This window comes from Pleurodeles waltl, chromosome 4_1 (assembly GCF_031143425.1).
Source record: "Pleurodeles waltl isolate 20211129_DDA chromosome 4_1, aPleWal1.hap1.20221129, whole genome shotgun sequence".
Taxonomy (NCBI): Eukaryota; Metazoa; Chordata; class Amphibia; order Caudata; family Salamandridae; genus Pleurodeles; species Pleurodeles waltl.
Window position 1 is genome coordinate 798717230 of NC_090442.1, and position 144179 is coordinate 798861408.

A 144179-nucleotide genomic window follows, 5' to 3' on the forward strand; every position below is an offset into this window, starting at 1 on the left:
ATGTGTTTCAGCAGGGCAGACAACACTCTGAACAACACGTTGGAAAACATAGGCTGGGACATCCCTGATGCTATGGCAACTGTAGTTTGAAAAGACCCACTTGCAAGGAAATGGAGTATTGACAGCACCTGTACTTGAGGGGGGATTCCTGTGGGATGGCGGCTAGCTGACATCAGGTCTGGCTCCAACTGAGCACACAGTTCCAGGATTGTGGCACGATCAAGCCTGTAGGTGATGATCACATGTCTTTCCTCCATTGTCGACAGGTCCACCAGCGGTCTGTACACCAGAGGATGCCGCCATCTCCTCACATGTCCCAGCGGACCGTGCCTATGAAGGACAACAGCGAACACAGAGTCAACCAACTCAGAGGTACGTAAACACAGCTTACTCAGAAAACCATTCATAACCCGAATTTTGCCTGTATGAGTGTTGAGGCAAGGCCTAGGTATGTGTGACGCAGTTAAAATAAAGCCATGTGGGCCCCTGAAATGGCGGCTGCCTGACCTGTAAAGTGGGACAATTGGATGTGAGGTAACTGCGCTGGCGTTGTACACCATTGCGGTAGGCGGTCGAAGACCACTGCGCAATTCTGCATTGATTAACTTAGGACCCTAGTGGTCCCAGTAGCCAATGACGATGTACGCCGGCGGTGACGGTACGCACCGCCGCGGATGTGACCGCCATTTTCTATCTGTTCAATCACTCGATACCTGATCTCCGACAGGAGAGGACCTACACTGGAAGTGCTGCTGTGACCTCAGTCTGGAAGCGACAATGGCTCGTGCGTCTGCGGAAAGGGCCCCTGCCTTCAGCACGGAGGAGTTGGAGAAACACGTGGATGGGAGGTGTCTGGGTGGGGGAGGTTGGCTGTGTGTTTCCCTAGGCCAGGGCGAGTGTGCTAGTTATGTCCCCTTTTTCAGGCAGACCCTGTGGCACCCCACCTGGGTACAGTGCCAACTACACCTAGTCAGGTCCTGTGACATCCATGTGTGCAGATATTGGCCATAGCCTTGTAGGCCATGTCCCAGGGATTGTATAGTGGACCCCAAGTGCGCGGCGTAGTGCAGGGGGCTTCTTTGTCTATCGTGTCCGCCAACGGTAGCGGTAATGCATGCACTGAACATGTCTTTCTTCTGTCTCCCCCCCTTTTTGTGGTCTACCTGTACATGTGTGCATTAGCATCATCAGGCGGAGGAGCAGTGGCACCGGAGCAGGAGGGAGCTGCATCCCACATGGCCCCTGGAGGGCGAGACAACGGAGTCTGAAGCCACCTGTGGGACGGAGGGCGAGGGGAGCTCCATGGCGGGGACAGGAGCTGACACGAGTGATACGGACTCGTCCTCTGATGGGAGCTCCCTTGTGGTGGCGGCCCCACCTGTGCCCCCCGCATCTACAGGTACAGCTGCCACCCCCCCTCCAGCACCACCCTCCCGGCAGCCGCTCAGCCTTTGCCCCGTGCCCGCTCACCTAGGAGGGTGGGCATCTCCTTCACCCCAGGCACCTCAGGCCCTGCCCCAGTCACCCCTGCTGCCCTCAGTGAGGAGGCCATTGACCTCCTCAGGTCCCTCACTGTTGGGCAGTCTACCATTTTGAATGCCATCCAGGGTGTAGAGAGGCAATTGCAACAAACCAATGCATTCCTGGAGGGCATTCATTCTGGTCAGGCAGCCCTTCAACGAGCTTTTCAGACTCTGGCCTCAGCACTGATGGCAGCCATTGTTTCTGTCTCTAGCCTCCCCCCTCCAACTTCCTCCATCCAGACCCAATCCCCTGTACCTCAGCCTACCCCAAGCACACCATCAGACCAGCATGCACACACCTCAACACACAAAGGAAGCTCAAGCAATCATAAGTACCACACATCCCACAGGCACTCACGCAAGCATCACACACATGCAGACATAGCAACATCCACTGCCTCCACTGTGTCCCCCTCCTCCTTGTCTCCCTCCTCCCTCTCTGTCTCGTCTCCATTCACACCTGCATGCACTACATCTACAGCCACTACTTCCATCTCCAGAACACCCACCACCACACCCCCTCACGTGCACTCACCACCCCCACTACCATTCACACATCCCCTGTGTCCTCTCCCAGTGTGTCTGTGACGCCACCTCCCAAGGTACATAAACGCAGCCACACACCCACCCAACAGCCATCCACCTCACGACAGCCTCCAGCGCATGCACCTTCACCCAAAGTCACCAAACGGACACCTCCTACAACCACAACCTCTTCCTCCACTCCCAAACCCCCTCCAGCTACCCGTCCCAGTGTTCCTAAGAAACTTTTCCTGTCCACCCTTGACCAATCTCTTAGGGCCCGACTCTCCAGGTCCCAACCTAGCACCTCAGCCACAACAGCGGCGGAACCAGTGGTGCCAGTAGTCACCGGATTCTGGAGTACACCAGGCAGCAGGGCAGCCAGTGTGGCAAGGATCCACAGCACGGACAGTCCACCATCTGTCAAGCATCAAAAGTTGGCCAGTGCTGAGCGGGAGAGGGGGAAGACAACAGCCACCAAAGCCGCTCCCAGGGGTACAGGTGGGAGTGTGGAGTCAGCTGCGACACCTTCCAAGGTGGGGAAGGGGCACAAGAAACACGGCAAGTCTGGGAAAAGCAGCACAGCGGAGAAGACCACCATCAGCCCCGCTGCCAAGGATCCGGCCAGCAGCAGCCCCGTAGGCCCAGACAGGACCGCCAGCAGCAGCCCTGCTGGCCAGGAGGCGACCGCCAGCTCTAGCCCCGCTGGCCCAGACAGGACTGCCAGCACCAGCCCCGCAGGCCCATACAGGACTGCCAGCAGCAGCCCCGCTGGCCAGGAGGCTACCGCCAGCACCAGCCCCGCTGGCCCAGACAGGACCGCCAGCAGCAGCCACGCAGGCCCAGACAGGACTGCCAGCAGCTGAGTCGCTGCCAAGGACACCGCCGCCACCAGCACCGCTGCCAAGGACACCGCCGCCACAAGCACCGCTGCCAAGGACACCTCTGCCACCAGCACCGCTGCCAAGGACACCGCCGCCACCAGCACCACTGACAAGGACACCGCCGCCACCAGCACCGCTGCCAAGGACACCGCCGCCACAAGCACTGCTGGCCCATGAGCGCCAAGAGCACTGACACTACTGAGTCCACCAGGAGCAGGATGAAGCACTCTGGGCACCAGGCCCCCTCCAGAACCAGTGGACCAGTGGAGAAAGGCATCCACTTCCTCTGTCCTTGGCAGGATAAAGCACTCTGGGCACAAAGCCCCCTCCAGAACCAGTGGAGATTTACATCCACTACCTCTGTCCTTGGCAGGATGAAGCACTCTGGGCACCAAGCCCCCTCCAGAACCGGTGGATAAAGGCATCCACTACCTCTGTCCTTGGCAGGATGAAGCACTCTGGGCACAATGCCCCCTCCAGAACCAGTGGAGACTGTTATCCACTTGAGAGACTGTGGCTTTGCACTCCCCAGGATAAAGCAGTGGGCAGTTAGAGTGTTAAAGTGGCTGTCTTTGTTGGCGGTTTCCGCCACGGTCGTGATTCCATTTTTATTTTCGCCGGCCTTTTGGCAGTCTTACCGCCGCTTTAACACCGACCGCCAGGGTTGTAATGACCACCATAGTGTTTTACTGTCGCTCACATCATAGTACCTGTTGCTAGAGCATGGGCTACACGATGTGAGTAGGCTTGTTTAATCATTGTAGGCCATGAGCAGGGTAGTGGGTTAGTCTGCAGACCAATACAAAAGTGTATAGTCATGTCCCTGTACTTATTGGCATGTGTGCTTTACACTTGTGGTGTGTTGACAAATTGATACTTTTTGACTTGGTGTTTCTGACATGTTTGTGATAGAACCTTTTGGGCAAAAACTTGTGATTGTAAACACCCATAAGATATGGAGAGTCATCGCCCGGAATGTGTGGACCCTGGGGGTTCACAGCAGGTGGAGCACTCACTGTCGCAAGAGGTGGGAGGACCTGAGACGCAGAGCCAGAAAAATCGTGGAGGTTCAGTTGGGGCTGTCCTCCCAACGTAGGTGGGGCACATGACAGGCCATGACCCTCCTAATGGTCCTCATTCTGTCAGTGGTGTACTCGGACCTTGATGGGCATTTGATGGGAACACAGCAGCCACAAGGGGGTGAGTATAGGGCATATTCTTGCCTCTCACATTGCACAGGTAATGTGTTAGGTTCTGACATCTCCCCCTGATGATTAGGAATGAGCCATGTGTGACACAGTAGATTAGTAACTGTTTGTGTTGGTATGTAATGTCGTGCATACTGATGTGCCTTTCCTATTGGCCCAGGGACGTAGGACACAACTGTGTACAATCCACAAACAATTTCCTCTCCAAGTGCAAAACATGGATATGTACATAGATGAATCAAGTAATGTTTGTTGTTGTAGTGGGTGTAAGGTTTATTCTACAGACCACTACTCCTCAATGTTACAGACCAAAGAAAAAGAAGTAATGGATCACTGTCCTCAGCCATGTGTCTGGTCAGATGAGTAAATTGGCACATCCCCCCTCCAGAGGCCACTTGTCTTCAGTGTGTGATGAGTGCTGGTGCCTCACTACCGTCTGTGATATGAAGATGGCCATCATACATGTAACAGAGCATACATTGTTCCTTGAGTCAGCTACAGAGCATTACTTTTCCTTTGTACGTGAAGAATGTCCATTGATGTGATTTATGTCCCATCACACTTGCCAACATTCCTTGTACCAACATGTTAACATGCATCCCTTTGTCTTTTGACAAAATGAGTACACTGCTGTTTCATGCATGGGCTATCTGTGTTCATGGGTTGATTTTTGTATTCCCTCACATATTTGTGCATGACAACCTGTTGTTTGGAATAAGACATTTGTAATGGGCCTACATTCCATGTGGTGTCACAGATGGAAGTGTGTCACCATTGATTGTTGGCTCGAACATACCGTCACCAGTCATAGCATGTCATTTTGCATGAACAACTGTAGTAGCAATGAGGGACATGACGGGTAGGACTAGAGATTTTACACACAATGTGCATTTCCATGCCATCAAATGTAGCATTATGCACTGCACATGTGTGGTGGTTAAGGTATGTTACCTGACTGTTGGCATTCATCATGGATTGACTTGCAGTTATGTTGTAATCATATGTGGTTGGGTACAACCATTCATCGGGATAGCGGCCCCGGGTAGGTTCCTGGACGGACTTTCATTAGGGAAGCATGCAATGTTAGTCTAGCGGCTCGCCCTGTCCCATGGAGATGTGTCCATAATTTAGGATAGGCTCTTTTTGATCACATCTACTTGATGTAGAACTTATATGAGGAAGTCTACTCATTGTTTCTCATTTGACTTTCCAAAATTTGGTATAACCTGTACACAATTTAGATTTAAGTTCAGGAGAAGTTATTGTTGTTTTTTGGTCCTGAAGAAGTGCCATATGAGCCGATTGGACGATTGTTAGGCGCGAAACATGTTGACCTTTTTTGGTGGAAGCAAAATCCTTCTGCCCTGTTTTTAGTAGAGTGTGGGTACATTATTTCCTGTTTACTCTACTCAGTTTTGTTTTAACCTTGTCCAGGATTCTGCCATATTCAATAAAAGCTGGGTTTGGAGGCTCCTAAGGCAATTGTATTACTTTTCTTTTTTTCACTCCTGTTTTTTTTTCATCTTTACCTGTAGGTTTAAGTCTATTCCTATTTGCTTCTCACTGTGGCACACACCATCAGTTAAGATCTCTGGCAAAGAGCCTCCCGTGTGGGCCTGTCAGATATTGCAGCGCCAGTCTGACTAGGAGCTACGCTATGATGAAGCATGACATCTAACAAGATGTGTGAGGGTTTTTCAGCTCCTGTAGATAGGAGTGCCTTGCAATGTTTTTTCCTATATGTTTTTTGGAACAGTGTATTTTTGTTGAATATTACAACCTTTCATACACAGACATCTGGGTTTGCAGGACCCAATTGGAGACAGTGATGTAGCTTCCCATTGGGCAATGTGTTGAGAACCTTCTACAAGTAAATGGAAATGTCTGGGCCTTTCCAACATATAAAGGAATAATGGCATCTACTTATGCAATCAGAGTATGTCATTGTAAGGGGTGCCAGAGATTAGTGGTGATTTCCCTGGGGCTTGCTGATTTATTGTGTTGTGGATTTTAGGGACATATCTCCCTGACAATTTGTACATTTTGTCTACAGTGTACATTTCCATGCCAAATGTGTAGCATATCTGAGCAACATTAGTACTACCTCCATGATTCCATTAGGACAAATTACACATGGTGAAGTGTGCGTTGTTGATGTGTTTCCAGTGTGACATGAGTATTTCCATGTCACTTTGTCCACGCTACTGTACTGCTGTCAGCAACATGGCAGGTTTTAGGAGTATCCTTTCTTATCGTTGTGTTATTGTGTATGTGACAAATAGATGTCTGCATTACTTTGTGTTGGATCTGTGGGAATGACCATGGCTTTGGCCTACTTTTTTATGATCGCAGGTAACTGAGGTATGCTCCACGAGGCAAACCATTGAAGGTGATGTGGACTTCTACTTGTACAATAGTTTCTGTTATTGCACAACTTTAGCCATGCAGATGTAGATGTCTGAGACCCTGATATTCCTGTGGGCAACTGTTGACACTTCAGATGACATGTATACATATGGTATGGTACATTTAGGAGGCACTTTGATGTGGTTTGTTACTGGGGCCTGTTTGACGTTATGGTAATGTTTGCTAATCACAGATGTTGTTCAAATGTGATCAGGAACCTATGTTGACCCTATTCCTCTTTGTATTTGCAGCATCAGCCCCAGCAAGTGAGGGAGAAAGGCCACAACCAAGTGGGGAAGCATCTGTGAATTGTGTGTCCATTCATGTCATCACCGACACGGAGGGACCCAGTACCCCGGGTGAGGGGAGTGCCACAGATGAGACCGGATCAACGTTGTCATCTTCGGATTTTTTCTCCAATGGCCACTCACTAGTGGTGGAGGTGGACCCATCAGGACCTGCTCCTGTACCATGTTTATCCACCACCCCTCTGTTGCTCGCCACTTAGTTGGCGCCAACCCTAAGAGGGTTGGCGCCTCCTTTGCCGCAAGCACCTCAGCCCCAGGACCTGTTACCCCTGCTGCCCTGAGTAAGGAGGCTATTGACCTCCTCAGGAGTATCTCTATTGGGCAGTCTGACATTGTGATTGCCATCCAGGAGTTGGCCAGCCAACTTCAGCAGACCAATGCTTTCCTGGAAGGCATACATAGTGCCATGCCTGGCCTACAGAGATTTTTTCAGGCTCTGGCCTCCTCACTCAATGCATGTAGTAACCCCCCACACTCCCCCCTCCACCTCCTTCTTCCCAATCCAAATCCCCTATTCCCCTACCTGTCACAAGCACACAGACACATTGGCACTCACCCACCTCAACACACACAAGCAGCACACAACGACACAAACACCACAAGGCACACCGTCACACAGGCACTCAACCCTACAAACCAGCCACCGGACAACCCCATCACCCCCACCAACCCACACACTACATCCAGCATACCCACAGACATCACCACAGGAGCCAGTGACACATCCACCAAACCCACCATACATCCAAACACCAGCACAACAGACCCAGATACATACACCACATCCACCATAGCCGCAGACACTGACACAACACCCACTAGCACATCCACCACATCCAGCATACCCATAAACAACTCCCCAATAGACACACAAACATCCACCACATCCTGCATACCTACAGACACCACCCCAGCAGACACACAAGCATCCACAACATACCCACAAACACCACCTCAACAGACACATACATATCCACCACTCCCACCTTACCAGCGCTTCTACTAAGCAGCCCCCAAGATACACAAAGACCCACACACACACATGCAACAGACGCCACCCAAACAAAAGCATACCTCACTCACGCACACACCCAAGGCATCTACACCCACAAACAAGACAACCACTCCCTAAACCTCCAAATCGCCAACCCGTTATGCAGACTTTACCTGTTTTCCCAAGGAGAGTTTCCTTTTTGACCTTGCTATTGAGCCTGTTCCCTCTACCCCCTCTAAGAGGCCCCCATCGACGTCCCACCCATCCCTTCCACATCAAAGTCCTCCCCTATCACCCCTTCCCCCCGCAAGCATGCATACCTCTCCACCCTAAGAAGAAGCCCACCCCTCCTGAGAAACAGATCCCCTCTCCCAAACCCAAACCCACCCATCCCAAATGTGATCCCCACCCCACCCAAAGATGATCACTGGGGTGCCTGCCCGCCCACTTCATGCCCCTTCCTTTGGAGGCTCCCTGGCAGTTATGGGAGACAAGTGTGGGCACAGTGAAGTGCATTGACATCTAATTGGATTGGCCAGGGTACATATTTGTCCTGCAATTCCTTTTCTATTCTTATGTTGTTACTGATTAACCTGTGTTGTATGCCTACAGTTTTGTGTGTTTCAGCCTGATTGCTGATCCATTTGCTGTTGTTTGCAATATCTGACTTTGTGGAAGTTCTGGTGTCACCCAAGACAAAGGTAGATGTTGACTGTATGGATATGTAGGTGTTAATCCAGATGGGGGGTCATTGCATAGTATTGCGTTTGGTGTGGTAAGTATTTCATCTTGCGTTGTCCAATTTCAGCATCTATGGAGTTTGAGTTGTCCCCCTGATATGGATTGTACATTTGTCTCACGTGTTGAAGATGGAGTTTTGTTTGTCCACACATGGAGGGTTTTTAATTGTGCTAGCTTCCTTTTCATTTGATTGGGCTTGTGTTCATTTTGACGTGTGTACCTTGCAACTATGTTTTCTAGCTGTATGGCCCATGCTGTTGCTGTTGTATTTGTTTTCTTGGCTTGCACTTGCACATTCTGAAGATATGCATGTCACCTGGCTCTACTATTGTTCGTCCCTGAGATATATGCAGGGCTTATTCCTATGAAGATGTTGTTTTAGGGGCATGCCTAAAGTGTAATGTGTCCTAGGGCAGCATTTTTTCATGAGTGTTCCTAATGACCTTATCGCATTTGTATAGGTATTGCTTGTGTACTGAGCTTTGGATATTTGTCTCTCAAACTATTGTGCATCCCATTTTCCTTCCATTGTGTTTCAATGTGGTGATTTCTGGTTCCATTGCTGGTCAGTTTCATGGGAGGGGTGTTTGTGTTTTATGACACATTCATACATATGCGAGTTCAATCTGATGACAGTTCAAGCCATGTGTGCAATGTGAGGGTGTCAGTTGAATTGCTAGATGTGATGTTGCTGTTGTGCAACACATTGTTGTGTACACTTCGCTGTCCCTGTGTCTGAGATGATCAGACATGTGTTTTTGTGGAGTGTTGCATTGCAGTGTCAGTGACCTGCCCAAAGGGGGTGTTTTGTGTCTGTGAATGTATCATTCTTTGTAAATGACTCTGGCTGTGGACACAATGAAAGGTGTACTTGGTGCCCATAGCGTGAGCCCCATATCACATGGACAACGGCACAACGATCTGTTGTTAAACTTAATGACACAGGTAGGTGTGTACTTACTGTCCATTGTGTCCATGGCGGTGTGGATTTTGAGCACCTTCGATGAACAGCAGCAGTGGCAGGATGTGTGTGATAGGCTCCATGGTGGCACAGGATGTGCAACTCTGCCTGCAGGTGAGCTTCTTCCTTTATGCTCTCCATTTATGCCAGCTAGGATGTGGTGGTTGGACTGCTATGGTCAGATTGGTGTGCGCAACATCATAATGAGTTTGGTGGAAACAGCAGTGCCAGCGTAACCATGGCGATCTTACCTCTATAGGCCTGCCAACATCGTAATCGAGTGATTTGACCGCCAAGCCAATGGCTATCGGACCGCCTCTGTGGTGGTGGATGGACTGCCAAACTCGTAATCAGGCCCAAAATCTGGTTCATGCTTGCTACAGTGTAAAGCCCCTTCACATTAAGCAGAATTAACTTGAATGGTCTTAGGATGGTTCTGCCTGCCCCAGAACAGATTAACTACAACTCTGGCCAACTGTGTGTGTATGTATGTGTAATATACTTATATATCTATATATATCTATATATATATATATATATATATATATATATATATCCCACTCTGAGGGCCAGTTCGGTCCTCAGAGAGTGGGTAAACACTGTCAGTTCCATACAAACGCTAACCTTGTGAGAACCGGGGTGTTAGGAGGACCGGTCCCCTTAGAGTGGTTAGGTAGTTTAGGTAGTTTCAAGCGAGTGCATCAAAAAACTAAAAGTGCAATTATATTTGCCTTGGTCCGCTTTATGACCTTACCTACTATCAAAGCATGTGTGGCGTTAGAATAGTAAATACACATTTGATTACGGTCAATGACCGTTCCTCATAATTACAGGTATGTCATGTTTGATTATATCAAAACAAATGTCAGGTGCTTTCAACTCTGCACTTTCCAACCATGATTCCAACTTGACTTGATGAGTTCAGTTCTGAATGTGAAGTATTTTAGGCTAATGAATCAACTAAATATCTGTGTTGCCTCGATATAATGACTTCCTTTGTCTAACACATGTAGTACATAGATTGATATACAAGTAACTAAGGGATCTTATGCATATCATTTTACCTAAACGTCCTTCTTATAATCTTCACTGCTTCAGCTAGCCTTACTAATCTACTTCAGGAAATCTGTCATGTCTTTACTGATGTTAATTCTGCTATAATCTATTTTCACACTTAATAAACTAGGTTATTGTAATGTGTAACATTAATAAGTTCAGAATATTCACGTGTGTGCCATTTCAAGAGAAAGATCTTGTCCATGAGTTGTTATCTTTAGTTGGTTTATATGTTAGTAGTTGTAAAATCTCATAAAGAGGATCTTATACATACATATTTAAATCTAATTGATTGGAAAAGTTGGTGATGTAGAAAACTCATGAAAAGGACCTTAAATATAAGCCAAAAAGTCTGATTTTGGGGCCAGATGTACACAATTGCCATTTTTCAATTTGCTAATAGTGAATTTTAGCAATTCACTATTAGGAAATCACAAAATGTGAAGTACAACCAAGTGTTTTACACTGTTAGTGATTCCCAGTGGGTCACAAATGGATCTGTCTCATCAATATTCATGAGGCAAGTCGCAATTTGTGACCCACTGTGAAAGGTTGTATTCACAGGAATGAAGGCCTGCTGGGGTCAGCAGACCAACATGTATGTGATAGTTTTGAAATAAAGCATTTTTTTGTAATTCAGCTCATTTTTCTTAAAGAAAAATGGGATGCATTACAAAAAGAAAACTGAAAAGTTTTGTTTTCATTTTTTAAGAATAGGCAGTTCTCCATGGAACCACTGCTTACTCTTAAAGAATGTTTGTACCCCCATTCACAAAGTGGGTGGGGTCTCCTGGGGACCCCTTCTCCTTTGTGAATGGGTTACCACCAACTTGATGTTGGTGGTAACTGTCAATGTTTTGCAACAGTATTCCCATTCACACAATATTCTTACATCCCCCTGCGACTCGATATTGGAAATGGACGTGCTTGGTAAACTCCTTCCTAATATCAACTTGCAAACCTATTTTGCGATTCAGTAATAGATTAGCGAACCACAAAATAGCATTTGTATATCCCAAAATGTTTTTTTCCTGTTCACAAATACCCAGATTCTGTGAATTGGACCATTTTCGCACAAAAAAAAGCTTAGTACATCTGGCCCTTGGTTACTTGTTGTCACCCTACCACAATTCTTAAATTGCATTCCAAGTTATGAATGCATATTTGTATGTTTAAACCAAACTTAGTATTAAAGTTTATTGGTGCCTACAAAAATGTGAATAAGACTTGCAAAGACATATTATTGTAATAGATTCACTCTTATTACTAGTAGTGTGCAAAACGTGCATAAAATGCATTTGCGTAACTATGTGTCATTTTTCGAAAATTTCTGAAAAAACACACATTTATATGAAATTCAAATCTGACATTATGTACTAAATTTTACCATGGAATGCTTCCTCACATCAATTAGCGACTAGAGAATGCATTTCTCACTAAAAAATTGCATAAAAACATAATTGCTATGAAGAACATCTGCTCCCATTTTGAATGTTCGTGAAGTTCCCCCTCTCCTGCACTATAATTTTGCCATGAATGGTAGTATAATTTTATAATGCAGAATTATTCTTGAATTAGACTACAAAATAGAAAATATCACTGTATTCATGTAACATTACAACCTCATTGGGCTTGACTCAAATTTCCAATATTCCATTAGTCTCTACAAGTATTCAATTCTGTAGTAAAACAGCTAATGTTATCAAATTATACCAAGCACATTATTTGTAATAACACTTTAACATTGCAGAGCAATTGTTAGTGTGATACCACCATTCTTAAATCAGACCATGTACAACTGAAACCTTCAAAATATTTAAGATAACTTGACCACATCAGCAGATTTAATTTAAATAAACTATTCAACTTCTGTTTTGTTGTTTAAGCCAGTTGGTTGTAGGATGCTTAGTCAATGACTCCAATAAAGTTATTTTTAAGTCAACAATGTGTTCACTTCGCCTCCTCTAGTAGTCATTTTTATCTTTTCCAAAATTTGTATGGATTATTCATATTGTGCCTGTGTTCTTTCATATGTATGGCAACAAGTATCTTTTGATTATGTGTTCTGATATTGGTCTCATCTTCTGTGAATCTTGTTTTAGCCTTTCTACTATGTTTTCCCTTTCCACCTAGGCAAATAATTAGGTACATGTGGTTCATTGTATCACACACAGTATAATGTTTCAATGATGCCTGCTCTCCTATTTATGGATGTATGACCACCTGGCCATTGATGATCTTATTGCAATAAATGCAAATTAAACATGGATGTGTGTCTTTTCTTGTCAATTCAGTTATTTCTTTTGAAATTGAAATTGTTCAGGATTGAACAGTGGGCGTGTGGCCCCCTTGTGCATTTGGCGTCGTGCACTCAACCGGCTGAGGTGCCCACACTTTCCCTTCCCCCTGAGGTGCCTGTTTTATTTCTATCTGATGCCCCTGCAGTGTTCTCTCCGTCTTGTTCAGGTATCTTGTGTGGACCACAGAAATGGCGCAGTGAAATCAGCAAAATTTCACTGCACCAGTCTGCTCCACCACAGCGTCATTTTTTTAATGCCTGCTCAGGGCAGGCATTAAGTTAATGCGGTGCTCGTTTTCCTTTAGGGAAAATGGGCTGCAATACAGAAAAAAAACAACTGCTTTATTGAAAAAGCAGTCACAGACATGGAGGTCTGCTGTCTCCAGCAGGCCAACATCCCTGTGAGTGCAGGGAATCTCAAGGGGGTCGCAAATTGCGACCCACCTCATTAATATTAATGAGGTGGGTCTTTGCGACCCCCTTGAGATTCGCAGAAGGTGTCTGAGACACCATTCTGCATACGATTTTGCGAATCGGAAATTAATTTCCGATTAGCAAAATCTCTTTTTGCTACATCTGTCCCTAGGTCCTTTGCTGTGGCTTGGGCCTCCATAATGCAATCTCACCCAGCTTAAGCTCTGGTAAAAGTGGACATTGAACTGTAATTTGTAGTGCCTACCTTTTAATGTTAGTCAAGCTATCAGTGGAAGATAGTGTAAGATGGTCTGGATAGACTGTTTGGAACTTGAATAAATAAAGGGAGAGAGAGTGTGTGTGCATGCGTGCCCTGGCACTGTTTCCATTGTAGATTAGGATAAGAGTGAAGTGTGACTGTGGTATAATATATTAGGACAGGGATCTATTCTGGATCTACTTTGCATATGATGCACACACTGGAGGATGGAAAAATAATTCCAGGCAGGGGTATAGATGTTACGGACATTTATGAGGTCCTTTGAAGCAAACCAGGCTAGTGGTAGGAATAAGCAAGAAACAGGTCCTTTTAAAGTGTAGGGACAGCTCATTCCCCCTTCCTGCTTCATTATTTCCCAGAGCTGTAACTGCAGATAGTTTGGTGTAGTAGTTGAGTGGAACGGTTTACCTCTATTTTGTGCCTTTTTCGCAGATTTCTTCTTTAGGGTATCCCCAGTTACACACTCCTTTCATCCCAAGAAAGAAGGATAAAAAACTTTAGCCTGACCAGTCTGAAAGTAATAGGAAAAATTGCCGAAACTGAATGAAAACAGCTGAAGCCTACATCTACATTTACATCTTCAAAACGAAGATAAACACTTGATAGGAGCCCAGGACAGTGTGTCAGGATCCCCGATTGCTATCATCCTTCCTATTTATGGAGAACCTGGAAAGCACCCAAACATGACAGCTGTATAATGAATTGAATAGGTTGACCTACCTGCTGGGTGAAGGGTAGTACTGGGCTGCATCCCTCTTAGGACAGCTTGCCTTGTGTAGTCATCAGGCCTCCTGCCTGGAAGCTACAAGCAACAAATGTGTGCAGGAAACCTGGGTCCTAACCACAATGGAGATGATACATCTGCTTTGAAGGGAGAGGCCAACTCACGTTAATAGAAGAGGTAGTTGAAAGTGCCCTACAGTGGGCACACTCTAGACTGAGATTACATTTTTGAAAAAAGAACTGTGAACTGCAACTATATTGAATAGCATTTAAGAAAGGGGCTGCTCTATGGAGTACAACCCTCTAAACCATGACAAAATTAGTGCATTTCCTGATATATGAGCTTTTAAAAGAAGTGCTCCTGTGAAACCCTTGTCAATTGTGCCGTGGAAGTCCTCACAGGTAGGGAGAAAGTTTCAGTTTCATGGGGTCACAGAATAAAGAATGGAGGTACCCAAGACACAGGAGGGCACCTGCTTCAAATGACAAGACAGAGCCTAACCGTTATAAAGTCCCTGCCACTATCTGACTCTGTGTGTTGGTGGAAGTGGGCAAGGAATAATGACAACAAAAGTATGAACAAGCAGTTTTTTGTTTATCTCTCAGGTGTGGACATGTTAACGTTTAAGTACAATACCTCTACCTCAAGATAAATTTAGAACTCTTTAGATGAAGGGTCAGGTTATTGTTAAAGCCTGAATATTTATTCAGCAAATGTAAAAACACTATCAGAGGCAGTAGGCCATTTTCAATGATTGTGATTACTTTGGCAAAATCTGTGGCCCTCTGTTCAATATGGTGTCCCTCAGCAAGTGAACATCACCACTGTGGTTATATGAGAATCATGCAGCAATCATACCTTTCCACCATGGTTACATGTGGTGTCCTTCAAAGATAGTACTTCCTCAACACTTTAACATGTGGTGTCCCACAGAATTTGCATTTCTCCCCAGGGTTATATTTGTGGCATCCCACGGGCTGTCTCCCTCCAAACAGGGTTCAGTATTTATACATAATGTTTTATCAACTTCTTCTTTCTTCCTTTGTTTCATTGGGTTGAGATACCACAGGGACTTCAAGCTCTTCATCTGATGCAAACCAGTTACACATCAACTATGGATGGATGCCATATCATAAGGGAGATGATTGGTGGATATAGAAGTTATCATTTGTGTGGCTTTTGTGCAAGTTATGGTTTGAGATCCTAAACATAACTTGTGAAATTCAGGGGTTTGATGATAAAGATACAAAACAACAACACAAGTCAAATATATATATATATATGAATATATTTGCCAGTGGTGCTGTTTTTTATGTTTAGAACTAATTGGTCCCTAGAAAAGTGCACAGCATGTGCCCAAGGCCTGTGAATTAAATGCTATTAGTGGACCTGCAACACTGCTTGTGCCACCCAAATACAGAGCCCTTTAAAACATGCCTCAGGCCTGCCATTGCAGCCTGAAGGCAGCAGTACACTGCCATTTTGACTTGGCATTTAAAACCTCTTGTATGCCTTAAACTCCCCTTTTATTAAAGATGTCACCCCTGAGTTAGGCCCTAGGTCACCCATTGGTCAGGGTGCTATATATTTAAAAGGCAGGACATATACTTTTAAGTTTTGCATGTCCTATTAGTAAAAAACTCTCAAATTTGTGTTTCACTACTAAGAAGCCTACCCCTGTCATAGGATAACATTTGGGATGCCATAGGATAACATTTGGGATGCCTTATCACATTTAATAAGTTGTAATTCCTGGTTCAGAAGGAGTAGACCTGTCGTGTTTAGTACCAATGGAATTTGAATGGCAAATCCTCTTTAATGGGAAAGTCAGATTTGTTATTACAATTTTGAAAATACTACTTTTAGAACATTGCCATTTTCCTGCTCTTAGCCCTGTGTGCCTGCAGTCTGTCTCCAATACACATCTGGGGTAGGATGGCATCTGGACTGGTGCATTCCCTCTAGACTGTGGACACATAGGGAGCTTAAGTATGATGGATGGGCCATCTTCGAAATGATGGGATGGAGGGGCTGATGCTTACACCTGAATGGGCAATGACCTGCTCCAGCACAAAGGGATGCATAACCACCTGTATTGAGTTTGGAGTCAAGGTAGGAAGGGCAGGGACTCTCTGCATGACAAAGGCCTCTCTTTGAAGTCTACCCTACTTCAAAGGGACCACTGGGTATAGAACCTGAACCTCTGACACTATCAACTCAGTACACTTCTGGACCTGTGGATACTCTGTCAGGAATAAGGACTGTGATGCTACTACAAGGACTGCTGCACTTCTGGACTGCTGCTAGCTTGCTATGCTGACTTGCTTCCTGATGCCTTACTTGCCTGGGTGAGAAAAACTGGACCCACAACACTTGAACCCAGAAATAGAGTGACTCCAATGGCTTGCTGGCATGCCTTCTGTTCTTTTGAAGTCTCAGGGACACAAAGAACGTCCACCTCATCGCCTCCAGCACCAGGAACGTGGGTGTTGAATGTCAAGCCCTGTCAAGTGGTGTCAATCTAGTCCTGGGTCCTTGCAAGTAGGTATAAAGTGCTACTCCAGTCCAAAATCCACACATCTATGTGTTGCATCACTCCAGACTGGCACATCTCCAGCACTGTCAATGCATCATGCTGCTGTGACGATCAAGGACCCTGCATCTCCATTGGCTGCTGCAAGGATCAAGAACACCACATTGCTGACTGTGTGATGCATCGGTTCCATTCCCAATGCATCTCTAATTTTACTTGACTTGAAGGCAGCTACATATGCAGGATGAACGCCAATGCATCACCTCCTTTGCTTCCCTTATCTTGCTCTCGACATTAGCAGCTTGAGTCTAATGGAATTTTATATGGTAATATGAATCATTACAAGTAGATAGCATGGGAATGGTTATTTATTTGGGTGGAAATAACGAACTGTAGAATAATACTGTTATAGATTGACAGGTCAGGCAAAGGTTGCACTGCCAAGCCAGACCTAAAAATGCACGTAGGTTAATTACTGCCCTCCTCACATCTGTGTTGCTGCCAGAGAAGAACACTATAAATTATCTAGCTAGCTAAAACACGTTAATAGCATTACAATTTCATGTGTATGACCCGGAAAGTTTAAGCTCAAATGTGCACATCAGCATGAAGGGCAACCCCTTTTTTGCGCAAGCACACAGTTTCTGCCCAATCAAAACATGTATTCCTGGCTCATCTTTGTGGGCGGAACCTAACCCCTCTCCTAGTGATTCTCACATAGTTGTCTGGCAACAGCTACACTGTCAAGCCAGACCATAATAGAGTCAGTTTGAAGTGGAAACATTCGATCTGCACATGTTGTGTTTCAGGCCCTTTGGTGTATCAGACCCTAGACTTACCCATACAAATGATGTAACATTTTATTTTGCGAAACTTGAAGGAATACTGAATGATAGGAAATGTGTGAATCCCCACAGATTCTAAAACTTTCCCTCACAGATATGTGCAGAAAAAGTGTGTTTTGGGCAAAGTTTGAGGTTTTCAAGGGCTTCTGGGTGGCAAGTCATGCCATCCTGGACTCTCCAAGGTGCCTTGTTTTCTAAAATGTCTAGATGTAGTAGGTTTCACTGGTTGGTGACTGAGCTAGAGCTCAAAATCCACAGCCATCCACATTACAAAAAAAGGGTACATTTTAAGCTGAATATTTTTATCTGTACATTCTGAGTTTTGGACCCTTTTCTCGAGTGAGTGCTAGGCCGACTAACACAAGCGAGGTGCCATTTTCATTCTTTGTTTGCTCCTGAGTACTGGAGGGATGCCAATCCTAGCACAGCCACTGCTTTGTGGTGCTACTGAAACAATATGTATCCTTGCTTGTGCAGCACTATTTTTCCCAATTTCCCCCCCAAAAACCAAAAGGTAGATATTTTGTCTATTTTCTCAGTCTCCTCTGGGGAATCCACAAGTCTTGTCTACCTTTAAAGTCCCCACGAAGTTGTTAAAAAAAGGGTGTAATTTTGGTGTTGATACCTTTTGTGGAAAAAAGTTATGAAGGTTTAAAAGTGAGGTACCCCTAATATACAAAAAAAGGGACTTTGTACCACAGCGGTGGAGTATTAGAAGCCTTAGTAGTCAAGAGGTTAATATTGATTGTGTAGGATACCATGTAACAGTGAAGTGCAAGGCATACCTCACTACTTGACTTTGGTCCACCGCTAAAAGTAAACACAATGTACCATCTGTGCTAAAAGAAACATGTACTGTACATCAAAAACACTTTATGAAACAAATACACATAAAATTAAGCTTTAACACCCCACAAGTGGTAATAAGCTAGTCAGTGCTCATCTCTTGCTCTATGCCAGATGTTTTCAGAAACAATGAAAATATGGCTCTTGCACCCATATATTGATTGGGTTTTCAAGGTATTAGAGTCAGTATGGTGTTATTGAAGGTCCACAAAACCTAGTTTCAGGGACTGTTTGGTTTCGTGGGCCACTTACACCGAGCCCATACTTAGGGCTACTTTCAAGTGCAGTGGTCTCCATGATGAAGGAACTCTTGGATGGCACTGTACATATACAACTAATGGGAAAATAACATTTTTCTGATAAAAAATACACTTTTCAAGCATGTTTCACAAACAAGTAGTGAATCTGCACTCACAGATTTACACCTATATGCAAGTGTTAATGTACCACTTTCTAGGATTCACAAACATACAGCACGACTGGCAGCAGATTCCTGACATGTGACTTCTCAGCACAGTTGATTTTCAACCTGATCTGAAGGACACAATGGAAGGGGTTTTAACAATATAATTTAAGATAAGGCTTTACACACTTACAAAACTCTTTTAATAAATGCCATACTTCCATGGCTTCTGCCATAGTATATTCGAAAAAAGAAACATATTTACATGTTAACATTCACAACATATGTTTCATCATTGCTTTGATTATCCTAATTTTCACAAACTGAATCGTCTGTAGCACTGTGGTTAAAAAAACAAATTCAATGGAGGATAAAAGGCAACTTTCGATTAATACATACAGCTCATTTACAAACTAATATTGTGAGAAACATCACTCTCTGTTATTCCAGGTGTATGTGTTTCTATTGGATGTGCTGCATTTCTGAAACTGTGATTTCCTTAGTAGAACGTGATCCTTCCTTATACCTAAGGCATTGATGGAGCAGTGATCTATTTCCTGGAAATGCTCAGAGTGCTTGTAATGACAAAAACAAATTAGTGAAAACAATAAATTAATCCAGTGTAATTGGGGTTACTGTAAGCCACTGTGGTTGCTGGTTTGACTTTATGTCAAAATAAAGAAAGCATTATGAAGCAACACATGGTGATAAAAAAATCAGAAAAATGTGAAATTGAGGAATATTTATTTTTGACAAAAAAATTGATGATATATTAGAAACATATGAATTCATTATCAATAATTCAGTATTGAGGCATTGGGGTTAGTACTATGGTTAGGATGAGGCATAGGGTATTAAAGGTTAGGTCTAGGTTGCCGTTTGGGTTGTGCTGAATTTTAGCATTAGGTTACGAATTAAAGTTTGGAGTAGGGATATACTTAGAGTGAGATTTAGAGGAGTGACGCTAGAGTGATCATTTAGGCTATGTTTAGGGCTAGGTTAAAGGAATGGATTTCACTGTTATGCTTAAGGTACACATAACGGATAGGAATAGATTTCTGCTTAGTGTTAGGGTCATGGCTGGTGTTAAATTTATTGACTAGGATTTCCATTATTATTATTTCAATGTAAAATAACATTTTTTCATAAAATTATAGTCATGAATGAATTTCTTCATTCTTTACCCTCTATTATTGGGGCATATAGAGTAAGGCAAGTGAGTGTTGCTGTTAATGAGCTCTGAAGCTGGATCTGAAGCATTCAGAGCCTCAACCGACGCCCACCGATGAAAAATCAAGAACGCAAGGAAGGACGCACTCCGGGAGTGCATCAACTCCTCTGCACACAGCTCAAAGGAACTCTTCTCAGTCATCGATTTCACAGATCCCTCCTCTGAAGCCACCAGCATCCCCCGTCACTGGACCTCTGTGACAAACTCACCTCCTTTTTCCACCACAAGTTCCAGGACATCTACAAAAGCTTCCTGTCACCTGGCCCCAGAACCTGCAACCGCCTCATCCCCCAGAACCCGCCCAGACCATCTACGATGGGTCCACGCTCACCACAGAGGAAACAGTCAACATCATGAACAGCACCCACTCCGGAGCCCCCTCGGACCCATGCCCGCACCACGTATACATCAGAGCCAGCACATCTATCGCCTCCGAGCTTTGCAACACAATCAACTGCTACATCAGCATGGGCACCTTCCATGAGGACTCGAAACATGCCGAAATACGCCCTCTCTTGAAGTAAACTTTGGCCGACCCCTCAGAACGAAAGAATTTCTGGCCAATCTCACTGCTACCCTACCCCGCCAAAGTACAAGAGAAAGCAATCAACGCACAACTACGGAATTTCATCGAGGCCAACAACTCCCTGGAAAGCTTCCAGTCCGGCTACTGCAGCAATCACAGCATGGAGACAGCACTCCTGGCAGCCACCGATGACATCCGATTGCTCCTAGACCACGGCCATACCCACAGCACTCGACCTCTCAGTAGCTTTCAACATGGTCTCCCTCAGAGCTTTGCACACCAGACTCTACGACATAAGAATACATTCGTGAGCCCTGGAAAGGATCCACTCCTTTGTCTCCGGGGGCGACACAGAGGGTCCAACTCCCGTCCTACATCTCCAAACCCACAGGAGCCAGCTGTGGAGTCCCCAAAGGATCCACACTGAGTCCAACACTGTTCAACGTATGCATGGTCCCTCTTGTTGCCATCATAAGAAGCCATGGTATGAACATTGTGTCATATACCAATGACACACAACTCACCATTTCCCTCACCGAAGACCCGGACACGGCCAAAAGGAACTTTCATGCAGGAATGGAAGCCATCACCACCTGGATGAGAGAAAGCTGCCTCATGCTCAACTCCGACAAGATGCAGCTCATCATCATTGGAAACACCACCTCAGCTTAGGATGACTCCTGGTGGCCCACATCCCTCAGCACCCCCCTGCACTGACCGAGCACGCCCGCAACTAAGGAATCATCCTCAACTCCGCCTTATCCAGGACCCACCAGTTAAACTCTGTCACCTCCTCCTGCTGGCACACGCTCCGCTAACTCCAGAAGATCTTCAGATGGATCCCAGCAGATTGTCACAGGACAGTCACCCACGCCTTAGTCACAAGCAAGTTCAACTACAGCAACGCCCTCTATGTCGAAACCTTAACTAGGAACCACAAAAAACTCAAACTCATCCAGAATACCGCCGCCAGACTCATTCCGGACCTCCCTTGCCGAGAATACTCCTCCCAGCACCTGAGGACCCTCCACTGGCTAACGGTCAAGAAGCGAATCACCTTCAAGCTTCTCACCCACACATACAAGTCCATAGACTACGCAGGACCAGCCTACCTGAACCACCGCGTCTCCTTCCACACCCCCACCTGATCCCTCTGCTCTGCCAAGATGGCCCTGGCCACTGTCCCTCGTATCCGCAAAACCACTGGCAGAGGACGATCTTTTACCTACTGCAGCAAAGAGCTGGAACAACCTTCCCCTGCACCTCAGACAAGGCCCATCACTCACCATCTTTAGAAGAACCTCAAGACATGGCTCTTTGGATGTGGCCTCTTCCCTCCCCCCCAGCGCCTTGAGACACTCACAGGTGAGTAGCCACGCTCTACAAATACTGATTGATTGATTAATTGATTGATTGATCTTTTTTCTCATGTGCGTTACACACTATAGACATTATTCAAAGATACTGTAAACTCGCTGGACATAGAGAGTTAAACTCTGGGGCTATAGAGTGAAGTGGAGGTAATCACACTCCTCTTTCCTGTCAAAATCATATCGCTTAGATCAGTTACCACACTTTAATTCAATGTGGAAGAATGTTAATTTTAAATATGGACTTTTTTTACTCTTAGGCCCAGATTTATACGTGCTTTGCGCTAAATTTGCCCCATTTTTTTACGCAAATTCAGCACAAACCTAACGCCATATTTATACTTTGGTGCTAAACCCATCTAACTCCAAAGTTTTGGAGTTAAAGTTATTTTTTGCTTGTGGGAAACTACTTTGCACCAATGAGATGCAAGGTAGGTGTTCCAGTACAAAAATGACAATATTACCTTAGCGCCATATTTACCCCCATGCTAAAATCGTGCAAGGGGGCCTTAAATAATGGTGCTAAGATTGCTTAGCGCCACTATTTAACTCCTGGGTCAGGGCAGGCATTTGGGGACCTGCGGGCCTATTTCCATGGTCAGAGACCATGGAATGGGCCCACAGGTGCCCTTCTCTAGCCTCAGGGACCCCCCATCCACACCAGAGGGACACAACAGGATGGGGAGACACCATCCCAGGAAAGTACAGGTAAGTATATTATATTTTTTTTAAAGTGACATAGGGGGGCTAACTTGGGCCCCCCTACATTGCGTTGGGCCTAATGGCCATGCCCAGGTGACATATGTCCCCTAGGCATGGCCATTGGGGTGGTGGCCATGACTCCTGACTTCACTAAGACAAGAGCCATGTCCATGAGGGTTTTACTTCAAAAAATTATGCTAGTCTGGTTAGAGGCATTTTTATGCCTCTTACCATACTAGTGTCATCCTTTGACGCACAACTGCCTGTTCTCCACCCGGCTAGCATCCTTTTTCATGACGCTAGCAGGCCTTACCACCGGCTACCATCATTTCATTAATATGATGCCCGGCCAGCGTCTTGGAATAGCGCTAGCCAGTGGTATACTTTTTCACACAAAAAGTGCGTTAGCGCAGTTTTGCATGAAAAAGTATAAATCTGGGTCTTAATTTATTCTTGTCATTAGATTTCTACTCTTTCACTACAAAACAAAATGGGATCTTGAGACATGTAAGAAATTGTATCTGAGGTTAATGGGAAGAATTTTTTATTTCTTTTTCTGGGCAAAGGTTAAGAAACCTAAAAGTATAATTACAAAAATAGAGATTGCTGAGGGAGCTTTTGTCTTTCAAATTTTGGTACAATATCACCACATGCTTATTTTGCATCAGGCAAAGTATAATTACCATTAGTTGAAAGGTTGCTTTTGATGATTGTAAAAAGACACAAATTTGGTATCAGGAACACATTCTTCCCTCAATTTAAAAACTGCAGATAAGTCTCGTAGTACATTTAGGACTTGTGAAGTTACTAGAGGAATAATACGAAAATGGCAGTTTAGTAAGGGTTGGATCTTCATTTATCCATCCAAGCATCCAAAGAGATCAGCTCCCAGATCATAATCAAATAATCAATGGATAAATGCTTAATTTGGGATGATGACAGGAAGTGAAGCCTTAGGGCCCTATTCACAAATGTAAATGTATATATGTTGATTTACTGATGTATACATTGACGCTTGCACTTGGGTGTAAGTCTCCACTTTTTTGCTACTCACCATTCCGGATTGTAGAGTCATACCTAAATGCAAACTCACATGTGTCTGCCCTGGCAATTCAGGGGACAAAGACATAATATAGACTTTACAAGTGCATACTTACTATTGTTAACTTTTCACACATGATTGGAAATCTCCATGAAAGATCGAGATCACTCTATGGAAGTTTGCTGATTCTTTAAAAAACATTTCAAATTACAAAAATAGAAGCTAATTTAAAATATATAATATTACACTAAACCTAATAACATAAACTTTTGCAGGCCATTAACTCAGCAAATTAAATATTCATTACATTACTAAATATTACATTTATTTATAAATAGTTGTCATAAATTTTTAAGAATAACTCAATTTCAATATTATAAATAATATACATTTAATGTAATAGTTATGTGTTTTAATTATTTGAAAATAATAATAAGATAAAACTCCTAATTTAACTACTTTTAAAAAAAGTTATTTTTAAAAACTTTTTATAGGATATGAAATTATTTTTTGATCTAATCTACATTTTTAACATTAAAACATCTAAATATATGTTTAATTTAAAAATGAAATAATGTAATTTATTCCATATGATGTCCTGACCTCCATTATCTTCTATGGTTGACAGTTAAGGACCTGTAAGTGGCCAAGTGTGGTCAATTGTGGTGCTAGACTTACTCCAAGGCTAAGCTAGAGGACATTTACTACTATTTTCAGATCTTTGTGGCTGCAGTAATTTCAGCAGAGAAGTTTATGAACAGCATTAGACTTACTATTTTATAGGTAGGTGGTGAATATGCATTTCCCTCCCTAAACCCCACAGATTTCTTGGCAAGTATTCCCCATTTTTTAGCTACTCTCCCTAGTCCCTCCCACATTTGCTACCAAAATGCATACCTGCATGTGCAACATCTCTGCATCAGAAAAGAATGAAATGGAGGAGCTGCGGGTCTCCACGTATAAGTTAGTGAATACCATTTTACACTGCATGAGCATTACTCCTTTAGTACTACTTTACATATTACAAAATACAGTTCATGAAGCAGGCCCTCATTTAGCAAAGCAATTATGGGAAGATGGGAGAGATAATAATTCAGTGAAGTTGATCCATAAATGTGTTTTATATGAAAGCCTGTATAAATAGTGAAGGGGGCTGAAACTGCATAGATTTTCCTGTAAAATTTCACAACATCTATCAAAATTTCACAGATTTGCATTTTGAAGATGAAATGTTTTTCCAGTATCTTGTGTGATATTTTCAGTCAATTGGGTTCCTAGAGTAAAAACATCTTGTGCAATACCTGCTAAAGACTGGTTTGGGCAAAAATATTTTTAGTTGAGACTCTTATTCCAAGCAAAAATTATGCAGAATTGAGTAATGTAAAATTTCACTTACTTTCAGGAATTTTACATAACTCAAAATTTGGGAACTATGGGCCAGATGTAGGTACGTGACAAACTACGACTTGCAATTTGCGATGCAGAAAGGTGTCTCAGACACCTTCTGCGACTCGCTATGGGGTCGCAAAGACCCATCTCATACATGTTTATGAGGTGGGTCACAGTTTGCGACCCCATAGCGAGTCTAGGCACTCACGGGGATGGTGGCCTGCTGGAGACAGCAGACCACCATGTCCGTGACTGCTTTTCAATAAAGCAGTTTTTTTTTTCTCTTTGCAGCCCGTTTTCCTTAAAGGAAAACGAGCTGCAAATAGAAAAAATACCGAAACCTTTTAGTTTCGGTTATTTTCAGAGTAGGCAGTGGTCCATAGGACCACTGCCTGCTCTGAAAAAATATTTTTGTGAGCATTCACAAAGGGGAAGGGGTCCCATGGGGACCCCATCCCGTTTGTGAATGAGTTACCATCCACTTCAAGTGGATGGGAACTGCGAGTTGATTTGCGACCGCTTTCGCGGTCACAAATCAACTCTACATCGCTGTGCGACTCGCAAATAGGAAGGGAACACCCCTTCCTATTTGCGAGTCTGAAACACATTTTGCGAGTCGATACAGACTCACAAAATGTGTTTCTGCATCGCGTAAGGGCTTTTGCGCCTCGCAAACGGCGTTTTTCGCCGTTTGCGAGGCGCAAAAGCCTTCCTACATCTGGCCCTATATGAATTTCACCAGTGCAATTAAGATTTCTTCCAGGCTTAATATGTATCACTTTTTCAAGATCGCATACAAGATGTGTTTATTCAGCTGCTGACGGTACAGATGATCTCTACATTATAATGGTCTCTTGCCCAATTGTGCAGGAAGTAGAGTTGCTCATGTGCTTAAGAACCATATGGGTGAGCTTTACATAGATGGTTTAGTCAGAAAAGTGAAAAACAATTGGTCAGAAATGGTTTTTGAGATGCTGTTTGGAGATGTAATAATTCTGACAATCTACCTCCACCTACAACTGAGATTTGAGACAGAAGGTAATACAAGTATTTTGGAGGATTCTTTTGTTATACTTAATATAGTATGCATGTGGATTGCAGTGTATTATATGGCATGGCTGTGCAAACGTATCATGTAATACACTCACAAAACTGTCTTGCATCCAGTCAGGCTCATTTGTAGGATGTTTGGCTCAACCCTGGGGCTGTAGCTTAAAGCAGCAAGGTTTAAATATAGGAACTAGTGTAGAGTATTTAGGAGCACCAAACCTCAAAATAAAAAATAAAATCAATTCAAAAGAAATCTGAAACCATTTATAAAACTAGATTTATTTTTATGAATTTTTATACACCAAGATGAACAAAATCCACCCGAGGATTCAGTATAGAATTTCAACTAAAATGTAAAACTAAGCTTTTTAGTCCAAATCACAAACAAACATGGAAACCGTAAAGGTTAGAAACTTTAAAAAAGTTTGAAAAAGATTTGGTTGGCTACTATGGCTTGAGTGAGGTGACCAAATCCAACAGGGTGAAGGTCGGGGGTCACTAAGAGGTATTTGGACAGTTGTCTGGTCACCAAAGCAGTCTTAACCCCAGTTCCATGATTACATCAAGACCGCCATAGAATTCAAAGGAGTGGTCCTGATGCTGGGGATGCTGAGGATGCTGAAAAATGCCATGGGTGCTGTGCAGTCAACTGGTGTGTCCTCAAAGTTATTTCTCAGTCCAGGGTTAAGTGAGGTGACTTAAGCCACAGGGGTCGGTGTCCCTTGAAGTCCTCTTTGAGCCATTAGAAGGCCAGCTGTGGCTCGGCTACTGATCTCCGTATACAGTGGGACCAGTGGTATCCTTTGTTCAAGACTGGTGTGCAATTTCGGCAATCAATCTGAACTCAGATGAAACGAGGATGAGTCTCTTGGGTTGTCCAGCGGCGGTCAGTGGTGATTCCAAGACTGTGGCTACTGACTTGTCGGAGTAAGCTACTTCAGCTTTGATGGCCCTGGTGCTGGCTTTAGGGGGTCAGCCAACTGACCCTTGGAGTCACTTCTTTGGTCTGGGGTTTAGGAGCGACTTTTACATGAGCCAGGAGCCACAGGCACTGTCCTCTCTTAGCTATCCCAAGGTGCTGCAGGGGCAGCCCAGCAGAAAGTGTGGCCTCTCTTGCCACGTCCATGGTTCATCAGACCAGTCCTTCTTCAGTTGTCTCTCCAGTTCTGCCATGATCTGCGGTTCAGGGTGCTATAGGTGCCACATATATGCCCAGAAAGTGTCCTGAGGGGATTATGTGGTCACTAGCCAAATGGTTACCAGGAGCCCTTCCACTTTGTAATTACCTCCGGCTATGTTTGGCATCTAGCAATCCAGGAGTGCACTATTACACCCACTTTCAAGATGCCTGAGCCCTTCCTTAAATGTTAGGAACTTGATAGACCACCATGGAGATGTGACTACCTATAGGCTACACTCCCACAAAAAAAAAACTGATTTGGTCGCTGGTCTCCTACCATCAGCCTGCCTACCTGAAGGGCAGCCCCTCATGATTGTGATTGCCATTCGCCCACCAAAGACATCTTAAACTTTGAAGCTTGCCTTTTGGGACAACAACCTGAGTGGCTTCCTGCAAAGGAGAGGTAACACCTCCCTATGAAGCAGGCTACTATTGTTCCTGAGCCTGCGAGCCATTTACACAACTCACTAGGAGGGCAAAATTCTATCTGATGGCTGGCATAAACGAAACATTAAACTCAAATTGAGCATCAAGCCCAGTTTAATGTCACTTTTAATTTGATACCTTGAAGTACCCATTTTAGCAGTCTCATTCAGAAGTTAGTCAGGATTTTAAGCCACAGCAAAAATGACATTTCAATATTCATTTTGTAATTGGTTAAATCACTGATTTGAGTGCAAGTCTAGGATTCTCACAAGGTTTTGGTGCCACATAACCGCTCCAGACCCAAAGAATGCTGCATACGGAGTAACCACCTTGAGCCTCTTCCCAAATTGCTCACCCAGATGCTTGGTAAGCAAAACAGTCACTTATCAGGGATGCAGCGGATAGTGCAGGTGCCCTGTGTTGTAAAACAGTACTCTTGGAGTTCACAAGCCCAGAGTCCTGTTGGGATGGAGCTAAAGAGCGTTCCGGTGCAAATGCATTCGATTATCCATAATTGGGCACAAGATAGTGGACATTATAGAAGTGTGACCTCCATACAAATGTTTGACATGTATTACTGTCCATCAGGGGAACATAAATTTACCTTTGCAATCATTCACAGATGCTGTAGTTTTCACCCGGTTCAGCCCTCTATCAATAAACCCAGCCAACGGCAAAACCATTTGTACCTTTTTTTGCATAGTTTAGCTAAGCATGTGCACTAATATGCCTGTAAAATATGTTAATTTACTCTGGCTCTTCCTTTTCTTTTGCCCGCCTCAACTTTAATGTATTCAATATTATTCGTATTTGTGCCTTTCAACTATTATACAATGTCCTCTCACAATATGCAAGGGATTGAAAAGATTCTGCCAGGGCCAGTAAATTGCCCTGGATTTCCACTAATTTGACAGGGGTTGCATGAAGCTAGGAATTACCACCGTTGTGCTAGAGCCAGATGTTGCCTGGCATAACAATCAGTGTGGCATGACCAGCATGCTGCCAGGAATCAATACCACTGCATCAGAACCAACATTTTGCAAGGGATTTCCACTCCTGTGCCAATGCTTGCAATTTACCAGAATCTACCAGCCTTGTTCATGGCGACCATATTGTTAGTAAGTATCACCACTGATTCAGGCCTGCCCTTTCCCAGGAATTACCATCATTTCACCAGTACCACCATGTGACCAGTAAATGCCACCTCTGTGCCTGGACCAAAGGATTGCCGAATTTTACCTCCAATTTACCCAGTTCAGTATTTCATTGGTAGGGCGGCGAGCGCAAAACTTATTCCTCTCTTGCGCACAGGCACTCTCTCACTCACACACAAACCATGAACTCACTGAGTTGCACTTCTTCACACAGGCAAACATGCGGATACACAAACACAGCCGCATGCATGCACAAGCAACCACACAGAGACAGATGACACACGCAACGCAGGCATTTACCCACTAGGTAACACAAACAGTGCAGAGACTTTTTTTAAACTCACCTTTGCTCACTAATCCTACTGCTGCTCCGGCTGGCCTAATTCTTCTCTCCTCTCACTTCCACAGCACGCGATCAGCACTTCCAGGAGGGACAGGGTAGAGGGAGTAACTAGGGCAACCTGAAATGGGAGAGAAATGGGCAGAAGGGGGATCTCGGGAGGAGGAAATGAAGCAGAAGTGCATGCGTGGCGGAATTACAGTGTAATTGCCTGGTGGGGCGGGGGAGAGGGGGTGTAAGTGACTTGGGGACGGGGTAGGGATGGAGGGAGCAGGTGCAAATGCCTGTCCTGAAGGATTATACAGTTGTACTAATAGTCACTCGAAGCCCAAAAAGAGTTGTCCGCATGACTAGCACTTTACATTTTCCTGATGTATTTCTAAGTATCCGGAAAAAAGTAGCAACTACTCATGTGAGAAAGTATGTGAATCAGCAAGCTAAGGGAAAATGCAAGACCTGCTCAGAGCTGTAGAAGCCACCTGCCCTGGCTGAAAACATGTGGGACTTTCTTCAGAGCTTCAGAGATTTGAGTGGATATCATGCTAATAGATGTGGAAGATTTTGTGCATGATTCAGAATTACACATTTATAACAACATGCATAATATTCTCGAATTCACATATGCGCACTGATATGATAGTATTGCAATGTAAATAATTTTGTTATAGCTGGTTAAACGGCATTTTCCTGGCTCATACTTAGTTCCCGCTGCTAGTCCGCAATACCAGCTTCTTAAAAATGGATGCCACTTCGTGTTTGAGTTCATTTTCTTATTCCTGTTGCACGTAGTCAAACAAGACGTGCTTTATTTATTTGCCATTGACACTTCTCGAAGAAGACTCTAGCATGGGCTCATTATTGAACATTGCATGCAGCATTGCATTCATTCAGAATGTTTCACTGTTGTTTGTGTAAGAGGGGACTGAATCAATATACATTCTGACATTAGGTCAAAGGGGACTGAATCAATAATCGTCATAAAATCTTTGATTTCGGTCAAAGTTGACGATAAAAAGTCAAATACAAAACAATTCAATCAACACTTGAATCATGGTACAATAATTCATGAATGAAACCTTTGCCTAATCGCCATTTCGGACGTTAATGTAACCAATTCATTCCATTTCTTTTACATAAAAGTAATTTTCTCATCTCAGTCGCAGATTTAAAATCATTATGGCCCTCATTACAACCCTGGCGGTTGGTGTTAAAGCGGCGGTAATACTGCAAACAGGCCGGCGGAATAAAAATGGGATGACGACCGTGGCGGAAACTGCCAACATAGACAGCAACTTTAACACTCTGACCGCCAAGGCGGTACAAACAAACAGTGCGGCGGACACCGCCAACAGACAGGCGGAAGACAATGTACCGCCCACCCTATCACAAGATGCCTATCCGCCACCTTTTCTGGGGCGGAACCAACGCGAACAAAAACATGGTGGAAACAGTACACAGAAGGAAAAACACTCACCTCTCCACACCCCACGAGGAACCAGGACGCCATGGAGGCAGAATTGCAGATACTGCTGATGCTGGTCTTCCTTCTCTTCTATCTGGAGCACCAACGACGGCGGTGATGACCACGGCGATAAAGGCATCCACTACCTCAGTCCTTAACAGGATGAAGCACTCTGGGCACCAAGCCTCCTCCAGAACCAGTGGAGAAAGGCATCTACTACCTCAGTCCTTGGCAGGATGAAGCACTCTGGGCACAAAACCACCTCCAGAACCAGTGGAGTATCACATCCACTACCTCAGTCCTTGGCAGGATGAAGCACTCTGGGCACCAAGCCCCCTCCAGAACCAGTGGAGAAAGGCATCCACTACCTCAGTCATTGGCAGGATGAAGCACTCTGGGCACAACGGCCCCTCCAGAACCAGTAGAGTATAACATCCAATACTTCAGTCCTTGGCAGGATGAAGCACTCTGGGCACAAAGCCCCCTCCAGAACCAGTGGAGAAAGGCATCCACTTGAGAGACTGTGGCTTTGCACTCCCCAGGATAAAGCAGTGGGCAAACCACCCACGGGAGAGACGTGAGAGACTGTGGCTTTGCACTCCCCAGGATAAAGTAGTGGGCAAGCCACCCACTGGAGAGACTGTGGCTTTGCAGTCTCCAGGATAAAGCAGTGGGCAAACCACCCACTGGCAGAGACTTGATAGACTGTGGCTTTGCACTCCCCAGGATACATCAATGGGCATGGAGTCCGCTCGTGCAGCAGTGGCGTCGTGCGTACATCTGGCTGAGGTGCCCTCCTTCCCCCTCCCCCTGAGGTGCCTGTTTCATTTCGATCTGATGCCCCTGCAGTGTTCTCTCCATTTCCAGTCAGGTATCTAGTGTGGGCTTCGCCCATGCATTTTGGGCCCAGTGGTCCACGGACAATAATTGGTGCACTATCCGGACTTGTGTAGTTGGTGTACATAATTGTGTTTACTGGATTTTGAACTTTGATAATGAGATTTCACAGGATTACATTTGGTCAAATCAATTCCTTTTGTCCTTGTGTTCTTCTAGGGGGTGGTGGGGTGTAAGTGTACTGTTGCTGCATGTATTTGTGTGTATGGTGTTGTGGGTGGGGGTGGAGGTGTTGCATGTGTGTGTCACTCTCTTTTCCCTCCCCCCTCCCCTGTGTTGTAGGTGCTGAGGGAGAAAGCTGGATGTCTCCTGCAGCCTCAGACGGCTGCCCACTGGGGAAGAGGCTGGGGACTGTCAGAGAGGATGTAGATGTGCCAGAGGCGGTGCAGGTGGCGGTTTTTGCCGCCGTACAGGTTGGCGTGGACAGAAGGTGTGACACTGGTCCCTCAGTCGGTGCCACCATGCCCTCTCCTGACCTGCCCTTCTGTTTTTGGCCCTTCCCCACCTTTGATGGTGGCGCAGTTGTCTTGCCACTACATCCTTTCGTTTTCGCTGACCCCTTGGTGGCAGGTGTTTTCGGCTTCTCCCTCCAGGATGTGGGCAACTTTTTAACTTTGGCAGGTGGTGGAATGTCCTTGCCATCGCTCCGTGGCACACTGGCAGCCCTGATGGTTGGCGCACTCCATGACCCCACAGTTGCTGGCACCACTGTGCCTGGGGATGTGGAGGCTGAGGTGCTGGGTTGGGACCTGGAAAGCCTGGCCCTAGAGGAAGGACGGGGGGGAGGTGAAGGGAAGAGGTCAAGGTTTGACAGGAAAAGTTTTTTAGACACACTGGGACGGGGGTTTGGGAGTGGAGGGGGTTTGGGAGTGGAGGGGGTTTGGGAGTGGAGGACGAGGTAGTGGTTGTAGGAGGTGTATGTCTGCTGAATTTGGGAGAAGGTGCATGGGCTGGAGGCTGTTGTGAGGTGGATGGCTGTTGGGTGGGTGTGTGCCTGCGTTTGTGTACTTTGGGAGGAGGGCTCACTGACACACTGGGAGATGACACTGGGGATGTGTAAATGGTAGTGGGGTGGGGTGGTGAGTGTACGTGAGCGGTGTGTGGTGATGGGCATGCTGGTGATGGAGGTAGTGGCTGAGGATGTAGTGCATGCAGGTGTGAGTGGAGACGAGACTGGGAGGGAGGAGGGAGACGTGGAGGAGGGGGACAAAGTGGATGAAGTGGATGTTGGTATGTGTGCATGGGTATGATGCTTGTGTGAGTGCCTCTGGGAAATGTGTGGTGCTTATGTTTGCCATGTCCACTCTTGTGTGGTGATGTGTGTGCATGCTGGTCTGATGGTGTGCTTGGGATAGGCAGAGGTACAGGGGATTGGGTCTGGGTGGAGGAGGTTGGAAGGGGGAGGCTGGACACAGGGACAATGGCTGCCATCAGTGCTGAGGCCAGAGCCTGAAATGCTCTCTGGTGGGCTGCCTGGCCAGAATGAATGCCCTCCAGGTATGCATTTGTTTGTTGCAAATGCCTCTCAACACCCTGGATGGCATTCAGAATGGTAGACTGCCCAACAGTGAGGGATCTCAGGAGGTCAATAGCCTCCTCACTGAGGCCAGCAGGGCTGACTGGGGCAGGGCCTGAGGTGCATGTGGCGAAGGAGATGCCCACCCTCCTGGGTGAGCGGGCACGGGACACACGCTGAGGGGCTGCTGTTAGGGCAGTGTTGGTAGGGGGGTGGCGGCTGCACCTGTTGATGTGGTGGGCACAGAGGGGCCCGCCACCACAAGGAAGCTCCCATCAGAGGAGCAGTCATTGTCGCTGGTCTCTGCTCTTGTCCCCACCGTGGAGCTCCCCTCGCCCTCCGTCCCACTGGTGGCTTCAGACTCCGTTGCTTCACCCTCCAGGGCCAAGTGGGATGCAGCTCCCTCCTGCTCCGGTGCCAATGCTCCTCTGCCTGATGATGCTATTGCACACAAGAACAGGGAGACCACAAAAAGGGAGGGGGGGGAGACAGAAGAAAGACATGTTCAGTGCATGCAACACCACTACCGTTGGCGGACACAACAGACAGTGAGAAGCCCTCTGCACTACGCCATGCACTTATAGTTCCTAGATTAATCACATGCCCATGGGGTACGAGGCCTAAGCCCATTTGGTGCTGGAAGTCACAGGAGCCTGACTAGGTGTAGATGGCTCTAACCACTACTGGGGTTGGGGTGCCACAAAGCCTGCCTCACAAGGGATCTTGCCTACCAAGATCGCCCTGGCCTAGGGGAACCCACTGCCCACCTCCCCCCGCCCAGACACCTCGTAATGGGCGCAAAGTCAGCTGAATGAGAGTGTACTCACCCCCTTGTGGCTGCTGTGATGCCCTTAAGCGCCCATCCAACTCCGGATACGCCACCGCCAGGATCCGGAACATCAGGGGGGGTCATGGTGCAACGGGGCACCCCTCCCACGTTGGGAGGCCATCCCCAGCTGGGCCTCTGCCATCTTCTTGCTCCAGCGGCGCAGGTCCTCCCATGTTTTCCGACAGTGGGTTCTCCGTCTGTGGTGGACCCCTAGGGTCCGGATGTCCTTAGCGATGGCACGCCAAATACCCTTCTTCTGGTGGGCGCTGACCTAGAGGAATGGTACAGGGGGAAAGGAAATTGCTTACCCGTCCAGACCCTAATACTCATTGTCCCCCGTTCCCACCCTTGCCCTGAAGCACATACACTCACCATCCGCACATGCAGGCCTCAGCCCCACCCCCATGTATCTTCGATCCACACCACTCAAACAGGCATTGCCCATGCAGCATGCTCACAGTGTACTCACCTGTTTGTCTGGATGACCGTACAGTTGCGTGTACTGGGGGAGTACCCCATCCACTAGTTTCTCCAACTCCTCCGAAGTGAAGGCAGGGGCCCTTTCCCCAGACACATGAGCCATCGTCGCTTCCAGACTGAGGTCACAGCAGCAGTTGCAGTGTAGGTCCTCTCCTGTTGAAGGTCAGGTATCAAGTGAGTGAACAGAGAGAAAATGGCGGTCACGTCCGCGGCAGTGCGTACCGTCCCCACCGGCGTACATTGTCATTGGCTCCTCGGACCAATATGGCCCAATGTTAACCAATGCAGAATTGCGCTGCGGTCTTCGACCGCCCACCGCGACGGTGTACAACGCCAGCGCAGTTACCTCATATCCCCTTGTCCCACTTTACAGGTCAGGAAGGCGATATTTCAGGGGGCCACATGGCATTAATAATAACTGCGTCACACAAAAGTAGGCCTGGAATACTCACAGTTACAGGCACATTGCGGATTAATAAATTTGCGCAAATTACATTTTGGGATACCTCATTGTTGGCTGACTCTCTGCTCTCTGTTCTCGTCCATAGGGCACGTCTGCTGGGGCAGGTGATGAGATGGCGGCATCCTCCGGTGTACAGACCGCTGGTGGACCTGTCGACAATGGAAGATAGACACATAATCGTCACATACAGACTTGATCGTGCAACAATCCAGGAACTGTGTGCCAAGTTTGAGCCAGACCTGATGTCAGCTATCCGCCATCCCACAGGGATACCCCCTCTAGTGCAGGTCCTGTCAGTACTCCATTTCCTGGCAAGTGGTTCCTTTCAAACAACAGAGGCCACTGCATCAGGGATGTCCCAGCCAATGTTCTCTAACGTGTTGTCCAGAGTGTTGTCTGCCCTGCTGAAACACATGTGCAGCTACATCGTGCTCCCTCAGGTGTAGGATTTGCCTACAGTAAAAGGTGACTTCTATGCCCTGGGACATATCCCCAACATCATTGGTGCCATTGATGGGACACATGTGGCATAGGTACCTCCCCGCAAGAGTGAACAGGTGTACAGAAACCGGAAGAGCTACCATTCTATGAATGTGCAGATGGTGTGTTTGGCAGACCAGTACATCTCCCATGTGAATGCCAAGTTTCCTGGCTCAGTGAATGACACTTACATTTTGAGGAATAGCAGCATCCCTTATGTGATGGGGCAACTCCATGGGCACCATGTGTGGCTAATAGGTGAGGCCAAGGACCCAATACAGTGTGAATCGGTGTCTGGGTATGGGGTTGTCCCTATGGGTTAGTGTGTGTCTTACAGTTGTCCCTTGATATTTGCAGGTGACTCTGGTTACCCCAACCTATCATGGCTACTGACCCCAGTGAGGAATCCCAGGACAAGGGCAGAGGAACGCTACAATGAGGCACATGGGCGAACTAGGAGGGTGATCGAACGAACCTTCGGCCTCCTGAAGGCCAGATTCTCGTGCCTCCATATGACAGGTGGTTCCCTCTACTACTCACCAAAGAAGGTGTGCCAGATAATCGTTGCCTGCTGTATGCTGCACAACCTGGCTTTGTGACAGCAGGTGCCTTTTCTGCAGGAGGATGGGCCAGCTGGTGGTCTTGTGGTAGCTGTGGAACCTGTGGACAGTGAAGAAGAGGAGGCAGAAGAAGAGGATATCGACAACTGAGACAACATAATCATGCAATACTTCCAGTGAGACTTAGGTAAGAAGATGTCACTGCCTCCCACATCTCACACAATTTCTGTAGCTAGCATAAGTCTGTCATTTTCACTCAGTGTATGGACCCTGACTTGTCACTTTGCCTTTCCATTTCACAGATGTGGGTCCCACTTTGTGCCCTCTGCTATATTTCCTCAAGGCCTACAGCTGTGTTACATCGGTATGTGCACAAGTAAATTGACATTGCTACATTCCATGGTTATTGCAATTACACGTTTGTGAAAGCACAGACTGACTCCAGATTGTGTTAGAAGTGTGTTTATTTCTGTGCAAATAATTGGAGGGGGTTGTAAAATGGGCTGGGGGGATGGTGGAGGAATGTCCATGGCAGAGTCCAGTCTATTTGTTTCACAGGTGCATTGTCCAAAGGGGCATTGGAAGTGGAGCTATGGCAGTTGAAGGATGGACAGGGTGACTAAGTGGGTCAGAAGGTTGACATTCAGGGGGGTCTCATTTCCTGGTGGGGGTCTTGGCAATTTTCTCTGTCTTGTTCCTGGATCTCAGGGACCGTTTGCGGGGTGGTTCTCCATCTGCAGGGGATAGGGTGCTGGTGTCGTGTTCCTGTGGCGGTGCCTCCTGTCCTCTAGGGGGTGGAGGGCTGTTCATCGTCCAGGCCAGTGTCAGGGGCCCCTTTTTGTGCCACTGTGTCCCTCCTGGTGTTGACAAGGTCTTGCAGCACCCCTGCAATGGTGACCAGGGTGTTGTTAATGGACTTCAAGTCCTCCCTGATCCCCAGGTAGTGTTCCTCCTGCAGCCGCTGGGTCTCCTGAAACTTGGCCAGTACCGTTGCCATTGTCTCCTGGGAATGATGGTAAGCTCCCATGTTGTTGGAGAGTGCCTCGTGGAGAGTAGGTTCCCTGGGCCTGTCCTCCCCCTGTTGCACAGCAGTCCTCCCAGCTTCCCTGTTTTCCTGTGCCTCTGTCCCCTGAATAGTGTGCCCACTGCCCTCAGGTCCCTGATCATCCTGTGTTAGTGGGGTTGCCTGGGTTCCCTGTAGTGGTGGACACACTGCCGATTGACATGTCCTGGAGACAGAGGGATGGGCCCGCTGAGTGGGTGCTGTGCTGGTGTTTACTGCAGCGGGAGGCTCTGTGGTGGCTTGTGCCAGTGTCAGGGGAACCGACTGTCCTGAGGTCCCTGATGGGCCGGGCTGGTCATCTTGATCCAGTTGTGCAGAGCTGCTGTCATCACTGTCGGTCTCTTCTGTGGGGGGAGTGGATATGTCTGGCACCTCCTGTCCGGTGACGTTGGGTAGGGGTCCTGTAGGGGTGTAAAGGCATGATTATTGCATCTGTGTGTGTCATCGTGTGCAATGGGTGAGTGACCCTGTACTCCAGTGCTTGCATTCTTGGTTTGGTCCTTGTGTGATAGTTGGTTTGGGGTCTGTGTGGGTATCTGTAGTGGACATGCTTTGGTGATGGGTGTCCATGCTTTTGGTGTTGCATGCAGGGCTTGATATTGGGATGGCTGGGTTGTGATAGTGGGGCATATGTGAGGTGTTGGAGTGATAGGGTGAGGGTGTGGGTATGTGATTGCATGCAGGTGAGGTGGGGGATATGGTAATAAAGATTTGCCTTACCAGAGTCCAGTCCTCCTGCTACTCCTGTGAGGCCCTCAGGATGCAGTATTGTAAAGACTTGCTCTTCCCATGTTGTTAGTTGTGGGGGAGGAGGTGGGGGTCCACCACCAGTCCTCTGTACAGCAATCTGGTGTCTGGAGGCCACGGAATGCACCATTCCCTGTAGGTCGTTCCACCTCTTCCTGATGTCATCCCGTGTTCTTGGATGCTGTCCCACTGCGTTGACCCTGTTGACAATTCTGCGCCATAGCTCCATCTTCCTTGCAATGGAAGTCTGCTGCACCTGTGATCTGAATAGCTGTGGCTCTACCCGGACGATTTCCTCCACCATGACCCTGAGCTTCTTCTCAGAGAACCTGGGGTGTCGTTGAGGTGCCATGATGTGGTGTGGGTGATGTGTGTTGTGATGTTTGAGGGGATGTGTTCGTGTGTGTTGTTTTAGGTGCGTGGATGTTGTGTAAGTGATGGTGTTGTGTGTCTGTGGGTGCTGGTGTTGTTTGAGGTAGTGTCTCTCACTGGCCTGCTTTCAAATATCTGGTAGTAAGGGTTTGTGGGTAATGTGGGTGGGTGTTTTATATTGGATTGGGTATGTGGGTGTGGTGTGTGTATATGTATCAGGTGTGTGTATTTCGAATTGTCCAATGTGGTTGTGTTTTGTATATGTGTGTGTATTTTGAGCGCGGCAGTGTGTACCGCCAATGGATTACCGCGGTTGAAAGACCGCCGCGCTGATTCGTGGGTCGTGATAGTGTGGGCATATTCCTGTTGGTGTGACGGTGGAGGTTTTGTTATCACCAGTTTATCACTGACCTTTGGTGTGGCGGACTGTATTATGGCGGATTCCGAGCTGTGGGTCGTAATACCTGTAGCGGAATTCTGCGGACGCAGCCGTATGTTGGCGGTCTTCTGCACGGCGGTAAGCAGCATTTACCACCAGGGATGTAATGAGGGCCTATGTTCGAATTTCTCTATATTTCAACTTTCCTTCCATAAAAATAGATTCAAAATTCAATGGTTACTGTGCATATCTCTGTCTAATGGCTACGGTATTTCTTATGAAATTCACAACTGCAAAGCATACCTCTAGTGACTCCATGTGCTGCAGAAAAGTGAAAGCTCCTCTTTGGTGCCTAATATTTATTGCCTTCAAAACTACTAATAAAAACTTATCTTGTTGACCAGCATCTAATGGGCAAAACAATATAAAGTGTATAGTGCTTTGTAAAGTGCAATTAGCACAAGGGCATTTGGGCAAGGATTTGAATCAAGATCCCTTACTCAATCTAAACCTAGCCAGGTAAAATCTATATTGGGAGTTTCTAAAATGCCCAAGATGCAGCTCCACATGGTTAGTTGGGCCAAACTCCAAATATGCCCTTACCGGTTGCATATTAATTGCTTTTGCGAGCCTTAATTGTTGCACAATATCTAAAAAATGTGATTTTTTTCCCTCTCCTTACTATGGGATTTAACTGTTGTAGAGTTAAAAAAACAGATCTCCTAAGCCCAGTTTCTCAAAGGAGTGTTTAATGAACATCAGCCAGGGAATGTTTTCCATCCCATTCAGTGCTAGGCAATCTGTTAGAATCAATCTCGAAAAGGCTGCTTCTGGCGTTGACCAAATTCTAGTCCACAAAAGTAAAGTGGCTAGCTGCACTGCATCTGCGAGGCAGCCTAAACCCAATTCCTGGTAACCAATAAAATAGGTTAGTGAGGAAGGTGTATAAAGAATGCGGTTAATAAATCTATTTTCCAGAGTCTGAAGAATACTAACATTGGCATATCCCCATACCCCTGCTCCTTAAAGCCCAACTGGGATACATTTGCCATGCATCTTCCTTTTCCCATCTAAAACAAACTGTTGGGACTCCCCCATAACTGGGCTAAGAATTGCCAGTTGTCCATTTTGTCACTCTACACTCTCCAGGTCTGTGGTGGGTGCAAACCAATTTTGAATGAGATTATTAGTAACATTACTTTTACAAATTTTGCACCCAGCCTAGACATAAAATAGAAAATTGCTTCCATGACACTCTGTACTTGGTGTGCTCTAATCTTAAGGAAGTGCAACTAATTTAATGCAATATCAAATGGTATGCCAAGATAGTTAAAAGTCAAGACCCTGGTAATGGTAACCCCTTTAACCACATGAGACCTACATTTTGTAATTTTGGGGCCCATAACCATCGTAAACGATTTTGCTGAGTTTATCTTTAAATTTGGGTTAAAGACACTAAGGGCCTCATTATGACTTTAGTGGAAGGAAAAGCCTTTCAGCCGAGGTTCCGATGGGTAGGTGGCCGCCAGGGTGACAGCCTCCCCGCCAGGCCCATTATGAGTTTACCGCTGGGTCAACAGACGGAACCTCAGTTTCCACCTGCTGACCCAGTGGGAATCGGCCTACAGCATTGTCTAGAGCAGGCGGAAATGCTGTAATGTGTAGGATACACCAGCACCCATCTCAATGTTCACTGTCTGCAAAGCAGTCAGTGAACATTGCAACAGTGCTGGCCAGGGGGACCCCTCCACTACCTCCCTGGCGCCCCTTCACCCTGTCTCCACCAACCTATTCAGGGTGGTGTTTCTGCCATGAAATCGCTGGTGGAGAAGGGAGTCGTAATTCCCAGGGTAGCCCTGGTGGATTAGGACTGCCACGACCGTCAGACTGCCAGGACAACTAAACCTGGTGCTGCTGTAGGTAGACCTCCAGACTCGTAATGATAACCTAAATGATTCCAAGAGTCATTGTAGCCCATTTGCCGTTTGTGCAATGAGTACCGTGTCAGCTGCATAGAGAAGTAACAGAATCTGGTGCCGCTCACCACAGGGAGGTCTATCACTTTCCGAATCAGGTATGTATCTAGCTCATTAATATATAACAAAAAGAGAAAGAGAGCCAAGCTTCAACCCTGCCTGACCCCCCTGTTTGACTTAATTTAGTCACTGCATTCTCCATTTTTGCCAAACCAGATTCTAACACTGGTATTTGTATGCATTCTCTTGAGTGAATCTAATAAGGCTAATTCAACCCCTTTAGATTCCATCATGAGCCACAGTTTTTCATGATTAACATTGTTGAAATGCACAGGAGAGGTCCATAAACGCTAAGTGTAAGACCCTTCCCCTACATTGACATACTTTCCCACTAGGAGTGTCAAATTCAGACATTGCTCCACTGTGCCTACTCCTGGGTGGAAACCAAATGTTACTTGATTCTGCCCATGTCCCGTGTGAGAAGGACTCAACCTAGAATCTTGGAGGTGGTATCCAACAGGAAGATTGGTCTATAACAACTTGGGTCAGCTTTATCACCCTTTTTAAAATTAGGGACAACAACCGACTCCTTCCAAGATGGGGGCAAGGGGCTGATTACCACAGCACAGTAAACATTTGTAATCAAGGGGGCCCATAAATTCATATTAGCCTTAAAAAGTTCCCTGGGTGCAACATCTCGGCCTGATGCTTTATGAAAAAGGCTTTTCTTGATGGAAGTCACTATCTCCCTATGATCAGTACAGCTAATTAATGCAACTCTGCAACCTTGCTACATAGCATCCCCAACGGTTCCTCCGTGCCACTTCTAACCAGGGAATTTTCGTGTCCAAAGAATTTTGTATAAGAGGAAACCCACGATTCAGCTGGAATGACACATTCAATGATGGTTGACTTCTGATCTGAGATGAATGGGCAACTATTTCCCAGTAGGTCCCTAAATTTTATTGCTGATTCTAAGTCATCCCAAGCTAATTTCTGGGTAGCAAGTTTCCTTGAAACAAAATTTTCTTTGTATAGTTTATTTGCCTGCCTAACCTGCACCTTGTCCCTCACAATACAAGTGTTGGACAAGGTGCTTTTCGTACATTTTGATGCGCTATTCTAAATGCCTCATCAAACCAGCCGCAAATCTGATTACTCAACTTACCCTTCATAACCCCTAGTAACTTGGTGTATTGCTACATACACTACGTGCATGCGGCAGCACTACGTGCAAGGTAAACAGTGGTGCAGAGTGTGGACCATTGGCCTCTGCTTTCATTGGCCTTCGCTTCCATTTTGGTTCACGACTCCATTTTGTCGAGTCTGGTTCGGTGCGTAAGGCACTGTTCTGTGTTTTTCCACAAGCTTCGGCAAGCTGAAGGGTGGGGTGTTTTTCTGCTCAACTTCGCTCCATCTGCCTGGTACGAAGGGCGCTATTTACATTCCACGAGCTATCAGTTAGAACAACAGGGGGATGCGCCTGTACACAAGGAGGAATGCAAGCTTCACCTTGGAGTCCTCTCCTGGGAACTTGGCCCGTTCTGAGGAGACGTCTCGAAGGGTGAACAAGGTACCGCCGATTGCACAATTTGTAAAGGAGGGGGTCTTTTTCTAGAAAAGACTCCTGGGCGTTAGTAAATACTATAAAAGTTGGGGGCCTGGATGGGCTGGTTTAGGAACTCTCTTCTGGGTTGGACGCAACGCCAGGAGGACTGATTGTCCCGAACAGAGGCTCCCTGTGCTAGCTGATTTGGGTTCCCCAGCTTTGTGTACGGCGGAGGGATGCAGACGCTCTTTTCGGTGAAGCTTTTCAATTTATTAAGTGTATTGTGTGTGCGCGCGTAATATGTACTTGTTCTTGCAGTCACTTTCATGCTATTGAGCATTGAAGTATATTGTGTGTGCGCGCGTAATATGCACTTATTCTTGCAGTCATTTTCATGCTATTGAGCATTAAGGTATATTGTGTGTGCTTGTATTATATGCACTTACTCGTGCAATTATTCGCAGAGTGCTTATATCTTTATCATTATTCTCATGTTATTCTCCTGATGTATATGTATATATATATTAGTGTGGTTTAGTTTTGCTAGCTGAGAACTTGCCCCTTAAATAAACTTGATTATTCTACTTACGAAGGTGTTTGAGAGTGATTGCTTTACATTGTGCCTTAAAATATCCTGAAGTGCATAGTTTTGATATTCTGAAGAGTAAAGCAGCACAAATTGGCGTAGTCGTTTGCAGGATTCGAAAAAAAAAAAAAAAAGGGAAAATGCTTAATAAGATCAAAGCGAGCTCAAAAGCAGGTTCTCATGTAGCAAATCCAGACATAGAAATACCGGGGTGGGAAACTGCCCCGTATAAACTTTTAGCTCAGGAATGGTCACGTTGTGCTGGTTTGTGTGAAAATTGGAATGCGTGTATGTTGAATGTGGAACTTGAAGATCTTCTTATATGTTTACGGAAAGTTTCAATTGACAAGGGAAGGGAGATTTGTGCGTTGGGGAGGCGAGGCTGGATCTTGCTTTCTGCGTACCGAAAGTTGTATGAAAAATGTTTACAGTTACAAAAAGACCACGAGCAGCTGGGGAAGGAGTTAGTAGAAGCCCGAAATTCCTCTACCATGCTAGCTTGTCAAAATAAATTATTAAGTGATAAGTTGGAAATGTACCAACTGGTTGCAGAGAGAACGGCCGTTAGTGTAGCTAAATATAAACACAAGAAACGAAGAGGGAAAGTTAATAAAAAGAAGGTGCATTTAGCTATCTCTCAGGCAGGATTAGCCTTTGACCCTGAATTTTGGGATGGAAACATCTGGGATACATCTGATTTTTCAGATGGGTCCGGGGGCGATGACTGCCAAGATGTTAGACAGGAGAAGACAAAGCGCAGGAATGTTGTCCGTGCGCAGCCCATATATCGGCGAAAGTTACAGCATAGCCCAGCTAATCCTGGAGGGGTGATGTTGGATGCCCTGGAGGATTATACACAGCAAGAACTAAGTGATGTGATAGACAGATTTCGACAGAGGTCTGGGGAAACATTGCTTACGTGGTTGGTGCGGGTGCACGATATGGGGGGCCAGGGGGTCCAATTGGATCACGGCGACGCCCCGAGGCTTTGTATGTTAAGTACAGACCCGGTTATTCAAAATGAGTTTAGAACCTATCCAGGGAATGGTCCCATGACCAATTTGTTAGAGCTAGCTGCGCAAGGGTGTGCTCAGAAGTATCCGACAGAGTCAGACTGGCCGCCTAATGATAAACCTTGGTATACTTTGAGAGATGCAGTACAGAGATTGAAGGAAGAAGGGATGAAAACAGCTATCTTTATGGGTAATGCCCATGATTTGATGAATGGAATTTTAAGTGTGTCTGTGCGAAACCGGCTGATTAGGGCCGCTCCTCCTGCATATAAGCATGTCATCATGACTTTGTTAATTAATCAGACGGGTAACCCATTGTCTCAGGTGGTAGAAGCGGTGCGTGAGTTAAGTGATTTAGGAGAATGGGCTAAGCCAGAGAGGAATTCACGGTCTGAGAATCGTACTGATAACAACCGGGTGACAAGGCGAGACATGTTTCAGGCCTTGCTGCGAGATGGGGTGACCAGGAAGGAAATTGATGGGATAAGCACCAAGGACATGTGGGAAATGTACCGCAAACGCGGTTTGGATAAAAAGGAGGGGAGCAGGAAAGGGAACAAGAAGGATAACAAAGTGGTGAACCAGAGAAAGGCAGGAGGGGAGGAGCGTGAGGGTGAAAAGGGAGAGAGAGGGAGAGAACCCCACAGTAGAGAGAGATCCCCAGAGGATGGAAATTGGGAGGAAGAGCACCGAAGCGCAGAGGGAACCCGGAGCAGGGAGAGAGACCGGGAACTGACAGGTTCTGGGAAAACTCGAGGAAGAGAGCGGGAGAGGGAGCTGGTAAGCTCAGAGAGGTTGCGAAGCAGAGACAGGGAGGAGGAGTTCCCTGAGAATTACCGCAAACTGTATCCAGATTTGACTTGGGCAGACTCTGATGTGCGCAGAGTGAAAATAGATTAGGAAACAGGCCAAACTCCGGTGCAGGGATGGGCTCGCAAAGATAACAGACCTCATGTCAAAGTAGAAATTTATGGAAAACGTGGAAATGTTCAAAAAGTTCGAGCCCTCGTTGACACCGGAGCGGAGGCCACTTTGATTCATGGTAATCCAAGAAAATTCAGGGGACAGTACTTCACCATTACGGGATTGGGCGGAAAAGAAACCCCGGCAGTGCAGATAGTGGTTCCCATGAAAATAGGGGCACTTCCAAAGAGAGAATACACTGTCCTGATTGTGCCCATTCCCGAATACATTATTGGAATTGACATTTTGAAAGGGATGACCCTACATTTGGAAGATGGATGTTATCAATTTGGTTCCAAAAGATTTATATCAATAGCAGCCGCAAGGGTGGGGCTGTTGAAGATTCCTCCGGTAACACTTCCCCAAGCTACTAAGGTGATTCAAATGAAACAGTACAGAATACCGGGAGGACATGAGGAGATTAGCCAGACTATACATGATTTACTAGAGGCCGGGGTAATAGTTCCCATCACCACTGCGTGGAATAATGCCCTCTGGCCTGTTCGTAAAAGTGATAACAGTTGGAGGATTTGCATTGATTATCGCCAATTGAATAAACATACACCTCCTCTGACTGCAGCGGTCCCAGACACCATTACCTTGATTGAGAACATACAGAAACATAGTGGGACTTGGTATGCAACCATTGACATTGCCAATGCCTTCTTTACGATACCAATAGCTACTGAGAGCCAGCCTCAGCTGGCATTCCAGTGGGCGGGGCGTCAGTACACCTTCTGTAGATTACCCATGGGGTATTTACATAGCCCCACTATCTGCCACCGGCTGGTGGCAGAGCATTTGGATGAAGTACCGGTGGTTCCTGGAGTGCAAATTTCTCACTATATAGATGACGTGATGATGCAGGGAGAGACGCAAGAACAGGTGCAAATTCAGCTAGACAGGGTGGTGGAACATTTGCAGAATCAAGGGTGGGAGATTAACCCCGAGAAAGTGCAGGGACCGTCTCAGAGCGTGAAATTTTTGGGCATTCAGTGGAATCAGGGACACAGAGAAGTGTTGCCAAAAGTGAAACAAAAGATTAAGGAATTCGCAGTACCGCGAAATCGGAAGGAAGCCCAGAGTTTTATTGGACTATTCGGGTATTGGAGACAACATATACCCCATTTGTCTCAGATTTTGGCCCCATTGTACAAAGTTACACGAAAGAAAAATGCGTTTGAATGGGGAGAGCAGGAGCAGCGCGCGTTTGAATTGGCGAAAGACGCCATTCAGCATGCTTTGGATTTGTGGCCGATTCGAGAGGGAGACATTGAATTGAATGTGACAGTCCAGGGGCAGTATGCCAATTGGAGTTTATGGCAAAAACAAGGAAGAAAGAGGGTGCCCCTGGGATTTTGGACAAAGAAGTTACCTGAGGCAGGAGAGAGGTATACTCCCTTTGAGAAGCAGCTGCTGGCCTGCTATTGGGCCCTGGTTGATACTGAGCAAATTACACTGGGACACAATGTGATTTTAAGGCCTGAAATTCCCATCATGCAGTGGGTGATGAGTTCCCCTAAAACTCATAGAATTGGACATGCGCAAGAAGCCAGCATTATAAAATGGAAATGGTATGTCCAGGACAGGGCACGAGCGGGTCCAAAAGGGACCGCCGTTTTGCATGAGCAGGTAGCGCAGGCTCCAGTGGAGAATTCCGAAATGTTGCATGATGTACCTTCAGTGTGTGAATCCCCAGTAGGGTGGGGCCAGCCGTTCGCAGACTTGTCTGCAGATGACAAAAAACATGTGTGGTTCACAGATGGTTCAGCAAAATATGTTGGAGCGAAAAGGCACTGGAAGGCAGTGTCCTATAATCCTGTTACCAAGAAGCTTTTGACAACTACAGGACAGGGAAAAAGTAGCCAGTATGCAGAGCTTTATGCCGTGTATCAGGCTTTAAAACAGGAGCTACCCGGAAAATGTCACATTTATACCGATTCCTGGTCTACCGCCAATGGGTTAGCTACTTGGCTTCCCACGTGGCATGCACATCAGTACAAAATCCATAACAAAGAGGTATGGGGGAAGGAGTTATGGCAGGAGATCTGGGAAATGTTACCTCAAAGCACCGTGACTGTCTATCATGTGGACGCTCACTGTCCAACTGATTCATTAGACCGATGGTTCAATTGTCTTGCAGACGATCGAGCCAAGATTCAAGAGGCTGAAGTGGAGGCGCAGAGTTCTGATTTGGTGGGAATGGCTAAATGGGCACACCAGAAATGCGGACATCTTGGAGAAAAGGCTACTCACAGGTGGGCTGAGATTAGAGGGATGCATCTTCCCCTAGATTTGATTAAAACAGCAATCATTGAATGTCCCATTTGTCAGCATGCACAGCACAGACCGGTCCCACAGGTGGTGAGAGGCCAGCTAGGTAGAGGTAAATTGCCAGGACAGATTTGGCAGATTGATTACATTGGACCAATGCCAGTGAGCAGAGGGTGTCAGTATGCCTGCACTGTGGTAGACACTTACTCTGGTTATCTCATAGCCTTTCCCTGCAAGCGCGCAACTCAGCAGAGCACCCTGAAAACACTAGATCTGTTGATTCTGTACTATGGGGTGCCACTCCAGATTCAAAGTGATAACGCCAGCCACTTCAAGGGCAGACTAGTGCAGGACTATTGTGCACAACGCAATATTGAGTGGATTTTTCACATACCTTACTACCCACAAGCAGCGGGACTGATTGAGAGAATGAATGGGTTGCTAAAAGAACAATTGCGTAAGCTGAATGATGGGACACTGAAGGGGTGGAGGGATAATTTGTATGATGCTTTGCAAATTTTGAACAACCGACCCCTAACAAATGCCGAGACACCTCTCATGAGAATGCTGACACCTGCTTTACAGATTAATCCGTTTACAACGAGCAATACCATTGTGTATTGGGAAACAGCTCCAGGAGCTTTGGCCCCATATCGAGCTACACCAGAATCTGCAGGACTTGACTTACATGCTTTACACATGCATCGATTGAAACCTAGAGACATCACTCTGATTGAAACTGGGGTGGGAATTCAGATTCCCCCTGAGCATTACGGTCTGATCGCCCCTCGATCTGGGCTTGCCTTGAGGGGCATCCAAGTTTTAGGAGGCGTGATAGATGCAGACTACCAAGGCGAGTTGAAAGTCATTCTTTTGAACAGTGGTGAGACAGACCTAGTGGTGCAACCTGGTGATCGCGTTGCCCAAATTGTCATCATGCCGGTTTATGGAGGTGTTGTTAAGAAGGGGAGCGCCCCAGCTCTTCTCACTGTGAGAGGCAAAGGAGGGTTTGGATCTACTGACAAGAACCCAGGGGCCAAAGTGTGGATTGAATCCCCAAATAACCCTCCTCAACCCGCTGATGTCATCGCCACTGGACCAGACAATGTCCTGGTAGTTATGCGACCTGGTCAAGACAAATGGGAACATGTTCCCGCTGACAAATGCTATCTGCGAGAATGATAATACGTGTTTTGTCCTTTGTTCTTTTCAGATCATCCTGTGGAGTGCCTGTGCCATGAGAGTGGTGTATGGAGCCCGTTCGGGAGACTCCACCGGGGAGCGGGAGGGGCTCATAGCCCAAAAATTCAACCGTCAGCCGCAGATGCCAACGCTGCTGCATCAACCGAACAATGTTTGGATTCATCTAGCGCAGGAAGTGCTGAATATATCTCACTTCTGTATGAGTAACATGCAAAGCGTTCAAGATTTGATTACCACTTGTCTAGTGGCAGTGCGCACTCCTGCTGCTGTATGATTACACATCTTCAACAATACAAACCAGGATGGAATGGTGGATGTGAGTGACGTTCGCTCCCATCTGTCACTCTATGAGTACTGCCGTCATTGCCCGGAGGTGGGCAGGCGGTTGTGGAGGAACATGACATCTATACTCACGTTTAACATCTCAAATGGGGATGTGTGCTATTCATTGACCTGTGATCCTATGAAAATAGGTAAATGTGCTCAGCTCAAATTGGAGAAAAGAGACAAAAACTTAACTGCTGCACAACGGACGTTGTGCCACTCACGGAATGACCTAACCTGTTTGAATGTAAATAATTCGATGTTTTGCCAACATGTGGTGCCTGCTGCCAGCCACATTCAAAATGTTAAGTTGCCTAAAGGTTGGCTCTTTTCTTGTGGTAATCTTTCTTTTACTTATATTCCAGCCAATCTAACCGGAGGGCCTTGTGCCTGGTCACGCTTAGGCTTTCTCATGTTTCCTATGGATACTGCTCTACACCCTCGCTATACAAGAGACACTATTCAATTACCTACGGACTGTGATTCTGAAATTTCATTGCTGTCCAAAACAGAATATGTTAGTTTAGCTGGTTCTATCGTAGGGGTGCCAGGACTTGCAGTATATAATACCAGAGTTATTAATAAACTTGCATGTTTAGTAGTCAAGAATATTAACTATACATCAGCTGCCTTAGCTGAGCTGTTATTAGATGTACAGGGAATTAGAAGAGCTGCTTTGCAGAATCGCGCTGCTATTGATTATTTACTGCTTAAACACAACCATGGCTGCAGTGATTTTGAAGGATTATGTTGCTTCAATTTATCCGACCACTCCATATCAATCAACTCCCACATAGAGGCCCTGCATAAGTTGGTGAAGGGGGTGCAGCAGGATGTTGACAAGGGGTGGTGGGATTGGGCTTTTGGATGGCTGCCTAATTTAGGCCAACTGCGTTATATCTTTGGTGTAATCATTATCATAACCGTTATTTTAATTTCATTATGTTGTTGTATTCAGTGTGTGCCTAACCTTCTATCTCAGTGTCGCCCAAGAGCATTGCCATTTCAGCTTATAGGATATACTTAGTTGTAAGTTGGCCAAATGGTCCAAGGGTGGAAATGTATTGCTACATACACTACGTGCATGCGGCAGCACTACGTGCAAGGTAAACAGTGGTGCAGAGTGTGGACCATTGGCCTCTGCTTTCATTGGCCTTCGCTTCCATTTTGGTGCACGACTCCATTTTGTCGAGTCTGGTTCGGTGCGTAAGGCACTGTTCTGTGTTTTTCCACAAGCTTCGGCAAGCTGAAGGGTGGGGTGTTTTTCTGCTCAACTTCGCTCCATCTGCCTGGTACGAAGGGCGCTATTTACATTCCACGAGCTATCAGTTAGAACAACAGGGGGATGCGCCTGTACACAAGGAGGAATGCAAGCTTCACCTTGGAGTCCTCTCCTGGGAACTTGGCCCGTTCTGAGGAGACGTCTCGAAGGGTGAACAAGGTACCGCCGATTGCACAATTTGTAAAGGAGGGGGTCTTTTTCTAGAAAAGACTCCTGGGCGTTAGTAAATACTATAAAAGTTGGGGGCCTGGATGGGCTGGTTTAGGAACTCTCTTCTGGGTTGGACGCAACACCAGGAGGACTGATTGTCCCGAACAGAGGCTCCCTGTGCTAGCTGATTTGGGTTCCCCAGCTTTGTGTACGGCGGAGGGATGCAGACGCTCTTTTCGGTGAAGCTTTTCAATTTATTAAGTGTATTGTGTGTGCGCGCGTAATATGTACTTGTTCTTGCAGTCATTTTCATGCTATTGAGCATTGAAGTATATTGTGTGTGCGCGCGTAATATGCACTTATTCTTGCAGTCATTTTCATGCTATTGAGCATTGAGGTATATTGTGTGTGCTTGTATTATATGCACTTACTCGTGCAATTATTCGCAGAGTGCTTATATCTTTATCATTATTCTCATGTTATTCTCCTGATGTATATGTATATATATATTAGTGTGGTTTAGTTTTGCTAGCTGAGAACTTGCCCCTTAAATAAACTTGATTATTCTACTTACGAAGGTGTTTGAGAGTGATTGCTTTACATTGTGCCTTAAAATATCCTGAAGTGCATAGTTTTGATATTCTGAAGAGAAAAGCAGAACACTTGGACACCTTAGCACACATAGAAATAAACCCGGACATAATTAGTTCAGGGTCAGCACCGAAGGACAGAGAGATAGAGATTGCCGACTCCTCGCCCTGTATCAGGTCATATACAAGTTGTCTACCACTTACTCTCTCCCATTTCATGCTCATGCCAAAGTTGGGTGAGAAAGGCAATTCACCCTCAGCACTTCTTTGAGCTTTTTGAAGTCCCACCTCCAGTGTCAACTCAAGTGGGCTATGGTCACTCATACTGTTAGTCACAATCGTAATATCCCTAAATAGCGTGACTAAATCACTTATAACTATGATACAATCAATGGAGCTAGGTTACCATGTCCATGGAAGGTGGGAGGTGCTGAACCAGGATGAAAATAAGTATCCGAAACAAAGAACAAATTACGTTTTCTGAGAATCTTATTTAGAGCCTCCCCATAAGGGGTATGTGTAGGAAGTTGGCTCTGTATGTGCTATTTCAAAGTAAGGAATAGCATGCACAGAGTCCAAGGGTTCCCCTTAGAGGTAAGATAGTGGCAAAAAGAGATAATACTAATGCTCTATTTTGTGGTAGTGTGGTCGAGCAGTAGGCTTATCAAAGGAGTAGTGTTAAGCATTTGTTGTACACACACACAGGAAATAAATGAGGAACACACACTCAGAGACAAATCCAGCCAATAGGTTTTGTTATAGAAAAATATATTTTCTTAGTTTATTTTAAGAACCACAGGTTCAAATTCTACATGTAATATCTCATTTGAAAGGTATTGCAGGTAAGTACTTTAGGAACTTTGAATCATTACATTAGCATGTATACTTTTTACATAAAACACAATAATCTGTTTTAAAAGAGGACACAGTGTAATTTTCACAGTTCCTGGGGGAGGTAAAGTATTGTTAGGTTTCACAGGTAAGTAAGTCACTTACAGGTTTCAGTTCTTGGTCCAAGGTAGCCCACCGTTGGGGGTTCAGAGCAACCCCAAAGTCACCACACCAGCAGCTCAGGGCCGGTCAGGTGCAGAGGTCAAAGAGGTGCCCAAAACACATAGGCTTCAATGGAGAGAAGGGGGTGCCCCGGTTCCAGTCTGCCAGCAGGTAAGTACCCGCGTCTTCGGAGGGCAGACCAGGGGGGTTTTGTAGGGCACCGGGGGGGACACAAGTCAGCACAAAAAGTACACCCTCAGCAGCGCGGGGGCGGCCGGGTGCAGTGTGCAAACACGCGTCGGGTTTTCAATGGTTTTCAATGAGGGACCAAGGGGTCTCTTCAGCGTTGCAGGCAGGCAAGGGGGGGGCTCCTCGGGGTAGCCACCACCTGGGCAAGGGAGAGGGCCTCCTGGGGGTCACTCCTGCACAGGAGTTCTGTTCCTTTAGGTGCTGGGGGCTGCGGGTGCAGGGTCTTTTCCAGCCGTCGGGGAATGGAGTTCAGGCTGTCGCGGTCAGGGGGAGCCTCGGGATTCCCTCTGCAGGCGTCGCTGTGGGGGCTCAGGGGGGACAACTTTGGTTACTCACGGTCTTGGAGTCGCCGGAGGGTCCTCCCTGAGGTGTTGGTTCTCCACCAGTCGAGTCGGGGTCGCCGGGTGCAGTGTTGCAAGTCTCACGCTTCTTGCGGGGAGTTGCAGGGGTCTTTAAATCTGCTCCTTTGAAACAAAGTTGCAGTTCTTTTGGAGCAGTGCCGCTGTCCTCAGGAGTTTCTTGTCTTTCTTGAAGGAGGGCAGTCCTCAGAGGATTCAGAGGTCGCTGGTCCCTTGGAAAGCGTCGCTGGAGCAGGTTTCTTTGGAAGGCAGGAGACAGGCCGGTAAGTCTGGGGCCAAAACAGTTGGTGTCTTCTGTTCTTCCTCTGCAGGGGTTCTTCAGCTCAGCAGTCCTCTTCTTCTTGTAGTTTGAGGAATCTAAATTCTTAGGTTCAGGGGAGCCCTTAAATACTACATTTAAGGGCGTGTTTAGGTCTGGGGGGTTAGTAGCCAATGGCTACTAGCCCTGAGGGTGGGTACACCCTCTTTGTGCCTCTTCCCAAGGGGAGGGTGTCACATCCCTAATCCTATTGGGGAATCCTCCATCTGCAAGATGGAGGATTTCTAAAAGTTAGAGTCACTTCAGCTCAGGACACCTTAGGGGCTGTCCTGACTGGCCAGTGACTCCTCCTTGTTATTCTCATTATTTCCTCCGGCCTTGCCGCCAAAAGTGGGGGCCGTGGCCGGAGGGGGCGGGCAACTCCACTAGCTGGAGTGTCCTGCGGTGTTGGAACAAATGGGTGAGCCTTTGAGGCTCACCGCCAGGTGTTACAGCTCCTGCCTGGGGGAGGTGTTAGCATCTCCACCCAGTGCAGGCTTTGTTACTGGCCTCAGAGTGACAAAGGCACTCTCCCCATGGGGCCAGCAACATGTCTCTAGTGTGGCAGGCTGCTGGAACCAGTCAGCCTACACAGATAGTTGGATACAGTTTCAGGGGGCACCTCTAAGGTGCCCTCTGGGGTGTGTTTCACAATAAAATGTACACTGGCATCAGTTTGCATTTATTGTGCTGAGAAGTTTGATACCAAACTTCTCAGTTTTCAGTGTAGCCATTATGGTGCTGTGGAGTTTGTGTTTGACCAACTCCCAGACCATATACTCTTATGTCTACCCTGCACTTACAATGTCTAAGGTTTGGCTTAGACACTGTAGGGGCACAGTGCTCATGCACTGGTGCCCTCACCTATGGTATAGTGCACCCTGCCTTAGGGCTGTAAGGCCTGCTAGAGGGGTGACTTATCTATACTTGCATAGGCAGTGAGAGGCTGGCATGGCACCCTGAGGGGAGTGCCATGTCGACTTACTCATTTTGTTCTCACCAGCACACACAAGCTGGCAAGCAGTGTGTCTGTGCTGAGTGAGGGGTCTCCAGGGTGGCATAAGTTATGCTGCAGCCCTTAGAGACCTTCCCTGGCATCAGGGCCCTTGGTACCAGAGGTACCAGTTACAAGGGACTTACCTGGATGCCAGGGTGTGCCAATTGTGGATACAAAAGTACATTTTAGGTGAAAGAACACTGGTGCTGGGGCCTGGTTAGCAGGGTCCCAGCACACTTCTCAGTCAAGTCAGCATCAGTATCAGGCAAAAAGTGGGGGGTAACTGCAACAGGGAGCCATTTCTTTACAGTATGCACGAAATGTGTAATAAGGTCCCCATTTAAGGCAGTTAACCCACACACTGAGGTTTGACTGAATTTGCAGATCTTTAGATTAAAATCCTCCGCCCATAAAAGAGAAATTTGATGATCTGATTGGGAAACTGCTTTTTTCGAGGGACCTATCCAGGTCTTTCACCACCTCAGTCAATCTATGATAAAAAAAATTATAATAGTAGCTTATTATCATCAAGTTCCTGGACCTCCTAATTGATGACATCTGTGTGATCTGAAACCACAATGAATTATATACCTGTGTTGCTTTTACAAAAGAAAACTTTACCGAAATTAGAACAGCCAACCCTCCTTTTGGGTGACCATTGATGTGGGAACCATGGGATACAATAGGTGTGAAAAACATCTACATAGAAAGAGCTACCATCAATATTTCCTGTTAGAAAATAATGGTCATGTTTACTTATATGTGTGAACCAATTTGCATTGTTAAGTTTGCCCACACGCCTGCTGTTTTCCAAGATAGGAAGATAGGACACTATTGGCATTCCTTAGAGGCTTTGTTTTACCCAAGCTGCCACTATCATCGACAGCCAAGTTGCCATGCATCTTCCTTTTCCCATCTAAAACAAACTGCTGGGACTCCCCCATAAGTGGGCTAAGAATTGCCAGTTGTCCATTTTGTCACTCTAGACTCTCCAGGTCTGTGGTGGGTGCACACCGATTTTGAATGAGATTATTAGTAACCTCCAAAAGACCTCCCATCCTCTCTGGTACTTACGTTTGGTACAGGCATGGCGAACCCAGGGTTTATAGAAGAACCCTAATGGTAAGGTCTGAATACCAGTGGTAGAAGCATGTGTGTGGTTAAGGCAGTTTAATAACCTTGCCATTAGTTTTGGGGGCTTAGAATTTACTACTGCAATCTAAATGGGGGCTATATGGGTCATAACCAATTATTTTAACTCTTGTCACAAGAATGACTTCGTCATACAAATCTTCCTCCCACCCGAGTTTTTCCTTAGCCAATGAACCACTTTGGATTTCAAATCTAGATCATGTTCATGCTTTACAGTGGATAGAGTTGGATTATTACTTGGAATTGCTATATCGGGGGTACAGGCTGGGGGCAAATATAAGTGATTTCCTGAGCTAGCACCAAATGATGTGCTTCCAACATCTATGATGGGTGTCGCTGGTCTCCTGTCTAAGTCCATATGTCTGTTTTTAGGCAGAAGACAATTCATCTGACCTTAATTAACTAGTCTCTGGTTAGCTGTATCCTATACCTGCATGGAGGCAGACCTTTCAGCATTGTTACAGGTTGACATAGCTGTCACATTCTCACCCTGAACTGATTAAGGAGAGACCCCTTAAGATTCAGTTTATCTTCAATCACTTTCAAGCAACCACTTATTTTACAACAAAATATTTTCAGTTTTAAATCCAGATTATTAAAAAAAATCAGTGCACAATTTTTTTAAAGTGACCCTGGACAAATGTTCTTCCATTGGCGTCTGCACTTCTACGCCTTCAGCAGCCTGATTCTTCTTGGGCCTGCAACAGATTTTATTTGAAACGGATAGCTGAACTGTGGGCGACCCCCTGCTCTTCCCAGGTGAACTTTCTTGAAGCGTGTTTCTCTTCCTTTTGAAGGGCGGGATAGCAACTCCTACACCTACATCAGTAACGTCTGTCTGGGGATCCGTACTAAGACAGGATTTTGTACAGTGGTAACATTACAAGGTGGTTCAAGTGATGCCCTCACAATCTTTGGAGGGGCAGCCCCCTGCAATGTACCTGGGTCTTCTTCATTTGCTATTATTCATGCAATTTAGGAAACCAGCAAATTGCATTGTGCCTTATAAATGCGTACCTCCACCATGCATAGTTCTGTGTTGATCGCCCATGTTACTGAAGTAAGATATGATGTCATAGATGATGTTGCCTAGGGGGCCCAGGAGCATCTCCTTTCCCATTGCCATTTTTCCATTTCCCCATTTGTACTTATGTAGGCATCCAGTGGCCTATGAGTGGGACAAGAACACTGGCCAAGGCCTAGAGGAGTGGCCCAGCCTCCTCCAGCCTCTGACGGGTGCAGAATGGCTTGCTCTTGGCCCGTTCTTTGCCCTGGCATGTGACTGGGTGCGTCCTGTATGCAGAATGGCTCTGGAGCTTTAGTCTTGCATCTGCCCCTGTGATGGCAGAGGGTGGGTTTCCCCCTGAGCAGCCTGGATCCTGATGTCCCAGCAACAGCACATTAGAGCTTCCTGTAGTGCAGGAGCACTGTGCCAGTTTTATCACAAAACTAAATGTACAATAGTGATAAATACACTGTTTGGGATTCCCAATGGCGTCACAAATGACCTATCTCTTCAATATTCATGAGGTAGGTCACAATTTGTGACCACATTGGGTATGACCTCACTAACAGGGATGATGGCCTGCTGGGGACAGTAGACTACCACATCTGTGACTGTCGTTTAAATGAAGCAGTTTTATTCTTTTTGAAATGCAGCCCGTTTTCCTTAAAGAAAAATGGGTGCATTTCTCAAAGAAAAATGAAAAGTTTCCTTTCCATTTTTTGAGAGTAGGCAGTGGTCCGTGGGACCACTGCCTGCTCTAAAAAAATGTTTGAACCCCCATTTACAAAGGGGAAAGGGTCAGTAAAATGTGAGTGTTTTGCATTCACACATACCAGTGCGTATCGGTAAAAGGAAGGGATGCCCCAAACACGCCCCTTCATGATACAGAATCGCAAAAGCAAAATGCAAATTTGTAACAAGTTATTTAGTTGCATTTTGCACTTGGTACATCCTAAAAATGCTTCTTACATCTGGCCCAGTGTTCTGATTTTTGAAAATGTATTTCTTTGCTCACACTAGGATGAATCTGCACTTTCAATGATGATCTAAGTGAAAGTTTCCTATATAAACACTCAAATCTGGGAGTAAACCGGAAACCTTTTTTCTTTGCTACCAGGGGTGCTGCTCAATTTTTGTTTTACTGATTTTGCTGCACATTTGGGGCTTAGGATTTTCTCTGATTTTGTCACCTTTCACATTTGACTACCTTTATGGCAATTGATTTCTATGTAGACCACCAGGTTCTGTATTTAATTATCCTGTATTGTACCATTGAAACGTTGTGGTGAATGTAATTATTTTTCTAATTATGCCCAAGATCCCATCAATTGGGTCAGCCCTGTCTTAAATTACTGTGTATTTAATATTCTGATTTATAGCTTATCTTAGGACATATTGCCTCATAGAATTAAGGTTTAACACTGTACCCGATCCACCCACTCATGGGTGTGCTTTTGGGGTGCTAACTCGTCCCTTTATGACTGATTTACGCACTTTGGGACTCGTTTTAGGCCAATGAATCTTTTGACCCTGATTGAAGACACCTTAGGACGAGATAACTAACCAACATGTCAATCAATATGCCAATAACGTCATCAATATTTACCATAATAAGACAATTCAGATTAGTCAAAGACATTAATAAAACTCAGAAACCACCATGACCTTGCAGTCATGAATAACCACACCAGTTTAGTATTATTATATGAAGTTTATTCCCTATTGATTACAACTCTACTAGTAAGTTAATTAATCTCAAAACCAAGAAACACATTAGCATAGTCACAATATTGCAACTCTGATAAGATTTCATCGAAGCACGAATATTAGAACATAACACAACGTCAACATAGGTTATCCTTAGCAGAGTGTTATTATCACATTATTCAACAAAGCATAGATTCAGTCATTCGTCTATTTGCGTCTGATCAGTGAACCCCTCATCTAACCTCGAATTAGCATTGGCATGTTGGGCTTCATGCAAAACAATTTGACAACACCAATTTAGAAAACATCTAAATATGGTCTCTGTCAAAAGATCAGTTGGTACCTAGAAAGGAAAAGCAAACAGACAATCACAATTTCATTGTCATATAGTTACCCTCGGTCAGCATACAGGTTTAGTCTTCGTCCTCGGGACATCAGTTGATTCGCCATCAGCCAGGAAATCAGCAAGTCGGATAAAGGGGCACTTCCCTCATAAGGAGGTAACGTGTTAACGGGCAATATAAGGCAAGGATAGTTTTTAGAACCAAACAGCAATGTCTCTCTGCAGAGTGACAAAGTGTCTGGGTCATAGCAAAAGTTCGCAACAGCATCTCCCCCTCCTCTAATCAAATGGCTCTCCGTTCTGATTTAGATCCTTGTGTCAAGGGTTTTTATCCCTTTTCCCTTGTACAGCCTCCTAATTTTCCATTGGTCTGGGGTTTGCACCCCACTATCTCCCTCCAATTGTGTTTTAATGACTTCATCAAATTTGTCACCCCATAACAGTTCTCACGTAGTTTATTGGTCCTTATGATTGACGTCTTCAGCGGGTAGAATGTCCGGTATGATTTCAAACTCTCGTGGTCTTCTTTGTATCTTTAGTCAGTGGTTCCATTGTCTGTACCGGTTCAGGCGACCTTGTACCTGCGAGTAGTCTACACTGTTACATTCAGCAAGAATGTTTCACTAAGCAAGTCGAATTTTATAAGAACGGATCTACTACAGTTACATTCATCTTCTAGCTTTGGAAAAACACGAGTTCATGTTCTTCAGCAAGTCAGCGCACTGTACGTTAGAAAAACACATTTAATATGAAACCGAGCAGCTAGGCCTTGACTCATGCTAACTAAGGCCTAATGATTTATTAGCAGAACTTTAACATATAACCTTTTACATTGGTGCAAAACCATACTTTAACATAAGATTTCATCATTATTAGTCAGTTCCATTAGTTATTGTATATATTGGTGGCCACTCCCCGTGGGAACATTTCAAGCGCACGTTTAGCAAAATACATTAATACAATTTCTATGTGGCATCATTGCGCATCAATTCATAAACATTTCATGTTAATATCTAAGCATATAAGCTACGCTCTCTCAGGGGTATAAAAGTTTAGGGTACAGACCATTCACAGTGGCCTCAAGGCCCAAAGGGAGTGTTGATAAAATGGGAGTGTGGGCTGAAATGCCTGACTGGGGGGTTCACAATATGGGAGGTGCCATTAAGTGTTTTGAGGAAGTGAGAGAAGGCACAATGGATGTACTGGATGAGAGATTCACTTCAGTGCCTCCGAAGGCAAAGGAAGAGAGTGCAGGCATTGCAGTGCAATGATTCCTTGTTATTTGATCAGAAGAGTACACTTTTGAGTTGGCATAGACTGGATTGTATTAGTACGCCTGTAATGTACAGTCATTTTCTATGGTAATCCAAAAAGGTTTTGCCTCATTGCTGCTGCTAGGCTGCAGCATTAGGCAAAACCTAAAAAGACATGTATGTGGTTTTCCTGCATAAGATTAGTCTGCAGTTCATTTGTGTGAAGTTGCAAATTAGGAGACTCGCATCTGCATACATATTTTTCAAACTTTGCCTGTTGCATAAAGTATTGGGCTAACAGTGTTGTAAGAACAAATGTGCAGATTAGACAGCTCTTATCTGTAACCAACAACAGGGTTGGACAGGGACTCAAATGAAATGTTCAAGCCAGTCTGCTCTCTTACTCCCCTCTCTCTCTATTTAGCCCTCTTTCCATCCATCCATTCCCTGTCTAAAATCTTCTCCTCTCTCTCTTCCCCACTCTGATCTCCCTCAGTCTCTCTGTCTCCTGAGCACCATGTTGTGTATGCTGTAATTAGACAACTGGAAAACGTTACAGAGATGCCAGCAGTGGTCCTGGAGTGTGAAGTTGGATGACTTCAAGAAGATTCTCACACAGTGTAGAGGTGAAAAAACACAGTTTATTACACAGAAGAAATTCCAGCCACAGTCTCTAACTGGTCTCCCAGATAACTGTCTTTCACAGCTTCCACTTCTACAATAAACATTCTACTCAGAACTCTTCAAAGGAACTGAGTTTGTCATGGAAACTGCGGACTCCCCTGGAGACACACAACACAGTCAAAACATAACCTAAATTAATATTTATACGTTAAACCATACCTTCTCCCTTTAATAAGGAACAACCATGAAATTAACCTGTCTTTCACTACAACTATCCTATTGAAATTTCAGAAGCAACTATCATCCATTTTGGACACTTCTTGGAAGAGATTAGTCACATTGTATGCTCTGAGTCTCTCGGGCATCTTTATTTAAACTACATCACCCACTTTTATGAGAATTAGCTTAACTACCTTGAAACAGTCATATCTTTCTTTTCTTCCTCCCTGCAGATGTACATCTCTCACGTTAGTTTCCTCCATCACTTCTTCATAGCACATCTCATTCTTACTATAACGTCTCACCCATGGATGATCCAACACAGTATGGGTCATATGTACGAAAATCCGTTGCTGCATTTCCTAAATAGCCAATCCTAAGAAAGAACTACTTATGAAATGCAAAATGGAATGTACAAAAGTAGGAATTTCCTAATAGCGATTCCTACATAGTAGGAATCACTATTTTAAACTTGCTATTTGCTAGGTATGAATGGTTTGCATTTCCAAATTTGTGATTTTCTGACAGGAAATCACAAATTAGGAAATGCAAAACCAAGGGTGGCTATGGGCGGTCTGAAGACTGTCGCATCACAAACATCACACATACAAACATCACAAACATCACACATACACAAACAGCACTACAAAACACCCCCCCCACACATACCCAGAATCCTTTGCAACGAGAAACTTTGTGAGAGCAAGGCAGGAACACACTGAAAGAAGGCACTGTACCTGGATATCACAGGCCCCATCACACAACACACCACTGCACACAAACACCAACAATCATATGCAGATACAAATACGCAAACTCACACCAACAAACAGCAAACCCAGCATCCCTGCACAACACCACCCCACCTACAACACACCCATTATGGCACCACAAAGAAACCCCAAAATCACAGACGAGGAGCTGAGGGTAATGGTTAACAAAATCACCAGAGTGGAGCCGCAACTGTTTGGAGCACAGATCCGGCAGACATTCATTGCCCCAAATAACGACTTATGGCAGAGGATAGTCGCCAGGGTGAACACTGTGGGGAACCATCCACACACAAGGGAGGACATTGGTGAGAGGTGGAATGACCTACGGGGGAAGGTATGGGCCATGGCTTTGAGGCACCAAATCGCCATCATGAAGACTGGTGGTGGGCCCCCACCGCCTCCCCCAGAATTGTCATCATGGGAGGAGAAGGTCTTGGTTATCCTACACCCAGAAGGGCTGACAGGAATACCTAGTGGACTGGACACTGGTGAGTGAACTACACACACCGGCCAACATGTTCCCATGCACAGCATGTACCCCCACCACCCTCTCACCCCCTCACAATACCCTAACATACACAAACCCACCATGGGCCCAATACCCATGCTTGCATGCCACAGCTCCCTACTGATACAATTCCCTCACAGGCCCACCTTGTCCATGGATGCCCAGCACTTCAGCAAGTACTACAACTACCACAATGCAACTCTCCCTACCCTTGAATGACTGCTACATTCACTTCACATCTCTGCACTTGCATGTTAAACCATGTCATTCCCCTTCACCAAAAAGTATATGGCAACAACAGTAGCAAAATAACTATTAATTATTCCCTAAAATAGGCCCATTGCAACATTCCACTGATGGAAACACAAGATGTGGTCTAGTAACTGTCAATGGGATTACTGCCCTGCAAATCCAGTCAATGATGGCATACAAACATGTGTGTCACTTCTACAATACCATCATGTGACACAATACCTCTCATTCCACAGGTCTCCCAAGTACTGCCACACAGCAGAGGAGGCCAATGACAGAAAGCCCAGGCCTGGAAGGAGGTCTAATAGTGGAAGACTCCCCTGGATGTCTGGATATGGATGACAAACATGACCCATCAGGCATGGGTGGTCAGTCCACCACCTCCAGCCTCACCCTGCCCACAACTGAAAACAACCTCCCCAGTGGCATCCATTGCACAGCAGAACCCACCTTCCCAAGCCTGTGTCCCAAGGTCACATCAATCACAAAGGACAGGGGCAGGAGTCAACAGTGCAAACCGAAGACAATGACGGTCCTGGTGTCAGTGGAATGGGCCACACTGCACCAGGGGCACAGGCACTGGGTGCAAGGGCCAGTGTAAGGGCAATCGTGGGCCATAGATTGAGGCAGGTACAGGACACAACTGGCCAGGAGGCAGTTTCCAGAATCCTGGGAGCCTACCAACAATCCCAGGACAAGATGGGCCAGATACTGACCACTTTGTAGGACAGCCAAAGGCTGCAGGGCAAATACTATCAGGAGGCCATGCAGCTCTGGCAGGCACTCAATGCCATTGTGGTCTCCATTTTAAGTGAGTTCAAGGAACTTAACAATATCATGTGGACATCCTCCACCCAACAGCAGGCCCCTTCCAGTAACCAGTCAACACCACTGCCCTCAACATCAGCACCTGCTGCTAGAATACAGGCCCAGCAGGAGGACCCACAGGCCAACAGCACCCATACCCCTGCAGCTGAGGGACCCCACCGTAAAAGAGGGTTGCCCATCCAGACATCCTGAAGGACCTGTGGCAAAGACCAATCCCCCACCAGGAAGTGATCCCGCTTCTGAAATGCCACCCTTGTGTGTCACTGTTGGACCCTGTTGCCTGTCAAATACCAAGTTCACATCATTCCTAGGCAGATGGATACAAGACCTGTAAAACAAACAGCTGTACCACCCACTCTGAACTTCACCTAGACCATTACCCCACTCCTCTGGACTGAGATGTTATACACTAAACAAACACAAATTATCAGAGGTCATGGTGCATGTCTCTTCCTTGTTTGTAGTGGCAATTTTGTGTACAAGCAACAAATATATACACATGTCAGCACCACAAGAATGTTAAAGTGACAGATGTAGTGATATACTACAGTACGTGTGTAAGTACATCCATATTGAAGTAACATCCAGTGTCAACAATGACAACAGGCAATTCAGTAATCAGCATGCAGACAGAGATGTGACCTGAAGAGGGAAAATGAAATAGAATTAGGCACTATGTTGTAAGGCATGTAATCCATAGTCATACATCCACAGCAGTTGAACACAAACTCAGGCTGACTGCCCCAGCAGCTATGATACTGCATATGTAAGGCCCTTCATTGTCACTCACACACATGTGTAGTAAAGGAAAGATGTCACATAGGTAACATCCTTTACTGTTCACCTCCCTGAGTATTCAGGAACAGGTAGTTGCCACACAGCAGCTGACAATGCATTATGACATGCCTACACCGCAGGACAAGACTGATAAGTCCCCCTTACATTTCCCCAAACAGGCAGACTGAGGACTCAAAACCTTTGGTACAACCATAAGGATGTACCACAATGGCAGAAGCATTCCACATATGTCATTAGAAGCAATGCATTTCCACTACCCCTCATGGTAAGTCACCTACCTTTCAGGGTCGGAAACCAATATGGAAGGCTGTAGTCCCCACACACACCTAGATGCATGCAAAATCTAGGTACAGACTGGCTTTAACAATACATATTCCAAGTGCAGGTGACATACAAATCGCACATACCTGTTCATCACCCTACTTACACGCCTACACAAAGCCGGAATACAAGAAAAAGCCCTCAACTGGATCTCCTCTTTTCTCTCCGGCAGAACCCAGAGAGTCCGACTCTCACCCTTCCGCTCCGAAGCCACCAACATCATCTACAGCGTACCCCAAGGCTCCTCTCTAAGCCAGGCGCTGCTCAAGGTCTACATGGCCCCCCTCGCACAACTGGCCCGTCAGCACAACCTCAACATTCTCTCCTACGCCGACGACACCCAGCTCATCCTCTCCCTCACTAAAGACCCACTCACCGCCAAAGCCAACCTCCACGAAGGACTGAATTCCATTGCCGAATGGATGAGAAACAGCCGCCTGAAGTTGAACTCCGACAAGACGGAAGTCCTCATCCTCGGACGCACCCCCTCGGCCTGGGACGACTCCTGGTGGCCCACCGCACTGGGCCCCCCTCCAACGCCAGCCAACCACGCATGCAACCTTGGCTTCGTCCTCGACTCCGCCCTCACCATGTCCAAGCAGGTCAACGCAGTTTCCTCCTCCTGCTACAACACTCTCCGCATGCTCCGTAGAGTCTACAAATGGATCCCGACGGAAACCAGAAAAACGGTGACCCAAGCCCTCGTCAGCAGTAGACTAGACTACGGCAACGTACTCTACACAGGCATCCCAGCAAAAGACATCCGACGACTTCAACGCATCCAAAATGCCTCCGCCCGACTGGTCCTCGACGTACCCCGCCGATGCCACATCTCCCACCACCTGAAAGACCTCCACTGGCTCCCCGTGGACAAGAGGATCACCTTCAAGCTCCTCACCCACGCTCACAAGGCACTCTACAATGTCGGACCCGCCTACCTGAACAACAGACTCAACTTCTACATCCCCTCCCGCCAACTCCGCTCTGCCAACCTCTCCCTCGCCATCGTTCTCCGCTTTCAACGCAAGACTTCCGGCGGCAGATCCTTCTCCTACCTCGCCGCCAAGACCTGGAACACCCTCCCGACCCCCCTGCGGCAGACCCAGGACCTTCTCACCTTCAGGAGACTCCTCAAAACCTGGCTTTTCAACCAATAGCAGCTCTCCCCCCCCCAGCGCCTGGAAACCCTAACGGGTACGTAGCGCGCTTTTTAAATGTCATGATTGATTGATTGATTGATTGATCATTGAAAGTAGTGACGAATCAGGACAGTCCTGTTGTCATGTGCCTCATCCTCATCTGCCTCCTCCTCAGCATCAGAGTTACTGGCCCCAAACACTGCTCCAGCATCAATTTCCCCCTCCTCCAACAGTGGGAAGTGCCTTCTGAGGGCCAGATTATGGAGCATGCAGCATGCAACAAAGATCTTGCAGACTATCCATGGTCGGTATTGTAGGGCACCACCGGACACATGAAGGCAATGAAATCTAGCTTTCAAGAGACTGAAGGTCCTCTCAATCACTAGCCTTATGTGCCTCATATATACCATGTGCCTCATTGTACCTGTTCTCCCTTCCTGTAGTTGGACGTCTAACAGGTGTGAGGAGCCAGGGCAGGTTGGGGTATCCAGAGTCACCTGTGTGGAAAAGGGGACATGACTATAGGTAAAAATGCTGAGCAGAGTTCAGACTGTGTATGGAGGGTTACAAACGTCTAACATGGAGAGCAATACACATACCTATGAGCCTGGCCCTTTCTCCCTGTAGCTGTGACATTAATGCAGAGACACTGCTGTTCCTCAGGATGTAGGAATCATGTACTGGTCCAGGGAATTTTGCATTTACATGTGTTATGTACTCATCTGCAAGACACACCGGGTGTACATTGAGCAAAAATGTACTGTTCCAGTTCCCGTGTCCCTCCGAGGTACCAAGGCGATGTGAGCCCCATCAATGGCCCCTACTACACATGGGACATTTGATATATTGCAGAAGGCTGCTTTAACAGTGGCAAATTCTGCACGTTGTGAGAACCTAATGTACCTATTCACATGCTTGAATAGGGGCATCCAGTACATCCTGCAACACCTTACTGAATAGCGGCTGTGACATCCCTGCAGCCAGCCCCACAGTAACCTGAAAAGAGCCACTCACCAGAAAATGCCTGACTGACAATACCTGGACTGTTGGAGGAATGGCAAGGGGATTTTTCAAAGCTGGCAGGAGGTTGGACTTCAACTGGGCAACCAGTTCCCTGATGGACACACGGTCCAGTCGATAGGTCAGGATGATATGGCGCTCTTCCATGGTTTCAAGATCTACGAGTGACCGGTAAACTGGTGCATTCCTCGTCATTCCATGTTGGCGATATCTATGCAGGGAGACAAACAACAATCTGGGAACCTCTCACAATGTTGTGCACCAAGTATGACATGTGACAACCAGGAAGTATTGTTTATGGAAGTTGCTTGTCATGTTGTGGGAAGATACATTACTCAACACTCCATTCCTAACCAGACAATGCCACATAATCCCTGTGACAATGGACATGTACAGGATATGTAAACATACACCTTCCATGTGTTCCACCATACGGATTGTAAATACTGACAAATGTAGGAACAAGTGTGGTGCTGTCACCAGGCACTTACTACATATGTGTTCATCCACAAAGTGTAGCCTAAATAAATACATTTGCAATGATATGCAGGTAATGACGCAGTGTGAACCCAGGACAGTCTTGTTACAAACTAAAATGGCATCCACCTGTCCTGCATGCATTGGACAGATGGAAGTGACCTCATTCCACTGGCGGCAGTCTTCATGGCGGAAGGTGGTTGGAATCCCCGTGCAACTCCTCATTGGTTAACATTGACGTCTGTGGGAGACTGGGACCAATGACGATCATTGTCGGCAGTGACAGTCACGACCGCTGAGATCGTAACTGCCATTTTGTATGGGCTAGCTCACTTGACTCCTGGCATTCAGGCAAGGAAGACCTCCACTTGGTATGCTGCTGTGTCCTGAATATTAGATCAATGATGGTATGTACTGCAGGGGATAGGGCCCCAGCCTTCACAAGTGAGGAGCTGTAGAAACTGGTTTAAGGGGTCCTACCCCTGTATGAACGGTTGTACGGTGCTCCAGGGCAACAGGTCAGTATATCTTTGCATGTCGGGTGGTGGTTGATGATGAATGCGTGTGCATGGTCCATGTATGATGTGTGTCGCCAATGGTTGCAGCTGTATTGGTATTAATCACATCATGTCAAAGTAGTGGGAGGACCTGTGATGCTGGCTTAGAAGACCGCAGAGGCCCAGCTGGGGGCGGCCTCCCAAAGTGGAAGAGGTGCTCGTCAGACCCTGACCCCCCTAATGGCCCGCATACTGGCAGTGGCCTACCCAGAGTTGGATGGGCACTTGAGGGCAGCACAGCAGCTACAAGGGGGTAAGTGTAGACTGTTAGGTGACTTCTGCATGGTTGTGTACTGTGACCCTCGCTGGACTTGGGATTTTTGTAGTCAGATGAGATTTAGGGAGTGTACAGTTTTGGTTGTCACACCAATCATGTAGGAGTGTGATACATAGCTATGTAGAGCCATGCAAGAACAGAAGTGGTGGTAATGTGACACACATTCAACTGTACGTATGGGTCGTTCACATGTTCTATCATGTAACTGGCTGCATCGCCCATCTCTGCGTGTACTGTAGTGATACAAGGTGATCATATTGGCACTGTATTTGGGTAATGACAAGTATGTTTCGTTAACATTGCAACTGCTTCAATTGCAACATCAGTGGACCTCTGTACCACATGTACTCCACAAATCCCTGTCAATTAGTTTGTGTGCACAGTGCCTCTGAGCTCAGATTTGTTTCATCCTGTAATGGATGACATGTGGTTGGGTATGTTCTTGGGTTGGTCAGGTGTCTAGGCTGCACGGTTGAGGTGATCGCTAATAAGTTTGGGTATCGCTTGCATGACTCTATTGTTATTGATTGCAAAATGGTCTCTTGTTTACCTGGCAGGGGCTAAATTATGTATTGTTTGTATGTGAAGTGGATGTGTGGGTTATCACTATTTTCCTCCTTTTCTGTTTCTCCCACCCTCCTTCTCTCTCCACCTCGGTCTATGTGTGCATTAGCATCATCTGGCGAAGGAGGAAGGCCACCGGCGAGTGGGGATGGAGCAGCCCATGGGACTCAGGAGGCTGGCACCAGCGAAGCCAAGGGGATCATTTGAATGGAGGGCAAGGGGAGCACCATGGGGGAAACTGGAGCAACCACCACATCAGATTTAGATTCCTCCTCCGATTGTGGATCCCTGACAGTGGCAGACCCATCTGAGACCACCCCAGCACTATCCTTGTCTGCCATCCCCCTACCAGCCCCTCCCTCCCTGTAGCTCCCCACCCAGTTGCCCATGCCCACTCACCTAGGAGGGTGGGCGTCTCCTTCACTGCAGGCACCTCTGTTCCTGCCCCAGACAGACCTGCTGCCCTCAATGAGGAGGCTATTGATCTCCTGAGGTCCATCTCTATTGGGCAGACAACCATAGTGAATGCCATCCAGGGACTGGCATCCTACTTGCAGCAGTCCTATATGTTCCTGGAAGGTATTCACAGTGCCCTGTTTGGCCTACCGAGATCGTTTCAAGCTCTGGCCTCCTTGTTGTTGGCAGCCAGTGTCCCTTGATCTTCCACCCACCCCTCCAGGTATCTATTCCCAATCCACAACCCCTCTCCCTACACCTGTCCAGGACACACATACAGACCACCATACACCCACTACAACAGACAAGGTGCGCAAAGACAGACATAAGCATCACAACCTAACCCACAGACATGCACACACACAACACACATCTGCATACACAACAACAGACACTTCCCCCACCACCTCTTCCCTTACAGTCACATTTCCATTCACACCTGCCAGCACTGCATCATCACACACTGGTCCTGCTAACATTCCTGTCATACTCTCAATCACCACAACAGCAGACTCACAGACACCCACCCCACACACCACATCCACACTCACCATGACTACCTTCTCTGCAACCTGCAGCACATCCACCTCACTTGCACACACCACCCCAACATTCACTCACACATTTCCCATCACCTCTCTGTATCTCTAACCCCCTCCTCCCAATGAATGCACATGCACCCACTCACCCACCCAACATTCAACCACTACAGACATGCAGACATTACACACCAGCATCCACGTACAACACACCAACATGTCAGATGAGCACTCCCTCTGCCTCCACTCCCAACCCTCAATCATGTGACTGCCCTGTGTACCTAAAAAGTCTTTCTTGCCACCCTTGACCTCTTACCTACTCCCCCCACCCTGTGTTCCCCCTAAATGTCATGTTCCCCTGCCCCTCTTAGACCCTCCCACCTCCTACTCCTTGGATGTCCCCTCTGGTGTTTCCCCTGCTCCTCCACCCAGCAAGAAATCCACCCCTTTCAGAACCAAAGTCCCCCTTCCCAAGCCCAAACCGAGACATGCCCCTTCCAAATCAAAGCCACCCCACTCCCCTGAGATGCCTGCCTGTCCCATTTATGCCCCTATGCCATGAAGGCCTGTTTGCTGTGAGGAGTCAAGTTGGGCCCATGATATAATTAATTTTTGCGTTTCTGCATTTATGCAAATTGGACTTGCAATTTGGCAGATTTTTTTGATATTTCAAATATTTTTCATGGTTCCTATTACATCTTCCCACATTGCTGTGGTTGGCAAGATAAACTGCTTGTCCTGGTTTCCTTCAACTTGGTGGTGTGACATCTGTGTGCAACGGTGTGTGAGGTCTGTGTATGGGTTGTGTCTGTGTTGTTGCATGCGCTAAGTAGATGGGTTGTCCCATGTGCATGTTGTTATGTGTCTGACTGCTTGCTTGTGGGATTCTATGGGGTGTTGTGTGCATCTGTGTGTATGGTGCTACATCTGTGGATTTTGTTGTATGTTGGTTGTACATGACATGTCAACTGTGTCACTCTTTGGATGTGTGTTCACTGCTATTGATTGTATGTCATTGATACATATAGTTTATGGTATGTGTGTATTTGGGGTGTTGCACAACGTTCCTGTCTATACCTGTGTTGAGGTGTTTGTGGTCTAGTTGTTGCTGTGTGGTTATGGGGTGTGTTGGTGGTGTTTGTGTGCGTTGTGCTATATGTTTGGCATGTGTCTGCTTGGCTTCGTGTGCACTTGGGTACTTGGCTTTGACATATTTTGTGTGTGCCTGTGTGTGGCCTTAGCTGTGTGTGCGGGGTATGTGTGTTATGTGTGGGAGTGTATCACTGCCATTTCCTCTACTCTGTGCTAGGCGTACTTACGGTTGTTGTCTTCATCGTTGTCGCTGGCCCTGAAAGTGCATGGCGAGATACAACGTTGGGAAGACTAGCAGTTCGTTTGCCATGGCGCCCACAGATGCGTCTCTGTGCCTGGAGGTGGGTGTCTCCTATTGTACTTTCTGTTTCAGCCAGGTTTTTCATCACCGTCAGCCCACCCTGGATATCCTGGTGGTGTCGTGACTCGGAATGTAGTGAGCGGGACATTGGTTTCCGCCAGCCTGAAGTTTCCTACCTCCACCGGATGCTACTCGTCATAGGAGGCGGAACTGGCAGTAAGTTGTCTGTGTTGTGTTGGTTTCACCACCTTACTCATTATGTGGTGATTTGCACCGCCACCCTGGTGGCAGTCACAATACCGCTGCCGGAGTGGCAGTCAGGTTACCGCCAAACTTGGAATGACCACCGGCGTCTGTAAAGAAATGCTAAATCCTTTAAAACATTTGGCCCCTATATGGGCCCGTAGTAGATCACAGAGTGAACCCATATTCCTCCACCGTTCTCTTGACAGCTTGAACCCAATTACCTCTATGATGTCTTACAATCTTAGTGGTTTCCTTCAGTGACCTATTAAACCTTTCCACCATTCTGTTTGTTTCTGGATGATAAAGGGCACATGAGTAATTCCCAGATCACCAATAAACTTTTCCATTTGATTAGAGGTCAGTTGCAACCCACTGTTTGTTAGAATAGTTCTAGGAACCCTTCCCTTAAAAAAAACTCAATTAAAAATGTGATGACTGCACCAGTGTTGATTTCATTTCTTACCCCCGCCTCTGGCCACTGGGACCGCATGTCCATGGCAATAAACAAATACTTGGAGGGGTTGCCCAAGCTGATGGGTCCAACTCTGTCAAAACCAATCTCCTCCCACCCTCAGTAGGAACTTCCTGACACACCATGGGAGACGTTCTCACTTCCATATTTTTGTCACTGGTCTTGCACTCACTACATTCTCTTATGGTCCTCTCAATCACGGTGTCCACTCCTGGCCACCAATATACACATCTAAGTTTCTCCTCATTTTAACTAATGCACTGAAGTCCCTCATGTGCAAGCTGCATCAGACGTTCTCTGATTCCCTGAGGAGGTACCAATTTGCTCCCTCTCATCAGGATGCCATTGTTTACCGATAAATCATCAAATATCTTCACGTTTCCAGCAAATGTTTAAATTTTTTCAACTATTATATCAAGATTAAAAAAAACAGACTGATGCATTTTAAAACTTCATCGTCTTCCATCTGCTGTCCTCATTCAGACTCCATGACACAACTCATCATGATATTACACACTTTAACTTCATCCTCCTTCCACCAGTTTTCTTCACAATCCTTAGATCTAGAATCCACTGTCAATCTTGAGAGGCAATCTGTAACCTGGTTGTTAATACCGGGTAGATAAGAGGCAACAAACTGAAAATCTATAATCTCCAATCATGTTGTCAATTCTGGGTAGCTAAGAAACAACAAACTAAATAGTGCTACTTGCCACTTGCAAACCCTACACGATATACAATCAAGGCCCTTCTTTCCAAAGATTTCCTGCAAAGGCTTATGGTCTGTATGTCTATACTAGAAATATAGCACCCCACAGAAACTGTTGCAACCTTCGTATTGCCCAGTGTACTGCAAGGGCTTCCTTTCCTATGGTTGAGTGCCACACCTTCACCCCCCTTTCATGACCTGTAAGAGAAGTCTCTGATGGCATCATCCCCTCCATGCTTGTGCCTCAAAACAACACCAAGCCACCTTTCACTTGTTTCCTTAAGTATTATGCAAAACCCCTCTGAGACAAAGCTCTTCTAAAATTGAGTGGATGACAGAGCAACTTTTAGATCTTAAAATGTCTTGTGGCACTTTTCGGTCCCAGCAAATTGAACACCCTAGAAGACTCCTAATAGCAACAATGTGACTCACAAAATTAGGTACAAATCTGGATTAAAATTCTGTAATTCGAAGAAATGTTTGTACCTCTTCTTTCTTGGAAGTTTAGGGCAGCTCACATATTGTGGTGATGATTTCCATCTTGGGTTTAATACCATCACCAGAAATATCACGTCCCAAAAATGTTATCTGAGATTGCCCAAACTTAAACTTCTTAATCTTGAGAGTTATACCTTTTTGCAAAAATTCCTTCACCCTATTTACATGATCGTGCAAATTGTCACTGAAAGTTAGCACATCATCCTGAAAGAAATTCAATTCCACCATCCCCCTCAACAAAGTGGTCATGAGCCTTTGAATGACATGCTGTGAAACAGAACCAGAACAACATTCTGTGAAGCAGAACACCCAGAAAGGTGTAAAGAAGGCAGTTAAGTATTTCTAATTTTCACTTAATTGGACCTAGTAATAGACGGATGTCACAGTCAATTGTGGCAAAATACTTGGTGTTGCCCATCAGCGTCATAATCTCCACTGTGTTAGGCAGGGGAAATTTGTCTTCAGTTACCTCCCTGTTGAGATGCCAGAGATCAACACAAAAACGAATCTCCCCAGAGGCCTTAGGAGCTACTACAACTGGTGCCACCAACTGTGAAGCCTCTACTGCTTCAATGATTCCTTCTTGATCTATTTAGTTCAGACTCTATCATTCCATGCAGGCTCAAGGGGATATCCCTAACCTGACATGCAACTGTAGTAGCTCCCTCCTTGACCCCAATGCAATGGACATAACCTTTTACACATACAACCTTTTCTGAGAACTCTTGCTGAAAATCTCGTTGAAACTGCTCTGCCAACTTAAGATAATATCACCCTTGACTGGACCTTTCTAGAAGCACGATTCCCTTGGAATTCAAACTCTGCCTCAAAGCAAGCCAATAAATCTATGGGTTTTCCCCCATAACTGTACATTGTGACATGAGATGCACTAAGTGTAACCTTTCCCTTGAAATAACAGTCATAGTCCCTACCTAATTTTAATAACAATCTAGCACCTGAGTCCATCATCATGACTACATCTACTTCATTCAACTTACCTACATCCAAGGAATTTGTAAACTTTGAGTTGATACACCATTGAACTCATCAAATGTTTGTAGGACAATATCTTCCACATCAGTACATAACTCATTGCTTCTTGCTGGAGGAAGACTGGCAACACTTGACAAAGTGTCCCCTCCTTCTGCACAGTGTACACACTCCACAAACAGTGGGACAATCCTTGGAATTTGCCCAGTGATTAGGATTGCCACACCTGTAGCAATTAACTTTAATCTTGGAGAAATTTTTCTTTTTTTCTTTTGTGCAGCAATTGCATGTGTTGTACTCAGCAAATTTTTAGCTTCATTTTTAACCTCATTTGTAGACTCCTGCAAATCGCAGATAGATTACATAGAATGTTCCACCTGTTTAGCTATTGTAAGGACCTCTGTGAGATTGGGATCACCTTTAACTCATAACTCCTCCATATCTTTTTCACTCTTACACTCTAACATGAATTGTCATTAAATCTTTTCTCTGTGTTCTCACCAAATTTGCACTGTGGAGACAACTTTCTGAGTGCTGTTAGAAGGTCTTCAACTAACTATTAATCATTTTGCTTTCTCTTGCCAAAATAGTATGTCTGCAATATTTAGGAAACTTTGGGCAAGTAATGTATATCCAATTTTTCAAGTGCAGTCTCAGACTCATTCAATATACTGCCGCTCCATTCTCCAAACTAGAGTTTGGCTGATGGGTTACTCCATCACAGACATGACGGATATCTCATCTGCTGTAATATTAAGTCCATACGATATAATGGAATCATAATATGATGGACGGGATAACCGTCACGTTTATGACAGAGTAATCCCATCTGCCAAACCATAAATAAGGCCCAAGATCAAGTAAGTTCTCTTTTACCTCTTGGTCTTCCGCCTATAAACAATGTATCAATATAGAAATGTTCTTCTCTCAAGATAAGCTGTAACCACATACGTTCAGATAGTTAATGAATACTTCTTTTCATTTTGACCAAATTAATGGTGGGTCTGCAGAAGTAGAGGGAAAGAAAAGGGGTAGTGACATATGTTGCATGTTTCACACCTTGGACATGAATCAACAGTGTGCAATCAACTACATTTGAAAAAACAGCAAAAACAAGAAACCCCAAAAATAAATTGAAAAAAACAAAAAGAGGAAAAAAACAAAAATAGAAAGTCACCAATACACAATGCTTTATCTGACATATACCTTAAAATTAGATAAATGTAAGGTGAAAGATACACATGTTGCAGATAAGACTGTTTCATAATTCACTTCCATGTGCTTTTCAATAATCCATTTTCTAATTCTATAAAAAAAGACTTCTTTCGGCCTTGATTTATGAAAGTCCTTCCTTTATTTTTGCAGTAGTTGATGAAACCACAACAGAGACAACAGAAGAATTATACTTCTGAGTGCCGAGTAGTAACAAAACAGCTTGGTAAAAGGGGTAGGCATGGACAGAAGACATTGAGAGAGGCATGGTAATCAAATAAAACGTTGTATTAAGTTCCAATTGTGCCTGTGCTTCATAATTATGATGAAGCGTGAGTGTTGGCACACAATAAGAATGAAGTACGTGATGCAGGATTCTCTGCACGCACAGTAGGCTCGCCGTCAAGGTTCTGGTACGAGCAGCTGTATTCACAGGCTGATCAGCTATGCCAAGGGTTATAAGAAAACAACTCAGCGGCGCTTGCACTTTCAGCGGTGCTCGCACTGGGAGTCTCTGTAATCACAGATAAACACGCCACAAGGCTGTGCACAGACTCAAACATGGAACACACATCCAAAAAGTCATCCAATAGTTCAAACCCCAGGCGTGCAATGTCAAGATACATAACACAGTAAAAGCACCGCTATGTGGGGGCTCTGTGCAGAAAAATATTATGTACCAGTTTAGAAAGCACTCAGCACTGAACGAGTAACACATACTTAAAAATGGTGTTCAAGGGAGCAATGTTCAGATGTAGCTTAATTAATTCAAAACTGTTGAAGCATGACTGCAAAGGGGCTCCATAGAGGCAAGTCTCTTTACATTAAAGCAGTACAAATCAAATGTTGTGAAGTTTGACAGATCAAAATAAATCCTGTACAAAGTTGCTCAGGAGCACAAGTTCTGGGAAACCACTTTTTTGTAGAAACAGAAAGAGAATTAAGATTTTCAGAGTGAAGTGCTGAGCTACTCACAACACAGATAGCAGACCTGTTGACGTCTCTCCTGGGCTGCTTTGGGTGGAGGGCCAGACATCACCAATGTGAAGTTAGATGACTTCAAGAAGATTATCATGCAAAGTAGAGGTGATAAAGCATAGTTTGTTTCACAGATGAACCTCCAGCCACAGTCTCTGACAGGTTTCCCAGATAACTGTCTTTCACAGTCTCAACTTCAACACTAAACTTTCTACACAGAGTTCACTAAAAGAAAAGAGTTTTTCATGGAAACTGCAGAGTCCCATGGAGACACTCAACACAGTCAAAACATATCCTAAATGGATACTTACACATTACCACACTAGGATATCAAAAACTGGCATTCAATGGCTTCAGCCTCCTGAGGAAAAGCAAGTTTGTATACAAGGCCAGTCTGGCCCTCTCCAGACACATTCTTGCTATCATGAGAGACAATGGATTGACATCTGCCACCCCCAGCTGTATCCCATTGAGGGTCCAACTCCAGCACAATCCTTCTCCTGCCTATACACCTTGCACCTTCCACTGCTCTGGCAGCCCCGCCTCTCTTACCAGCAAACTCCCTTTGTTTAAGCCCCCTTACAACATCCTAAGATCTCCAACCTTCTCTACCCCTAAGGCACATCTTACCGATGGAAATCAGCTCAATGTGCAGAGTGCAGGTGGGCATGCCCTCGAAACCAAGAAACTTCAATCTCCTTTGAGCAGGTGAAATTTGCTGACTTCACAAAACGAAGGCAAGACCTTACTTTCCATAGTCATCAGATCCTGGACAAATGTAACACATTTAGGCGGTCATTACAATGTTGGCGGTAAAAGCCACTTACCGCCGTGCAGAAGATCGCTAATACACCGCTGCGGCAGCGGAATTCCGCCACAGCTATTATGACCCACAGCACGGAATCCGCCAATATTCAGACACCCACACAAGTCTGCCACACCAAAGGTCAGTGATAAACTGGCAAAAACAAAACCGACACCGTAACGCCAACAGAAATACGCCCACACTATCACGACCTAAGAATTCATGCGGCGGTCTTTCAACCGCGGTATTCCATTGGCGGTACACACCGCCGCGCTCAAAATACACACACATCTCCAAAACACCACCACATTGGACAATTCGAAATACACACACCTGATACACATACACACACCACTCCCACACACCCTTTACAATATAAAACACACACCCACATCACCCACAAACCCCTATGACCACAATTACCGAGAGAATGCCAGAGAGAGACACCACCATCAACAATACTAGCATCCACAAGCACACAACACCATCACCCACATAACTTCCATGCACCTCACACAACACACCACTACATATCAGCACACTTATCACCCCACACACCACCCCACACATCACCCACACCACCCCATGGAACGGCAAAGACACCCCAGGTTCTCGGAGGAGGAGCTCAGGGTCATGGTGGAGGAAATCGTCTGGGTAGAGCCACAGCTATTCGGATCACAGGTGCAGCACACCTCCATTGCAAGGAAGATGGAGCTATGGCGCAGAATAGTGGACAGGGTCAACGCAGTGGGACAACACCCAAGAAATCGGGATGACATCAGGAAGAGGTGGAACGACCTATGGGGGAAGGTGCGTTCCGTGGTCTCAAGACACCACCTTGTAGTTCAGCGGACTGCGGCGGACCCACACCTCCTCCCCAACAACTAACAACATGGGAGGAGCAGGTCTTGGCGATTCTGCATCCTGAGGGCCTCGCAGGAGTAGGTGGAGGAATGAACTCTGGTAAGTCAAATCTTAACCATTACATCCCCCACCCTACCTGCATGCCATCACATATCCCCACCCTCACCCTCACCCCATCACTCCTACTCCTCACAAATGTCCCAACATCACAAACCACCCATCCCAACACCAAGCCCTGCATGCCACAACAAAGCATGGACACACATCACTAAAGCATGTCCACTGCACATACCCATAACACCCCCCTAAAACATCATCACACAAGGTCCCACACAGGAATGCAAGCACTGGGGTACACGGTCACCCACCCATTGCACACCATGCAACACACAGATGTAATAAACATCCTTTTATACCCCTGCAGGACCCCTACCCAACGTCACCGGACAGGAGGGTCCACACATGTCCACACCACCAACAGAAGAGGCCCACAGTGATGACAGCACCTCTGTCCAACTGGATCTAGATGACCAGCCTGGCCCATCGGGGACCTCGGGACAGTCGGTTCCCATCACACAGTCACAGGCCACTACAGAGCTTCCCCCCTCTGGAAACACCAGCACAGCACCCACCCAGCGGGCCCATACCTCCGTCCCCAGGACACGTCAATCAGCAGAGTGTCCACCACTACATGGAACCCAGGCTAACCCACCCCCCCCAACAACAACAGGGACCTGGGGGCAGTGGCAGTGGGCACACGGTCCAGGGGATGGAGGCCCAGGAACACAGGGGAACTGGGAGGTCTGCTGTGCGACAGGGGGAGGACAGGCCAAGGGAACCCACTCTCCACGAGGCCCTCTCCAACATCATGGGAGCCTACCACCACTCCCAGGAGACGATGGCAACAGTACTGGCCAAGTTTCAGGAGACCCAGCGCCTGCAGGAGGAACAGTATTCGGGCTTCAGGGAGGAACTCAGATCCATCAATTCCACCCTGGGCACCATCGTAGGGGTGCTGAAGGAAGTCCTCAACACCAGGAGGGACACAGTGGCACAACAAGGGGCCCCTGACACTAGCATGGATGATGAACTGCCCACCACCTTTGCCGGCGCTAGTGGACAGGAGGCACCGCCACAGGACCACCACACCAGCACCCCACCCCCTGCAGAGGGAGAACCACCTCGCAAACGGTCCCTGAGATCCAGGATAAAGACAGAGAATGATGCCAAGACCCCCACCAAGAAATGAGACCACCCTGAATGTCATCCTTCTGTCCCACTTTGTCACCCTGTCCATCCTTAAACTGCCCAGCTCCACTACCTATGCCCATTTGAGCAATGCACCTGTGAGACTAATAGACTGGACTCTGCCATGGACATTCCTCCGCCATCACCCCTCACCATTTTGCTACCCCCTCCAATATTGAGCACTAAAATAAACACCCTTAAAGCACAAAACAATCTGGAGTCAGTCTGTGATTTAGGAATGGTGTATTAGCAATTACAGTGGCAAAAAGTTCTTTCATTTGTAATGTCAACATACCTATGTCACACAGCTGTAGTCCATGATGACTCAAAGCAGAAGTCACACTGTGGGACACACATCTGTGAAATCGTAAGGGAAAGTGACAACTCAGTGACCACTCACTGGGTGAAAACAACAGACAGTAGAGAGGTAGTAGTGTTAAAGTACATGTAGTAGGCTGGTTTGTATTCTTACCTGTGTCTCACTGGAAATATTGCTGGATCACTGAGTCCCTGTTGTCCATGTCTTCTTCCTCTGCCTCCTCATCTTCACTGTCCACAGGCTCCACAGCTGCAACAACACCGCCATCTGGACCAACCTCCTGCAGAAAAAGCACCTGTCGTCGCAAAGCTAAGTTGTGAAGCATACAGCAGGCCACGATGATCTGGCACACCTTCTTTGGTGAGTAGAATAGAGATCCACCTGTCATATGGAGGAACCTGAACCTGGCCTTCAGGAGGCCGAAGGTCCGCTCGATTATCCGCCATGTACACCCATGTGCCTCCTTGTAGCGTTCCTCTGCCCTTGTCCTGGGATTCCTCACTGGGGTCAGTAGCCATGACAGGTTGGGGTAACCAGAGTCACCTGCAAATGGCAAGGGACAACTGTTAGACACACTCTAACCTGTAGGGATATCCCCAGATAACCATTCCCACTGTCTTGTTTCCAGGTGCTCACCTAATAGCCACACACGGTGCCTCTGAAGTTGACCCATCACATAAGGAATGCTGCTATTCCGCAGGATGTAGGCGTCATGCACTGAGCCAGGGAACTTGGCATTCACATGGGAGATGTACTGGTCAGTAAAACATACCATCTGTACATTCATCGAATGGTAACTCTTCCGGTTTTTGTACACCTGTTCACTCCTGCAGGGGGGGCCAAAGCCAGATTGGTTCCATCAGTGGCACCTATGATGTTGGGGATATGTCCCAGGGCATAGAAGTCACCTTTCGCTGTAGGCAAATCCTCCACCTGAGGGAAAACGATGTAGCTCCGCATGTGTTTCAGCAGGGCAGACAACACTCTGGACAACATGTTGGAAAACATAGACTGGGACATCCCTGATGCTATGGCCACTGTTGTTTGAAATGACCCACTTGCAAGGAAATGGAGCACTGACAGCACCTGCACTTGAGGGGGGATTTCTGTGGGATGGCGGATAGCTGACATCAGGTCTGGCTCCAGCTGGGTACACAGTTCCTGGATTGTGGCACGGTCAAGCCTGTAGGTGATGATCACATGTCTTTCCCCCATTGTCGACAGGTCCACCATCGGTCGGTACACCCGAGGATGCCGCCATCTCCTCACATGTCCCAGCGGACGGTGCCTATGAACGACAGCAGCGAGCACAGAGTCAAACAACTCAGAGGTACGTACCCTCCGCTTACATAGAACACGAATCAGAATCCAAAAAGTGGCCTGTATGTGTGTTGAGTCTAGGCCTAGGTATATGTTACGCTGTTAAAAATGAAGCCATGTGGGCCCCTGAAATGGCGGCTGCCTGACCTATAAATTGGGACAATTGGATGTGAGGTAACTGCGCTGGCGTTGTACACCGTCGCGGTAGGCGGTCGAAGACTGCGGCGCAATGCTGCATTGGTTAACATTGGACAATATGGGTCCCAGGAGCCAATGACGATGTACGCCGGCGGTGACGGTACGCACCGCCGCGGACGTTACCACAATTTTCTATCTGTTCAATCACTCGATACCTGATCTTCGACAGGAGAGGACCTACACTGCAAGTGCTGCTGTGACCTCGGTCTGGAAGAGACAATGGCTCGTGCATCTGGGGAAAGGGCCCCTGCCTTCACATCGGAGGAGTTGCAGAAACAGGTAAGTACACTGGAAGCATGCTGTATGGGCTATGCCTGTATGGAGTGGGGTGGATGTAAGAAGGAGGGGGAGATTGCGGCGTGCATGAAACGACGGTGAGTGCATGTGCCACATGGCAAGGGTAGGGATGGGGGCCAATGACTGTCACGGTGCAGTTGGTAATAAGTTCCTCTTCCCCCTGTACAATTCATGTAGGTCAGCGCCCACCAGAAAAAAAATTATTTGGCGTGCCATCGCCAAGGACGTCCGGACCCTGGGGGTCTACCACAGACGGAGCACCCACTGCTGGAAAAGATGGGAGGACATTCGCCGCTGGAGCAAGAATACGGCAGAGGCTCCGTTGGGGATGGCCTCCCAACGTGGGAGGGGTTCCCGTCGCACCATGACCCCCCTGATGTTCAGGATCCTGGTGGTGGCGTACCCGGAGTTGGATGGGCGCTTGAGGGCATCACAGCAGCCACAAGGGGGTGAGTACACTCTCATCCTGTTGATTTTGCGCGCAGATGAGAGGTCTTGGTGGGGGAGGTGGGCTGTGGGTTTCCCTAGGCCAGGGAACATTCCGTAGGCAAGGTCCCTCCGTAAGGCATGCCATGTGGCACCCCACCCCACCTCTGTAGAGTGCCAAGAACACCTAGTCATGCCCCTGTGTCATCCATGTGTGCAGATGTTCTCCATAGCCTGGTAGGCCATTTCCCAGGAATTGAACAGTGGAGCCCAAGAGCGTGGCATAGTGCAGGGGGCTTGTGTGTCTGTCGTGTCCGCCAACGGTAGCGGTAATGCATGCACTCAACATGTCTTTCTTCTGTCGTGTCCGCTTTTTGTGGTCTCCCTGTTATTGTGTGCATTAGCATCATCAGGTGGAGGAACAGTGGCACCGGAGCACGAAGGGGCTGCAACCCACATGGCCATGGAGGGCCACACTACGGACTCGGACTTCACCAGTGGGACGGAGGGTGAGGGGAGCTCCACGGCTGGGACAGGAGCTGAGACCAGCGACATGGACTCGTCCTCTCATGAGAGCTCCCTTTTGGTGGCAGCAACATCTGTGCCCCCCCATCTACAGGTACAGCCGCCACCCCCCCTACCAGCACCGACCTCCAAGCAGCCCCTCAGCCTTTGCCCGGTGCCCACTCACCCGGGAGGGTGGGCATCACCTTCGCCCCAGGCACCTCAGGCCCTGCCCCAGTCACCCCTGCTGCCCTCAGTGAGGAGGCCATTGACCCCCTCAGGTCCCTCACTGTTGGGCAGTCTACCATTTTGAATGCCATCCAGGGTGTCGAAAGGCAGTTGCAACAAACCAATGCATTCCTGGAGGGCATTCATTCTGGTCAGGCGGCCCTTCAGCGAGCTTTTCAGACTCTGGCCTCAGCACTGATGGCAGCTATTGTCCCTTTCTCTAGCCTCCCCCCTCCAACTTGTTCCACCCAGATCCAATCCCCTGTACCCCAGCCTATCCCAAGCACACCATCAGACCAGCCTGCACACACCTCACCACACAAGGGAAGCTCAGGCAAACATAAGCACCACACATCCCACAGGCACTCACGCAAGCATCACACACATACAGACACACCAACATCCACTGCCTCCACTGTGTCCCCCTCCTCCTCGTCTCCCGCCTCCCTCCCTCCGAGTCTCGTCTCCACTCACACATGCATGCACTACATCTACAGCCACTACTGACATCACCAGCACACACACCACCACACCTCGCTCACGTGCAGTCACCACCCCCACTACCATTCACACGTCCCCTGTGTCCTCTCCCAGTGTGTCTGTGACGCCACCTCCCAAGATACACAAACGCAGGCACACACCCACCCAACAGCCATCCACCTCACGATAGCCTCCAGCGCATGCACCTTCACCCAAAGTCAGCAAACGGACACCTCCTACAACCACAACCTCTTCCTCCACTCCCAAAACCCCTCCAGCTACCCGTCCCAGTGTCTCCCAAAAACTTTTCCTGTCCAACCTTGACCTCTTTCCCACACCTCCCCCACCCCGTCCGTCTCCTAGGTCCCAAACTAACACCTCAGCCACAACATCTCCGGGACCAGTGGTGCCTGTAGTCACTGGAATCTGGAGTGCACCGGCCACCAGGGCAGTCAGTGTGGCACGGAGCCACAGCACGGACAGTCCCCCACCTGTCAAGCATCAAAAGTTGGCCAGTGCCCGGTGGGAGAGGGGGAAGACTCCAGCCACCAAAGCCGCCCCCAGGGGTCCCAGTGGGAGTGTGGAGTCAGCTGCAACACCTTCCAAGGTGGGGAAGGGCCACAAGAAACCAGGAAAGTCTGGGAAGAGCAGCAAGGCGGAGGAGACCGCCATCATCCCCGCTGGCCAGGAGGCCACAGCCGTCATCCCCGCTGGCCAGGAGGCCACAGCCGTCATCCCCGCTGCCCAGGAGGCCACAGCCGTCACCTCCGCTGCCCAGGAGGCCACAGCCATCATCCCCACTGCCCAGGAGGCCACCGCCATCATCCCCGCTGCCCAGGAGGCCACCGCCATCATCCCCGCTATGCCAGAGAGGACCGCCAGCACAAGCCCAGCGCTAGAGAGGACCGCCAGCACAAGCCCCGCTGGGCTATAGAGCACCGCCAGCATAAGCCCCGCTGGGACAGAGAGGACCGCCAGCACAAGCCCCGCTGGGACAGAGAGGACTGCCAGCGCAATCCCCGCTGGGACAGAGAGGACCGCCAGCGCAAACGCCGCTGGGAGAGAGAGGACCGCCAGCACACGCCCCGCTGGGAGAGGACCGCCAGTGCAAACCCCGCTGGGACAGAGAGGACCGCCAGCGCAAGCCCCGCTGGGACAGAGAGGACTGCCAGCGCAAGCCCCGCTGGGACAGAGAGGACCACCAGCACAAGCCCCGCTGGGACAGAGAGGACCGCCAGCACAAGCCCCGCTGGGACAGAGAGGACTGCCAGCGCAAGCCCCGCTGGGACAGAGAGGACCACCAGCACAAGCCCCGCTGGGACAGAGAGGACCGCCAGCAGCTGAGTCACTGCAAAGGAGCCCACCGCTACAAGCACCACTGAACAGGGCACCGCCGCTCCAAGCACCGCTGAACAGGGCACCGCCGCTCCAAGCACCGCTGAACAGGGCACCGCCGCTCCAAGCACCGCTGAACAGGGCACCGCCGCCTCAAGCACCGCTGAACAGGGCACCGCCGCTCCAAGCACCGCTGAACAGGGCACCGCCGCTCCAAGCACCGCTGAACAGGGCACTGCCGCTCCAAGCATCGCTGAACAGGGCACCACCGCTCCAAGCACCACTTGACAGGGCACCGCCGCCTCAAGCACCGCTGGCCCATGAGCACCAAGGGCACTGACACTACTGAGTCCGTCACGAGCAGGATGAAGCACTCTGGGCACCATGCCCCCTCCAGAACCAGTGGGGAGATACATCCACTACCTCTTTCCTTAGCAGGATGAAGCACTCTGGGCACAATGCCCCCTCCAGAACCAGTGGAGAGATACATCCACTACCTCTGTCCTTAGCAGGATGAAGCACTCTGGGCACAATGCCTCCTCCAGGACCAGTGGAAAGATACATCCACTAACTCTGTCCTTAGCAGGATGAAGCACTCTGGGCACAAAGCCCCCTCCAGAACCAGTGGAGACTGTTATCCACTTGAGAGACTGTGGCTTTGCACTCCCCAGGATTGAAGAGTGGGCAACCCACCCACTTGTGAGACTTGAGAGACTGTGACTTTGCACTCACCAGGATTGAACAGTGGGCAACCCACCCACTGTCGAGACTTGAGAGACTGTGGCTTTGCACTCCCCAGGATTGAACAGTGGGCAACCCACCCACTGTAGAGACTTGATAGACTGTGGCTTTGCACTCCCCAGGATTGAATAGTGGGCATGTGGCCCCCTCGTGGATTTGGCGTCGTGCACTCAACCGGCTGAGGGGCCCCCCTTTCCTTCCCCCTGAGTTGCCTGTTTTCTTGCTCTCTGATGCCCCTGCAGTGTTCTCTCCGTCATGGTCGGGGATCTTGTGTGGGCCTTGGCCATACCGTGTGGGCCCAGTGTTCCACGGACTTAATTGGAGCACTACCTGGACTACTATGCTTGGTGTATATTTTGTTTATGGTGTATATATCTATATTTTTGCCTACTTGATTTTAATATATTACAATGGTTACAATCATTTTCTTTTGTATTTGCATTCTTCCGGGGGGTTTGGGGGGTGTAACTATTATGTATTAATATGTATTAGTGTGTGTGTTGTAGTGGGTGAGGGTGGGGGTGGGGGTGTTGCGTGTGTGTGTCCCTGTTTTTTCCCTCCCCCCTCCCCTGTGTCGTAGGTGCAGTACTCACCGTGGTCTTCGCCGCCGGCGTTCATGCTCCTGGTAGAGGAGCAGGAAGACTATCGCAGGGAGAATTTGGAGTTCAGGGTCCATGGTGTCCTGATTCCTCGTGGGGTGTGTAGAGGTGAGTGTTTTCCCTTCGAAATCCTGTTTCCGCCATGTTTTTATCCGCGGTGAATCCGCCCCAGAAAAGGTGGCGGATTGGTAGGTTGTGATACTGTGGGCCTTGCTTTGTCTTCCGCCTGTCTGTTGGCGGTGACTGCCAAGCTGTTTGTTTGTACCGCCGTGGCGGTCGGAGTGTTAAAGTGGCAGTCCTTGTTGTCAGTTTCCGCCACGGTCGTAATTGCTAATTTTTTACCGCCGGCCTGTTGGCGGTCTTACCGCCGCTTTAACACCGACCGCCAGGGTTGTACTGACCACCTTACTGTTTAAAGTAAAAGGAGTTACAAATAAATGTGAAAGGGCCACATTTAAACTTTGGTAGAGTGGGAGCTGCACCATAAATCAATGGGGCTCACACACTGCCAATCTCATGTCTTACCCATTCCTCTTTGGGGTGGAGAAAGTGCCCTGTTTCTGACAGGAAACCCTAGCTTAATCCACCACCACAAAACGTTTACTTAGTGATGTGTTTAGCCACAGGGTAGGCAGGTTTTAGTGGCGGTTACCCAACAGTAGTTAAAGCAGAGGAGCCATCTCTAGACGTCACTGCTCAAGACCCCTGTGAGATATTAGGTGGGGAGCATCATGTAAGAAAACAAACAACGGCCAGACTCACTGTGAGAAACAGTCCGGATCATCGGTGCTACTGATTTTTTTGTTTTACTGAAACAAACTATGTCTGTGGATGTTTTTTCAGTAAAACATAAACATATTACAGAGAAGGACAAAAAGACAGGGTGCCTGCTTATCATGGCACAAAGTGCACCATTTGGTGGTCATCTACCAGAGTCTATGCTGACCTGGCATGTTGATGTGCCATCCATCAAAGTTTAAATGACCCCTAAATCATTTAGGAACAATTGGCAAATGGGTATATCATTTTCTCAAATGAATATCAATATTATAATTTACTATATTTCCAAAATGGTCATTTTGTTTTTAATTCTGGTGTTAGCCGAAGCCTTTGGATTTTACTAAAACTATATAGATAATATACTTAATAAATGAGGCTTTCGGCCAGCTCCCTTCATCCAATCGTCCGTTGTTGTTTCATTCACATTTTGCTCCCACCTACAGGAGCATGCAGCATGGTACAATTGGTCTGCTTATTTCAGCCACAGGCTAACTTCACTTTGAGTGACTGCATTTTTCCCTTTCACAAAGAGCACATCAACACACAGGGTATTCCCCTTCAGTGCCAGAGTTTTTGTTTTCATGTTAATATTACTTTAGTGTTGCCTTTGTGTTTAGAGCCTGAGGTAATGATAGCTAACTTTTGATGTGAGAACAGGGCACATTGCAGCTTTATCAGTTCCGGTCTCCTGCTGATGCTGTTGGTAATTCCTTTTGGAGTGGCCTTTGCTTATCTGTCTGCTGCTATTTCACAGCATGACATTTTGTGTTTATTTGAAGATGTTCTTTATAAAGCTATCCTCTTTTTAGCACACATGCAATGAACTGTGTTAGACCTGGCATCCTTGGCGTGATTTCCCACCTTACTTTGGTATTTTGTTATAAATGCCTGCTCACTCAAAATTTAGGTATTGTTGGCTCTTCACCTCATGTAACCTACCCTGCTATACTCAATAGATGTCTTACTTGTCGCTTTGTAACAGGTTAATAAAAAGGATGCAATATCTGTAAGTGGCGATGATATTCTAATTTCACTTCTTCATCTCCAATCTTTAAACATTTTTGTTTGAGAAAAAATAGTTCTTACAGGACCAGCCTCTCATCATGTCTTTTGTTCTGATCAGCATAATCTGTTGCTCACTCAGAATACAGTACATAGTACATTCAAGGCTCCAAAATTAACTATGCTCATTCCAGTACGCAAGGTTCCAAACAATAGTCCAGAAACAACTATAATCAGGCTAGCGAGATAGCATGCTTACCTCCGAGAATCTGACGGATCTCCCCTTCACGGTGTATATTTGCACTTGATTTGCCCAAGTTCCACTCGAGACACCCATGAAGGGCCCACCTCCTGTCAAGTGGTCGGGAAGCAAGAGGATCCCGATTGGATTTGTCTGATGAGCTGAGACGAGCTGAGGTCACTGTCAAGGGGGGAAGGAATGGCAAGAATGTGGCTTCGTGTGAGGCTGTATTTAGACACCAGACCACTCCCAAGATGGCCACCACCCAGGTTCATGGGAAATGTAATGCTTATTGAAGGAGACGCCTTCTAATACTGCAATACCATGATTCTAACATGACGGTGAAGCAAAAAGGAAGATTTTATAGCGGAACAAACCGGTACAATGGAAATACTCCCACAGTGGAACAGTTATGTGATGACAAGCACAGCTGTGGTCATGTCAGTGCGCTTGACTGCTTACGCTATTGGTACAACCTGGGTATATATACGTTTTGGGGACATGTTCTACAGTGGCAGTTTAGCCACGTTTTGGCCCTTGCAAAGCCCACATAAAATTTGCTGCAAGGTGATGTTAGAAAGTGACTTCTATTCAGGGTCACAACTCATGATGTCCTATAGCTGCTTGTTGTTGTCATGACAGAACCAATGTGACTCCAAGGGCCTGCTGGTCTGCTGGTCTGCCTCCTGATGGAAGTCTTAGGTACATAAAATTCCAACTCACCTGCTACAGCTCCTTGACTCTGCTAACAGTGGGTCTAGCCCTGCTAAGTGGTGCCAATCCAGTACTGAGCCCTTGGAAGTGGGTATAAAGTGCTCCTTCAACCAGAAACCCTGCATCTACGTCATTGCGATGCTCTGAACCAGTGTATCTCCATTGATGCCAATGCATTGCTGCTGCTGCAAAGATCGAGGATATCACATTGCCAACAGTGAGGCACATCGCCTTCACTTCCAATGCATCTTTGACTTTGGTCAGCTCGATGCATTGCCTACATCCAAAGGATTGATGATGACGCATTGCTGCTCTTTGCCTCGCATCTCCCTTGACATTGAGGTAAAAAAGGTATTCTTGCACCAGGCAAGGGTGGTCCCTGTATCTAATCCATACTCCATCACAGTAAGCCTGAATTTTTATATTTTGACCGAGTCTAGACAGACCAGATAGTCCCAGTTGGCACTTTATGCTTTTAAGCACTACATTTCAATGTATTGTTTAAAAACTCGAATCTCAAGTTCTACTTATTGGATTTTTGTCAATTTGGTTTTGTTTTGCTCATTAAATTAATCTCTATTTTTCTAACCAGTTCTGATATCTTTTTGTGTGCTGTTTTCAGTGTTTCACTGTTTGAAGTCTTGCACAAATACGTAACACATTTCCTCTTAAGTCTGATTGCTCTCTCCCAAGCTACCGGGGGTAAGCACAAGTGAATTTAGGGTGTGTTGGTGACTGCCTGGACAGGGTCATATCTCTGCAAACCAGAAAATTGCATTTATAACTACACTCCTGTGTCTCATGCTGGAATGTATTTTATTCGAGGGCTACATATATACTTGTAAATCAGTTTAGTTTATATGTCCTCTTTGCAGTGCTCTTTTACGTCATGCTTATATAGACATTTAACTGTTATATTAGTCTTTCAACCTGTACAATTAATTACAATTTCACTGTCTATCTATCCATCTATTTATCTATCTCTCTATCTATCTATATATCTATCATTCCAAACCTATCTTTGCAAACCTCTCTACTTGTCTGTGTTTTCAACAAAAATGTACAAAAACTTTGCAAAAAAGCATAACTAAAGGCAAGAGGCTGGCAGCCAACACCAGATTAATTTCCTTTTATGTCTAGTAATAGCCAGGACCTTGTAATTGTACTAAAATTATTTGAATAATATAGTTAGTTATAGGGGATTTCATCCGGACTTCATTCATTAGTCAGTTGTTGTGCCATTCACATTTTTATTCTAACCATTCCAGCAGGCATCAGAGGACAGCCCACTACAGCTATACACTGACATTACTGTGACTTATGGCGCTGCTCTTTCACAAGGAAAACATTGACAACGTAGCTCCCTTCAGTGTTAGCAACTACTGTGGACATCTCTGCATTTTAGAGACCAAAATATGTTTTGCCTTTAGCCATTTTTTCTGTTTAGATTGATGTATGTCCAGCAGCTTCCCCAACAATAAAGTTTTGAACAAATCATGACAGAATTAAATAAGCAGTGCCAAAGGCAAATAGGTGGGCGGCCAATGCCAGACCTATTGACTTTAACAATGCTGACTATATTGCCTCACGATGCTAAACTCCTAATTAAAATGGACTGGAAAACAAACAGAAAAAATAATAGTTTGGTTTAGGCACAACTTTTTATGATGCAGAATACATGTGGAAATAGGTACTATAAATGGTACAATAAAGCCTTTGCAAAGCCTGTAAGTTTGCAAAATAAGAATCAATCCTCCATTGCACACTGGCTTCTCTTTCCACCAGGCCACTCTGACCCCCGCCGCTCCGCTGACGTAATCTGGCGGGATACCAGTGGGCAGGCATTTGTGATTATGGATATAAATCTGCTGAACATGGTAGCCCGCGCATGCTTTTGGCTTTCTACTGCACAGGAATAATGATGGTCATTTTATAGGAACCGGGGATTGTCAATGACTTACTTTGTCAGCTGGATGTTTTCCTCTACCATTCCCATCTCTGATAGCTTCCAAAACAGCTGGTCCTGCAGGACCCTGAGCCGAGTGCCTACTTGCCTAAGTCGTGCCCTCGTGGTTGATGATTTTTCCATCTGAATCTTTAAATGTGTCTAAGCCGCTTCCTATATTTTCTATTTTGGGGTCATGAACTGCAAAGGCAAACAACAAAGAACACCGGTGACTAGAAATACAGAATTGTTAGAAAATAAATAATTAGGTAAAATGACATTACGTGCTCTGCACTTACCTGTAAGAGGGCAAAGAAATAACTTACAGAAGTGGTGCAGGGTTCACGGGCATGTATCATTTATATTGTTCACATTGCACGGCAGTGCAAACATGTTCATACTCATGTTAAAATAATAGCTTTTCAGTGGTATAACAATAGAAGCAAAGCAATAAATAAAGCAAGAGAATGTAACACAGTTTCTCAACAATGTATTCTTTCAGTACTATGAAAAAATCAAAAGGCCCATGCAGGGCTACGTAACTAACTAAGTCCCTCATTACGACTTCAGCGGTTTTGAAAAAAGACCACCAAAGCCGCTGGTGCCACAATACCACCAGTGCTGGCGATATGGTGGCACCCTATTTTGACATTTCCGCTGGGCCAGCGGATGGAAACAGCATTTCCGTCCGCTGGCCCTGCGGAAAAGTAACATCAACATTGAAACCGGCTCAAAATAGAGCCAGCGGCAATGTTGATGTGCAGCGGGTGCAGCAGCACCTGTCACGCATTTCACTGCCTGAAATTCAGGCAGTGAAATGCGCGATGGGGCTGTGCCTGGGAGCCCCTGCACTGCCCATGCTAAGTGCATGGGCAGTGCAGGGGCCCCAAGGTACACCCAAGTCCCCCTTACCGCCAACCTTTCCATGACAGTGTTTACCGCCATGGACAGGTTGGTGGTTGGGGGCCCATAATCGCCAGGGCAACACTGCTTGCAGCGCTGCCTATGACCGCCTGTTGGAAGCCTGGCGGTATAGTGGAGGGCTCGGCGGCATTGCCGTGGCTAATGTGCCACGGTCATAATACACTGGTGGAACACCGCCAGCCTGTTGGCAGTGTTACTGCCAGTGTTCCACAGGCCGCCAGGTTCATCCCCTAAGTAATCCTTCATTTTATGTCCCATTGTCAATATCAATGTGAAGACAATGTCTGGCTATGTGTAAACATTAGCGCTTACTCACGCCATATAGGCCTCATTACGAATCATGGGGAGCGTTATCCCTTCTGGAGAAACGTCCTTTCCAGCAGTGCTTTGTTTGTAAAATTCTGCTCAGAGCGCTGCTCAGACATTGACGGCTGGTGCTATAAAATGTCTGAGCGCGAAAAGCAATCCTGCCAGTCCCGGAGGCCCCTTCAGTTCACTGCGAGACACTCCCTGTTCCGTTATCTCACTCTTTAAAGGTGTCTGGTTTCTCCCTCGTTTACATTTTTCTGCATTTCTCTTGCTCCGTTTTTAGGGTCGAGCCTGCGTCGCATGTGCTTGAGCATGCTTATCGCTAGCGAGACGCTTCAGGTATTAAAAGAGGGCTCGGAGCCCCGTCGACGTCACATCAGTGTCTTTCACTGGCAAATTGGCTTGCCTGTTAGAATCTGCTTCCTTTGATTAGTGGAAGGCACTCATACGCCAGGCCTTTTCCGGTGGTTAGCCCTCCTCGAGCGCAGCGACCAAGTACTGAAAACATGCGAGGCTCGCTGTTTTCTTCAGGTTTGTGGACTACTTTTTCTCTATTTTCACAGCGCGATATCACTTGGCAGAAGTCGAGCGCTTCGCATACTATCGACCTTTTTAACATAGTTAATTGCACTTTTGCCGGTTACGTTTATAATTGCACTTTTGCAGATAGGTATTATTACGTGTGAACTGTAGCAGTGCGATCGCGCTGTTTTTTCTTTTTTTTTTAAGCGGCTGCATGAACGTGCTTTAAGGAGCTTTCGAAGGAAACCCTCCTTGAACAATATAATTTATTAAGATTTCTGGCTCACTAAATCTGTGCCCAAGGCGCCATTCTTTGTACTGCACTGGGCATCTGTTCTAACAAGAGAGCATCCTCATACCGACTCATGCTGAGTTACGCTGTAAGTGGGGAGTAAGAATGACACAATGTGGACGTCTGATAGACTGGTATTTGAAGAGATGGGTGGAAACTGTAGAATTATTCTACGCGTCTAACACGTGCAAAGAGTCGCCGAGCTTCATTAGACTTTTCTAACTGTTCTTAATCCGAATCCATAATCAAAGTTTTTTTCTCTTCCCAATACATTTTCTGTGTTTTCTCCGTGTGCCCTTTATCGTCCAATGTACCTCTTCAACATTCCCTGCACACGTTTTGCTTACAGTATTACTTCATGTTAATGAACAGTTGACAAGCAAGGATCCGCTTCTCCACTGTAAAGTAATCAGTGCAGAAAGCCACGGCGCCTGCATGTTTGTTCTCATCTTGTATTTTTTCTCATCTTATTATGGCTCCAATATATCCTTCTAACATCTTTAGAAGCTAAATACATGGAGGGAAGATATTTCAAGCACATTTCTTTCTTCAGGGTATAGTACAAAAATGTGATCAGTGTGACATAACTCACCATCGTGGGCGAAGTTATTTGGGGAGGGGCAGAGGCTTTGTGTTCCGAGGTAGGTGGTAGGCATCCCTTTGTGAACCCTAGAAATCATCACATCACAGCATTGTTAAAAATCATCACTAGTTCTCGGGGAGGAGGAGGAGGTGTGCAGCCACACTTTTAGTGGGTCAGTAGCAGCACAGTAGAGCTATGTGTTCACTAGTTAGAACACTACATACTATCCTCCGCAGGGTTTTCATGCCCTACTGCGGCAGTCCCAACATTCTCTGCAGGGGTATACCTGAGGAGTCCTTATATTAAGGAATCTTCAAGCAAGCAATGCGGGGCGATGCAAATGTTCAAAATAAGTAATGATTTTATAGTCCAATTTAAAATGGTATTGTCCAATTTAAAAGTTGACTTGAGCGTTGCTCCTCAAGAACGATGCAGTGAAGGAAAACGTCTGCATTTGAAAGTTCGTAGGGCCAGTAACAATAATGAAAACTTGAAATGCATTCAGTATTATTTACTGAATCTAATTTTTCCCCTTTCTGCATTTCGTTCTACAAAAGTTTTTTATGTGTCCTCTCTCAAATATTCCAAAACACCCATCCCCAGTGCTTTAAATGGGCCAGTACTATCCGGTACTGAGTACCAGCACATTTTTATTTTGAGAGGGAGAGTACCTGCACTTCTCAAGAAAAATGTAATACTTTTAATTGGACAGTTCCTGCACTTCTCAAAATCAAGCACATATTCTGATACAGAGTACTTGCACTTCTATTTTTCCATTTCAAGCATTGCCCATAACTCCGGTCTTATTCTTTAGGAATCGTTCTCCTGCCTTTGCCACGCTCCTGCAAGCTCTCTCATCTTCCATTTTCTCTCCCTCTCCTGTTCTTCCTACTTTCTCTCATTATTTTCTCACTAGTTCGATCTACTTCGCTTTTCACATTTCTTTCTCGTGCTTTTTCCCTCGTCTTCCCTTCCATCTCTCTTCTTCTTACTCCAATTACATTTCTTTTTATCTTGTGCACTATTAACATGCTTTTTAAGTCGAGCACATCAGCGCAGGTGTTGGTTTGTATCTGGGCTTTTAACCATGCCCACCTCACGCCCATCACTTTCACTCATTCGTGGGTTTGCCTTTCAAAAATCCTTTGGTTTCGTTGGTAAATGCTTTTCATTTGTTCCTCCGTGAGGTGGTTTTGTTACCGCCTTGCTACTTTATGTTTCCTGTTTTGCAATAATTAAATCATTCTTTGAGATCTGTTATATGTTTATTGTGACTAACGCTACAGAGCTGCCTGTTAAATCAACAGCACTCCAAATCATACACATATTGCTGTTTTTCACACATCTTCTTTACAAACTATGCCATTTGCACGCAGAGAATGTAATAAGAATGTTTGGAAAATGCTATCAAGCTAGTGAGTAACTAGAAGCACACATTACAGGTAGACGTATAAATATTTATATCCTCATGATCAAGAGGTTTGAACCACAGCAGGCCGATCATTAGGGTCGAGCGCAAAGCCCTCCGATCCTGCTGTAATCTTGCTTTGGGTTTCTACCCACACCCATGTTACCTCAGCCACTTTCATTGGTTCGTGGGCTTGCCTTTTAAAGTCCGCTTGCCTTCATTAGAAAAAGGCATACATATGTCATGCCTTTTCTGGTGTTTAGCCCTCCTCGAGCTCACCAACCACTGAAAACACACGAGGCTACGTGTTTTCCGTAAGATTTCTGGACGACTTTTTCTCTTTATTTCGCAGCGCGATCGCGCTCATTTTTTTTCCAAATAATGTGGCAAGAAAAGTCCGGTTAGGAGTTTACAACGCTAATAGCTCTAACTCGTTGAAATGCGAGACCCTTTGCATTGTAAATGCTTGTTTCGTTTTGTTTGTGTTTTCCGGCTTTGCTCTCAAGAAATGTGTGATGTTGAGAAATAAGTGCCGCCCTAAAAAATAAGTGCAGGACAATTTTGAATTGGTGCTGAACGCTTCGGCATTAGTTCTTAATCAACGGTTGCACCAGCTGCCTGATGCTAAATATATATTTTTGCGCTGTTAGTACAAATGTAATTTTTTGTATTGGCTGCAAATACACTCTCATTGTCAAATTACAACTGTCACACATCTCATACCCAATGGAAAGGTGTCTTGTACCTGTGTAGTTGAGATGATTAGGGTCGAGCCTGCGTTGCATGCGCTCGCGCATGCGTATCGCAGCGAGACTCTTTTGTATTTAGAAAAGGGCTTGAAGCCCTGTCAACTTCACGTCAGTGTTTTTTATTGGTTCGTGGGCTTGCTTAATAAAATCTGCTTGCTTTCATTAGTCGAAGGCATGCATACTTCATGCCTTTTCCGGTGGCTAGCCCTCCTCGAGTGCAGCGACCAAGTACAGAAAACATGCGAGGCTCGCTGTTTTCCATCGGGCTCGTGGACTACTTTTTCTGTAATTTACAAGCGCGATCTCGTTTGGCAGAAATCGAGCGCTTTACATTGTTAATTTCACTTTTTCGGGTTGTGTACATAAATGCACTTTTGCCCGATAGGTGAAAAGTCGGGTTAGGAGTTTACAACAAGATCAGCTCTAACATGAGCAAACGCGAGACCCGTTGCATTGTAAATGCTTGTTTTTAAATTTCTTCCTTGTGGAGACTTTAGTTTCAACAAGATTCCCTTCTCCATAAACAGCAGTTTAAAACAAACAAACCCTCTAAGCACTGGCACTTTAAAGGCTTACAAAGTGCGATGTCATGCAGGCTCTGATACGGTTATATCATTATCAATCTGTTCAATTCTCAGATTTTTATGATGAACTTCCTCAGTGACGCACCGCTTGAAACATACTGTGCGTATCTTTACCATCCAACCTGCTGCCAGCTGGGCGCTCGAACTACTGCACCCAGAGAGTCCATAGGAACAATAGTTAGAGAAATTAGTTCCTTTATTGAAAGGCGTCAGCAAATCTGGTGTTTTCATCTGCCCCCTTCGAGCGCCACTCCTGAGATGGGGAGGTGAAAGAGATGTCAGGTGTCTGCTTGAACATTTGTACATGAGCTCTGGAGATGAACGCGCTGCTGATCTGACAGCACTGGAGCACAGGAACCACGCTTCGACTATCTGCCTGCCTTCTACCTTTTTATATTGCCAATTGTTTTTTTAAAGACTAGTTCCGCAGCCCTTTACTGAAGTGTGTGCTAATTTATAATGATAAAAAGACGAGTATTTGCATAAAAAACAAAAATGTTAGCCTTATTTTAACTACAAACAACGACCTTTTCATTTAGTTAAAATGTACCTTTAAAGTAATTGTTAACAACAGTTGCGGATTTCCCCCCTTGGTACAACTAAGATACATTATCAGGGTTTAACATAAATGTGGTTATTGAATCTAACTGACAAATGAAGATAGATCATCCATATTGCTCTGAGATGGTCTGCCTGCGCGTCTAATGTGTGTTCACATTTGTGTGTGGACATAACATTTTTCATCTACTTAAGGGGACAGGCCAGTAGAGCTGTATATTAGAAAGGAAATAAGGAGACTTAATATGGTTTATGAAAAATCCACATTATCACGTAACTCATTTATTCTACAGTATATGAAGACCCATTATTTCTACTTAAATACTCCATTGCCTATTGTGCTATTTTTGCTGTCTCAATACAGACATCTTTAGCTGCCTGTCACAGAAATCATTTAAATTAATATTTTATCTTATTCTTGTTGTGGGCTTAAGGTTTGCCCCAAGATGAGCATTCCATGTCTTTCTTTTTACCTGAGCTCCCAGCTTTTGATTCAATGACTCCTCCTTTTTTCCCTTTATTTTCCTGTCCCCTAAAGTAGTTTGGTTTCATTATGTTTCTTTATTGGAGCAGTGCATCCTTTCACTGCTGATGTTATGGACCTATTTTTCCTTTTGCATGTTTCAATAACATTTTACATTTAGCACTCACTGGGACTGCACGGACCTTCCACCTTTTCATCTTCCACTCAACTGGTTCTCTTACCTACACAATGCTTCCCACCGGTGCTTCCCTCTCAATTGGCTTTACAGGGCTCTGGCACATGGACAGTGGCTACAGCACCCTTTATGATGCTCAGCTCAGAAACTGAATTGGAGCTGCTTTTCAGTGCCAATCACCAAGTAGCTGTATTTCCATTGCAGTTGTTTTCAGGAACCTGATGTAAGACAGCTTTGTGATGCCAATTCCTGTTTAATTAGTACTCAGACCCATGACTATAGTTAAAGATTTGGCAAGTTCTAGAGTGAATGCAGAGTGCCATCACAGATTGGTTTGGGGGCCACACAACCTGCACATAACTGTAACCTCCAATTGAGCATGGGAACGAATTCAAAATTTGGATGCATGGACTGAGGTATTTTAGGCGAGCAGGCTAGTTGGGAACCTTGGAGTCTGTGTGACAACAGGCACACCTCTTCTCCTTGTACCTATAAAGCACTATTAAGTCCCTTTATGGGCACAAAATAGGTGATTTAGGTGTGCTTGACATATGTATGGTAAATTCAGTAGTCACTTCAGCATAATGGAATAGATGTAGATTGTGGTAGTATAATCAGTCCTGACAAAAGACATGAGCATTTGGGAACATAAGTGGCAGAAACATGTTGACCCTAACAGGATGGAGGGGTAACTAAATCCCTAGGACTTTCTAACTTTCCTGGTGTTAATCATACCGGTTGGCACCCAGATTAAAATGGTAGGGCTACCAGGCAGGTATTTTGAAAGAGTAACCCTACCACCACTCACTACCTTATTCCTTTTCCAACAAACTGCTCCCATGCATCTCACAGCTTGCAGCACTTCCTGGTCCACAATGGAGCGCAAATGAACTCTACGATGAAGCATGCCACCAAGGGGTACCCCTGGTGCGTGAGAGTTCTTTAAAGTCAAAGGATTCTTTTCTCTTTTATTTGATGGATAGGTTCTTAGATGTTTCCATTCAAGCTGGGCTCTGTAGTTTGTGTGAAGCACCAAGCTCCACAAAATCAGAGACAACATACAGCAAGTATTACACTTACCCGCCCAAAACCAGGTTAATGTAGATATGAAGAACCTCTTCTGTCACGTAGGCTCTCATTATTCTAATGAGACTACTGGATTTTGAGTGGCAGAATCGTCCGAGGTGTTGGAGACTAAGGTGGCAGGTAAAACCGCTGGCATGGCGGGCCACACAGCCACATTAAGAACACCTTGAGGGCCGCCATCGGCAGCCCTCACTCACTGCCAGGCTGCCTCCACAGGCAGTCTGGCGGTGGTCAGAATCATTATCCGACAGGGCAGCGGTGCTGCCCCTAGGATAATGATCCCTATTCCTCCAGCCTTTCCCTGGCGGGGAAAAAGGCTGGCAGAGGGGGTGCCCCTTCACTTGGCATGTGCAGTGCAGGAGCCCCTGTGCAGTGCCCCATCGCGTAGGTCACTGCCCGCTTTTAAGGCAGTGATCTGTGCGGCGGGTGCAGCTGCACCCGCCACACGGAAGCATTTGCGGCAGCTCCATGTGGAGTCGCCGTCAATGTCCCGGCCAGGCATTCCCCTGGGCCGGCGGGCGGAAACAATGTTTCCGTCCGCCGGCCCAGAGGAATGTTCCTAATACGCCCGGCGGGGATTCGGGGACGCTGGCGGTCAGTGTTTTGACCGCCAGCATGAACACAGCGGTTTCAACCGCCGTGTTCATTATGAGGGCCTAAGTCTGACCCACTGCAGATGACACCTGTCGCTCCAATATGGGTTTTGCTCCGGCTAACTAGCAGTGCCTCATCTCTACCCAAGGATAAGGATGACTGGGCAGCCGAGCGCATGACAGACTTGGTTTCTCAAGGAAGCCGGGGTCACTCATGTCTCATCTGTTTCTCTAACTTACATTTAGTCTCATATATAAAAGACAAACAGAGGCAGGATATGTTTCAATAATGAGTTTAATAAAACAACTGCATCTTAGATAGCAAAGGGTGAGCTGCAATAACCAGGATGACACAACATGACAGTATTAAAATTGTGACCAGGAGAGTCAAGCATAGAAATAACGGTATCATAATGTCACTGTTATCAATAGACTAACTCCTACGTAGTCTATGATAGAGCACAGCATGTTAAGCTCTAATTCTGCCCCTCAGGTTTACCTGGGAAGACATCATCCCCCATACCTGAGCAAAGGCCTGCGGTCTACGTTCGCATCTATAGTGAAGCATTCGGCAATCAGCATACAGTCGTGGTTCTTTGGCTAGAATCTCCCTCTAAGATGTAAGGGACAAGGAAGTGTTTTTATAACAACACAGCTGATGTTCTCGGAAAATGTTCCTACGTATGGATGTGTGTTTTCTACAAATGTTGAAGATTAAACTTCTACCATGTTCACCGGCAATGTACTGTGCTGTAGCCTTGGAAGAAGCACCGAGTGATCAAGAATGTTTTGCTTGAGAATAAAGTGCTGGCCTAGGCAAAAACAGTTAGATAAACAGAAAATAAAACAAGACCATAAAACTGGCTATTGTAACAATAATAAAATGAAGCAGAATAAAATATATCTAGGTTAAGGTGCACAGCGGCTTGGCCTAGTATGTTAAAATAACGTGTGTGGAGCTATAGCTAAAATGGCTACACAACACTACTGCTTATGCCTTCTATGGAAAATCGTACACCTACTTGCCATCATACGATTATTCTGTTACTGTCAGTTATGACTTCTGGACTGTACTAATTATCCAGCCTCCTGGACAAAGCCATCTACATACTATAAATGGCAAAACATATGCATCATTGTTAGACCTGTCCACTCCTGGAGTAGTTTCCCCTTCATTTTTGGCTTCTGACCACCTGTTTTTGATCATGTGCTGAGTTTCATTTTTGCTGGATTTAGGACTCTGTGCACTTTACCACTGCTGACCAGTGCATACGTGCAAGTGCTTTCTGTCTAAATGGTATTGGTGATTGGTTTATCCATGAATGGCATATTTGATATACTAGCAAGTCCTTACTAACGTGCACTATCTGTTAACCAAATGCTGCTAGTGGGTCTGTCACAGTGATTGTTCCACCCACATGAGTAGCCTTGTAAACATGTCTCCGACCTGCCACTGCAGTGTCTGTGAAATACTGCTTAACTCGGTTTTCGTTATCGCAAGGTCTAAATTTACCTTAGGGTAACATGGGAACTGCATTGAAATATCTTTTAAGTGTAATTTTCCCTTGGGAGCAGATAAAGATGTGGAGTTTAAGGTCTCTAAACTCACAATTTAAAAGTACATCTTTTGGTGAAGTTGTTTTTTAACTCTAGACAGTCACACAAAGGGAGCTTAGGGGTGCCCTGCATATCCCGATGGGTCTTCTTGCGCTAGAGTAGTGGGAGGAGCTGACACGTGCCCCTAAAGAGGGCCGTGCCTGTCCTTACACAAAGCAGTCTCCAACCCCCTGGAGTGTGTCTGGGGCCAGGGCAGGAAAGGAAGGGTCTTGTGCACTACGAAGTCTTTCCTTTGAAGTTTGCCTAATTCGAAGGCGGACATGAGTCTGAGTACTTGTCCTCTGAGACAACAAATTAGGAACACTTCTAGACTGAGGACATTCTGCCAGGAAGAAGAGCTAGATGCCATGGGAGGGACTGCCACTCTGCCTGTCATTTGTTGTGCTGGCCTGCTGCTTATGTCCTGGGAGTGAAAGGACAGAACTTTTCATTCTACATCTTGCTTTCCAAGGTTCTCCAAGGTCTTGAACTGAGCTTGCCTCCTGTTACAAGTCTCAGAGACATCAAAGACTTCATCTGCCAGTGCAAGGGCTCTTCTGCCGAGAGTCCTGATTTGCCAAGTGGAGCCGACTCCAGTCCCTGGGCCCCTGGAAGTGTAAGCTGGTGACCTAAGGACGAAAATCCCACTCATTGACGCTTTACAGCAGAAAAATAAATGCAGTGCCTTCTCCACGGCTGAAGAATCGACGCAGTGCCTATCTCATGGCTGCAGAATCAACTCAGCCCCTGTTCCACCATGGCCCCATCAACACAGTGAGTTTGGATTTTCCACGTATCATCCCTGGGGCGTCAATCTCTCATTCACCCCGCACCACAGTAAGGAACTGAGGCTGCATGTCCAGAAATCAATGAATCGCCTTTCCTGCAAGGAAAGAATTGATAATTGACGCATCACCTCCCCTGCTGGCAAGGAACTGATGCATCGCCTCTCCTGTGAGGAAAGAACCAACTCTGCGCAGTAAGGAATTGATGTAGTGCTTTGCTTTTCGACGCCTCACCTCCCCTGCAGCCCACAACGTCTTTGTTTTTCATGCATTCCAGGTACTTTGTGCTAAAAGGATACAATCATTGATTCCTATGGATTAAGAATAATTGAAACATTTAAAAAGGGATAACTTTACTAGTGTATGTTGGATTTTTGTCACTGAGGTCTTGTTTAATTCAGATAAATATTCAGGCGCAGCTCCTCCATTAGGGCAGAGGAGCGTCATCCCCTGACAGCTGCAGAAGCTGCAAACCTTTCAGAAAAAAAGGATAATAAACTATGGTTATTAGCCTTTCATTGTGTTGGCAGGGCCATGGAGGCGACAAGCAGTGAGGAGCGCTCGAGAGAGAGCATGGACAGGCTCCCAGTCTGCCTGGGAGTGCCCTGGTTAAGCGCTCCCAGCCAATCCTAAGACTGCTTTGAGCAGCGTCATGATTGGCCGCATGAGCCTGTGCCTGCAGTCATGATGGATAGGGGAGCGGCACAGCACGGGTTGGCGGATCAGGTATTTATTAAATGTACCCTCTTCTCCCCCACCGCCCCCTCTTGCGCCTCACCCGCCTCGCCTCTTGTTAGCGCAGTGAGCCGCAACTGTAAATATTGGCTATTTTTCTAAACTGGTGTGGAGTCCTTTTATGGTGTTTCACTGTGTTACTGTGTGTGTGTGTGTACAAATATTTTACAAATTGCCTCTGAGATAAGCCTGACTGCTCGTACCAAGTTATAAAGGGGGTGAGCAGGGGTTATCTTGGCTGTGTGACTCCTTTACCCTGACTAGTTTGAGGGTCCCTACTTAGACAAGTTGCACACCACTGCCAACTTGAGACTCCATTTCTAACAATCATCCTACCCTTTCCCTGGCACCCAAAGCAAGAAAGGTCAGAGTTCAAAGCACAGTCCATTGTCTGTAACATTGTGTATGGAGGGGCACTGGTGTTTCTCTGCAATGCTTTCTGAGCATATCTGCAGTCACAGTGTCATCTTAAGGACTTTGTGGGCTCTTGGCAAGAGCTATTTGGATGGGCCCTCTATTAGACAAACTTGAACTTATTACGATTCTGAATTTTAAGCTTTTGAAAGCAGAGGAACATGAAATAACTGAATGCTCCAGCTATTAGACATCCACTGGCCAAGCAGTAACAAAAGAAAGCTTCAGGCATTAGTAAGCAATTATTATTGTGGTTGGCCTTAGATATATTGTATCTTAAAACAATATCTTTGGTGGATTTCAGTGTGTAACTGGACTGTTCTTCACATTCTGGTAAAGCAACAGTAAGATTGCATTGGTGAATGTTAAGTGAATTAGAGCATAATGTTAAAATAAAACACATGCACATAACACTTGAAATAATAGCTTCAAAAGATGGAAATCCACAATCACAAAAAAACAATCCCTTTCACAATTGGTATTCTCACACTATTACTAATATTCAAACCAGTAATGTTAGGATTTTTACCAAATCTTATGATTATTTTCTTAATTATATTTCCATGTATTGCCCAGCCTCTACACTTTATATGCACACTCTTCTCTGGCTAAACAATAGCCTCCATCTCTACTGAATAGTTGAAATGGAAAGGGACATAAACCAGGACAAAAGTAGAGAGATAATGAGAATGACATAGATAGAGAGAAAGATAACAACAAGAGGAAAGGAAAGCTGAGAAAGAGATGAGATAGAAAAGCACATGATGTAGGGAGCAAAATAAGGTAAAGAAAGACATAGAAAGAAGTTTGTAATGAAAGAGGTAAAGAAAGAAGTAGAGAGATATACACAGTTTTACAGTGAAAAGATGCATGCACTCGGAAGAAGGAAATGTGCAAAAAGTGAAAGGAGTGAATATCATGAAGAATAAAGAAGGAGAGAACAAGATAAGGATTAAAAAGGTGAGTTAAAGAGAGCTAGAGAGAGAGAAAGAAAGGGAGAGAGGAAGACAGGAGCTATTAATAGAACCCCAGAGAGATGCAAGAGAGTGGTGAGGTGGAGAAAGGGGCAAAATGGGAAGTAGGTATGGAAAGACCGGTCAGCCAAATTGGTGAAGAGGACATAATGGCAAAATGAGAGGTACAGTAGAGAGACATGATGAGATTGATAAATAGAGGTGAGGTTGATACAAATGTAGAGGGAAAGGGTGAAGTAGAGACAGAAAGGTGAGGTAGATAGAGGGAGAGACTGAGGTAAGGGAGAGAACAATTTAACAAGTGAGAGAGAGAGATCAGTGAGGTAGAGAAGATAAGTTCAGATAGAAAAGGAGGTACTGGGAGAGATAGCAGAGAAAGAAGAGACATTATGATAAAGAAATACATTGGGTAGAGGGAGATATAGAGAGGTAGAGAGAAAGAAGTAACATAATGAGAGAAATAAGGAAGCAGAAATTGTGTTAGAAAGAGGCAGAAGGTCGTAGATTTTACATAATGAATGAATGAAGGGGTAAATTGGGATGATAGGTAGTCTATGTGAGAAAGAACGTAGGGAGGTCGAAAGAGATATGGGACTGGGATATGAGCTAGAGAAAAAAGATAAAAAGAGGACTAAGAAAGTGTGATAGAGGAGAGAGTGTGGTAAGAGAAAAAGAAAGGTGAAACGTTGAAATATTAAGAGATGAAGAAAGAGGGATGAGGTAAAGAGTTGAGGGTGGGTAAGAAGTGAAGCAAGTGGTAGGGAGATAAATGGATGTGATATCAAAACGCAACAGTGTGGTGCAGAGATAGTGTTGAGGGGAGTAAAGACAGAGAGGTGAAGAAGAGAGAGATAGATGTGTAGAAGAAAGCACAGAGTGATAGAGAGAAAGAAAGTTTGTGAGAGAAAGATGGACAGTGGTAGGTTAAAATAGGTGTATTTGCATAAGGGCGTGAGGTTGAGGGTGGTGAGAGGGTTGAAATAAAAGGAATACTTCATAAGGATAAAGAGATGTGTATCTGGAAAGAGAAAGGTGATGTATAAGAGTTGAGTTGGGGGCTAGAAAAATAAAAAAGATAGATGAGCAAGAGAAACAGGTGTAGAGGGTGGTACAGAGAGGTGACATAGAAGTAGATGTTCAGAAGAGTAGGTAAATAAATTAGCTCAGGGATTTGGTGATAGACAGAAGGAGGCACAGATCAATTGAAGTACCACAAAGTGGTGGCTACTTGGCTTGGGATCTTTGTTGCTCAATTCGTTATTCTATATTGATTCTGTTTGGATTTTATATACAATGGATATTACATACCCTACCTGCTGGACACTAGACATTTAACAGTCCTTTTATCATTCTGTGATGCAAGGCACATGGCAAGCACAGCGAATGTTGGCTAATATACATTGTCTGATAACTAAAATACTGCTATGTCTGTAATAAATGTTAAAAATGTGGGTATTTCTTTTTATTTGCAAGAATGAAGATACATTTATTTAAAAAGTACAACAAAATATAGTAGTGGAGAGATACAGATGGATGAAGGAGAGCAAGATGAAGTAAAAAAATGGGGGAAGTGTGAATGTGAGGTAGACATATGAATGAGATGTCAAGATTAAGGGGCATATTTATACCCTATTTGCACCGATTTTGCATCATTTTTTTACGCAAATTCTGTGCAAAACAAACTCCGTATTTATAATTTGACGTTAGACCAGTCTAACGTCAAAATATTGGAGTTTGTACCATTTTTCAGATGCGTGAACCTACCTTGCGTCAATGAGATGCAAGGTAGGAGTTCCCATTAAAAAAATGGTGCTAACCCCATAGCCCCATATTTATCCTCCTGTGCCAAAATGATGCACGGGTGGGAGAAAGGGCTAAATAATGGAGCAAAGCTTGCTTTGCACCATTATTTAACACCTGGGTCAGACCAGGTGTTAAGGGATCTGTGGACCCATTCCATGGTTAAACACCATGGAATGAGTCCACAGGTGCCCTCCTCAAGCTCCAGGGACACCCCTACCCACACCAGAGGGACACCAGAGGATGGGGGACCCCATCCCAGTTAAGTAGGGTAAGTATAGGTAAGTTGTTTTTATTTTTCAATTAAGGTGCCATCAGGGGCCCAACTTGGGGCCCCCTGCATGAAACAGGGTGCAATGGCCATGCCCAGTGGACACTGGTCCCCTGTTCTGGCCATTGGGGTGGTGGGCATGACTCCTGTCTTTTCTAAGAGTCATGTGGTATGCCTCCCCTTTGTCTCTCTAGACAGACTGCCACAAAACTCAATGGGGTAGAGGAACTGACCAGAACTGACCTAGGGATTTCACAAAGTCTTGAGCTCCACCCACTGGCTAGCACTGGGCCTAAAAATGAATCCCACAGGGTGTGTAGCCATGGAGGCTAAGATGGTTGATGCATTTCCATAATGCTCAGGGTTTCTTTTACCATCTATAGGCATCTTGGGTTTCAGAGAAGCAGAAACTCCCCTCCGCATCTTGCCACCAGGAAGTACAGCACTCTCAGATGACCCTAGTCTGACTGATAGTGTGCTGAGGGGGATCGTGATCAATCAGTGGCTGCACTGGGTTTGTGAGAGGCCTAAGATGGTAGCTTCTTATGCCAGGGCTGGCATGCACTGCACTTCAGTCACAGACTATGACTGAACTCAGCTGAGCATTGCAACAGAAGGACTCAGTGTTTTGAGGTGTCAATGGTCCTGCAAGAACAGGCAACAGGTGCTCTTAACTTGGCTTACCCAGGAACTTGGTTCAGGTGAAGCTGAGCATGACCACAGACACTCACACAGGCGTAGCATTGGAGCAGTGTAAAATTGGTGGGGAGGACCCCTGCTATAATCGCTACACTGCTGTGGGCCAAGAGTAACTCCTCTTAAAAGGATGTGGGGCCCACAAGACTCAGGTCCCATCCAATAGCCCTGAGGTGGGTTCTTCACTGGGGACAATCAGACTATCCAGGCTAGAGACCCTGCTCCTCGTGCTGTCTCCCTGTAACTGCCCCACTCTCCCTGGTGTGGAGCGGAGGCAAGCAGGCTGGGACCCTCACACCTGTGCCTGACTGCAGAGGTCCATGATAGGTCCCCTGAGAGGTGACTGAGTCTTGGTGGGTGAGGTGGGACCCCTGCATACCAACCCCCTAAGTAAGCTACCTCCCTAGACTGAAGGGGATTTATGGGGCCTTCTGGGAGTTGTAGCCACCCAGAATTAAATGGCTGGAGGCCTACACAAAATACTAGTGGCGGCTCCCCCCCTCTCTTTCTCCTGTCATCCTACAACCTTGGACCTGTATAAGGGTCCTGTGCCCATAAGCTCATCCTCCTGCATCCAGAGACATCAATATTGAACCACAGACCAAGGATAGAGAAGGACAAAAGGCCCATCTCTCACACCAGACTAAGATTGATAGATTCACTGTTCAGTCATCCAATGTGGTAAAAACACTGACAGAGAGCTCACAACCACAACAGCAACCCATGTCTATTGATCTGGGGACCATAGTACAGTCTATCCAATTCTCCAGAGAGGTGGTTGAAACCAAAATATGGGAAGTACAGATCGATGTCTCACTACTGGGTCAAGACTTAGGAATTTGGTCCACCAGGTGTCTGAAGCTGAAGGTAGGGTATCCACGCTTGAAAATGAAGTGGCCACAATTAAGCGCACAGTGTCCAAACTTATCTCCACTACCACCATTCTGGAAAAACATGAGAAGGATGTATAAAATATGTCAAGGAGAAACAGTCTGTGTTTTACCGGATTTTTGGAGACCGTTGATGTCCCCCTCAAAAGCACTTCTTAGAAAAGTGGCTAGAATCCGCAAAGCCAAAGGAGCAGCTGTCCCTGGGGTTCATTATTAAGATGACACACGCTCTCTATGACTTGTCGCTTCCCTACAGCCCTCCTTCCAATCTCATAATAGCCCAGGCTTTAAACTATAGAGACAAGGATGCCTTCCTTGGTGCAGTCTGTCAGGAAGGGCCCTGACCTTCGAATCCCCAAGATTATAATATTCCCCAACTACACCAAGAAGTTACAACAGCAGGAGAAGTCCTATGAAGAGGTTAAACAGAAACTTCAGAATATGCATATACAAAACGTGCTCATATTTCCTGCCATGATCAGAGTCATCCATGACTCCAAAACATACTTCTTTGAAACCATGTAGGAGGCTTGGAGGAGGGCAACCGAAAAACCAGACCTTCACAATAAACCACTTCTCAACAGCCTTCTGCCTGCTTATGGCAACTGGCAGCTGCCTGGTAATTCCCAGAGAAGAACACACTTGAGGAGAGAAACGACACACACTCAGAGTTCATTGGAGTCCCTGGGTCCAGAGATAGCATGATCCCAGAGCAACAAATGCTCCTTAGAAAGTCAGAGAGTACACATCCTAGAACTTGATCAGCAGTCCAGGCTTGACTCTGAGGCCAGGACCAGACAATGACAATCTAGTCAATTGTGGGGAGGGGGGCTCACCTTGGCGAATGGCAGTGTCATATTGGTACCAAGATACTAAGCTAAAAGCACTTACTTAAGCTGATGTATTCTGAACAAAAGGAGTACCCACGTTATAGGACTGTCTGCATACACTGGTTTGTGGTTCAGGGAGTTACAGGACAACAGATTCTTCAAGTGGGGAAGTGTAGTGCAGGGGGTGCTGGTGCAATGATTGCTTTGTTAATTTCTGTTTATATTTCTGTCTGAAATTTAATCCACTTTGTCTCAGTAATTGTGGCACCACACATTACCATGCTATTAGAAATGGGGTCTCTAGTTGGCAGAGGTGTTCACCGTAGTCCAAATAGGGACACAATCCTAGTCATAGTAAGTCACACACAATCTAAATTATCCTGTGCCCACCCTCTAGTAGCTTGGTACTCAGCAGTCAGGCTTAACTTAGAAGGCAATGCGTAAAGTATTTGAACAATAAATCATACAGTAACACAGTGAAAGCAGCACAAAAATACACCACACAGGTTAAGAAAAATATATGATATTTATCTAGTTAAATCAAGGTAAAAAATGATAAACATTCAATAAACACAAGTTGAGATATCACCTTTGCAAGATGTAAAAGGCGGTCATTACATCATTGGCGGTAAAAGCCGCTTACCACCGTGCAGAAGACCGCCAACACACCGCCGCAGCCGCAGAATTCCGCCACAGCTATTATGACCCACAGCAAGGAATCTGCCAATATTCAGACACCCACACAAGTCCGCCACACCAAAGGTCAGTGATAAACTGGTGAAAACAAATCCTCCACCGTCACGCCAACAGAAATACGCCCACACTATCACGACCCACGAATCCATGTGGCGGTCTTTCAACCTCGGTATTTCATTGGCGGTACACACCGCCACACTCAAAATACACACACACATACAAAACACAGCCACATTGGACAATTCCAAATACACACACCTGATACACATACACACACCACTCCCACACACCCAATACAATATAAAACACACACCCACATCACCCACAAACCCCTACGACCACAATTACTGAGAGAAGGCCAGAGAGAGACACCACCATCAACAATACTAGCATCCACAGGCAAACAAAACCATCGCCCACATAACTTCCACGCACCTCACACAACACACCACTACATATCAGCACACTTATCAACCCACACACCACCCCACACATCACCCACACCACCCCATGGCACGGCAAAGACACCATAGGTTCTCGGAGGAGGAGCTCAGGGTCATGGTGAGGAAATCGTCCGGGTAGAGCCACAGCTATTCGGATCACAGGTGCAGCACACCTCCATTGCTAGGAAGATGGAGCTATGGCGAAGAATAGTAGACAGGGTCAATGCAGTGGGACAGCACCCAAGAAATCGGGAGAACATCAGAAAGAGGTGGAACGACCTACGGGGGAAGGTGCGTTCCGTGGTCTCAAGACACCACCTTGCAGTTCAGCGGACTGGCGGCGGACCCCCACCTCCTCCCCCACAACTAACAACATGGGAGGAGCAGGTCTTGGCGATTCTGCATCCTGAGGGCCTCACAGAACTAGATGGAGGAATGGACTCTGGTAAGTCAAATCTTAACTATTACATCCCCCACCCTACCTGCATGCCATCACATACGCCCACCCTCACCCCCATCACTCCAACTCCTCACAAATGTCCCAACATCACAAACCACACATCCTAACACCAAGCCCTGCATGCAACAACAAAGCATGGACACCCATCACTAAAGCATGTCCACTGCACATACCCATAAACCCCCCTAAACCATCATCACACAAGGTCCCACACAGGAATGCAAGCACTGGGGTACAAGGTCACCCACCCATTGCACACCATGGCACACACAGATGTAATAAACATCCTTTTCTACCCCTGCAGGACCCCTACCCAACGTCACCAGACAGAAGTGTCCACACATGTCCACACCACCAACAGAAGAGGCCCACAGCGATGACAGCACCTCTGTCCAACTGGATCTAGATGACCAGCCCGGCCCATCGGGGACCTCGGGACAGTCGGTACCCCTGACACAGTCACAGGCCAATACAGAGCTTCCCCCCTCTGGAAACACCAGCACAGCACCCACCCAGCGGGCCCATACCTCCGTCCCCAGGACACGTCAATCAACAGTGTGTCCACCACTTCAGGGAACCCAGGCTAACCCACCACCCCAACAACAACAGGGACCTGGGGCAGTGGGCACACGGTCCAGGGGACAGAGGCCAAGGAACACAGGGAAACTGGGAGGGCTGCTGTGCGACAGGGGGAGGACAGGCCAAGGGAACCCACTCTCCACAAGGCCCTCTCCAACATCATGGGAGCCTACCACCACTCCCAGGAGACGATGGCAACGGTACTGGCCAAGTTTCAGGAGACCCAGCGCCTGCAGGAGGAACAGTATTTGGGCTTCAGGGAGGAACTCAGAGCCATCAATTCCTCCCTGGGCACCATCGTAGGGGTGCTGAAGGAAGAACTCAACACCAGGAGGGACACTGTGGCACTACAAGGGGCCCCTGACACTAGCCTGGACGATGAACTGCCAAGGGCCACCTCCGCCGGCGCTAGTGGACAGGAGGCACCGCCACAGGACCAGCACACCAGCACCCCACCCCCTGCAGAGGGAGAACCACCTTGCAAACGGTCCCTGAGATCCAGGGCAAAGAAAAAGAACTATGCCAAGACCCCCGCAAAGAAATGAGACCACCCTGAATGTCATCCTTCTGTCCCACTTTGTCACCCTGTCCATCCTCAAACTGCCCCAGCTCCACTTCCTATGCCCCTTTGGACAATGCACCTTTGAGACTAATAGACTGGACTCTGCCATGGACATTCCTCCGCCATCACCCCTCACCATTTTGCTACCCCCTCCAATATTGATCACTAAAATAAACACCCTTCAAGCACAAAACAATCTGGAGTCAGTCTGTGATTTCGGAATAGTGTATTAGCAATTACAGTGTCAAAAAGCTCTTTCATTTGTAATGTCAACATACCTATGTCACACAGCTGTAGTCCATGATGAATCAAAGCAGAAGTCACACTGTGGGACACACATCTGTGAAATCGTAAGGGAAAGTGACAACTCAGTGACCATACACTGGGTAAAAACAACAGACAGTAGAGAGGTAGTAGTGTTTAAGTACATGTAGTAGGCAGGTTTGTATTCTTACCTGTGTCTCACTAGAAAAAATGCTGGATCACTGAGTCTGTGTTGTCCATGTCTTCTTCTTCTGCTTCCTCGTCTTCACTGTCCACAGGCTCCACAGCTGCAACAATACCGCCATCTGGACCATCCTCCTGCAGAAAAGGCACCTGTCGTCGCAAAGCTAAGTTGTGAAGCATACAGCAGGTCACGATGATCTGGCACACCTTCTTTGGTGAGTAGAATAGGGATCCACCTGTCATATGGAGGCACCTGAACCTCGCCTTCAGGAGGCCGAAGGTCCGCTCGATTATCCGCCGTGTACACCCATGTGCCTCATTGTAGCGTTCCTCTGCCCTTGTCCTGGGATTCCTCACTGGGGTCAGTAGCCATAACAGGTTGGGGTAACCAGAGTCACCTGCAAATGGTGAGGGACAACTGTTAGACACACTAACTTGTAGGGATATCCCCAGACCCAGACAACCATTCCCACTGTCTTGCTTCCAGGTGCTTACCTAATAGCCACACGCAGTGCCTCTGGAGTTGACCCATCACATAAGGGATGCTGCTATTCCGCAGGATGTAGGCGTCATGCACTGAGCCAGGGAACTTGGCATTAACATGGGAAATGTACTGCTCTGCCAAACATACCATCTGTACATTCATGGAATGGTAACTCTTCCGGTTTCTGTACACCTGTTCACTCCTGCGGGGGGCACCACAGCCACATGGGTCCCATCAGTGGCACCTATGATGTTGAGGATATGTCCCAGGGCATAGAAATCACCTTTCACTGTAGGCAAATCCTCCACCTGAGGGAAAGCGATGTAGCTCAACATGTGTTTCAGCAGGGCAGACAACACTCTGGATAACACGTTGGAAAACATAGGCTGGGACATACCTGATGCTATGGCCACTGTTGTTTGAAATGACCCACTTGCAAGGAAATGGAGCACTGACAGCACCTGCACTTGAGGGGGGATTCCTGTGGGATGGCGGATAGCTGACATTAGGTCTGGCTCCAGCTGGGTACACAGTTCCTGGATTGTGGCACGGTCAAGTCTGTATGTGATAATCACATGTCTTTCCTCCATTGTCGACAGGTCCACCAACGGTCGGTACACCGGAGGATGCCGCAATCTCCTCACATGTCCCAGCGGACGGTGCCTATGAAGGACAACAGCGAGCACAGAGTCAACCAACTCAGAGGTACGTACCCACAGCTTACACAGAACACGAATCATAATCCGAAAAGTGGCCTGTATGTGTGTTGAGTCTAGGCCTAGGTATGTGTGACGCAGTTAAAAATGAAGCCAAGTGGGCCCCTGAAATGGCGGCTGCCTGACCTGTAAATTGGGACAATGGGATGTGAGGTAACTGTGCTGGCATTGTGCACCGTCGCGGTAGGCGCTCGAAGACCGCGGCATAGTGCTGCATTGGTTAACATTGGACCCTATGGGTCCCATGAGCCAATGACGATGTACGCCGGCGGTGACGGTACGCACCGCCACAGACGTGACCGCCATTTTCTATATGTTCAACCACTCAATACCTGATCTTCGACAGGAGAGGACCTACACTGCAAGTGCTACTGTGACCTCGGTCTGGAAGAGACAATGGCTCGAGTGACTGGGGAAAGGGCACCTGCCTTCACATCGGAGAGTTGGAGAAACTCGTGGACGGGGTCCTCCCCAGTACACGCTACTCTACGGTCCTCCAGACAAACAGGTAAGTACACTGGGAGCATGCTGTATGGGCTATGCCTGTGTGGAGTGGGGTGGATGTAAGAAGGGGGGAGGAGATTGTGGCGTGCATGAAACGACGGTGAGTGTTAGTGATGGGGGCCAATGACTGTGACGGTGCATTTGGTAATACGTTTTTCTTCCCCCTGTACAATTCATGCAGGTCAGCACCCACTAGAAAAAATATATTTGGCGTGCCATCGCCAAGGATGTCCGGACCCTGGGGGTCTACCACAGACGGAGCACCCACTACCGGAAAAGATGGGAGGACATTCGCCGCTGGAGCAAGAAGACGGCGGAGGCTCAGCTGGGGATGGCCTCCCAACGTGGGAGGGGTGCCCATCGCACCATGACCCCCCTGATGTTCAGGATCCTGGCGGTGGCGTACCCGGAGTTGGATGGGCGCTTGAGGGCATCACAGCAGTCAAAAGGGGATGAGCACACTCTCATCCTGCTGATTTTGCACGCAGTGGGGGTGTCTAGGTGGGGGAGGTGGGCTGTGGGTTTCCCTAGGCCAGGGCGACTTCCATAGGCAAGGTCCCTCCGTAAGGCAGGCCTTGTGGCACCCCACCCCACCTCTGTAGAGTGCCAAGTACACCTAGTCATGCCCCTGTGTCATTCATGTGTGCAGATGTCGTCCATAGCCTAGTAGGCCATTTCCCAGGAATTTAACAGTGGAGCCTAAGAGCGCGGCGTAGTGCAGGGGGCTTCTGTGTCTGTCGTGTCCGCCAACGGTAGCGGTAATGCATGCACTCAACATGTCTTTCTTCTGTCGTCCCCCCCTTTTTGTGGTCTCCCTGTTCTTGTGTGCATTAGCATCATCAGGCGGAGGAAGAGTGGCACCGGAGCACGAGGGGGCTGCATCCCACATGGCCATGGAGGGCCACACTACGGACTCAGACTTCACCAGTGGGACGGAGGGCGAGGGGAGCTCCACGGCGGGGACAGGAGCTGAGACCAGCGACACGGAATCGTCCTCTGATGGGAGCTCCCTTGTGGTGGTGGCAACATCTGTGCCCCCCCATCTACAGGTACAGCTGCCACCCCCCCTTCCAGCACTGCCCTCCCAGCAGCCCCTCAGCCTTTGCCCCGTGCCCGCTCACCCGGGAGGGTGGACATCACCTTTGCCCCAGGCACCTCAGGCCCTGCCCCAGTCACCCCTGCTGCCCTCAGTGATGAGGCCATTGACCTCCTCAGGTCCCTCACTGTTGGGCAGTCTACCATTTTGAATGCCATCCAGGGTGTCGAAAGGCAGTTGCAACAAACCAATGCATTCCTGGAGGGCATTCATTCTGGTCAGGTGGCCCTTCAGCGAGCTTTTCAGACTCTGGCCTCAGCACTGACGGCAGCCATTGTCCCTGTGTCTAGCCTCCCCCTCCAACTTCCCCCACCCAGACCCAATCCCCTGAATCCCAGCCTATCCCAAGCACACCTATAGACCAGCATGCACACACGTCAACACTCAAGGGAAGCTCAGGCAAACATAAGCACCACACATCCCACCGGCACTCACGCAAGCATCACACACATGCAGACACACCAACATCCACTGCCTCCACTGTGTCCCCCTCCTCCTCGTCTCCCTCCTCCCTCCCAGTCTCGTCTACACTCACATCTGCATGCACTACATCTACAGCCACCACTGCCATCACCAGCACACACACCACCACACCCCGCTCACGTGCAGTCACCACCCCACTACCATTCACACGTCCCCTGTGTCCTCTCCCAGTGTGTCTGTGACGCCACCTCCCAAGATACACAAACGTAGGCACACACCCACCCAACAGCCATCCACCTCACGACAGCCTCCAGCGCATGCACCTTCACCCAAAGTCAGCAAACAAACACCTCCTACAACCACAACCTCTTCCTCCACTCCCAAACCCCCTCCAGCTACCCGTCCCAGTGTCTCCCAAAAACTTTTCCTGTCCAACCTTGACCTCTTTCCCACACCTCCCCCACCCCATCCGTCTCCTAGGTCCCGAACTAGCACCTCAGCCACAACATCTCCGGGACCAGTGGTGCCTGTAGTCACCGGAATCTGGGGTGCACCGGCCACCGGAGCCACAGCACGGACAGTCCCCCACCTGTCAAGCATCAAAAGTTGGCCAGTGCCCGGTGGGAGAGGGGGAAGACTCCAGCCACCAAAGCCGCTCCCAGGGCTCCCGGTGGGAGTGTGGAGTCAGCTGCGACACCTTCCAAGGTGGGGAAGGGCCACAAGAAACCAGGAAAGTCTGGGAAGAGCAGCACGGCGGAGGAGACCGCCATCATCCCCGCTGCCCAGGAGGCCACAGCCGTCATCCCCGCTGGCCAGGAGGCCACAGCCATCATCCCTGCTGCCCAGGAGGCCACCGCCATCATCCCCGCTGCCCAGGAGGCCACTGCCATCATCCCCGCTGGGCGAGAGACGACCGCCAGTACAAGCCCCGCTTGGACAGAGAGGGACCGCCAGCACAAGCCCCGCTGGAACAGATAGGACCGCCAGCACAAGCCCTGCTGGGACAGAGAGAACCACCAGCAGCTAAGTCACTGCAAAGGAGCCCGCCGCTGAACAGGGCACCGCCGCTCCAAGCACCGCTGAACAGGGCACCGCCGCCTCAAGCACCGCTGAACAGGGCACCGCCGCCTCAAGCACCGCTGAACAGGGCACCGCTGCCTCAAGCACCGCTGGCCCATGAGCGCCAAGGGCAGTGACGCTACTGAGTCCGTCACAAGCAGGATGAATCACTCTGGGCACAATGCCCCCTCCAGAACCAGTGGAGAGATACATCCACTACCTCTGTCCTTAGCAGGATGAAGCACTCTGAGCACAATGCCCCCTCCAGAACCAGTGAAGAGATATATCCACTACCTCTGTCCTTAGCAGGATGAAGCACTCTGGGCACCAAGCCCCCTCCAGAACCAGTGGAGACTGTTATCCACTTGAGAGACTGTGGCTTTGCACTCCCCAGGATGGAACAGTGGGCAACCCACCCACTGTATAGACTTGAGAGACTGTGGCTTTGCACTCCCCAGGATGGAACAGTGGGCAACCCACCCACTGTATAGACTTGAGAGACTGTGGCTTTGCACTCCCCAGGATGGAACAGTGGGCATGTGGCCCCCTCGTGGATTTGGCGTTGTGCACTCAAGCGGCTGAGGTGCCCCCCTTTCCCTCCCCCTGAGGTGCCTGTTTTCTTGCTCTCTGCAGTGTTCTCTCCATCATGGTCGGGGATCTTGTGTGGACCTCGCCCATACCGTGTGGGCCCATTGTTCCACAGACTTAATTGGAGAACTACCTGGACTACTATGCTTGGTGTATATTTTGTTTATGGTGTATATATATATTTTTGCCTACTTGATTTTAATATATTACAATGGTTACACTCATTTGCTTTTGTCTTTGCATTCTTCCGGAGGGGTTGGGGGGTGTAACTATCATGTATAAATATGTATTAGTGTGTGTGTTGTAGTGGGTGAGGGTGGGGATGGGGGTGTTGCGTGTTTGTGTCCCTGTTTATTCCCTCCCCCCTCCCCTGTGTCGTAGGTGCAGTACTCACTGTGGTCTTCGCCGGCGGCGTTCGTGCTCCTGGTAGAGGAGCAGGAAGACTATCGCAGGGAGAATCTGGAGTTCCGGCTCCATGGAGTCCTGGTTCCTCGTGGGGTGTGTAGAGGTGAGCGTTTTCCCTTCGAAATCCTGTTTCCGCCGTGTTTTTATCCGCGGTGCATCTGCCCCGGAAAAGGTGGCGGATTGGTAGGTTGTGATACTGTGGGCGTTACTTTGTCCTCCGCCTGTCTGTTGGCGGTGACCGCCAAGCTGTTTGTTTGTACCACCATGGCAGTCAGAGTGTTAAAGTGGCTGTCTTTGTTGGCGGTTTCCGCCACAGTCGTAATTGCAAAATTCTTACCGCCGACCTGTTGCCGGTCTTACCGCCGCTTTAACACCAACCGCCAGGGTTGTAATGACCACCAAAGAGTCTTAAATCTTAGAAATCAACAGTTTTCTCTTGTTTGTACAAAGTACCTGGTTTGCGTAAAAAATAACATGCACGGAGATCTCAGAGAAGGAGATGCGTGGAAAAATGCGGTGTGAGTTGGATTTTCTGATGCAGCACAGGCAATGCATTGTTTCTTTCCATGCTGCAAGGGGCTTTGCATCAATTCCCGGTGTGCAGTCTTGGCTCCTCACTGTGATGCAGGGATCTTTTTGATGCCCAGGACGATGCGTGGAAATCATGGATGTGTGGGATGAAGCCATAGGCGGTGCGTCGATCCAGTATGGCTATGCGTAAAATTTTCTTTTGCATGGCAGATGCTGCATCAATTATTCATTTGGGAACTTAGGTTGCGTCGTTCTTGTTCAGCTGTGCGTTGATCTGGTAGGGCTGTGTGTCGAATTTCCAGCTGCAGGACAGGCGCTGCACAGATTGTTTACTCAGGAAGTCGGGCTGCATCATTTTGGTTCGTCTGAGCGTCGATTTCTTGGTCGCACCACGACTGTGCGTCATTTCTTGCAGGCTGTGCGTCAATTTTCAGCGCATAAGGAATTCTTGTAGAGCTGAAGTCTTTTTGTCCCTGAGACTTCAGAAAATAGGAAGCATTCTCAATCCAAGCCCTTGGAGAGTACTTCTCAGCAAAGTCAAAGGGCAGTAAGGCAGCAGGGCAACCGCAGGGCAGCAGTCCTTTTCAGCAAAGCAGTCCAGATGAGTCATTTGGGCTACCAGGCAGTTCCTCTTGACAGGTTGCAGGTTCAGGTCCAGAAGTGTCTGATTTGGTGGGGTGAGTGACCCAGTTTATAAACCCAAAAATGCCTTTGAAGTGGGGGAGACTTCAAAGAGTGGTTTTGAAGTGCACAGGTTCCCCTTTCAGTACAGGTCTCTCTGCCAGGGTCAAAGTAGGGGGTTTGACAGTCCATTGTGTGAGGGCAGGCCACTAGCCTTTGAAATGTAAGTGTCAGGCCTTCCACCCTTTCAGCCCAGGAAGACCCATTCAGTATGCAGATGAATGCAGGTGTGACTGAGTATCCTGTGTTTGTGGTTGTCTGGGTGAAATGCACAAGGAAGCTGTCAACCAGCCCAGCCCAGACATTGATTGGAGACAGGTTGTAAGGCACAGATGGATTTTGTATACAGAGAAATGCTCACTTTCTAAAAGTGGCATTTCTAAAATAATAATATAAAATCTAACTTCACCAATAAGCAGGATTTCCTATTACCATTCTGGCCATTCAAATCTACCACTCAAACAGTATATGTGGGTAGCCCTAATGCTATCCTATGAAAGGAGCTGGCCTCACAGCAGTGGAAAATTAATTTAGGAGTTTTCTACTACCAGGACATATAAACCACACATGTACATGTCCTGCCTTCTACCTACATAGCACCCTGCCCTATGGGTTAACTACGACCTACCTTAGGGGTATATATGTAGAAAAAGGGGAGTTTAAGTCTTAGCAGGTACTTGTAAATGCCAGGTCGAAGTGGCAGTAAAACTGCACACACAGGCCTGGCAGTGGCAGGCCTGAGCCATGGTTAAGGGGCTACTTATGTGAGTGGCACAACCAGTGCTTCAGGCCCACTAGTAACATTCAATTTACAGGCCATGGGCACATGTAATGCACTTTACTTGGGACTTACAAGTAAATTAAATATGCCAATTTGGTACGAGCCAATGTTATCATGTTTTTTAGGGAGAGAGCATATGCACTTTAGCACTGGTTAGCAGTGGTAAAGTGTCTAGAGTCCTAAAGCCAGCAACAAATTATGTCAGAAAAAGAAGAGGAGGAAGGTAAAAAGTTTGGGGGAGACCCTGTAAAGAGGCCATTTCCAACACTCGCTTTTCACTGACCATCAGCGTACACATTCATCAACAGGGTTGCCAGCTGCCCACCATCCTCAGCATCCAAGTTTGCAGTCTGTCCACATAAAGCCCTCTAATAACCCTAATGGTGCAGTTTAAGATTCCGTCCTAGAACATCAATAGTCTTCTTGACCCGATGAAGTGGATGGTGGTCAAAGTTTTATGCTCACCGTATTACTACTACAATGGATGCACCTGTTAGGTACACATTGTCCCCTTCCCAAATGGTTATGGTCCAACCATGTGTATCACTCTAGATATCTGTGGAGATCTCAGGAAGTTGCAATACTTTTTCATAAGTCCTTTCTGCTGGTGGTCACTCTCACCATTGGGGATACTCAAAGCAGCTTTGCTGGGGTAGAGAGGTTTCTTGAATATCACCACTATAATTTCCTGACCATGTATACAACCCCGATCTCAAAATGGAAGAAAGTGTTGTCGTTGCATTCCTCCATGGGAATCATGATAATAGGAGGAAACTTTAATGTCTTTACAGACCCCGCTCTTGATTTCTCTGATACCCCCACAATAAGACGAATGTCTTGTGTTAAACAACTTTTGGCCTGGATGTAATCCTTGGGCTGATGTGATGACTGGAGAGTTTACCATCCTGGCACCCAAGAATACATGCACACCTTAGTGGATCATGTGACATTATCCCATACTGATTTACTCCTACAATCCACTCCTGATGCATCTCAGACCACTCAATTGCTGTTGTCCAGTTTGGGACAACGAACATGATCCAGCACCTCCTTTGGTGTCTCAACATCTGGAATCTTGTCAATGACAAGTATGCTAATTTTCGGCAAAAGAAATTTGAACATATTTTCATCACAATAATGATAGTCTCTTTAATCGGGACATTATGGGCAGCCACGAAAGCCAAAGTTAGGGGGCTGACATAGGAGTATCTTAGGCCCTGAGAGAGCCACTATCTCAGCCGGGGAACAGAATTGGAGCATCAAATATTGGATTTGGAACAGCAGATTCTACTTAACACAACAGAAACACTCCAACACCAACTCTAAATCTCTAGGATGTCACTCAAACAAATCTTGCTTGAAGAAGCCTGACAATGTGTCTACAAGTCTACAAGTGGGGTGACAAAAGTGGAAAATTGTTGTACTGGGTGGCCACCAAGGACATGACCTCCAGGATAGTCCCCAGGATTAGATAACGATCTAGAGTCCACAAGCATACTGCCACCACCATCACAATGGCTACATGTATTATAAAACCACAAAAACAGAGGTAGGAGATATGCACACGCCCCACAATCTCCCAAGACAGTACTTATGTTACACAAAAAGGTAGGGCGGGTGTCTGAAAAAACACCCTTAAGTTTTCATAAAAGTAGTTACCTATTTCCCATATCCCTATCCTTTCTTCTAAGTGGACATATATTGTTTATGGACAGAAAGCCTCACCGATATAATTGTGTAATGCTTCATCCTCAGCCACTCCACCTGTCTGGTTACGATGGTACTAACCCGACAGTCTCAACCTTCCCTGAAGAATACATATTGAGAAAGGGAGATCAGAATAACTTAAGTCCTGGATAGTGAAAGGAACCATCACTTAACACAATGAAATAAAGCTGCCTCTGTGCATCTCCTTGATATCTCCTTCATGTATTTGAGTGCACGGGGTAGGATTTAAACATTGTTCCACACACAGGAGCAAACCAAATGTGGTGTCAGGGACTTCAAAGGATTCACCACACCCCTGCAGCTTGTAATGCCAACACGTTTCGGCTCTTCCTGAGTGAAAATCAGCATGGAGTCCAAGTCAATCTAACTTCTAGGATCAGGGTTCTGGGCCTTCATCAGGGCAAGTCTGTCTCACATATTCCTTCTGTCTGTGTGACATGTGAAAATGATCATGCATAAAGGCAAGACTAATTCTTACCTAGTCCTTCGAGATCCACCTGATAACAAAAGAATAAAAACTGTGAGTAACCGTAATTGCTAGTGGAAATAGAAAAAGATAGAATTGTGAATCACACATCAAAGTATGTAGTGCAAAAAATACTTGGTGAAAAAAAGTATGCAATGTAAAAAAAATACACAGTGCATTTCACTGTACCCATCATGCAAATCTGTATTGACCAGAACTTACCCTGAAACCGTCACGGAGGAGCCTCATCTGTCACTATGAGGGGGACCTCATCTGTAGTCACACACTGGGCACACAAATTGTATGATAAACCTAAGAATCAAGTAGTTAATAAAAGGTGTGTCATTTCTTGGGAAAAAGTACATTTGATAATCACATCATCCCATGCTAGACCATATTGTTGTATAATGGGATATGGTATACCCCGCCCATCCATGGATGATTGCTTATGAGGTCATTAATCCCAGGTTATGTTGTCATTATTTGTGTCATAAGTCAAACCATAGGATAGCCAACTGCATCAGTCAAATCATATATAGGTATATAGATTATGATAGCACAGCCTTAATGGCTCCCTTATTCTCCGTTACTCATGCCAGTATTTGTTGACACTCACGCCCTCGCCATGCACAGTTTTCTCATCAATAATTTTACTGCAAATGTTACAGTGATATTATCAATGATCTCAAAGAAGATGTCATGAGTGATGTAATATCTGGGGTAATTAGCAGTATATGGCAGGGAGCGGGAGTTTAGTTTCCTTAGGACATGAGTTATAGTTACTTGAAATAACTCTTGCTATAACAACTGAATTTCTATGGTTTTGTACATGTAAAATCTGAACCAGAGATAACTCTCTGTAACATTTGTTTTTTAAGTAAACTCCTAAGTTAAAAAAATAATTCACTTTCCTAACTATAACGTCCCTGTATCCTTTGATTTTTTAAAGTGATTTTCTAGTTTTTTTTTTACGCCAAATACCATGCCCATTGCAATGCATGATGGGGGTTGGACGCAGGGCCTGGCCTGGCATTGTGCTGCCCCAACTTAAGCTTGCTGCTCCTGCCCACCTCCTCCTTGTCATCCATTGTCCACGCCCATGCTCCTCCTCCCTTTTTACAGCCCTGTTTGGTTGTTGTTCTGCCACTGCCCTTCCCACCTACCCTGAAGAATTACCTTGCTGCCCCATCCACCTTCTCCCAACCCTCTGTTGTCTGAGTCCATGCACCAGACCCTCCCTCCAACCCTACATGATTTGATGTGCTGCCACTGTCCGCTGTGTAGGAGGCTGGCCTGGTTTTTAGTGGGTACTTAGGGTACTTACACCTTATACAAGGTCCAGTTATCCCTTATTAGTAAAATGCAGTCAGTAACTATGTCGGAAAGTACCATCTTGTCTGGCATGTTACCCCATTTTTACATGTATGTAGGCTTGTTTTTGCCTGTCTCACTGGGATCCTGCTAGCCAGGACCCCAGTGCACATAGTTTGTCGCCTGAATGTGTAGCTGTATAATGACTACCTGTGTCACTGAGGCTCTGCTAAACAGAACCTCAGTGCTTATGCCCTCTCTGCCTTTAAAATTGTCACTATAGGCTAGTGACCATTTTCACCAATTCTAATTGGCACACTGGAACACCCTTATAATTCCCTAGTATATGGTACCTAGGTACCCAGGGTAATGGGGTTCCAGGAGATCCCTATAGGCTGCAGCATTTCTTTTGCCACCCATAGGGAGTTCAGACAAATCTTACACAGGACTGCCACTGCAGCCTAAGTGAAATAACGCACACGTTGTTTCACAGCGATTTTACACTGTACGTAAGTAACTTATAAGTCATCTATATGTCTAACCTTCACTTAGTGAAAGTTAGGTGAAAAGTTACCATGTGTGAGGGCACGCGTGCACTACGTATAGGTCAATGCATATATGTAGCTTCACAATGGTAACTCTGAATATGGCCATGTAACACGTCTAAGATCATGGAATTGTCCTTCCATGCAAAATCTGGTTTTGGGGTGCCAATCCCATGCATCCCCGGGGCTCTACTATGGACCCCGGGTACTGCCAAACCAGCTCTCTGGGGTTTTCTCTGCAGCTACCGCTGCTGCCGCCCCACAGACAGGGTTCTGCCCTCCTGGGGTCTGGGCAGCCTAGTCCCAGGAAGGCAGAACAAAGGATTTCCTCTGAGAGAGGGTGTTACACCCTCCCCCTTTGGAAATAGGTGTTTAGGGCTGGGGAGGAGTAGCCTCTCCTAGCCTCTGGAAATGCTTTGAAGGGCACAGATGGTGCCCTCCTTGCATAAGCCAGTCTACACTGGTTCAGGGAACACCAAGTCCCTGCTCTGGCACGAAACTGAACAAAGGAAAGGGGAGTGACCACACCCCTGTCCAACACCACCCCAGGGGTGGTGCCCAGAGCTCCTCCAATGTGTCCCAGACATCTGCCATCTTAAATCCAGAGGTGTGAGGGCACAATGGAGGCCTCTGAGTTGCCAGTGCCACCAGGTGACGCAAGAGACCCCTCCTGATAGGTGCTCACCTCACTAGGTGGCCAATCCTCCTCTGGGGGCTATTTCGGGTCTCTCCTGTGGGCTTTTCATCAGATAACGACTTGCAAGAATTCACCAGAGTTCCTCTGCATCTCTCTCTTTGACTTCTGCCAAGGATCTACAGCTGACTGCTCCAGAACGCCTGCAAAACTGCAACAAAGTAGCAAGAAGACTACCAGCGTCATTGTAGCACCTAATCCTGCCAGCTTTCTCGACTGTTTCCTGGTGTTGCATGCTTTGGGGGCTGCCTGCCTTCATCCTGCACTGGAAGCCACAAAGAAATCTCCCGTGGGTTAACGGAATCTTCCCCCTGCTCCAGCAGGCACCAAACTTCTGCATAACTGGTACTCTGGGACCCCGCTCATCCTGATGAGCATGGCCCCTGGAACACAGGTGGTAGACCCAAGTGACCCATACTGTCCAGTGGTCCAACTGTCCAAATTTGGAGGAGGTAAGTCCTTGCCTGCCTTCTCCAGATTGTAATCCTGTGCACTGTGTGAACTGCAGCTGCTTGGGCTTCTGTGCACTTTTGCAAGGAATCCTTTGTGCACACCCAAGCCCATGTCCCCAGCACTCCGTCCTGCATTTCTCAACTTGCTGAGTTGACCACCGGCTTCGTGGGACCCTCCTTTGTAGTGTTGAGATGACTGCATGCTCAGTCTTCTTGAACCCACTTCTGCGGGTGCTACCTTCTTGTGCATGAGCTCTCTAATTTGCTGAGGGCCCCCTCTGCCTCCTCTCCCAAGTGGCGACATCCTGGTCCTTCCTGGGCCTGGGAAGCACTCTTTTTCTTCAACTGCGACCTTTGCAGCTAGCAAGGCTTGCTTGTGGTCTTTCTCTAAGGAAACAACTCTGCTTCCTCCATCACTCCGTGGGACATCTTCTGCACAAAGGAGAAGTTGAGAAGTTCCTAGGACCTTTTGTTGTGGCAGAATCTTCAGCTTCTTCCATCCTGAGGCAGACATTTTGCACCTTCATCCGGGGTTCAGTGGGCTCCTTCCCCCCTGGCCCCTTTCACGACTCTTGGACTTGGTCCCCTTCCTTTGCAGGTCCTCAGGTCCGGGAATCCACCTTCAGTGCTTTGCAGTCTGTTGTGGTCCTCTATCACAAGTTTAGTGTGTTTCTGGGGAAGTAGTAGCACTTTACTCCTACTTTTCAGGGTCTTGGTTTGGGGTATCTTGGACACCCTTAGTGTTTTTGTACACTCCCAGCAACCCTTTACACACTACACTAGCCTAGGGGTCCATAAATGGTTCACATTCACTTTCTTAGTATATGGTTTGTGTGGCTCCTAAACCTATTGCATCCTATTGTATTCTAGTGTTTGCACTACCTTCTGACTGTTTTACATACCTGATTTTGGTTTGTGTATATATTTTGTGTATTTTACTTATCTCCTAAGGGAGGGTATCCTCTGAGATATTTTTGGCACATTGTCACTAAAATAAAGTACCTTTATTTTTAGTAACTCTGTGTATTGTGTTTCTTGTGATATAGTGCTCTATGATGTAAGTGGTATAGGAGGAGCTTTGCATGTCTCCTAGTTCAGCCTAAGCTGATCTGCTATAGCTACCTCTATCAGCCTACTAATCTACTAATAAGGGATAACTGGACCTGGCACAAGGTGTAAGTACCATCAGGTACCCACTTTAAGCCAGGCCAGCCTCCTACAGATTAGAGGCCAGGCTCTCTAAGGGTAGTGTGGATGAGCAGTCAAGGCCTAACTAGGAGACATGCAAAGCTCATGAAATACCACTGTAGTCACACAGTACTCACGCACACAAAAGAAAATACTCAGTGTTACAAAAATAAAGATACTTTATTTTGGTGACACAAATGCCAAAAATACCTTATAGACTATACTCCCTTAGGAGGTAAGTAATATACACAGTATATACACTGGAATGCAGAAATAGCTGTAAAAACAGTTATAAAACAGTGCAAATTGTGAAAATCACAATAGTTAGAAATGGGCCGAGGGGGAACACAAACCATATACTAAAAAAGTGGAATGCGAAAGTCGATTTCCCACCTATGCAAGTGTAGTGTGTAGAGGGGCGCTGGGCGTATTGGAAAACACCAAAGGTAAATAATAGAACCCACCCTAGAGCCCGGCAAGGCAGGAGTAAATCACAGTAACTTTCCTAGAAAACACAAGAACACATGATAGAAGACTTAGCAAGAAACAGAAGAGATTGCAAGACACCAACGATAAATTCTTGGACCTGAAGACCTGTGGAAGAAGGGGACAAGTCCAAGAAGCACTGAAGAGTCCAGGGAGAACAGGAACCCCTGCTGACCCGGATGAAGGTGCAAAAGAAGAACCACCAGTGAAGAACAGTCAGTACTGCAGCCAAGAAGACGGCTGCGGGTTCCTGGTTGGTGCAGATGGTGTTCCAAGCCAGATGGATGATTGCAGTCTGGTTTGTGTCACTGGATTCTGCCAACAAGTCTTGGCACATGCAAAGTTCGTGGTTACCAGAAAATGGCGCTGCCCGGGACCAGGATGGACCTGGTGGCCTCTACTCAGGAGATTGAGAAAGAGGGAGATCTCAGCAACTCATAGAGCCCTCAGAAGACCAGGCAGCACACACAGGAGTCCCACAGCACTGGGACAAAGAAGGTGCAAGAGGAGGCCCATGCAGCACTTCACAAAGGTATCCCACGCCACCGGAGAACCACTCAGGAGGCTGGGCATCACAGGAAAAGGTGATGGGGCTGGAGCTGCATGCTGCACAAAGAACTTCGTGGGAGGATGCCAACAAGCCTTAGCAACTGCAAAACACGTGGTGCACAGGTCTGCTGTCCTGCGTGGGGAGGCAAGCTCTTACCTCCACTAAAGTTGGACAGCTGGACTTCAGGACCATTGCAACCACTTCAGTCCACCACCTGTGTTGCTGGATCCATGCACTTCTTCATGAGAGGGGACCAAGCCACTGTTCATTGCTGCAGAGAGGTGCCTGCTGAAGCAGGGACGTGACTCCTTCACTTCAAGGGAGATTCCTTCATTCTTCTGGTGCAGGCTGAAGACTGGCTGTCGTCTGAGGATGCATGACTGTGAAAAACAGTTGCAGTTGCTGGCAGGAACAGAAGATACAATGTTGCAGAATTTTCTTTGGTTCTTTGTTGCAGTTGTAGAGTTCCTGGAGGGTCCAAATGCAGTTTCTTCAGTAAGAAGGTGAAGTAAACGATGCAGAGGATTCCTGATGGAGTTTTGCAATCTGAATCTGAAGAACCACCCAAGAGAGAGACCCTAAATAGCCCTGAAAGGGGGATTGGTAAGCTAACAGGGAAGCACCTATCAGGGGACAGCTCTGACTTCACCTGCTGGCACTGGACACTTGGATGCTATCAGAGTGCCCTACCACCTTAGAATCCAAGATAGGAAAACCCAGAGACACTCTGGAGGGGCTCTGGGCACCACCCCTGGGGTGGTGATGGACAGGAGAGTGGTCACTTCCCTTTGCCTTGTCCAGTTTCATGCCAGAGCAGGAACTTGGGGTCTCTAAACTGGTGTAGACTGGATTATGCAAGGAGGGCACCATCTATGCCCCACAAAGCATTTCCAGAGGTTCTGGGAGGCTACCCCTCCCATGCCTGTCACACCTATTTCCAAGGGGAGAGGGTGTACCATCACTCTCCCAAAGGAAATCCTTTGTTGTGCCTTCCTGGGCTTGAGCTGCTCAAGCAATAGGAGGGCAGAAACCTGTCTGTGAGGTGGCAGCAGTTGGGGCTGCCTGGAAAACCTCAGAAGGCTATAATGGCAGTGCTGGGGGTCCTCTAAGGAGCCCCCAGAGTGCATGGAATCATACAACCAATGCTTGCAAAAGCCTTGGAGTATGATTATAACATGTTTGATACCAAACATGGCCATATTCGGAGTTACCATTCTGAAGCTGTACAAAGGTAGTGACCAATGTCCAGTGCACGTGTAAAATGGCATCCCCGCACTCACAAAGTCCAGGAAAATGGTCCTGGATGACGTGGGGGCACCTCAGCCAGTTGTTCCGCCCACCATATTAAAACACATGATTGGCCACCATTTCCGGGGCGGTGCCAATGACATCAAAAGCCTGGTGGAAACACTGCACAGAAGTGAAAGGGCTCACCATTGGAGCACAAGGAACAACCACGCCACCATGGAGCCCGAGCTGCATGTCTTACCCATGATATTCTACGTGCTGCTCCACCACAAACACCGGCGAAGACAACAACAGTGAGTACAGATGCCTACCACATAAGGGAGCGAGGGAGGAAAAAGAGAGTCACACACACGCACCACACCCCCGTCCCAACACCATACACACATTCAGTTGCATTACCATAACATTTCTACCCCATACCTCGGATGAATAATGCAAGGACAAAACGATTTTGAGACAGTGAATGTAATGAGAGAAACATATCAAGATCAATAAGTGATCCAAGACAAGAGATATCTACATATGTACACAAAAAGGGACACAGCCTAGGCCACAATGTCCGTAGTCCACATAGCCACAGGCCAAAGTCCAAGGCCATAGCACCTGCCTCAACACGGAGAGAACACTGCAGGGACATCTGTTGGTATACAGGCAGGCCCCTCAGGGGGATGGGGGCACCTCAGCTGGGAGATGGAACAACAACAATGGTTCTGGAGGGGGCAGCATGCTCTGTGCTTGGTCCTGGGGAGTGCAAGGCCACAGTCTCTCAGGTGGGTGACTTGCCCACTTGCTCTGGGGGGGCAACGTGCCCTGTGCTTGGTTCTGGGGAGTGCAAGGCCACAGTTTCTCAGGTGGGTGACTTGCCCACTTGCTCTGGAGGGGGGCAACGTATCCTGTGCTTGGTCCTGGGGAGTGCAGGGCCACAGTCTCTGAAGTGGGTGACTTGCCCACTTGCTCTGGAGGGGGCATCGTGCCCTGTGCTTGGTCCGGGGAAGTGAAGGCCACAGTCTCTCAGGTGGGTGACATGCCTACTTGCTCTGGAGGGGGCAACATGTCCTGTGCTCTTGATCCTGGTGAGTCTGGGTTAGGTGTGTATCCTACCTACTGGTTCTGGAGGGGGCATCGTGCCATGTGCTCTTGATCTTGGGGAGTCTAGGGTAGGTGGGTGACTTGGCCACTGGTTCTGGAGGGGGCAAAGTGCCCTGTGCTCTTGATCCTGGTGAGTCTGGGGTAGGTGGGTGTCTTACCCACTGGTTCTGGAGGGGGCATTGTGCCCTGTGCTCTTGATCCTGGGGAGTCTGGGGTAGGTGCGTGACTTGCCCTCTGGTTCTGGAGGGGGCATCATGCCCTGTGCTCTTGATCCTGGCGAGTCTGGGGTAGGTGGGTGTCTTACCCACTGATTCTGGAGGGGGCATCATGCCCTGTGTTCTTGATCCTGGGGTATGCAAGGTCACAGTCTCTCAGGTGGGTGTCATACCCACTGGATTTGCAGGGGGCAGGCCGCACAGCAGCCCATGGAGGCAGGATTACATATCGTCCGCCGGTGGTGATGGCAGCTCACTGGAGGTGGTGGTGGTGGCTCCTGCCCATCCCCTGCAACCTCGGATGGCTGCTAACTGGAGGTGGTGGTGGTGTTGAAGTAAGCCTCAGCAAGGCCTACTAGTGCAAGGGGTTCACCTTTCTCTGCACAAAGTCCTCAGACCATGTAGGAAGAAGTTGGCACGGAAACTGGAATAAAAGACATAAGTTTATTAACCTCATGAGGTGGTACTACAATTCAGACAGCACCCTTTGGTAATGTCTGAAATAGCACACTGAACTGAGAGAGCATGGTCCTTTTATACCCACGCAGGGGCCAAAAGGAGATGGTACAATTATGGAAACAAGACTTGTATACATGTAAGGTCATGTGGAAAATGCACAGTCGACAGGTAGGAGGAGCTAACAGTTTCCAAGGACTAACAGCTGCAGACCTTACTGAGCATGTGCGAAAGTAAGAGATGCTAAATATAACTCGTCACTAGGCAGATTTCAAGAGCAGTTAACAGAAAGGTAGGACAGAGCACATGGTGAGCACATGGCAGCATGTAGCAAAGAAAATGGCTGCCATGAATACAAAATGGATTCCGCAAAATGTTTACAATAGTAACTAAATACAAGATGTCTTCTGCTAATGCTTAATCTAATCACTGCTAAATTACAACAGACGACCCTTTCAGCATTAGCTGAAGACATTCGTCTTTCTGAGATAATCTAAATATTCATCCTGTATATTTATGCTCATCATTTCAGCTATTTCCTTATCTAACATATGTTGTGCTTTCATTTCGGTAATATTTCCTTTGGTAGGCATACAAGCAGTAATACACATGGAGCAGAACATTGGACCACACTGAATACAGATACAGCATGTAAAAAATATTGCAATTATTACACACAGGATAGTCAATAGTTTCCAGCCCCAGACGGAAACAAGAGCCCAAAACCATCCAGAAAAAGTCCAAGTACCAGTCTCTGTATGGATTTCTGCAGCAATTTTATGCAATTTAGATATCGCATCATAGACCGAAGGTGAGTGATCTGGGATAAAAACACAACAACTACTACCGATGATTCGACATGCACCACCTCGATCAGCTAATATCACATCTAATACCATCCGATTTTGGAGCGCTACAATTCTTGCAATTTGGAGCTCTTCAGTAATATTAACAAGTGCCAGAGCTGCCTGATTAGTAACAGTTTCCACAACCCTAGTCAATTGTCTCACCTTCCTACTGTTTAATACAACACCTACAAAGGGGAACAATCCTAAATTAAAATCAACATATTGTTGCAGGCTAGTATCAGTTTGGTCTACCTCATTTGTACTTATTTCCCTTTTATATCTATTGTTAATGATGTCATTGAACAGTTTTAAATCTCGGTGATATGATGCAGGAGCCAAAAACACAGGAGGTAATAGAAAAGATACATAACACACACCTGACCACCCAACAGGTAGTTGGTAATATCCATAGTTACCACAAACAAAATATGTATTATGTGAAGCTGTAAAACTACTATTATTTAGACCCTCAATAGTTAAAATCAAGGTACAATTGCTTATCCCTACTGGAATTCGTCCAATGCTTCGTATACATAAATCTGCTTTAGTTTTTGTAATAGAAATCACAAATTGTTCTTTCTTGTCAGTGTCTCGTATATTTGTGAAGACATATGGTATTGAAACATTGTCCGGCTGATACTCTTCCGATTCCCATTTAGTTCCTTTAGCTTGGGGATACCCATCTTTGTCTTGGTAGCATACTTTATTAAGGCGAAAAAGAAGTCCGCCCTCTGTACGTTTTCCAGATGCAAATAAAAGCATGTACCAAGCTTGACAAGAACCATTGTGTGAAAAAGGAAGAGGAATGAAAGGTGTTCCTCCTTTCTTTTGATGCGCAGGTATCATTCCACATACCCAACAGTTAGTAGTATTTGTAGCATTATGAGTATGATGCAACATCTGAATGAAAGTATTATTGAAGTACGATTGACGGTGCTTCTGCTCCTGATAGGGAAGCGTAAAGTAATAGTGATCCTCTGGTACTGGAGTAGTGGCAACAAAGAACTCACGAGCAGGAGACTTCTTTTCAATAAACCAAAGTAAGAGATGCTAAATATAACTCGTCACTAGGCAGATTTCAAGAGCAGTTAACAGAAAGGTAGGACAGAGCACATGGTGAGCACATGGCAGCATGTAGCAAAGAAAATGGCTGCCATGAATACAAAATGGATTCCGCAAAATGTTTACAATAGTAACTAAATACAAGATGTCTTCTGCTAATGCTTAATCTAATCACTGCTAAATTACAACAGTGGTGCTGCTGGTGGGGGGAGGCTCCTGCCCGTCTCTTGCAACCTCAGACGGCTGCTCACTGGGGGAGGTGGTGGTGGTGCTGCTGGTGGGGGAGGCTCCTGCCCGTCCCCTGCAACCTCGGATGGCTGCTCACTGGAGGTGGTGGTGCTGCTGCTACTGGTGAGGGGAGGCTCCTGCCCATCCCCTGCAACCTCGGACAGCTGCACAACCATGGTTGATGGTAGGGGCTCCATCACAGTTCCTGCCCCAGGCCCCTTGCTCTTCCTGCCTGCTGATGCAGGCTCCTTTGTCTTCCTGGCAGCAGCTTGGGCAGGCTCCTTTCCCTTCTTGGCAGCAGCTTGGGCAAGCTCCTTTCCCTTCTTGGCAGCAGTTTGGGCAGGCTCCTTTCCCTGAGGCTGCCTTGTGCAGGCTTTATCACTCTCAGGACATGTGCCCTTGCTCCTTTTCCACCACGAGTAGATGTGGTGACGACTGAGCCCGTGGACTTGGTGGCTGAGGTGCTTGGCTGGGTTTTTCCCACCCTGGACAGACGTGCAGGACGGGGAAGGGAGGGGTATGGAAGAGGTCAATGGTGGATAGGAACAGTTTTTTAGGGACAGTGGGGCGGGAAGAGGGAGAAGGTTTGGGAGTGGAGGAAGAGAAAGTGGTTGTTGGAGGTGTCTGATGATTTTGGGTGCAGGTATATGGGCTGGATGCTGTTGTGAGGTGGATGGCTGTTGGGTGTCTGAGTGCTTGCGTTTGTGTACCTTAGGAGGGAGGACAGACACAGTGGGAGAGGACACAGGGGACATGTGCATGGCTGTTGTGGAGATGTCTGCAGTGAGATGTGTGTTCTGCTTGGTGTGGTGGTGATGCTGGTAGTGGATGATGATGTAGTGAATACAGGTGTGAGTGTGGATGGAACTGGGAGGGAGGTGGAGGAGGGGGCAGAGGGGGAGACAGTGGAAATAGTGGGTGTTGGTATGTCTGCATCTGGATGGTGTTTGTGTGAGTGCCTGTGGGATGAAGTGTGGTGCTTGTGTTTGCCTGTACAACTCTTTGTGTGTTGTCTTGTGTGCATGCTTGTCTGCCTGTGTGCTTGGGATGGGTTGGGGTTGAGGAGAATGGGACTGGGAAGTGGAAGTTGGAGGGGGAAGGGTAGAAACACGGACAATGTCTGTCATCAGAGACGAGGCCAGAGCCTGAATCAAGCTCTGTTGGGCCGCCAATCCAGTGTGAATGCCCTCCAGGAAAGCATTAGTCTGTTGCATCCAGGGTGCAAGCCCCTGGATGGCATTCACAATGGTTGACTGTCCTACAGAGATAAATCTCAGGAGGTCAATAGCCTCCTCACTCAGAGCAGCAGGGCTCACTGGGGCAGGACCTGAGGTGCCTGGGGCGAAGGAGATGCCCACCCTCCTGGGTGAGTGGGCACAGACGACTCGATGAGGGGCTGCTAGGAGGGCGGGGTGCTAGTACGGGGGTGGCACCTGTACCTGTATCTGGGGTGGTCACAGAGTTGTCTGCCACCACCAGGGAGTTTCCATCAGAGGAGGTATCTGTGTGAGAACTGTCCCCTCCAGTCTCTGCCGTGGTGCTCCCCTCGCCCTCCATCCCACTGGTGTCCTCACCGTCGGTGGACTCTGCCTCCTGGGCCCTGTGAGATGCAGCTCCCTCCGTCACCAGTGCCTCTGCTCCTCCACCAGATGATGCTAATGCACATAAGGAAAGGATGAGAAAACAAAAGGGGTGGGACAGACAAAGGATCCACTTGGTCAATGGCTGCACCCACACCACCGTTGGCGTACACAGCACCCTCACACACAGCGAACAGGCCTACGCAATATGCCATAGCACTACCAGAGAAAAAGTTAGCATCCAAGGCATGGGGAGGGGCACACACTGCCAAATGCAGCACTCCTGGGACCCACGCAGCCCTAACCAGTAGTGGATGGTTACAAGCTAGGTAGCAGGATTATCCCCACCGAACCCTAGCCATCAAGGGACCTATGCTGCAATGTCAGGCCTGGCCTAGGGGCACCCACTGACACATCCCCCGCCCGGATACCACCCTACCAGCCGTAAGTTGTAATGATGGGCACTGCAATCACCCCCTTGTGGCTCCTGTGATGCCCTCAAGCACCCATCCAGCTCAGGATAGGCCACTTCCAGTATGCAGGCCATCAGGGGGTCAGGGTTCGACAGGCACCCCTTCCTCATTGGGAAGCCAACCCTCAGCTGGTCTTCAGCCATCTTCCGTGCTCAGCGTCTCAGGTCCTCCTACCGTTTCTGACAGGGGGTGCTCCGCCTGCCATAGACCCCCAGGGTCCGCACGTCCTTGACAATGTCACACCATATACTCTTCTTTTGATGGGCGCTGACCTGCAGAGGAAATACACACAGGAAAATAATATGAGTCAAACAGTCCTGCCTGTTACACTTATGGCCCACCATACCCCTTCACATCACCTTTTAAACACACATGGCCAGCACACAACCAATACTCCTCCCAGAGGACATCCACCCTCCTCCCTTACCCGAGGCCTTCACACACAACTCCATGCATTAATGCCACATGCATCTTGCCCACAGTTGGTCTGGAGGCCCATACCGCAGTCGGTACTGTGGTAGGACCCCATCTACCAGTCTCTCCAACTTGGCAGAAGTGAAGGCATGTGCCCTTTCCCCAGTCACACAGGCTATGGTAGGTTCCAGACATAGGTCACAGTAGAACATGCAGTGTAGGTCCCCTCCTGTGGATGATCAGGTAGCAAGTGTGGAATATGATAGAAAATGGCGTCACGTCCACGGCGGTGCATACCGTCACAGCCAGTGTAGATCACCATTGGTCACTGTACCCCATAGGGCCCAATGTTAGCCAATGCGGAGTTGCACAGCGGTTCCCAACCGCCTCCTGCAACAGTGCACAATGTCAGCGGAATTACCTCGCTTCCACCTGTCTCTCCACACAGGACAGGTGGACGCCATTTCGGCGGGGGTGCAGGCCCTGGATATTTGCTGCGTCACTTATTAAATTTGGACATAGTATACAAATCACACTTACAAATTACAAGTTAACAGCATGCAAAGTTCTGTTGTAGCCCCATTGTTCAGTTTGTGACCGGCTCCTCACTCTTTTGCCCCATAGATTGCTACCGCTGTGAATTAATAGGAGATGGAGCTATACCCCATTGTACAGAACCCTGGTGGACTTGGCAACAATGGAGGATAGGCACATCATCTTCACCTATAGACTTGACAGGGCCACAATCACAGAGCTGTGTGCCAAATTGGAGCCTGGCCTGATATCTGCTATCCGTCACCCCACTTGGATCCCCCCTCTTGTGCACGTTCTCTCAGTGCTCTATTTCCTGGCAAGTGGTTCTTGCCAAGTGACAGTGGGCTTGGCAGCAGGAATGTCACAGCCAATGTTCTTAATAGTGCTGATCAGAGTGTTGTTTGCCCTGATTAAACACATGTGCAGCTACATTGTTTTCCCCAGGTTGAAGATTTGGCCACAGTGAAGGTCAAGTTCTATGCAATGAAACATATCCCCAGCATAATTTGGGCGATTGATGGAACACATATTGCAGTTGTCCCCCCCATCAAAATGAACAGGTGTTCTGAAAATGTAAGAGTTTCCACTCTATGAATGTACAGATGGTGTGTACAGATGGTGTGCTTAGCGTACCAGTACATCTCCCACGTCAATGCTAAGTATCCTGGGTCGGTGCATAATGCCTTTACCTTGAGGAATAGCTGCATCCCAAATGTGATGGCCCAACTACAGAGGCACTTGGTGTGGCTAATAGGTGAGCCTGGTACCCACCCAGTTTATGTTAGTGTGTGGGATAGTGTGTAGCTAAATGCTGTCCCTCAATATTGCAGGTGACTCTGGTTACCCCAAACTCTCATGGCCGCTGACCCCTGTGAGGAATGCCAGGACAAGGGCAGAAGAACGATATAATGAGGCACATGGGCGAACCAGAAGGATAATAGAAAGGACCTTTGTCCTCCTGAAGGCCAGGTTATGGTGCCTCCATATGACAGGTGGATCCCTGTGCTGCTCACCCAAGAAGGTTTGCCAGATAATAGTGGCATGCTGCATGTTGCACAACCTTCCCCTGAGACGCCATGTGCCCTTTCTGCAGGAGGAGGAGGCTGGAGATGCCCGTGAGGCAGCAGTGGACCCAGTGGACAGTGAGGATGAGGAGGCAGAGGATGCGGATGAGGACAACAGAACATCAGTCATCAGACAATACTTCTAATGACATACAGGTAGGACAGTGTTATTTCACATTTCAATGACATTTGTTTGCATTTCTGTGTCGCTGGCATGCTGATATTTCCCACTTCTGTGCCCACTTACTGTTCCCTCTGGCAAATTGTTTTGCAGATGTTGGTGACCTGACATACACTCCTGGTGTGATCACTGCAGCCAGCTACAGGTCATTAATCTATGCTCATTTTCTGTACAGTTGAATTGCAATGTTTGTACCTGTTTAATTGAGTACATAATTGCAAAAACATGACATGCTCCAAACTTTTTTTTTTTCCAAGGGTGTTAATTGAAGTGCTAAAATAGAGAGGGGCAAGTGCAATGGGCTGGGGTGATGATGGAGTTCCATTGCACTTTAACCTCAATTTCTTAACTCTACAATAAACACCCTTGAACACAACTCGACTACTAGTATTTTATGTGTTGAAAATGTGCATTTATGGAAACAGTCACATCCACTGCAAATGAGCTGTACACTGTGTGAGCATAGAAATAATGGCCTGTAGCTGGCTGTAGTCAGCACATCAGTACACAGTTGTTATATCACCAACATCTGTAAAATGACAAACCATAGGTGACGGTAAGTAGAGATAAAAGGAAGTTAATGCCATCATGCTACAGCCACACAGAATACACCAAGAGCCATAGAAACGTGGAGTTGCACTGTCTCACCTGTGTGTCATTGGAAGTACTGACAGATAACTGATGTTCTGTTGTCCTCATCCTCAGCCTCTTCATCCTCACTGTCATCAGGGTCTACTGCTGCCAAAGGGGCATCTCCTGTATCTTCCTCCTGCAGAATGGGTACATTGCGTCTGAGGGCCAGGTTGTGGAACATGCGCCATGCCACTACTATCTGACATACCTTCTCAGGTGAGTAACACAGGGATCCACCTGTCAGGTGGAGGCACCTGAACCTGGCCTTCAGGAGGCCGAAGGTCCTTTTTGATGATCTCTCTCATTCGCCCATGTGCCTCACTATGACGTTCATCTGCCCCTCTCCCGGCATTCTCACAGGGCTTAGCAGCCACAATAGGTTTGGTTAGTCACCTGCAAGTATTGAGGGAGCACATTTACCCTCACACAATCCTATGGGGTTAACACCAGAGGCATACACTAACATACAGTGGGTGGGGGCCAAGACTCACCTATTATCCACACTCTGTGCCTCTGCAGTTGGGACATCACATTTGGGATGCTGCTATTCCTCAGAACAAAGGCATCATGCACCGACCCAGGATACTTAGCATTGACTTGGGAGATGTACTGGTCAGCCAGGCACACCATCTGCACATTCAGTGAGTGGAAACTCTTACCCTTCATGAACACCTGTTCATTCTGCCCGGGGGGACAAATGCAATATGTGTACCGTCAACCGGCCCAATAATATTGGGCATATGTCCCATTGTATAGAATCCGGACTTCACAGTGGCCAAATCTTCCACCTGGGGGAAAGCTATGTAGCAGCACATGTGTTTTAGCAGGGCAGACAAAACTCTTGCCAGTACAATTGAATACATTGGCTGTAACATTCCTGTTGCTGAGCCCACTGTCACTCGTAAAGAACTGTTGCCAGGAAATGGAGCACTGATAGCACTTGCACAAGAAGGGGTATCCCAGTTGGATGACAGGTAGATGAGATCATGTCAGGCTCCAATTGGGCACACAGATCTGTGATTTTGGTCCTGTCTATTCTGTAGGTGAGGATAATGTGCCTGTCCTCCAGTGTAGTTAAGTCACCTATGGGTCTGTACACCTGGGTATGTCTCCACCTCCTATTCATCCGCAGTGGTAGGTATCTAAAAGACACAAGAGTGAGTAGGCTGTCACAACTGGAACAATGAAACCACAACTGCAGTCCACACAGTGCACTTATGTATTGGGACAGTGTTAATAGTGAAGTACGTGCCAATCTAATCTGTGACACAGTAATTGCCAATATGACTGTTCCTCCCCACTGAAATGGTGACTGGTTGTCCTGTATGTAGGGACAGGTGGAAGTGAGGTATTCCGTTGATGTCGGGCGTCATGGTGGAAGGCGGTCTTGCACTGCTGTGCAATGCCTCATTGGATAATATGGGGTTCTATGGACTACAGTGGCCAATGGAGATCTACGCCGAAGGTGACGGTGTACACCGCCGTGGACGTGAATGCCATTTTCTATCTGATTCCTCACTTGTTTCCTGACCTTTAACAGGGGAACACCTACACTGCGTGTGCTGCTGTGACCTGTGTCTGGAACCTACCATGACCAGTGTGACCGGGGAAAGGGCCCCATCCTTCACTTCTGAGGAGTTGGAGAGACTGGTGAATGGGGTCCTACCCTAGTACGGACAGCTGTATGGGCCTCCTAACCAACAGGTGAATACACTTTGGGCACAATGCATGTGAGAAGGATGCCTAGAGATGTGTGTGCAAGCATCATGTAAGGGGGTGGGGGGAATGTCTTGTGTGGTGTACATGGTGTGCGCTGGGTGATGTGTGTGCCAATGGTGATGGAAACGGGTATGGTGGGCCATTTGTGTGACAGGCTGGAATGTTTGTTTAATGGTGTTCTCCTGTCTGTATTGCCTCTGCAGGTCAGCGCCCATCAAAATAAGGGAATATGGCGTGCCATCGCCAAGGACATGCAGACACTGGGGTCTATGGCAGGATGAGCACTCACTGTTAGAAACAGTGGGAGGACCTGAGATGGTGGGCACAGAAGGCCGCGGAGGCCAAGCTGGGGATGACCTCCCAACGAGGAAGGGGTGCCCATTGGACCCTGACCCCCCTGATGGCCCACATACTGGCTGCTGCTTTCCCTGAGCTGGATGGGCGCTTAAGGGAATCACAGCAGCCACAAGGGGGTGAGTACAGTGGGTATCATTACATATTTTGGCTGGTGGGGTGGTATCCAGGTGGTGGATGTGTGTTAGTGGGTGCCCCTAAGGCCAGGCCAGACATTGCAGCGTGGGTCATCTGAAGGGTAATGGGTGTATGGCAAATACAGGTAACCTAGCTTGTTAGCAGTCCATTTTTGGCAGGGCATCGTGGGTCCCAGGAGTGCTGCAGTTGGCAGTGTGTGGTCCTCATCTTGCCTTGGTAACTAGCCATGTCACTGGTTGTGCAATGCATAGTGCTTAAGCCTGTTCCCTGAGTGTGACGGTGATGCGTGTGCCAATAGTGGTGTTGGTGCAGTCATTGACCTAGTATATCCTTTGTCTCTCTACCCCACTTTCTTGTTTCGTCATCCTGTTCTTGTGTGCATTAGTATCATCTGGCAGAGGAGCAGGTGCACCGATGACAGAGAGTCCTGCATCCCACAGGTCCCAGGAGGCAGAGTCCACCAATGCCGAGGGAAGGCGAGCGGAGCACCACGAAGGAGACAGGAGGTGACAACACAGACTCAGATACCTCCTCTGATGGAAGCTCCCTGGTGGAGGCAGACACCTATATGACCACCCCAGCTGCAGGTACAGCCACCACCCCCGTACCAGCACCGCCCGCCCAGTAGCCCCTCAGCGAGTTACCTGTGCCCGCTCATCCAGGAGGGTGGGCATCTCCTTCACCCCAGGCACCTCAGGCCCTGCCCCAGTGTGCCCTGCTGCCCTGAGTGATGAGTTTATTGACCTCCTGGTGTCCATCTCTGAAGAGCAGTTAACCATTGTGAATGCCATCCAGGGGCTGGTAGCCCAGATGCAGCAATGCAATGCATTCCTGGAGGGCATTCATGGTGGATTGGCGGCCCAACAGAGATCGATTCAGGCTCTGGTCTCCTCTCTGATGGCAGCCATTGCCCCTGTTTCTACCGTCACCCCTCCAACTACCACTTCCCAGTCCCATTCTCCTCAACCCCAACCCATCCCAAGCACACATTCAGACAAGCATACACACAAAACAACACACAAGAGTGGCACCTCACTTCATCACACAAGCACTCACGCAAACACCATAGAGTTGCAGACACAACAACATCCACTTCCTCCACTGTCTCCCCTTCCTCTTCCTCCTCCACCTCTCTCCCAGTCAGGTCCACACTCACACCTGCATGCACTACATTAACATGCACTACCAGCATCACCACACCAAGCAGCATACACACCTCACTAGCAGACACCTCCACAACAGCCATGCACGCATTCCCTGTATCCTCTCCCACCCTGTCTGTCCTCCCCGAAAGGACACAAACACAAACACTCACACACCCAACAGCCATCCACCTCACATCAGCATACAGCCCATGCACCTGCACCCAAATCCAACAGACATACACCTCCTACAACCACTCCCTCTACCTCCACTCCCATCACTCCTACCTCCTCCTGCCCCACCATCCCTAAAAAGCTTTTCCTTGCCCAACTTGATCTTTTCCCTCCCCCCCCTCTCCCACCCGTCCTGCCTGTATGAGCAGGGTACCAAAGACCCAGCCCAGCACCTCAGCCAAATAATCCATGGGGACAGTGGTGGCACCACCTACTTGTGGTGGTAAGGATACTACACCTCCATCGAAGAAGGGGAAGGAGCATGCACATCCATCAAAGAAGAGGAAGGAGCCTACACCTCCATCGAAGAAGGGGAAGGACCCTGCACCTCCATGCAAGAATGGGGAGGAGCCTGCACCTCCAGGCAGGAAGAGGTAGGAACCTGCACCTCCATCCAAGAAGGGGAAGAAGCCATCAACCCCTGCCAGGAAGGGTAAGGAATCCACACCCCATGTAATGGAGGAGACAATGCCATCTACTCCAGCGGAGGCTGTCAGGGTGACACCTCCATCACCACCAGCTGTCACGGGGCCCCCACCACCAGTTGAGGAAGTGCAGCCATCAGCCACTACCACACTGCAGCCATCAGCAACTGCAGAGCCTGCCCAGGAGGAACCTCCATCCGTCAACAGACTGCAGCCATCACCGCTAGCAGACGCCATGTTGGCCACCCTCCAGGGGCTGCTGTACAAGGGGCCCCCTCCAGAGCCAGTGGGGAAGTTACCCACCTGAGAGACTGTGGCCTTGCACTCCCAGGACAAAGCAATGGGCACGTTGCCCCATCCAGAACCAGTGGGAAAGCCACCCACCTGAGAGACTGTGGCCCTGCACTCTCCAGGACAGAGCAATGGGCATGTTGCCCCATCCAGAACCAGTGGGAAAGACACCCACCTGAGAGACTATGACCTTGCACTCCCCAGGGCAGAGCAATGGGCATGTTGCCCCATTCAGAACCAATGGGAAAGTCACCCACTCCAGAAACTGTGGCCTTGCACTCCCTAGGACAGAGCAATGGGCATGTTGCCCCATCCAGAGCCAGTGGGAAAGTCACTCACCTGAAAGACTGTGGCCCTGCTCTCCCCAGGACAGAGCAATGGGCACCGCTAGCAGATGCCATGTTGGCCACCCTCCAGGGGCTGCTGTACAATGGGCCCCCTCCAGAGCCAGTGGGGAAGTTACCCACCTGAGAGACTGTGGCCTTACACTCCCAGGACAAAGCAATGGGCATGTTGCCCCATCCAGAACCAGTGGGAAAGTCACCCACCTGAGAGACTGTTGCCCTGCACTTCCCAGGACAGAGCAATGGGCATGTTGCCCCATCCAGAACCAGTGGAAAAGTCACCCACCTGAGAGACTGTTGCCCTGCGCTTCCCAGGACAGAGCAATGGGCATGTTGCTCCATCCAGAACCAGTGGGAAAGTAACCCACTCCAAAGACTGTGGCCTTGCACTCCCCAGGACAGAGCAATGGGCATTGAGCCCCATCCAGAGCCAGTGGGCTTGTTCCCGCATCCGGCTGAGGTGACCCTCTCCCCCTGATTTTCCTGCCCATTTGCAAACTGATGCCCCTGCAGAGTTCTATCCGGATGAAGTCAGGATTCGAGTTGGACCTTAGACTGTGCCATGTGGGCCCTTTGAACATTGGACTGGGCAGTGTACCTATGTGCACATGTGTACATATCTGTTTAATTGACAAATCAATACACTTTTTAGATGTTGATTTGAATACAATCACTTTTGTCCATTCCTGTTGTTCTTGCATTATTCTGCCGTGTTGTTTTTCGTGTGCAGCTGGTTGTGTGTATGGTGTGTGTGTCGGGTGTGTGTTGTGCGTGTGTGTGTGTCACTCTCGTTTTCCTCCCTCCCTCCCTTATGTGCTAGGCAGCTGTACTCACCGTTGTCGTCTTCGTCGGCGTTGGATTTCCAGCTGGAGCATAACATAGAAGATCATCTAGAAAACTTGCAGATCGGGTTCTATGGTGGAGTCCTTTCTCTTCTGTCATGCATTTCCGCCAGGTTTTTGATGGCGTTGGTACATCCCCGGAAAAGTTGCAGTTTTGAGGTGCCTTAGCATAGTGGGCGCTACTTTGTCTCCTGCCTGGCTGTTGGCGGCTACCGCCGTGGTGAGTGGTGTTTCCGCCCTGGCGGTTGGTGTGGTACATTGGCTGTCTATGGGAGTTCTTACCGCCATGGTCATAATTTGGTGGTAATTACCGCCAGCCTATTGGTGGTATTACTGACACTTTATCACTCACCGCCAGGGTCGTAATGAGGGCCTAAGTGTTTTGCACTCTTCTGTCATTGGGCTATACGTGGGCTACATTTGGGTGATATGTGTACTACAATTGTGCTCTTTTGCCTCTGATGGCCATCTTGGGAGACTTAGGGGGTCAGTACAACCCGCCAGGGCTGTTGTGACGGAAGCACCGCCAACAGGCTGGCGGTGCATTCCGGGTCATTGCGACCGCGGCGGAAGCGCCGCGGTCGCACCGCCGGGGCCGGCGGTTTTCCGCCACAAAGGCCCTGCGGTTCTAATCCGCCAGGGTAGCGCTGCTAGCAGCGCTGCCCAGGGGATTACGAGTCCCCCTACCGCCAGCCTTCAAACCGCCAGGAAAAGGCTGGCGGTATGGGGAGTCACGGGCCCCTGGGGGCCACTGCACTGCCCATGCCACTGACATGGGCAGTGCAGGGGCCCCCTGACAGGGCCCCGTGCAGCTTTTCACTGTCTGCTATGCAGACAGTGAAAAGCGCGACGGGAGCAACTGCACCCGTCGCACTGCCGCAACACCGCCGACTCCATTTGGAGCTGGCTCCTGTGTTGCGGCCGAGATCCCTGCTGGGCCGGCGGGTATCTCAAAATGACCGCGGCGGGAGTGAGGCCGCATTGGCGGCCGCCCGGCGGTCAGATCTTGGCGGGCGGCTTCAGCCGCCCGCCAAGGTCATAATGAGGGCCTTAGTTTTTATGAAGCACCCTATTTCCCTATTTACTGCAGTATCCTCAGTAGAAAATTTTTTCATGCTTTCACTTTGATTCCATCAAAATGGCACTCAGATGTGCCACATGTTTAGCACAAATTCAGAATGCTCTCACTCTAGTTGCTCATTAGAACACTGTAAGCTGCTGATCACAAGGGAGTTAACTTGCAGTCCGCTGCTGGTGTTGAAAGTGCATGTTTCAGCCAACATGTCAGAATGTTTCAATGAAATACAAGTGAAAGATATTTGAGAACTCACTTAAAACATGTCCTAATTTTATCTATCTACAGCACTAACCATAATTTCTATGACAAAATGAAACCCCTCATTTTGTTCTAATTTAAATGTTTTACGTTTTATCAGTGTGGATCAATCAAGATGGCTTCAGGTGTGCCACACATTTGTCATAAATAAGACTGTCAGTGCTCTAGTCATTCTTTAGAACACTTTGGCCCTGATTTGTACTTTTTTTGTGCCACATTATGGTCATTTTTTTATGCAAAAGCTGCTCAAACTTACAAAATACAATAAAAAAGTATAAATCAGGGCCTCTGTGAGGGAGCAGTAGAACACAAAGGAGTCAACGGACATGCTGCTCCTGTTGGAAGTACATGTTTTATTGAGAATATAGACTTCATTCTCATATGACTGATAGAGATAGTGTGCAACTTCTATCACCACTATGGGAAATTTATAAGAAAACAGTTTACTCTCAAACATGATTCATGAAATCCCATCAGAAGGCTTTTTGACAGGCTAAAATCACCTTAGAATGCAGCACAATTCCGAAAAGTATTATGGTCCTATGAACAAATTATTTATACTTTAACTATAATCTGTTATCACCCTTTAAATCTTCTCCTTATTGTGACCATCAAAACCTGCCATTCACTACACTGCGTTTCAAAGGGGTGCTGTCATGTGTATTGGTCCCAAGATTCCTGGTTAAAGTGCTGGCAGCCAATCTAATCTTATCATGAGATCTGTGCTTAGACATGCCCAGATATACAAATGTGGTTTTCTTTAAATATCGCAAAAACTACTGAATGGATTTTTACCAAAGAACAAAAAGAGTGCTTTCTGGGCCAAGAGCTACTGTTCTGCCAAATTTGGTGGGAATTAGCTTGGGAAATGCACATTTTTGACCCCCCTTTTTTTGGCCCCACTTGACGAATCATCCTGCAACTTTCCATGCACAACACGACTCTAAGGGATAATTTTTATGGACAGCTATATTATGATTTGTCAAACCATGTCAAAGATATAGCCAAGTAAAAAAATGTTTTTTCCTGTGGAAACTAGGTCCTAAGTATTACTACCTGCTGACAACCCCAGTACATACATATATATATATATATATATATATATATATATATATATATATACATATATATATATATATATATATATATATATATATATATGTATAGTCACTGAAAAAAACAAAGGTTACAGGGGCCCTATGTTTAGGTTCTGAATTTACTCGTACAAAACCATAGAAATTCAGCAGTTATAGGTAGAGTTATTTCAAGGAACTATATCAGAATGCACAGTTTTCTCATTGATAATATCAAAGACCCATAGATGTTGTCATCAATGATGTAATATGTGGAGTAATTAACTGTGCATAGCGAAGGCGTGAGTTATTGTTACCTTAGAGCACGAGTTATAGTTACTTGAAATAGCTGTAACTTCAGCCGAGTCCCAAAACAATTATAAAAAAAAGCAAATGGGGCCAGGGTAGAATCACCCTGATCCCTTATCTCTGGTACCTCTGGTCAGCATTAGTATCACTGCCCCCATGTAGTTCAAGGCCCTCCTTCACCCGCAGGCTCCCGTTTGCACATCATCCCTAGTGGCCTAGTGGTTGCCTTCTGCCTTTTTCTGTGCCCTTTTTCTGCCTTTCTGCTCTTTTGCTTTTCTTTCTATTTTTTAACTCTTTTTTGCTTTTTTTCCTCAGTTCTCCACTACCCACGCCTCCCCTGCCGCCCCTGTGGCCCGTCGCCATCCCATCATTATGCCCCCCCCACCTCCCAGCTGAGCGACCCCTTCTATCACCCTCACCAATTGCAGCCGTGCCCTGACACCCCGAAGGTGCACCAAAGGCAAGCCTGTTTGCACCTGTCCTCACCTGGACCACGCCCAGTGCAATGGACCATTGTTCCGCCAGCATCCTGCATGCCCTCAATACCAGAGGCTCCACCACCTGCCACTGTGCCTCTCCCAAGGACACCTAAGGCCTGTTGTCCTGCCACAACTGCACCTTCATCTGTCCTCACATCCTAAACACCCAATGTCTGCTGGACCTCTTGGACACCTCAGATGATAATACTCAACACTCGCTCCCTCATCAAGCACGCAATATAAGTTTGGGACCTCCTCAAATCCATCGCCCCTGACGTCGCCTTCTTCACAGAGACCTGGATCAACACCTCCTCAGCTCCGGACATCGCCACTGCCATCTCAGACGGCTACAAGATCATACATCAAGACTGCGTCAACTGACCAGGAGGAGGTGTCACCATCATCCACAAAAAATCACTCCACCCCACAACCAGCATCGATGTCCAGACCCCCATCACCGAACACCTTCACTTCCAGATCCAGACTAATCCAAACACCATCCTTGCCAGACTACATACTCCTTGGTGACCACAACAACCACAGCGCCCCAAACACCTCTACCCTCATGGAGAAATATGTCACACTCAGAACAAAGCAACTAGTCAACCTCCCCACGCACTCAGCAGGACACACCCTCGACCTTGCCTTTGCCACAGGGAACCTCATCTCCTTCGGAAACACACCTCTGAGCTCCACTAGACCGACCACCACTGCATCCACTTCTCCTTCACCAAAGCGGTCGAACAGCACTATGCCCACCGCCCCCTGTGCAAGAACTGAACCAAGGTCACCAAAGTCCAGCCCACCACCATGCTCCACCACTCCGCACCACCAGACACCGCAGACACCAATGCCTTGGCCCACAACCTCTACCAATGGATCACTGACTGTACCAACACCCTTCCTCCCTAAGGAAACCAGCCGGCAATCAACACCACAGGAGACCCAGCTGGTTCTCTCCCAGCCTCCAAGAATCAAAGAGCACATGCGGACAGCTCGAGAGAAAGTGGAGAAGCAGTAAGAGCTGAACAGAACACAAAGCCTTAAAAAACGCCGTCATATCACACCCCGGCTCATCAGATCGACTAGAAAATCAACCATTCAGGAGAGAATCAACACCTCAACGCACACAACAGCAAACAACTTTTCACCATAGTCAAGGAATTCACAAAACCCGACACGGGCACCACAAACATTCTACCCTCTTAAGACCTCTGCGATAGCCTCACCACCTTCTTCCACTGGAAAATTCAGGACATCTATGAAGGATTTGTAAACAAAGGCCCACCCCCTCAGCCCACTAGCACCACCATGGACACTTATCACCAACAGATTCTGGAACACTGGGCCCTCCTCACCCTAGAAGACACCCTCAATCTCAAGAATATCACCCACTCTGGGGCACCCTTGGGCCCATGCACCCAACACATCTTTAATCAAGCCAGTGCCATCATCACTCCCAAACTATGCTGTGCCATCAACTGCTCCTTCGAAACCGCCATTTTCCCAGATGCCTGGAAAGAAGCCGAAATAAACCCCCTCCTGAAGAAACCTTCCGCAGACACAA